The 143,463-nt window shown below is 42.1% G+C and overlaps 10 protein-coding genes, 2 long non-coding RNA genes and 1 pseudogene across 15 annotated transcripts; 6 read left to right on the top strand and 7 right to left on the bottom strand.

Annotated features, from left to right (window-relative positions):
• The first annotated feature begins 909 nt into the window (after nt 1–909).
• LOC9272292 (uncharacterized) lies at nt 910–5,806 on the top strand. Its single transcript, XM_015772552.3, has 3 exons — nt 910–1,330; nt 1,829–1,958; nt 5,178–5,806. The coding sequence occupies exons 1-3, from the start codon at nt 950–952 to the stop codon at nt 5,384–5,386; spliced, it is 720 nt and encodes a 239-aa protein (XP_015628038.1). The 5' UTR covers nt 910–949; the 3' UTR covers nt 5,387–5,806.
• Nucleotides 5,807–9,898: 4,092 nt separating this feature from the next.
• LOC9269649 (LOB domain-containing protein 36) lies at nt 9,899–14,307 on the bottom strand. Of its 2 annotated transcripts, XM_026023677.2 has the most exons (4): nt 14,117–14,307; nt 13,557–13,758; nt 11,985–13,268; nt 9,899–10,306 (listed from the first exon to the last, which is right to left on the bottom strand). In XM_026023677.2, the coding sequence occupies exon 3, from the start codon at nt 13,157–13,159 to the stop codon at nt 12,236–12,238; it is 924 nt and encodes a 307-aa protein (XP_025879462.1). In that variant the 5' UTR covers nt 13,160–13,268; nt 13,557–13,758; nt 14,117–14,307; the 3' UTR covers nt 9,899–10,306; nt 11,985–12,235. The 2 variants fall into 2 exon arrangements, with proteins under 2 accessions (XP_025879462.1, XP_066165140.1); XM_066309043.1 differs by lacking the exon at nt 13,557–13,758.
• A 1,661-nt stretch (nt 14,308–15,968) lies between these two features.
• On the top strand, nt 15,969–16,580 carry LOC107276990 (uncharacterized; annotated as a pseudogene).
• A 2,105-nt stretch (nt 16,581–18,685) lies between these two features.
• LOC136355661 (uncharacterized) lies at nt 18,686–19,825 on the bottom strand. The gene is made up of 3 exons (XM_066308492.1): nt 19,196–19,825; nt 19,047–19,127; nt 18,686–18,913 (listed from the first exon to the last, which is right to left on the bottom strand). The coding sequence occupies exons 1-3, from the start codon at nt 19,823–19,825 to the stop codon at nt 18,686–18,688; spliced, it is 939 nt and encodes a 312-aa protein (XP_066164589.1).
• A 24,952-nt stretch (nt 19,826–44,777) lies between these two features.
• LOC9267160 (protein OSB1, mitochondrial) lies at nt 44,778–48,025 on the top strand. Its single transcript, XM_015773207.3, has 4 exons — nt 44,778–45,122; nt 45,845–45,983; nt 47,236–47,332; nt 47,417–48,025. Exons 1-4 carry the CDS (start codon nt 44,815–44,817, stop codon nt 47,761–47,763), a joined length of 891 nt encoding a protein of 296 aa, XP_015628693.1. The 5' UTR covers nt 44,778–44,814; the 3' UTR covers nt 47,764–48,025.
• Nucleotides 48,026–50,921: 2,896 nt separating this feature from the next.
• Nucleotides 50,922–54,829, bottom strand: LOC4333437 (uncharacterized). Of its 2 annotated transcripts, none has more exons than XM_015773045.3 (9): nt 54,697–54,829; nt 54,248–54,462; nt 54,059–54,154; nt 53,873–53,956; nt 53,312–53,472; nt 52,470–52,587; nt 51,996–52,131; nt 51,516–51,694; nt 50,922–51,355 (listed from the first exon to the last, which is right to left on the bottom strand). In XM_015773045.3, exons 2-9 carry the CDS (start codon nt 54,449–54,451, stop codon nt 51,116–51,118), a joined length of 1,218 nt encoding a protein of 405 aa, XP_015628531.1. In that variant the 5' UTR covers nt 54,452–54,462; nt 54,697–54,829; the 3' UTR covers nt 50,922–51,115. The 2 variants fall into 2 exon arrangements, with proteins under 2 accessions (XP_015628531.1, XP_015628532.1); XM_015773046.3 differs by having other exon boundaries at nt 54,707–54,829.
• A 1,008-nt stretch (nt 54,830–55,837) lies between these two features.
• Nucleotides 55,838–61,465, top strand: LOC136355833 (uncharacterized). Its single transcript, XR_010740324.1, has 4 exons — nt 55,838–55,964; nt 56,673–56,752; nt 59,994–60,059; nt 61,190–61,465. It is a non-coding gene; the product is annotated as an uncharacterized lncRNA (long non-coding RNA).
• Nucleotides 61,466–63,269: 1,804 nt separating this feature from the next.
• LOC9268729 (uncharacterized) lies at nt 63,270–64,435 on the bottom strand. Its single transcript, XR_001544269.3, has 2 exons — nt 64,173–64,435; nt 63,270–63,553 (listed from the first exon to the last, which is right to left on the bottom strand). It is a non-coding gene; the product is annotated as an uncharacterized lncRNA (long non-coding RNA).
• A 5,348-nt stretch (nt 64,436–69,783) lies between these two features.
• LOC4333435 (serine/threonine-protein kinase SAPK10-like) lies at nt 69,784–72,468 on the top strand. Of its 2 annotated transcripts, none has more exons than NM_001402188.1 (7): nt 69,784–70,491; nt 70,593–70,646; nt 70,801–70,889; nt 71,105–71,197; nt 71,367–71,471; nt 71,561–71,659; nt 71,753–72,468. In NM_001402188.1, exons 1-7 carry the CDS (start codon nt 69,870–69,872, stop codon nt 72,041–72,043), a joined length of 1,353 nt encoding a protein of 450 aa, NP_001389117.1. In that variant the 5' UTR covers nt 69,784–69,869; the 3' UTR covers nt 72,044–72,468. The 2 variants fall into 2 exon arrangements, with proteins under 2 accessions (NP_001389117.1, NP_001389116.1); NM_001402187.1 differs by having other exon boundaries at nt 70,058–70,491; nt 70,797–70,889.
• Nucleotides 72,469–72,903: 435 nt separating this feature from the next.
• Nucleotides 72,904–86,799, bottom strand: LOC4333434 (serpin-ZXB-like). The gene is made up of 3 exons (NM_001418365.1): nt 86,151–86,799; nt 74,651–74,917; nt 72,904–73,732 (listed from the first exon to the last, which is right to left on the bottom strand). Exons 1-3 carry the CDS (start codon nt 86,592–86,594, stop codon nt 73,226–73,228), a joined length of 1,218 nt encoding a protein of 405 aa, NP_001405294.1. The 5' UTR covers nt 86,595–86,799; the 3' UTR covers nt 72,904–73,225.
• An 828-nt stretch (nt 86,800–87,627) lies between these two features.
• Nucleotides 87,628–89,825, bottom strand: LOC4333433 (serpin-ZXA-like). The gene is made up of 2 exons (XM_026024347.2): nt 89,518–89,825; nt 87,628–88,623 (listed from the first exon to the last, which is right to left on the bottom strand). Exon 2 carries the CDS (start codon nt 88,402–88,404, stop codon nt 87,847–87,849), a length of 558 nt encoding a protein of 185 aa, XP_025880132.1. The 5' UTR covers nt 88,405–88,623; nt 89,518–89,825; the 3' UTR covers nt 87,628–87,846.
• Nucleotides 89,826–90,685: 860 nt separating this feature from the next.
• LOC9270857 (serpin-ZXA-like) lies at nt 90,686–93,090 on the bottom strand. The gene is made up of 2 exons (NM_001424523.1): nt 92,584–93,090; nt 90,686–91,590 (listed from the first exon to the last, which is right to left on the bottom strand). The coding sequence occupies exons 1-2, from the start codon at nt 92,992–92,994 to the stop codon at nt 90,811–90,813; spliced, it is 1,191 nt and encodes a 396-aa protein (NP_001411452.1). The 5' UTR covers nt 92,995–93,090; the 3' UTR covers nt 90,686–90,810.
• Nucleotides 93,091–103,834: 10,744 nt separating this feature from the next.
• Nucleotides 103,835–104,982, top strand: LOC4333432 (zinc finger protein 1). The gene has a single exon (XM_015773790.3). The coding sequence runs from the start codon at nt 103,969–103,971 to the stop codon at nt 104,683–104,685; it is 717 nt and encodes a 238-aa protein (XP_015629276.1). The 5' UTR covers nt 103,835–103,968; the 3' UTR covers nt 104,686–104,982.
• The last annotated feature ends 38,481 nt before the right edge of the window (nt 104,983–143,463 follow it).

The following is a 143,463-nucleotide window of genomic DNA, read 5'->3' as shown; positions in this document are numbered from 1 at the left end:
TAACAATTCTCCTCAAGCGGTTATTTAGTTTTATACCATTTTTAATCCTATTAATAATTGACACATCCAAATTTATTGTCGCTCATTTGATTTTGTAGCTACAAATTTGGCAAATGCCAAATTTTTCAGTGGCTTCATTAAGGTTAGCACTAGCCTAGCCCAAACAATTTAGTACCAATTTGATACTTCCAATTTTTTTCATTAGTGACATGGTTCAAATCTTAACATCCACTAATATTATGCACACATTCGTAAATTTTCAATAAAATTTTAGTGAAATCAGGAATATGCCACTAGACATGTGTTGGTTGGAGGGGGGGGGGCATTTACGGATATGTGAGAGTGTGGTGTTAGGCCATTACCAACCTAAGACACTGCACATAGTTTTCATAAACTCCACATCGTCAAGAAACTAGTACTAGACACTACTCTTCCAATGCAAACACCACTACTCCATACTTAAATTTAATGCTACTTATCTTACATGATGTCTTGGATGTTGGGTAGAAACCAAGTCTCGTGGAAGACATGGTTTCCTTCTCTTTTCTCATTTATTCACTTGCCACATCATTTTTCATCGTAGATGATAGTTTATTTAATACTATGGACACAATTCTAGTCATTGGGTTGAGAATGGTCTTATATGTTGTGTAGTGGTGTGTGGGCGTGTGCGTCTGCCGTCTAATGGGATAAAATAGCCTCCCAAATCAAGAAAGCCCTAAGGCTCGGTTTAGATAATGGGTTAGGAGGGATGGGATTGGGACAAAGATATGAGTGGAGGGTTGAGATGAAATGAGATATGAAGAATGAATGGCTAAGATTAAAAGTTATCCTTTTAGAAGGTGGGATAAGATTTCCCAACCCATTTTCTGTAGGATACAAAAGACGGCCCAGCAAGTAGCAACCAGCAGCCAAGCCCAACTCTCTTCGTCCCCCTAAACCCCCACACATGGCGCTTTGCCTCCGCCGCGCCGCCGCCGCCGCCGTCGGAGAGGCGCTCCGCCGCGGCGCTTCGACGGCGCCGTGGAGGCGGGCGGCCTCGGCGTCGTACCACCACACGATCCAGGCGTTGCCGCGGGAGACGGCCGGCCCGCGCGCGGCGGCGCGGGAGCGCCGCAGCGGCCGCGTCCCGGCCGTGCTACTCGCCCTCGCCGGCGCCGGCCCCGGGGAGGGGGTGGCCCACCGGAAGCTCCTCACCGCCGACAGGAAGCAGCTCGGGGAGATTCTGAAGCAGTCCCCCTACTTCCTCTCCACCCCCGTCCGCCTCCAGGTCCGCGCCGGCGAGCGATCCACCGCCGTCGTGCACTCCGGCACTGTCCTCCCTATCAAGGTCTTCGCCCCTCTCCATTCCTGTCCTTTCCACCCACCAAAAAATATCTCGTTCATTCGTTCTTGCGCATCGAGGAAATCTTTTCGTATTTCAGCTCAGTTGGCGTTGGCCGTGTCGATTCGTTTGCTCACCCTGTGTACGAAATGCGCATTATTAGTGTAGTTTCTCCTGGCAAATTGCTGGCTGTTAGGTTATTTGTTACTAGTGTTAGCGACTTCCTAGTATTTTGTAGTGCTTACTTTGGAGAAATTGCTCAGATACGTAGCAGTCCTTATAGTTTAGGAGTGCAGAGAACCAATCCTTCTTTTTATATGATTGTTTACTGTTCTTGAGCAGTTTTATCCTGAGAAAGCTGGGGGAACCACTGGTGTGGTTTCGCAACTATATATGCGAGAGTGCTAGAAGAAATTGGTCAGATATGTTGTGCGTCAGGACCGGGTCTGCACTATCTTGCATAAAATGGATTGTGGTTGATGTGGATGCTCTTGTGTTTTGCAGGTGCATAGAGACGAAACAACAGGAAATATATTGAACTTGGTGCTGGTGGAGGCAGATGAAGGAACAATGCTGAAGGTGAACTTGCCTGTAGAGTTCAAGGGGGAGGACGTCTGCCCTGGGTTGAAGAAAGGTATAGGTTTTCTTTTTATTTGGCAAAATCCCTGTGCTATATACAAGATGATAGCTTATGTTTTTATGGAATCTCAACATAGAAATGTGCATTGCATGATGCTTAACACTTGGCACAAAACTCTGCCCTTCTGTAACTAGGCCCAGTTTTATTTAGATCATTGAGTGGATTATTGCCACGGATTATCTCCTTGATTATAGGGATAATTTAAATATTTTACGAAATAAACTTAACAAATAGTTTAAAGTAAGCGGTCTAAGGCTCTAAGCAATGCAGTTGAAGAAAGTTTTTTTTTAAAGAAAACATATTTTTTGAAGCGTGGAACAAATAATCTGTTTCAATAATCCAGTGAATAAGCTGAAAAGTACAGGCCAGATAGTAGATACCCAAATGCCACGGCTAAGGATCAATAGATCCAGGTTACCCTATTTTTTGTGATTCCATGTAAACTATCGAATTTGAATAGCTTTATTCTACGAGTCTATGTATGCACATTTGTTTGAAATTGTGTCAGAACTCAACAGTGACATGAAAAGTTATACCACAGATTGAAAAATGTGTTAGCTTGCTTATCGATATTTATGAAGAAAAATGAAGAACGGAGTTGTTGCCAGTGCTGGACCCAGGATTGGCCCAAGAACTGAGCCGACCCATTATACCTTGTTCTGTGTGTCTCGCATGGTGAAAAATGCACATCATGATGAACATTGAATCCTAGGCCTCGGGCCATGGCCCAGGAGGCCTGAGGCCTGGGCCTGCCCTTGGTTGTCGGCATGGTTTGCTTATCGTGTCAACCCATGGGATTGGCAAGTTTGTAGTATGGGCGCATTGGTTGGATGCATGTAAGCACATTGTGCTCAAAGTTGATATTGGAGCCTGGATGGGGACAAAAAAATAATGAGGTGCTCTTGCACATGAGCCCATAATTGAGTGGTAGCAAACATGGGATTTTTGCCAAGCAGATGTGCTGAGTTGCTGACCTTGTGTAAGTGGTCACTTGGAAAATAGCTTGTTTGTTGGAGGTTCTAAGCGTAAGCAGTGAGATTCCCACATCTATTTGTCTTATATCAAGGTTTAGTACCACAAAAGTAGCTAACATTTTTGAAAGCCAATATCCAAATCAGGAGTTTAATGGGCTTTGTTGAGCCCTCCATTACCAGGCAAAGCTCAGATTCCTCTATTTAACAGAATAAAAAAATGACTTTCTTATTGTCTGAAGATGTGCATTCTATTGTGAATTCCTCAATTCAGATTAGTGAATAACATGGTGCAATTTACTTTATTTCTTTTTGTTTCCTAATCTGAAGTTCTGTTAAGATGTTGGACTTGTAGGGACCAAATTACTCTTGGTGTTGTGTGTAGGTAGATTTCTTTTAAGATATTTATTTTGTCTCGAATGCACGTTCCTAGTAACTGTTCTATAAAAAAAAAATATAATTCTATCAAGTGGAAAATTAATTACCCTTTCCAGTGAAATTGGCAAATATTATTTGTACTGTATTGCTGGCCTAAGTTTTGCAGAGGGGCATCAATTTTCTTATTTAAGATATAGGACTCTTGCCTTAATAATTCTGGATAGCTCCATGATTTGGCAAAATAAATGATGAACAGTACGAAATTTCCATTATGATGTATTACTATCCTATACGCATTCTAAGTATCTGTACACCAAGTCTGCTGCATTCTGGAAGTTAGTTTGTTTAATGCAAGTGGGCAGGTGGCACACATCTTCTCTATTATTTACTACCGCATCGACTGGGTTTGTGGTCCTTTTCTGCCACCTCCCATTGTTTATATCGAAGTCCTCGTGTAAGGAACGAGCCGTGACTTTGGTACTTCTGCAATGATAAATCGCAATCAATAGGTCCCGAATATGCTTACCATTTGTAAGGCCGGGTCGATTTATGAGGGGGACAACTTCCGACATTCAATTTCCACTGGCCTCAATGCCGGCTTCAATGAGCTTATCATCTCTTCTGGGCCACCTAAGCTAGCCTCTCAAAAACAAAAATGGAAATGGAATTTAAAACTTCAACAAAATGTAGTTTAATCTTTCAAAAACTCTGTTACAATGGCGCTCCTCGTTTGTGGAGCATGATATCTTAAGCTTGTAGCAGGTTTAAGATTATGCTTGGGAGTTGGGGGATCTTCCAAGAATGCCCTAAATTGTTTGAGTAGTTTTCAGGTAATCAAGTTAGCGCCAAACTGACGGTAGCTGAAGAGAACATGTGAGAAAGCACAAGTAGTCACTCTTAGCCAAGGGAGGACAAGTGGTTGGCACAGGAGTTCAAAATTTAACATGTACCCCTGTCCTTGCATTTACATATTTGTTGGTATCTGAGTTATGGTTATGGTGCTATGCTATGTTATGCATCTAATTCTGGGGTTTATGATATTGGTAAAGGCTTTACCAGTGTTTTCGTGTACACCTGGCAAATCATGATCTTTACTGCTACCAGTCACGAAAAGGAGTCGTTTTCATTTCGCAGTCTTTGCAATGTGACATATACCATTTGCTATAAATTATACATTCCTGAAACCTGTTTATTTAAGATTTTGATATTTGTTTTCATGTGAAACATACATATATCAATTTCATATGGCCAATCTGAAGAGTTGCTAATATATTCTTGATCATAATTGTACTATTTGATTTCACGCTGAGCAGTGACACATTTTAATGACTGCCTGATAAGAGTGCACACGTTGCACTTTAGATGGGAGTGACAACTCATCTACCTGCTTTACTTAGTCATATTTGGTGCTCTCTCAGTCTAGTTTTCTCAAGACACAATCGTGATGTATCTGATTTGCTGGTGTGATTCTGCCTTTACATGTGGAACTAGGACATCTGCTCTTTGCTTCGTCATTTTCTTTTAACTAGATACCATGATTTTGTGCCTATGGCACCACACAAACATGTGGATAATATATATAACTAGTCATACTGAAGTACTGCCTTCATCTCAAAATATAAGAACCTAGGACCGGAAGATTCGTAATACTAGGAAATGTCCCATCCGGTCCTAGGTTATATTTTGGGACGGATGCAGTATATACTATGGCATGTCACATTTTCAATATCTGTGGCAGTGTTTACCTCTTTATGTGGATTATCTAACTCTTGCTTTGCTATTCTTTGAAGTAATTTGTGTCTAATTGCTGAATTGTTGTCTTTCTATGCTTGACCTGACTATTTAATTCAATTGAAAAAAACAGGCGGCTTTTTGCAGAAAATAAGGACCAGCTTGGTGTATCTCTGCCCTGCTGAGCACATCCCTCCAAAAATTGAGGTGGACCTGGCAAATCTTGACATTGGAGATAGGGTATCAATGAATGACATCCCCGTCCATCCGTCGTTGAGGTTACTGAGTAAAAACGAGACCATGCCTGTCTGCAAGATCTTGGCCTCGAAACCAGTTGAGTAGAGGAATCCATGCAAATTTTTGGAGCTTGGTGACAATGTACCCGAGTTGGTACAGCAGCCCAGTAACTTCATCTCCCTATGTGCTTGCATTTGGTAGCTGTTTGCCAAGTCCCAATGTGGTAATAGGTTCAAACAAGTTATCATGTTCAGGACCAATCTTGGCTGTAATGTCACAAAATAACACCAGCTTTCTCAGTTTAACATACACAAGACATTTTGTCGATTCTTGGTTGTGGCCTGGGTGTATTGACACGCCGAGCTGATAATGTCGAACTTTAAACATACCATGCCCCATTCTTATTGTTAACCATTCCTACTGAGTTGTTGTCATGACTCATGATCATCACCAGCGTGTCCCATGTACTGAATACTGAATGCATGAACTGGAGTGGAAAGATCATAAGACCAGCAATTTCATGCATGGTGTCACTGAATCATGTGTGCATGTATTTTTTGTCCTGTACGGGCAAAACTTTTCATATTTAACCCTTTCTTGGAATTTAATGGGCTGCGTTCTCGAGCTGTTTGCTCCAGTTTCATGGCCAGGCAGTGCCACAGTGACCGACCATCTGAACTCCTTTTCTGGCCTGGAATTTTGGACCATTGCATGATATGATCAAGATGAGATCATCTGCCGTCCTCTCGATATGGTAGCATCTGCAAATCTTTGCTACTGACGTTTTTTCTAGTCTTTTGAGGCAATATGCGTCCAAGATGACAAAACAACACTGCTTTGAATTGCAGCAGTGCACACAACACAAGCTATCTATCAGGATCGCTCTTGAACTCATTCTGCTCCGTTTCTTCTCCTATCATTGGCCGGCCTGGTCTAAGACCACAATGCAATACCTAACAGGGAAAAAAAAGAGAGACCAATCCAGGATGAACCAAAAAGTCATCTTCACTTGTCCTTTTGGATTAGTCCAACAACACATGATTGAAATGAAAAGCACTTAAATGTTCTTTGCTCACCAACAGCATGTGTTGTGGTTAAATGTAGGTGTATCTTTCGCAGTTTTGCAGAGAGGCCTCAAATTGCAAGGAGAAAATGGAGAATTGGAGATCAATCCAGGATGAACCAAAAAAAAAAAATCTTCGCTTGTCCTTTTAGATTACTCCAACAACACATGATGAAATGAAAAGCACTTAAATGTTCTATGCTCACCAACAGCGTGTATTATTGTGGTTAAATGTAGGTGTATCTCTTGCAATTTGCAGAGAGGCCTGAAATTGCAAGGAGACAATGGAGGAGGAAAGCAAGACAATTCCCAGTGCCTTTGGTGAACTGGATGGCCGTGGCAATAACTCCAAACCGATCCTAGGAACAACAACTACAACAACAAGGGACTAAATTGTTCAGAGGTCTCCGGTCCCCTACCATTGGCAATTGTTAGATACTCCTCTCTACCTCTATACAGCTGCGCCACCTCCATCCCATCCCATCTGCCTCTGCATTCAATTTTGCACCATGTACTTACCAAACAGTCATCCCTCCAAATTCACAAATCGCTACGCCTCCCCGACGTTCGGCGGCCGACACATGGGACCAGGGGGCTCATATGTCGGCCACCGTTTACCGGGGGTAATTTTAGCAGCGCCATGGTGCGTGTAGCATTATTCGTTGTATTTTGTACTAGTAGTATGTACTACTATGTACAGACAAACAGGTGTATAAATTCAGGGCTGGTGCACAAGTTATTACTGCCTCGTTACATGTCCGGGCTGGGCAGCAAGCAATTCGGTGTAGCAATTTGTTCCCTCTCCCATGCAATGCTATACAATACAGATTGGCAATTCATAATGGCAGCAATGGCCAAATTGGCCACAGAAAATTGATTGGGTGATACTGCCGCAGTGCTGCTAGCTGCTATAACACTGTTACACTGGCCTTCTACTTCTTTCTGACCTGAGCTCTGAAAATCTGATAGAGCTTAGCATGCATATGGACAATACCACTATAATGTCTGGTCAAACGAGGCACCTACATTTTGCATCAAAAATGAAAAAGAAAACAGGCACCTACACCGTACATCTAGCATCAAAAAAGGAAAAAAAAAATAGGCACATACATCTAGTAAAGGGGCTCTCATGGCTTAGGATGGGGACAATTGCTTTTGATTAATTTAGCCCTCCTCTTGATTGCAAGTACACCAAAAGACCTTGGTTTGCATGCATTAATCCTAGATTAATCACAGCTTGCACGTACATACACATGCTAGGGGAGTTTAATTAATTAAAAAAAACTCTGTGCATGCATGAGCAGAGACCTAGCTGACTAGTGAATGGTTGTGTGTGGGGATTATATAAACAATGGAACAAGACAAGAAATATTAAGAGGGTGGCCAGGTTGGGAAGAAGGGAAGTCAGCCCTAGTTGTTAGCAAAAATGTATTGATTTCACTACAGATCTAGTACAATAACATTGATGGTCAAAGGATCATCAGGCATCGGTTTTAATTATATTTATGGAAGTCCTGATGAAATATATATACCATGTAGTACCTAGATTCTGAGATATATATATATATATATATATATATATATATAATATACTAGCTAGTTGCTTTTCTTTTCGTTTGGTTAACTGCACCCATTCTAGGGTGGGCTATTCCACCAATTGTGGTACCAGAGCTAAAATCAAAGGGACAGTTCCTTCGTTCACATTTGGACATTGGCAGTCCCACCAAATACATATTGATTTGTATTACTTAAAAAAAACTAATAATACTATGTTATGAAAGTACTTGCTGTAACACATGATCAACTTGTTTGATATTTATACATGCAATCTAAATATTTTAGTAGAAATACATAGTATTGAAAATTCAACTTGAAAGACATGTCCAAAAGAACATGTTTTTATAACCGTTTAATAAGAGCCACTTATTAATTGCAACATAATTTATGTACCAGCGTGGCAAGCCATGCGTTGGTCTCTGTATGTGATAAGTGTGAAGACGTTTGACAAAAAATCGTGTCATGACAGTATGACACGAGCTACAGAGCTAATCAAGAAACTACGGTAAAGCTTTCGTGCGTTTGGTATTTTGCTACACTCGTAAACTTTATTGTAGTTTCTTGATTAATTAGCTCCGTAGCACGTGTCATGATATAACTTTCGTCAAATGCTCTCACACTTATTACATACAGATAAACACGTGGCTTGTCACATTGGTGTGCTTTAACACTTCATGATGGGTCAAAATCATATAGGGAAGTGCGAAAAAACAAGGAATCATAGTGATAATATGTGGATGTGGAAATTTAATCTTCCTGGCGGTTAGATGCCATAAAAACCTGCGTGGTGATGAACTATATAGAACCTAAACCTTATATACAATTTCTCAAGCTGTTTCCTAACATTACAGATATTGCAATAACAACTAAACTCTAATTTTCTGGATTTAATAGTTGGAGTAACAATTTTCAATAAGTTAACCCTATCTTGCGCAGCTAATAAATTTAAAGCTAGTACAAGATATACAGGAACTCCTTTTAAACACATCAATGGTAAATTATATGCAGGGAAATCATTGCGCTTTGATAGGAAATAATGTGTAAAATGGAGGACTACGAAACACAAGAATACAGGGATAGCCGCGTATAGACAAACCATAGAAAAAAACACAATAAAAATGAGGAGATATTAAACTCAGAAAAAAAAACCCCATCAGGTTGGGGTTCTCCAAAATCCCTAGTTTTGGGGAGCCATTCGAAAGATATTTCACACCATTCTAAAAGCCTCAATTTGTTCCAAAGGGTCAAATACAAAATCTTTCCATAGGATTCAAATCTTATGAAAAACCCTCCATAAATTGGATCATTGATGTTGAATGGGTTCGAACCTAAATGAAAATCATTACGTTTTTGGCGGTTGAGTAGGGTCGTGAGCATCGGTGAGTGCATCACACTGTTGAGTTCCATGTGTGATGAAAGGGATAGGACCATGAGCAGATTGGATTGTGGCAATGCAAGGCATGGTACATATGCATGTGAGATTGTGAAGCTTGTGGAAGCATATGCTGGCCACCCTGAAATTTCAGAAAGCAAGATGAAATGGAAGCATGGCATTGCTTCCAATTGAATAGCATTTGGTTTGTCCTGCATTTCGAACAAAACAAACATGCATATCCGGACATTGTGATGATTTTTCAACAGCGTACCTATAGATGAATTAAGAGAGCTGTCAGGCTCCCAGGCAAAGCATGGTAATAACTTCATCGCCTGCTTCTTTTGTATCTTTCTGAAGAAAGGACACGTCTTAAGGATCATTGGCATGCATAACAACTGTGCTTATGCATGATCTCAAAAGGGCAGTAAAGTATTAATGATGAACCACCACGGGACTCGGATTTTTGTCTCTTTGCACAAATAAAAACGACTAGAATCCACTCATTATTAGTATATTTCAGACAAAATGAACTACTGGCTTTTATTTCTTTGTACACAAAAATATACTAGAGCAAATATAGCAAAGGAACAAATGCAACAGCAGGAAAATAAAAGGAAAAGAATCAGATCGAATGAGACTATATATATATGTTCAGGAATCAATGCAGAAGTGACCAAAAGACTAGCTAGTACAGTAGTTAAAAAGGATCGATACTGCAGAAGAATCGAAGTATTTTTCTTTGTTTTTTTTTTGTTTTAACGCTTGCTGCTCCCTGTGTCCCAGCTGGTGACTGCCGGGTTATATCACTCTACTACCATTTGCCCCCCATTCTGATGAACAGAGACCTCCACTGTCTCACATTCTCACTCCTCTGTCTGTCTGCTGCCAGACTCTATACAATGTTGTGGGTTTTTTTTTTCCTATCACTAATTACTTGTGGCTACAAAGCTCCATGATGAGGGTCTGTCTCTGTTTCTGGCTGCATTTATTCGGCTCTCACTCTGGAGGGAAAAGCAACTCATGAAGGAGCCTGACAAAGCATAATTCCAGGAGGATGATAAGTCAGTGAATCAAATTGATTGGGGGTTCAAAAGAGTTGCATAGTAATATCATATGCGTGATGCCAAGACTATGCATATGCCTATGTCAAAATCTCTGATATATGCAGCAGTGAGTCAGATGCGCATTGCTGCAGCTTCAAACCGGCCCCTACACAAACACACACACACAAACACAGAAGAGAGAGAGAGAGAGAGAGAGATGCATATGCAATTATGAACATAGAAGTCCATATCAAATGACCATTGTGTTAGGTTACAGTTCTGAAAAAATTTAGTCTGTACTCTGGTTTTTGGACAGTAATTCAGTCAATGAATAAGAGAGATGACCAGTGTTTTTATTTAAAGAAATGCCACTGTTAATTTATTTTCTTGCTGACAGAAACCCATTAGTCTATGACAGACTGTAAAATATAGAAGCAGGCCACATGAATTGATCGGCAGACAAAAATATGTAAGTACCAGAAATGCAATTTCAGATCAGTTTTACACGTTTTGAACATGAGAGCATGCTCTCTAGTGCCTGTCAAATACTGACCTATACATATCGCTAGCTATCTATATACTGTTTTTAAGTTTTCTATACACACTATTCTAGAGTCAGATATTACAGTGAAAGACGAAAATTGCTACTATATATATGTACTGTTTTTAACTTTTGAAACAAACCAGCATGCACTGAGGAACTGACTCTTAAAATGTTATAGAAATTGCTATTTTTCCATTAAAAAAGCACAATGGCATAAATTTATAGTCTTATAGATAGAAGAATCGCCCCATTGGAAATAATGTGGTGCTAAAAAAATTCCAATAGAAAATCTTCGTGCAATCAGTGCAAGAAACAAAAACTTATTAGCTATACTTGTATAGCTGCTTCACTCAGATTTCTGAATATATGGAGTACATGGCATTAGCAGGAACTATAATCTAGCTCTTAACATACTAACATTCTAATTACACAGTGCTATATATGGTTCATATCGAACTCCAAAAACATGTTTTAGATATCTGGAATTCTGGATATTTTCACTGAACAACAATGATTTGGTAAACGAGAATGATGATTCTGTAAATTCCAGAAATATTGGCTTGTAGAATGGGGTCTAATCGTGCACCACATAAGGAGAATTTTCTACCTACACTGTTACATATATTTCCATCCCAAAATTTCTGTAATGTTGTGTATTTTAACTGGTCACCCATGAAAGTCATCAGAAAATAATTCAAGAATATACGTGCCAGTACTATTGGAGTTATCAAATATAATATAAATAGAAAACAATACTCCTACATCACACGCTCAAACAACTCGAACGGCATGCACATCCCATTTTCCATTTTTATACTTTAGTTTCACTCAAAAGATTTAAATAACTCAAAAGGGAGAAGAAAACGAGGCTATAAAAATTTAAAAAAACAACCAGAGAGAAGAAAACGAGGATAGAAAGTAACTAAAAAAAAGAGAAAAAACCATCACCAACTATGTTGAAGTACTCCATAAACAATTCTTTAGCTAAGCTATTTCTTTATGCACTAATCAACAATGAATCAGCAATCAGTTTGCGCAATCAACAATGAGATTTACAAATCCAAACACAGATGGAATCAAGAATTAAGATAGGTGGCAGTGTCGGTGGTAACGAAAAATACCTTGAGAAAGATCACCACCTCGCTCGCCTTGAGAAGTCATGGATGCTTTCAGGGAGGCATGGGTGTCAGTTTGCTCGATATCATATGAGATGAGGGAAGACGAAAAGACTTGTGACCGATCGATGAAGGAATTAACAGCTGCAAAGAAACCGAAACGAACTAGATGGATCGAGAGGAAGGTTGATGGAATCATGGAACACACACACGCACGCACGGCGACGGAGACGGAGACGGGGCCGGGCGCGCGGCGGTCAGCCCGGCGGGGCGGCGCCGCCGCTCCCCTCGTCGCTGCCGTCCGTGTGGTGGTGCCGGTGGTGGTGGTGGTGGTGCTGCTGCTGCGAGACCTCGTCGTGCGAGTGGCCGGATGACGGCTGCGGCGGGGACGGCTCCATGTGGTACGGGAGGGCCATTGCCGGCTCGGTCTGCACCGACGAGGGCGGCTGCTGGCGAAGGAGGAACGGGCCGCCGTCGAAGGTGTCGGCGTTGAGCGACGACGACCCTGGCGCCTCGACCGCGACGGTGGCGCCGGCGTTGGCGTGGCCGGCCTGGCGCGCTCGCAGCATGTCCTGGTCCCGCGCGACCTCGACGAGGGCCATGTGCTGCGCGTTCACCATCTGCTGATGGTGATGGTGGTGGTGCGGGTGCGGGTGCGGGTGCGGGTTCTGCACCTGGAGGCCGGCCATCTGGTGCTGCACCACCTGGTGCGCGTAGCCGGCGGCGCCCATCCCAGCACCACCACCACCACCTTGGGCTTGGAGCTGCTGGTGGTGGTAGTCGGCGGGGGGGAGGTAGTGCGTGTGCGGCGCGGCGGCGGCGACGACGGGGGCGAAGGCGGTGGGGCCGATGTAGGCGGCGAGCTCCTTGCGCGCGTCGACGATCTGGTCGCGCACCTGCTTGATCCTGAGCTGGAGGATGGAGATGTAGGCGACGCAGCCGTAGACGGGGTCGCGGAGGCGCGCCTCGGCCTCGTACGCCAGCGAGTTCACGGCGTCCTCCCGCTGCTCCGGCTGCAGGTCGTTGAGCAGCTTCGTCACGTTGCTCGCGCCGAACACCTTGTGCACGTTGGCGAACTTGGCCGGCTGGTCCGGCGGGAAGTAGGGCGCGAACACGCACCCCTGCGTGCACTTCCGCCGCAGCAGCTTGCACGCCGCGCACGGCGAGCTCGACGACGACATCTCCGATCGATCTCTCCCAAGTCCCAACCGAATCGATGGCGAGGCAGAGCACCCGAATTTAAAGAGATCGAACGTCCTCCAACGAACCCTAACAACCTTCTATTATCTCCTACAAAACAAAACAAAAAACAGAAGAGAAAATTCGATTGAAACCACTTGAGATCAAATTTTCAAAACACTGCATGATCCTAACAGAAAAAAAATCAGAAATGGCGACGTGTACACATAGCCAAATCATCCGCTAGGGCAGCATCTAAAATCTAATCAGCGTCGTCAATGTCGTCGTCGGAGAGAGAGAGAGAGAGAGAGAGAATTAACGCATTAATTCAGCCATGTCCTGGAGACAACTACTCCTGGCGCACGACGACGACGGGTCGGGAGACGCGCGCGCGCGTACCTGCTGTGTTCCGAGGACTAGATGGCGGCGGCGGCGGCGAGCGGGGAGGATGAGGAGGGGATCAGATCCGGCTGGCCGTGGCGCGGATCTGGCCGGCGCCTGCCGCCGCCCGCAGTATACTCCCCTCCCTTGTCGGCGGCGAGCGAGGTCGTCGACGTCCGGCTGCCGCTGCCGCTGCCGCCGCGCGCGCGCCGCGACAATGCTGCATCACAACAACAACGAAGACGAGGAGAGAAAGCACCCGCGATTAGGATCCACGCAACAATCGTCATCATCATTAGCAGATACACACACAACACGAGAACCCGAGCCACCACCAACAACAACAACGAGAAGAAAGAAACCCCAAGCCCAATCCGCTCCTCGGAACCCGAGCGCAATTTGCAAAAACAAAAAAAAGAAAACCGGAGAGAGAGAGACGACGAGTCGACGACGAATAAAATTTATGGGTTTAAATCCCATGGAGCTCGCGATCAGCGCCGCTACATAGGGAAGAGGAGAAAGCAATAGGGAATTTAGAAATGGGGGGAGATGCGATGCGATCGGAGGAGGAGGCGCACCTCGTCCGGCGCGTTGGATCTCGGCGATGGATTTGCGGCGGTTTGGGGGGAAGGAGGTCAGGAGGAGGAGGGAGACTCGCCTCCCCTTGCTGCTTGCTACTCAGATCCCAATGGGAAATCAGGAGAGAGAGAGAGAGAGAGAGAGAGAGAGAGAGAGGAGAGCGGAGCAACGGGAGGATGGAAGAAATAGTAGCGGGGGGCTCCCTTCCTCCTCCTTGTCGCGTGGATTGCCTCCGCCAAAAAAAAAAAAAAAAAAAAAGAGTAAAAAAACTACTAATCCTGGAAGGATCGGTGCATGGGTGGGAGAGAGATTTGTGACACTTAGACACGTACTCCCCTCCGTCTCATAAAAACAAATCTAAGATATGATATAGACATCTTCATAGTATTACACGAATATATCCAATTCGATATTGATTTTCTATAAGACGTAGGGAGTATGGGGGAGGAGTATCACGACCGTATAACGTCACACGGTTGCGTTCTGACAACCATAGAAGCGCAGTAACATATATACATAGGTACCCGGCCCACTATAAGGCACGCACGCGTATGTGTGTATACCTAGAAAATCATTAATTGTTAGTTGTGCGGTGGTGTTACGGGTGTATAGCTAGTTTTGTTTGTAGTAAGAATATTTTTGCTCGGATTTTAAGGGCGTGTTTAGTTGGCGAAAATAAAATTTTTGGGTGTCACATCAGATGTTTAACCGGATATCGGAAGAGATTTTCGAACATGAATGAAAAACCGAATTTCATAACTCGCCTAAAAACCACGAGACGAATCTTTTGAGCCTAATTAAGCCGTCATTAACACATATGGGTTGCTGCAGCACTTATGGCTAATCATATACTAATTAGGCTCAAAAGATTCGTCTCGCGATTTCCATGCAAACTATACAATTAGTTTTTATTTTTATTTATATTTAATACTCAATGCATACGTCTAGATATTTGATGTGACGTTTTTGGCGGAAAAATTTGAGAACCATACCAGGCCTAAGTTTTAGAATTGAAACTTGTACTCATAATTGAATTATGAAGCTAATTATTTTTTTAATGGTGTGTAACAGGTGATCGACATTGAGGAGTTTATAATGACTTCATCGAAGATACAATGGACGCTTGTTAAATAATAATAATAATAATAATAATAATAATAATAATAATAATAATAATAATAATAAAATTTGAACTAAAAGGAGGGGGAACATAGTAATATGATTATGTCAGATTTGATTACTAATAGCAAGTTTTATAAGAGCCTCAGGAGTAGCGTGAAGATATATACCTTTGAATTTTGATCCGGACTACCGTACTATTCTTGTGTTAAAAAAATATTTTTGATTCTTCGCAAAGAAAAACATTTTTTTTGATACGGGCTAATTAATTAGAGGTGAATAGAGTGATGATAGCCTGATAGGCGTTATGCCAACTTGGCAGGGTACAATACAAAGCTTGGGGATTCAGTTAAAGTGTTCTGTTTGTTTGCACAATACAGCAGTAACTGCAAGCCTATGTATGTCAACAAACCCATTGGCCAGCTGGAGCCCAACTGGAAAGGCATCCGCGATGTTCTATGGTAGATTATGTCCATACTGGTTTTTCTCACATATATAAGAAGAACCATATACATGCATAAGTGATTATATTTACATTAACCATTTGATATACTCCTTCGTTTTTTAATAGGGTTAATTTGATCTATGTTACTATAAATATGGCAAATAAAAAATACTATTATTATTCATTTTAACTACTAGGTGTCACTATAAATTTCTAAAATTAAAACCATGCCACTCCGTCATTTTTTCCGTTCTCCCCATCCTCCCTCCGTGAGGACGTGAGGCCACATGCTCGGTGACGACGTCGTGGTCGTCGTCGACGGCGGGCACAGCATTGCCGGCGAGACCCCGACAAGCCGCCCGCCGCAAAGTCCAGGATCTGCACCAGCGCCACGCTGGCTGCAACTCCGCGCGTACCGCATCAGGTCGGGGAACGGCGCCGCCATGGAGGAGGCCGACGTTGGGCCATGCTGCAGCGGATGGGGCACGGCGCCGGGAGACGAGGAAGCCATATATTGAGGCATCCAAAAGCTCCAAGAAACACAGCATCGGCGTGCGAGGAATCATCCATCCAAGACCAAGTTAGGTGAAGATGAGCTCGTCGCTAGCAAGAAGGCGTCGTCGTTCGTGGTGACGGCGAGCATGAGCACGGTGGAGGCGCTCAAGGACCAGGCGCGGGGCTGCGCAGGTGGGACTCCGCCAAGCAGCAGGTCACCGGCATGCCGTCCCGGTGTCGCTGTCGTCGCAGACCGCTGGCAACGGCGTGCCGTCCGTCCTCCCCCGTCGGTGCCGCCGCCGCATGCGGCAGGGCCACCAGGCCAAAGAGGTCGGAGGAGAAGATGCAGAAGGCGTATCACCTCGTCTGCTGGGGACCTAATTAAATCTTCAATTCGTGTAGTGCTTTCGTTTGCAATTAGTCCACGATCTCCTGATGGAGAATTGCTACGTGCAAACTACGGAGTAAAATCAAAAAGAAGACGTCGGAGCGGCACTACCGTGGCGTGCGGCGGCGGCCGTGAGTCCGCGCGCTCGATGCGGAGCTCGGCGACGAGGCGCAGGTCGCGGTCGGCGAGCACAGCGGCGTCGGCGTCGGCAGCATCAGGGTCGGCAGCGTCATCCGGGGCGGCGGAGGAGGATGGGGAGAGTAAGGGAAGACGGAAAGATTGACCGGAGGACGGAAAGAGTGACGGCGAGGCATGGTTTTAATTTTTTGAAATTTACAGGGCACCGAGCAGATCACGTGAATAGTAGGGGTATATTTTTTATTTGCCACATTTGTATTGGTATGGATCAAATTAACCCTTTTTAATATACGATGTTGTTGATTTTTTTTATATCATTTGACCATTCGTCTTATTAAAAAAAATTGTGCAAATCTAACACTTAAAATTTATCAAGTGATAAATCAAACCACAAGAAAAGAAAATACATTTACTCAATTTTTTAATAAGACGAATGTTCAACCATGATGTAAAAAGTTAACGGTTAATATATTAAGAGTAAAATACATGGCCGGTCCTTAAACTTGCGCGCGGGTTTCACTTAGGTCCATAATCTTGCAAATTGCACAGTCAAAGCCACCAACTTGTTTTAATGATTCAGGGCAGGTCCAAACCCCACTTGACCGGCTCTGACCGCCAACGTGGCACGCCACGCAAGCACCAATTTTGCAAAGAAGCTCCTCCGCAAACAGTAGCACCATGGCGGACACAAAAATCCCCAAATCCTTCGCAACCATCCCATTCTAGGGTTAGCGGCTAGCCAGGCTGTTGAGGCGAGGAGGGATAGGTGTGCGGCGGCGACGGAGGGCGACGTGCGGCGGCGACAGGGGGCGGTGTGCGGCGGTCGGAGGCGGCGAGGTTGCAGCCATGGCGTCTGCAAGCTCATCGTCGTTAAGCACCCGCCGGAATAGGTTAGTTGTACCTTTGATCGTGTGCCCCTCATGCAATGTGAAGACCATCGTGAGATGCACAGCGAAGACAGATGCTAATCGAGGCCGGATTTTTTACACTTGTCCTGACCATGAGGTGAGTTTTAGTTTGGTTGGTTTGGTTGGAATTTGTTAGCTGGCAACCTCGCTGATTAGTGTTGATTTGAGTTTGCTTGTTATTTCTGTAGAAAGATGGAACTGGGTGTAACTTTTGGTATTGGGAAGAAGGTTACATCAATTATCTGAAGAGGAATGGCTTCATTGCTGGAGAAGATGGCACATATGGGAAGACTGCTCAGCATTTGGATCTGAATCAAGATGCTTTTGGGAGACAAGATGAAATTGAGAAGAAATTGATAGCTATAGTGCCCATTGTTAGAGAAATACTGTTGGCAGTGAAGTGCATGTTAGTTGTAGGGTTATTTGGAGTTCTTATTTTAGTCTGTGTTCTGGTTGTTGTCTTGATGAAATGAAGGTGGAATTGAATGGAGAATGAAGAATGCTGAATGTATTTTGGTTGTGCCAACTTTTGGAAATGAATGTATTTTGGTTGGGCTGGAATAATTATGAATGTTGCCATTTGCACTGAAATTTACAGCATTTTCAGTTTGAAAAATGTGTTGGAATTTGTGTGGAATGACAGGCTTTAAAAAGGCAGGTTTAAAATGACAGTTTCAGGATTTACAAATACAGGTTCAGAGAAGAAATTGCTTCTTGCAGGATTAAAATGACAGTTGCAGATTGAAATTGACAGCAACATTGCATCAGTACACATATATGTCATAAATGAAAAGCACAATTGATCTGAGAACCAACCACTTCATTGCATGACAGTTTAATGTTTTATCCAAAAGCACATCACCATAACACATCCACATCCAAAATGTTTGCTGTCATGGCACTACAGACACATTTACATGGCAGCAACATTGATGTCCAAAATATACATCCACATCCACATCCACATCCACATCCACATGCACTATTTCTTGTCATGAACATGAGTTGGCAAGCAAAAGTATTCCTATGATCTATGAACAAGCATGGATCATTGCAGCAGCAGTACTATATTCCTTCAAGCCTTCTTCTTCTTCTTTGCAGCAGCACCATCACTCAAGCCATCTGTTGCCTTCTTTTTCTTTGAAGTGCCAGCTGCATTCTTCTTAGGCTTGGTCATCTTTGATCTTCCCTCTTTTGTTGAAGTGGTTAATACCACTGGTCTAGCTGTTGGCTGGTTTTCTTGAATGAAAGCACAGTCAGGTAGTGGACCATGTTCCTGAGTTAGTTGACTGGGCTGTGATGCCTACATGAATTAAAAATCAGAGCAAAGTAGCAAACTGAATGTTAAACAGGTTTATAAAGGAGGACAGTTATGGTACAAATGCCACATGTGTTTACATCTGAATAAAGTGATCTAAACCTTAACAAGAAAATACCTCCTGCAGCATATGATCCAACATATTGTCATTCACCTCAGCTAATAGTGATGAGCCACCTGCTTGTGGTCCCATTAATTCCTGTAACACAACATTGGTTAGTTCAAGGGATTAACACAACATAATCTGAAATGTAGAGTTTTAATAACCTGAGGCATGACTGAAGGCTCTTCTGTGGCTTCAACTACATTTCTTCTTATCTTGTTCTTAGGCCTTATTCCTTTCTTCCTCAGCTCACACCCTTTTTTGTTGTGGTTAGCTTCATGACAATAGCTGCAGTGAATAGTTACTCCATGTTTGGTAAGCTTGGGACCATTTCTACCTTGCACTTCCTGTGGTTGCTTCCTTCTGCTTTTCTTTGGCCGGCCAACCTTCTTCTCATACACAGGTGGCAATATTTGGGGTCCATTCATTTTCTCCCAATTGGCTTTATCATTGCAAGGAATGATATTCTCTGCATACACTGCCTTGAATGCATTGATAGAGTAGCAGTGTGGAAGAAAATCTTCTTCAGACAGATGGTCTTCTCTAATGCATGCTATTGCATGGCAACAAGGGATGCCAGTTAGGTCCCATCTCCTACAATCACAGTGCTTGGTCACAACATCTACAATGTATTTGGTCCCTCTCTCTTCTACTTGGAAAACACCCTTTCCAGCAGGCAACACATAGCAAATGTTAGCCTGCTCAGCAATCTTTAGCAATTTCTTCCTAATCTTGGGACAAATTGGGCCCTGCCATTTTTGTGCTTCTTTTTGTTTGTTGAAGAACCTTGTCATCAACTGGCCCTTTATCTTCTCTAGCATGGTCAGTATTGGCATCTCTCTAGCTTCTAAAATATATTTGTTGAAGACCTCACAGCTATTGTTCAGTAAGATGTCACATTTAGGGAAATCACTGAAAAATGCTCTAACCCAGGTATTTGGTGCCATTTGCTCTAACCAGTTATATGCATCTTCATTTAAAGCCTTCATCTCCTCAAATTTAGTATTCCACTCTTGGACTGAACTAGACCTAGCACATGCCCAAAGTTGATTTTTAAGAATCTCACCTTTAAATGATTGCTGAAAATTCTGGTACAAATGCCTCACACAGAACCTGTGCTCAGAATCTGGGAATAGTTGCTGAACAGCTGGTATCAAACCCTACAAGAAGGTAACAGACATGATTTAAATGATTATAATCAGTAATTACATGATTACATATGATGTACAACAGACATTAAATGATTACAAGTAATATTACCTTCTGTTTGTCAGTCATGATGGTCCAAGGATAAGTATTGACAATGCCAACATCATCCTTCAAAGTTTGCAAGAACCAGGACCATGTGCTAAATGATTCTACCTCCACAACAGCCATTGCTATTGGAAATATACAATCATTAGGGTCAATGCCAACTGCTGTCAACAATTGCCCACCAAATTTTGTCTTGATATGGCACCCATCCAAGCAAATGATAGGCCTGCAGCCACTTAGAAAACCCCTCTTGCAAGCATCTAAAGAGAAATAGAGACAACTAAATTTGCCATCATCCAGTTTCAGATAGAATGAGCTGCCTGGGTTAGATCTCCTCAGTTCATTCCCATAGTCCCACAGCATGTTGTATTGTGCAACCTCATCTCCATATATCTCCTTCAGTGCCAACCTCCTAGCCCTAGCTAGTTTGCTCCTTGAGGGTGTCAAATTCCACTCTTTCTGAACAGTCTTGGCAAAGCTAGGTAGTGTCATCCTAGAATCAGCCCTAAATGACTCAATGTATTTCAATGCAAGCCAATTGGCAGTGCACCTCTGAAGAACCCACTCTTTTCTGCACTTGTGTTGAGGCACATAGGTCTTCACAATAAAACCATGCACTCTGCTATCTAGAGATGCATACATGTTCCAAGGGCACCCTTCTGCACAATGAGCCTTGATCCTTGTTCTATCATTTCTTGGCATCTTGATGTCTACCCTATTCTTCAAGCTGTACTCAGTGATTGTTTTTCTAAGCAGCTCAACAGAAGGGAACACCATCCCAACTTTAAAGACAGGGTTATTCATATCTTCTGGGTTAAAGGACTTGAACCTCAAATTGATCTCATCTGGATTCTCTGGCAGTTCCAAGCACTCTTCATCACTTGACTCCTCATCTGAACCTTCCTCTCTAATTACTCTCTTTCCCTTCAGCTTGCCACCTGCAACCTTCTTCTGATTGAACTTCTTAGGAGCTGGGCCCTGGTCCACCACATCACCATCCACATTATCCTCAAATAAATCATCATCATCATCTTGGAACTCATAGTCACTGTCCACAAAGTCTGAATCATCAACTTCACTACCATCACTGTCATATTCAACATCATCTTCAATTTCATCAGCTACTTCATCTACAACCCCACATGCTTGTACTCCTACATTACTACCCCCCTGGTTCCCATCTCCCTTCTGCTGACAACCTCTAACAGGGCTCATTACTATAGGCAACTCAGAGACTGGGCTCACTACGATATCTTCTTGATTTCTGCCTGAAACATGGTCAATATGGTCTAAATAGATAACAAAGTTCTTGACTTTATTGCACACTAAATTCATTACATTAATCTCTACTTCGCTGTCCACAATTCTCAAACCATCAACCAAGTTCTTCCCAGGCAGCAACCAATATACTTTCAGCCTTGGCCCTGCATCATAACCCAACATAGCAACCAAATCTGCCAACTGCAGAGAACTATCCCACTCTCGAGAATCGACATAATCGAACCAGCTAACTTTGCCATCCACATAACTGCGATTCACTCCCATACCACAGAAAAATCCCCCATGATGAACCTCAATTGTGAACTGCTTCGAATTAGAGCCTACCAATGGCAAAAAAAACCAACCCCATCAACAACAAACTAAAACCCTAGGTTTAATCCTAACTGCTCCAACATCATCATCTCGCATTGCATAGAAAAAACGATACTTCACAACCACAAACCATCCAAACGGATGCTAAATCACAAGAAAGGACGGGGTACTTACGATACACCGCCGCCGCCTCAGCTTCCCCCCTCAGGCTGAGGTCCATCGTCACCACTGCACCAACGCCGATGCCGACACCGACGAGGGGGCCGGCCCACGCAGCCTATCGCCCGCCGCCACTCCTGCAGATGGATGCGCCGCCCGAATCGCAGCAAACGCCGATGATCCCCGGAGTGAGCCACTCGCCGCTTCCCCTCCCTCCAGACCTGAGGATTGGGGAATAATGGGAGAGAGGGGATGGATTTGGGAATTTAGGGTGCTGTACGCGCCTCTACTGTAGCTACAAGGGGTTAACTGCAATTATTCCGGCGCTACTGTTTGCGGACGGGCTTGTTTGCAAAATTGGTGCTTGCGTGGCGTGCCACGTTGGCGGTCAGAGCCGGTCAAGTGGGGTTTGGACCTGCCCTGAATCATTAAAACAAGTTGGTGGCTTTGACTGTGCAATTTGCAAGATTATGGACCTAAGTGAAACCCGCGCGCAAGTTTAAGGACCGGCCATGTATTTTACTCATATATTAAAAACAAAGGTAGTATATATATACGTTTGGTTTTCATGAAGGTATATCGGTGTATATTTCACTTGGGGCCATTTGGTATGAAATATTTTGCCTCCAAGCTAACAAAATCATTTCTCTCTTTCTTTTGTTTTTCTTTTCGCTCATGATTCTGCTCAGGAATACTCCCTCCGTACTCGTAAAGAAAGTCGTTTTGGACAGCGACACGGTTTTCAAAATACAACTTTAACTTCTTGTTTTTTAAAAAATATTTATTAAAAAGTGATATAGGTATACTTTTATAAAAGTATTTTTCAAGACAAATCTATTCATATAATTTTTACATTATCAAACTCAACAACTTGAGAATTATTCGTGATTTATATTCCAAAGGTTTGACTTAAACATTGTCTAAAAACGACTTCCTTTACAAGTACGGAGGGAGTAATGGTTTAGATGACTAATGTCTATATAATCTTTCCACATCATACATACATGATCTATACAGAACACATATACAATATATTACTTCCTCTGTTTCACAATATAAGTCATTCTAGCATTTCCTATATTCATATTGATATTAATGAATCTAGATAGATATATATGTTTAGATTCATTAACATTAATATAATTGTGGGAAATGCTAGAATGACTGAGTATCTGTTTACTGTAATAAGATTTGAATATTAATGATTTGACTCTAGATAATTGTACGGTATTGATCACTGGGTGCTTCTAATACACGGGGCCTGTTTAATTCACAAAATGAAAAATTTTAGGTGTCACATCAGATGTTTGACCGGATGCCGGAAGGAGTTTTTGAATGTGAATGAAAAAACTAATTTCATAACTTGCTTGGAAACCGCAAGACGAATCTGATTCGTCTCACGATTTCTCTCCTAACTGTGCAATTAGTTTTCTTTTAATCTATATTTAATGCTTCATATATGTGTCAAAAGATTCGATGTGATGTTTTTAGAAAAAACTTCTCGGAACTAAACGGGGCCACAGTCGATCGCTGCACGCAATCGGCTCGCCCCCGGCCCTCGTTCGCCTATAGGCTGTAGCATGTGGGTCCATGCGAAGTAAAAATATAAAAAAAAGGAAAAGAAAATTATTCTAAAATAGAAAAAAAATACTAATGAACCAGAAATATATTTCTGTTTTGCATTGACGCATTTTCAAGTGAATATCCACGTGCTTGTTTTTCTTTTTATTTTTAGATATAGTTTGTTTGTATTGGCTGATGACAGTCGTTACCCAACATGTCAGTAGTAGTTGCTTGTCAAATATTTTTTTAAGTGGTTTTGGGTGACTTAAAATCCTAGTGTAAGTCAGAGCTTTATACATATAAACTTTATACACATGAATTTTTGACCTAGAAACTTTATGCGTATAAAAAGTTTCTATAGATGAATTTCAAACGAATTTAAAAAAATAAAAAAATGGGCCAAAAAAGGCCATGCAAGTAACCGGACAGAAAAGTTTAATCTACAATTTTGCACACATGCACGTCTTCGTCGGCAACAAAAGAAAAGGAAAAAAAAGAGATGGACTAACTTGCCTCCATCAAAACCGGTAACAGTAAAAAAGGAAAAAGAGGAAACAATAAAATTCGAAGCGATTTCTAAACATAAAAGCGGTTAAAAAAAAGAAAGAGAAAATGATCGCGGGTGCACGAGCCTAGGCTAGAAAGAGAAAGAAAACCAATTGCTCTGCCAAGCTAGATCACAGCGAACAATCGCACATTAGCAATTTCTTATTATACCATTATTAATTAAATCATCTTTTTTTTCTCCTTTTCTTCCACCACATAAAACTCTTACGTGGCATCTTCTTTTAGAAATTGACGTCACATCATCGTTGTTTATACCCTCAATTAATTCGAATAATTAGTACTCCATTCGTACTCGTAAAGCAAGTCGTTTTGGGCAGCGACATGGTCTCAAAAACACAACTTTGACTTCTTATTTCTATAAAAAATATTTATTGAAAAATGATATATGTATACTTTTATGAAAGTATTTTATTTTTATAGAAAAGTAATATATGTATACTTTTATGAAAGTATTTTTCAAGAAAAATATATTCATATAATTTTTACATTTTCAAACTCAACAACTTGAGAGTTATTCATGATTTATATTTCCAAGGTTTGACTTAAACATTGTCCTAAATGATTTTCTTTACGAGTACGGAGGGAGTTCGGTATTCGCATTAAGTAGTACAATTTTTTTAATGTATAAGGGCAAACCACAATGTGGCCACAATAATCATAGGCATCCTCAATGTGCAAAGGTCATACCTTAAGGTGGGTCCAACACACATAGTTGCTTCATGGATAGAAACAAGCCACTCTTAAGGTGGACATCTCCAATGTACATGTAAGAATAACCTTAAACGGTAAGTTAATATTTGTACTCCATTTTTATGCCTTCTGAGATGAGTTATCACCATAAAATGAATCCCACAAGAAGAAAAAAACACCCAAATAGGAAGCCCTCCGCAGGTTAGCCCCAATCTTCCATAAGCATTCAGACATGCAAAAATGAATATGGTAGAAACTAGAAAGTAGTGAGACAAAGACACATAACTTCCTAGGATACACCTCCAGTGGGATGCCATGCAAGGAAGCTCCACATAGGTCCATCCAAGGAATCCTAGAAAAGGTTGTCGTATGGAGAGTCCCACCAGAGTGGAGAGAGTCGCCTCAACAAAGCCACTAAAGGGAACATTGTGTCTAAAATTGTTGTCATTATCGGTCTGATAAACCCTGAGCTAGACTTTCACCTACAGTCTGCATGCCTGCCTCCCCATCACCACACCACATCCAACCATCATCAACATGTAGACATGGCTACACTGACGCCCTCCACCGGTTAGCCTCAATCTTCCATCGCTTGCAAGTGTTGCATGACCATGCCATCATCATCATGGGACTCTACCGCAAGTCATTGCAACCGTTTACCACCCCTAATCCTCCGGGGAAAAACATTGCGCCAACACCCTTATACACAAGGGGTGTCTACACCTAAGCCTGCCGTCACGCCCGCTATCAGTACCACAGCGACTATCGGATCTGGTCTTGGAGGGCTGGACTCAGCCATCCCCGTTGATGTCGGCCGCAGCCACAAACTTGCAACTACCATCGTGCCCACGATTCTATATTTGTTCTTGTGTATCTTGCTGTGGTTGTGCCTCCCTTCGACCACCGTCAAGAGCCAACCACTGTTGTGGACAAACCGTCGTCACCATCCTCACTGCATACCCGCTCCTAGTTGCTCGCTAGATTGCCCCACCACCATTGTCCTTACTACTTGCAGGGCAGTGGCTGGTCTAGCGGGATGGAGGCAGGGAAGGAGCCCCAGGGGTGGGAGGAAGGCGGTGCTTGGGTTTTCGGAGCCTGCTGGCTTGGACAACATGGGGGCGACAAAAAAAATACATATTGTAATATAAATGTAACATTTATAATAGCTTGATGTGCTACGTTTTGTGTTGCACACTACCAATATTAGCATCGTCTTCCTCCCACTACCTCGACTATGGTGACCATCGACTAGCTGTGAGACTACGGACATTACTACCTACCTTGTCATTGCCAACAACTATAATTTCTATTTGAAAACACATAAACATTTTTACTAATCAAGTTATAGAGTTTATCTGATTAAACCCCAATGCATCACCGAAAGATAAGAACTGAGAGCAAAGAACCATCCTTATCAAAACGAGGGTTAATTGAACTAAAGAAGAATCCTTCCTAATGAAACCAAACAACGTAAAGGGGCAAAATGTCAAGGTATCACAGCATTGTCGTGACGACTGCATCCTTGGGCTTCCTTTGACATACACTCCGCTTGACAGACCTGTAATCCTCTTCGTCCGCCTCCACAGAAATGACACAAATTAGCGAAGGTTTGTTTCTGAGCCATAGATTTCGGTGTGTGCTTCGCCGGACTAAGCAAAGGATTTCCATGGAGTTCACCATTGAATCTAATGAGACTTGGCTTGAATCCTGTCAACCAATATTGCATAGGTGGTTAGAGATCAACTCGAATGACAAACCTTGCATGATTACTGCTACTAGGGAAAAAAAGGGAAGACTATTCCGAAATCTAGCCAACCTTAGACACAAGAGAGAGTTTGGATGATGGCGAAAGAACCGTTGTCTTGCTGAATTGACGAAGGAGGTTGAGGGAGAGTTGATATGCAAATCATGTCTGCTAGATTCTGGCACCATGATTCAATTTGTTTACATAGATATGTCATCCATCCCACTCGAGACTTACCACCACTGCTGCACAAACCCTTTCTAGCCCCGGTTTGCAACCCCCTTAGTCCCGGGTAGCAAACCGGGGCTATGAATCCGGGACTAAAATCGATCTTTAGTCCCGGTTGGTTACCAATTGGGACTAAAGATAGCTAAGCCACGTGCCCGGCTGCACCATCATTAGGGACTAAAGATATTTTTTCTTTTCCTTTTTCATTGTTTTTTTCTGCTTGAATATTGATTTCAAACCAAACTCAACAATAATAAAATCAGCCTCATTCACAAAATCATCCACAAATTCAACAACAAAATCATCCACATTCACATCACAAAATCATCCACAAATTTATATCATAAAATCATTCACAAAAACATCTAAAATTCATCTCCAAATTTACAGTACAAAATCATCACAAAATCAACACAGATATTTACAACACAAAATCCTCCGCGACGGTCGTGCCCTGTCGCCCTTCGCAGCCTCGGCCGCCGCCCTCTGCAATGACCCCACCGCCGCCCTTCGCGATAGCCGCGCTGGGTGCTGCCGCCGGTCGCCGCATCCCACGGAGGGGAGGGCATCGCAGCCCACGACCCGCCGCCCACTGCCGCCTGCCGCAGCCCGCCACCCACCGGCCGCAGCCGTCGGAGAGGGGGGAGGGGAGGGGAGAGAGGAGAGAGGAGAGTGGAGGGCCTGGAAGAGGAGGGGGAGGATGCGTAGGAGAGGGAGGAGGAGAAGAAGAAGATAAGGATGAGCAAGAAGATAAGGTTGAGGGAGAGAATGAGAGAGATTTTTTTTTGCTCTCGACCCGTGCGCAATTGTATCTCTCCCTCTCACATGCGATTTTTCCTCTTGCCCTCCTGCGCGCGCTTTTTAATGTTTAGTCCCAGTTGATATAAACAACTGAAACTAAAGTATTGATCTTTAGTCCTGGTTGTTGACACCAATTGAGACTAAAGATAATAGGGTGTCTGCCACGGCTTGATAATGAATGAACCGGGACTAAAGATCATATAGTCCCATTAGAGTTTTAAACCAGGACGAAAAATGATGTTTAGTTCGGATTCCTATTCAAACCGAGACTAATGTGATTTTTGGTCAACACAGCAAAGATGGTTTCTACAGTAGTGCACTGCCCCCAAGACTACCAAAGGGGAGGGGAGTCTCCCAATGGACTCCATGCAACAATATGACAGCAACTATAATTGCCTATCTTGCCCGCTATAATTTGATGTCCCAATGTTGATTATGAAATAATATTATAGTATAGTATGAACTATTATCCCTAGGGACTAGGGATATGTTGTGATATTATATAATTTGGTATTTAATTAATTGGTTTGAACTCAAAAGTACTGTGTACGTTGTATATACAACCATTGGGCTCAATTAAACATATACACACCGATATCAAATTATTATTGTTTTTACCAATAAAAATAGATAGACACGCACATATATATATATATATATATATATATATATATATATATATATATATATATATATATATATATATATATATATATATATATATATATATATATATATATATAATCCACACACACCCAAGAATCACAAGGACACCCCTAGTAAATATGCTCAAACTATGAGACAAATTAGATGCTATCGACAAATCTCGGAGCTCACTAGTTAGGGCATGTTTGTCACAGCTCCAGCTCTAACTCCACCTCTCTTGGAGCTGGAGCCTAGCCAAACAGTTTTTTTTTAAACAGTAGACGGTAGGATTTCTACCGAATATATTATAAGAAGAGAGTTGGCCCTGTTTATAAGGGAAACCAGGCCTGAAAACCATACAACTATACAATTTGTTAAAGAAAAACCGGCAAAACCTTATACGGAAGACACAAAAAGCCTGTGACAAAACGACTAGACCCACAGAAGTGATCGAGAGAAGAGTAAGGCCTTCAAGGCGTAGCCTCCAAGGAGAAAAACCGGCAAAACCTTATACGGAAGACACAAAAAGCCTGTGACAAAATGACTAGACCCACAGAAGTGATCGAGAGAAGAGTAAGGCCTTCAAGGAGGTGAACAATGACAGAAGTAGGCTACAGACCAACACAAGTCTTTTCTGCACACTTTGTCATCACTCGTGCGCACCCAGGAAGAATTTTCCCGGTCAGTCACCCATCCCGAAATTGCTCCAGGCCAAGCACGCTTAACCTCAGAGTTCTTTCGAGATCGGCTTTCGAGATCGGCTTCCGGAAAAGAAGTTGCAACTTGTTTATATAAGTATTCTATTAATCCTATTAAGCCCTGAGCCGGGATATCACATTCTCACCCCCTTAAGATATCGACGTCCTCGTCGGTCAACCCAGGCCAGGAACATCCCCTATTAGCACCACGTATATACAGACAATTTTCGACGCACATACGTCATGCTATACGACCACTTTGTGGATCATCCCATATGCACCGTATGCCCGCGTACATATTCATATATACGTATAGCTGCAAGGGTCGGCTACGCCCCACACTCTCCAGGCCGGGCCCTCTCTACATATGGCAGCTTTCCTAGGACATAGACTACCCTCACAGACCAACACAAGTCTTTTTTGCATACTTTGTCCTCACTCGTGCGCACCCGGGAAGAATTTTCCCGGTCGGTCACCTATCCCGAAATTGCTCCAGGCTAAGCACGCTTAACCTTAGAGTTCTTTCGAGATCGGCTTCCGGAAAAGAAGTTGCAACTTGTTTATATGAGTATTCTATTAATCCTATTAAGCCCTGAGCCGAGATATCACACGACGCCCGCCCAAATCTAGACTGGATTTTCACCCGTAGGGGAGAGAATCCACAAGGCAACACCTCCTAGGAGGAAACGGCACCCACAGGCGTTGATGTCACCGATCCTGGAAGACCAGGCAGGGCTTTCGCCCGATACTCCCTCAAGAAGTGCAAGACCTCTAAGAAGCTAGAGCAAGAGTGTTGAGTGTTATCGTTGCCCAGCTCATCGGCTGAATCCGATGCAGTAGCTCCGACTCCAATTTAACACAAAAACTCTAACACTGTAGGGAGTAAGCACACCGCTCCACACTTGGCACAACTACAGGTTTACACAGCCACATGGCACGTGAAGCACCGGCGAGGCCCAAGAGCCCTAACTACAGACAGACTAGACCACCAACACGGACGAACAAAACTCCTCAACCACGAAAAGACTCCACAGCTGGGTCTGGAAGTAGATAGCCAAGAGAAGGGAGGAGCATCAAGGAGGAGAGGAGGCCTTGCCGGCCTAAAGGGGAACTGAGAACTGACGGCAGGGGCATCAAAGACATCGGTGTCATCCATGTTTCCGACGAGGATCTCCGGGCTCCGCGGTACAATCCTTACAACTGCAGCAACCACCTCCAACTTCACCACCAGCGCAGAGAGAGGAGCACTAGGGCGAGCAGCAGAGCAATTGAAAGGAAGGAAGAAAGGGGGGAGGCGCCGGCCTCCCCCTTCTGCTTGTGCCGAGAGACGGCATAGAGAGAAAGAAAGAAGAGGGAAGGAAGGAGAGAAAAGGGTGGCTGTCGGTGACTGGAGCGGCCGGAGTCACCGATGCGACCCCCCGACAGGACCCCCGATGCCCGCCAACTGACGGAGCCAGCTGGCGTAGTGCCGCACCCCGGGCAGGCCGATGCGCCGCCCCGGACGCCGACCCGCCGCAACGACCTCCACGTCGCCTCGCGTCGCGCTTCCCGACGCCGCTGTCATAGATCCGGCAGTGGCGGGTCCGGAGCTACTGCCGCCCAGCCTGAAAGACCCCGCCGCGCTGGCGAAACACTGCGTCCCCCGCGCATAGAAGAGGCGCCGCTGCGAGAAGGCCCCGCCGCTGCCATCCTAGCTCGCCAGCCGGCTTTGCTGGCGGCGAGCTTCGGCGGCTGCGAGATAGGGTGGAGGGGGAGAGGAAGGCGGCAGCGGTGGTTTTAGCTCCACCGAAAATGGGAGTAGAGCTGGGTGAATCGCTCTCACAAAATGAACTAGAGAGGTAGAGTTGGGTTTAGGCAGCTCCACAACTCCACTCCAGACTCAACTTCTGAAGCTAAATTTGGGAGTTAGAACTCTACAAACAGATCCTTAATGTAAATTAGTATCCAACAAAGCTTACCCACGTGTGCATGAGAGTTCACTACTACATCACCGATTTTCCCGGACGGGCTAGCCAATTTTCGCGTGCGGGTAGGCGGCCCGCACGCACCCAGTCGTTTGGGAAAACCGCGATTTTCGCGTGCGGGTGGTGCGCCCGCATGCGAAAACCAATTTTCTCGTGCGGGCGCTTAAGCCGGGCGCTTAAGCCGCCCGCATGGAGATATATAAAAAGGAAAAAAAAAAGAAATCCCTAACCCTAACCCTAATCTGCCGCCGCCATCGCCGTCGCCCGCCGCCTTCGAACACATCACAAGAACACACATCACAATAACATCTCACATCAACAAGAACACATCTCAGATGAACAAATCACACAAAGAATCACAAATAACAAAGAGAGAAGGGGGAGAGATAGATCCGGTCGCCGGTCACCGACGCATGCCGCCGCTTCGCCGGTCCCCCTCCCCTCCGCCGGATCTGCAAGGGAGGGGAGGAGAGTCGCGCGCCGCCGGCCGGATCCACTGCCCCCTCCCCCGGATCTGCAAGGGGAAGGAAGGGAGGAGGCGGGCGCCGCTGGATCCGCCGCCCCCAAGCCTCCCCTCCACCGGATCTGCATGGGGAGAGAGGGGAGGGGGCGCGCGCCACCACCGCTGTCGCCCGCCGCCGCCGCCTGCTCTCCACCCGCCGCGCGCCGCCAGATCCGCCGCCCCCTCCCCCGGATCTGCAAGGGGAAGGAGGGGAGGGGGCGGGCGCCGCCAGATCCGCTGCCCCCAAGCCCCCAAGCCCCCCCTCCGCCGGATCTGCTAAGGGAAGGAGGGGAGGGAGTGCGTGCCACCGCCGCCGCCGCCGCTTTCGCCCGCGGCTGCCGCCGCCGCTCTCGCCCACCGCCGTGCGCCATGCACTGAGGGAGAAAGAGGAGAGGAGTGGAGAGAGGAGAGGAGAGTGGGAGGAGAGGAGAGGAGAGGAGTGGAGAGAGAAGAGTGGGAGAGAGGGAGGTGGAGCGGCCGGGCGAAGGTAGGTGGTGGACCTTAATTGCGGTGGGCCCGTGTGGTTGGCTTAAGCCACCCGCACGGGATATTGCTTTTTCCCGTGTGGGCAATAGCCTGGAGCCTGTCCCCTATTTTTACATGCGGTTCCACTTACGAACCGCATGGAAATAAAAGGGGAGGGCATCCAGGAAAATATATTATGTAGTAGTGATTGTTTGCCTGGCTTCACATATATATTGTCTTGTGTACCGTTTAAATTCTTAAAAGCAATAAATCAATCTCCCTTTCAAAAGTACTAGAATTCTTGTTACCAGGTGATGAGAATCATTAGTCGTCATGAGAGAAAACAATTACTACCAAAACATGATACAAAAGAGGCGTGTCCAGCAATCCTCTTTGACCGGCGTCCCTCACCACAAACCAAACAAAACAAAACAAACGTGGTTACCGACTTGTATATATTCCACAGTACTAAACATTCCGACGATCCATTGCAAGTTCGCAACATGTAAGGTCATTGTTCGGTGGATGTGTTGGCCTCCAATGCAAAAGAGACGGAGGTGTGAGGTGAGGTCGCTGTGATCGTGAGAGGCATCGTTGTCGGTGGTCACGCGTACGTACGCTGGTGATATGATGCTCCTGACTCCTGTGGTATGCTACCTGTCACTGTGCGTCGTCGCCTACGTATCATTGCGGTGATGATATATACCGGAGTACTCCCTCCGTCCCATAATATAAAGTATTTTAACTTTTTATTTGAACAGATTGACCATTCGTCGTATTCAAAAAAATTTAGAATTATTATTTATTTTATTTGTGACTTACTTTATTATCCAAAGTACTTTAAGCATACCTTTTCATTTTTTATATTTACACAAATTTTTTGAATAAGATGAGTAGTCAAAAAGTATAAGAAAAGGTTAAAATCCCTTATATTATAGGACGGAGGGGGTATATATATGATGTTCCTTCGATTTATTTTTTGTCGCCGTTTCATCAATTGCCGATTGATTTGACGGGCTGGGTGCATACGTGCATCGCGAAGCATTTGCAAACCCCCAATCACCCAATGGAACAGTGATAACTAACTAAATTTCTAATTAATTAATTAATTAATTAATTCTTTGTTGGCCTGTTTCGTTGCATATGACTTTGTAACTGCACAATTAAAGATCGAGGTATGTAGTGAGATGCATGCACCCCGGAATGGCGGACATTTTATTGGCAATCTAGATAGAGCTTGTTTGGGAGAGGTGCAGGGTATCCGTAGATCTACCGAGTTATTATTTGGGTGAGCCATCTCATTCACAGTTTAATCTAAACATACATGTATCTCTACTTAAAAAAAACATCCTCCTTCCCCTCCACATAAAAACCTCTCTTTCCTCCTATAAAAAACCATCCACCCCCAAAAAAATTTCTACTTTCCTAAAGAACCAACCATTATAAAAAGGATTAAAAGCCCACTAGACCTAAATCATCTTAGTAAACTAGATGACGCCCCGCGCTTTGCTGCAGGATATATGTTAGATAATAGAGAAATGATGAATGATTTGGATTGAAATATTATGAAAATGATTTGAGAATGATGATTTAGCATGTGTATGTTTTGTTTTAGAATAAAATAAATTGTAGATATAATTACTATGTGTATGCATGTTGAGTTTTATGAACTTAATTGGTTGATGTGGCATGCTTGCATGTAGGTTTTAGTAGTGCTAATAAATACTATGCTTGCATGTTGAACTTTAGGTGTGTAGTAGGCATTAGCTTTATAGAAAGAAGAGATTGAATAAAAAACATTGCAATGCGCGTGCCTATAACTAATATATAGAGAGGCTTAATTGGACCACTTAACTTTAGCCTATAAACTTTTTTAAAGGAATTATTTGACAGATGGCGGTTCTGGCTGCGACTCTTGTAACCCGAATTTGCCTTCGCCTATGCGATTGATCCTGATGGCTCTACGATAAGCTCTACGGTGTCGTAGCCCCGGTATTCCAACCGGCCCAACATTTTTCAAGTAGTGTTTTTTTTTTGTCAATATGTTATTACTGATCATTAGAGGGTGACATTTTAGACTTATGTCCAATTAAATTTTCTAATTCTATTTGCCAATATCTCCCCAAATAAATTAAACCATATATATATAAATTATATGCATGTAATATTTTTTTAAAAAAATATAAATTCACTTACACCACTTGATCCGATCCTTAGATCGTCTCCCATGGAACTGACTGCAAAGGCGACCTAAAACTTAGCCACTGTCACCAGAAAACCCATTTCCGCTCTCTCCGCTCAGTGGCAAGCCTATATAGATCTAAGGTACCCTCATCACATAGAGTGGTGAGTAATGTAAAGATATCGGATCCGTCGTCAGGAGGTGCGAAGATGCCTACCTGTGGCTGTTGCCACTACTGTGGTGGATGATTCTCTTCACTAGCCGGCAGAGCTCTAAGGTTGGGGTGATCAATGGTGAGGCCTGCTGATACCCTGCTGCCATTAACCGAGAGTTCCAAGTCAGAAAGGGAGGGGGGGTACAATGTAATCGTATGCCTTCGCATGTGTATGTACCTAGCCAATCGAATTTATATAAAAATTGTGGTGTGAATACAAGTTAGAATAATACATACTACTACGAATTTATTTTGCTGAACCCACCATACTATGGTAACATGTGTGTGGTGAATGGTGTGCATCACCCTGTACTTTCTGAAAGAGTGTGACTTATATATATGCTCTTACATACACACTTTGGTTTAACAAATTGCAAATCTTTGCTCTTGTAGTTGCTAATCTTGACAAATTCGATTGACTTCATAAAAAATTATGGCTACGAACACTAATAATACCGACTTTCAATGGGGGCAATTTGAAAAGTCGAGAATGGGCTCAAGCGCGTCGTCCATGTCGTCTAGTCCTCTACGCATCTGAGCTACTATCTGCAGTAACATTCGTCTTGCGCGTTGGCTTGACTCCCTGAACAGTGCACAGGTACTATAGCAGCAGTAACTTTTGTACTGTACAGATAATTTTGTACTATAGCTATTCACCCCAGGCGTTGAACTTCAAACAGAGAACTGAGATGAGGGCTAATGCCCATTATTACTGTGGACCTCTGCCCTATAGCACCATGCTATATAGCGGAGGATTCCACTCCATTCAAGCTAGAATTTTTTATTATGTTTTAACCTTTTTTATTTTTCTTAAAAAAAATAAACCCTCTTAAAACTTAATATCAAATCTTAATATTTTTACCATGTCACCCTTCTTTACGAAACAACATTGCCATGTCACCCGCATTAATTAGACGTGCCAGTGTTATTTTGCATGTCAATATAGCTGTGGCAAAATAACAATGCTACATCATAAGAGCAAGTTTTATAGTAGAGGTGATAGTCATCTCTAAACTTATATACATCATCCGGTTATTATTTAAGAGGTAATGCATACAACACATTGCCTTCATCACACTTGCCCCAATACAACATAATAATTCTACTTTATTTATTTTTCTCTTAATCTATTGCATATCTATTTGTTTCATCTCCCTTTTGTCGACGTTTGATGTCGCGATTCCGTTATTTGCATAGTATGGGGATCGTTGGTACTAGGATATACGCGAGACTGAGGTAAGAGAGGCGGAGACAGAGATTTTTATACAGGTTCGGGCCCCTGAATTATCAGGTAATAACCCTACATCCTGTTGGCCGAAGCCGGTATTGCTCTTATTCACCATAATCACACCAGTACAATAGTATGGGGTAGCCTATCTAACTGTTGTCGACATGGCGGTCTGAAGGTCTAATTCGTAGTCGATAACAGGGTAGTCTTCCTCCTCGAGTTTGTGCCCGGCGAGATCAGAGATAACACTTTCGTCTCTCCTGACAGTATCCGGAGACACAGTAGGGGACTAGCCGTGCTTATCCCTGAAGTCGATATCTGGCGTCTTATCTTGACATATGTTGGCTTGTATTGGCTTTGTGGCATCTATGTTGATTGTGGTGGGTGTCTTCTATGGTGGGTGTGTTGATTGTCCCCCCTCTCCTCCTAGGGGGCTTTGTATTTATACCAATAGGTGTCCCATTGTTCAAGTAGAACTAGGGAAACCAATATGGATACAATCCGGGTAGTCCTTGTCGTTTCCATGTAGAACTCTGGTTGTCTTTCCTTATCCGAAACTCCCTCCATATATCCGCAGGTTGTTTCCGTACAGGATATGGTATGTGGTGGGTCCTATCGAGATTTAGTCAACTATTATTAGGTATGTGGTATCCATAACCCTGACAGTAGCCCCCGACTTCGATGCAAATGAACGAATTCATATTCTCAACCGCGTGTAAACCTTGGAGTAACTGTTATCGAGCTCATGTGACCATTCTCGGTGAGTTCAGAGATAATGTTAGACTTCCTTTATCAGCCTCGAACTTCCTTTATCAGCCTCGTGCGGGCACCTAAAGGGTTTGTCTGAGTCAATCTCTGGTGTCAACCGAGAAAGTACAGAGCGTGCGACTAAGTCTCCCGTCTTGCTGTAATCGAGAATTTGGATTGAAGTCAAGAAATTTTATCTCGGCGGGTACACCATCTCTTCATTTTGTATTCCTTGTCGAGATCCACCAACCGTTCTCGAGTAATCGAGTAGGTGTAGAGTCTGCGACGGAGCCTTGTCAACATTTGTCGTACTCGCCTTAGTCGATCTTGGTGTAGAACCATAGAGACATGGAGTCTTCGACAATGCCGAATAGAATTTTCTTGAAATCAATACTCAGAAAAGAATATTAGATAGAAATAGCCCCTGAGCGAATGCTCAAAGGGTGACATGTTATAATATGTATGGAAAATCGAAAATGAATTAAACTTACAGACCAATGTTTTGTATATGAGCGTCTACTCTCTTACCGACTTCGATCAGTCAGTCTGTTGAGTTATACACTCTCCCTAGCCCCAGCCTTGTCGTCGGAGAATCGTTCTCGGAGGATAAGGCTCTTAGACCTTTGACCTGCCTCGGTTGAACAAGCACTGATCCTAGCCCCCAGCCGTGAAGTTAGAAAATCCATTTCCGATTGCATGGCTTGGTTAATACGCAAGACGAGAACTCTTACACGACCAGATCTTACATGGTCTTTCGTCTCTAAAGGATCCGACAAAGCCTTATCCGCTATGGGCGTCCCCAGCCGAAGTTCCCTTAGGTTCCTCAGAGGCTTTGTCAAGACGGCGTAAAAGGGACATTAGGATAGGTTTCAACGCTAGGTGTCTTTTGTGGTAAGGGATCTCTGGGTAAAACACTTGGCGATATTGTGCACCTGATATCAACTTTGTTGAAGTAGAGGTAATGGGAGAATCGCTACACCTCTGGTCAAGAACCAGATAGTAGTCGTAACTCAACCACTAGAAGTAAATATATGAGAGATCGCTACGATTGACTGGTTGAGAACCAGTGAGTAGGTATCTCTCGATCATTTGAAGTCGTGGTACGAGGACCGCTGCGTTATTGCTGTAGTCGTACCTCAACCATCTGAGGAAGCGCTAGAGTTGGTTTATTACACGTGCGTCTCATGTGGCCAGCATGACTCACACACCCAACTTGTAGCATATCCGGATGTCCGTTCGCAATCATGTCAGGTGATCAAGCCGACGGCGTTCACGAGGAATTATCTGTTAACAACCTTTTCTCGAGTAGTCCAGCCATGGCCGGTGCTATGAGATAGGTCGTCGGTCTTCGTTGGTAGGTTGGGCACGATGACTCTGCATTTGTCGAGATCGTTCTCGACAATGCGGTGTACTTGACCACAACCTACTCGAGTGCTCAATTGTTCCTGAAAAATATTTTCTAGAAGGCAAGACATATAGCAGATAATATCGAGTATGTATTCGAAAAACTGCATGGGCCTTCTAGTATGGAGATCGTTGGTACTAGGATATACGCGAGACTGAGGTAAGAGAGGCAGAGACAGGGATTTTTATACATGTTCGGGCCTCTGAATTATCAGGTAATAACACTACATCCTGTTGGCCGAAGCCGGTATTGCTCTTATTCACCATAATCACACCAGTACAATAGTATGGGGTCGCCTATCTAACTGTTGTCGACATGGCGGTATGAAGGTCTGACTCATAGTCGACAACAGGGTAGTCTTCCTCCTCGAGTTTGTGCCCAGCGAGATCAGAGATAACGCTTTCGTCTCTCCTGACAGTATCCGGAGACACCGTAGGGGACTAGCTGTGCTTATCCCTGAAATCGATATCCGGCGTCTTGTCTTGACGTATGTTGGCTTGTATTGGCTTTGTGGCGTCTATGTTGATTGTGATGGGTGTCTTCTATGGTGGGTGTGTTGATTGTCCCCCCTCTCCTCCTAGGGGGCCTTGTATTTATAACCATAGGTGTCCCCTTGTCCAAGTAGAACTAGGGAAACCAATATGGATACAATTCGAGTAGTCCTTGTCGTTTCCATGTAGAACTCTGGATGTCTTTCCTTATCCGAAACTCCCTCCATATATCCGCAGGTTATTTCCGTATAGGATATGGTATGTGGTGGGTGCTGCTGAGATTTAGTCAACTATTATTAGATATGTGGTATCCATAACCCTGACACCTTTATAGAAAGAGTCCCTTGCATGAGGGTGACTCTTTCTCTTTCTTCTCTCTTTTCTCCTCTACCTCATCATCTAGTTCTATATGGCATTTTCGAATTTGTGCTCAGATATCCATAATAGCTTTAAGGATTAAGTGTTTGGCGTATCAATGTTTTACCGCCACGTGGCTGATATCGCCAAATGATTCAGATTTGGAAAGATAAGTTTTTAGAGAGTTTATTTTTAAAATTAAGGAGTTCAAAATAAAAAAAAATCTACCAATCTCTTTATTAGTCAGTATTTGTTATTAAATTACTGTTTGACAAAATGGTTAATATAAAATTATAAAAGTGTTATAAATGAGATAGAACTTACTAATAAGCTTAACAAGCTTGCTGAAATCAAGCTTTTAGCTCGTTAACGGTAACAAGCCGCGCCTAGCTGATTCATTAAGATAACGAGAGCTAAAATGAGCTAACACTTATCGAGCCGAGCTGACTCGTTATTATCCAGCCTTAATACACAACTCATGGATGAATTAATACACTAAAAGATACTATTAAAAGGACATCCAAAATTAATTATCCAGCGGATTAAGTCTATTGTTAGCCCCTTTTTAGTTTTGCTAAAAGTCACCCTTTTGCTCTGAATTGCAAAACCAGTTATTTTTCACTTTCAATTTTTAAAACTAGACACATATGACACCCTAAAACATATTATTGCTAATGTATTTTCACTAACACGTGAACTTCATTAATTAATTGACACCTGCATTAACTGAACGTGTGCAATGGGAACACAAACTAGGAAAACACTGCTTCTATTTTAAACAAAACTACAAAAAATTGTCTTGGGGTGTTGAATTGTCTTTCCGGTTTTAGAAGTTGACGATGAAAATAACCAGTTTTGTAGATGCAAAATAGACTTCGAACAACGCTAAAAATGAACCTTACCCTTATCTTGTAGTACTATCTAAGGTCTAGCACATACAGTGCATCACTGCATTGGGTTGGGTTGGTCCAATTCATACTCCTTGTCCAAATATAGCTAATCCAACAAAATTCCAATTTATGCTCAGCAGAATATCGGACAAGTGCATAGGACGTGTGTGCAACCTGATGTGTCTTCGTCAGTCAACGGATGGCAGCAGATAAAATCTTTTTTTTATAATTTTTTGTTATATTATAGGGGAGAGAAGAAAAGTATTGTTCGGACTTCTGAATAAGCTTGATTCATGGTTCGTACATGCATGACGTGGAAACAAACTTTTGCATTCCATGCAGTAGTACTTTCTACTCATATTTATTTGGCAAAATTTGCTACAGGACACCGAAAGATTGCGGCATTTGCTATGAGACACCCGAAGATCGTGTATTTGCTCGTGGACACTGCAAAAAAATAGTAATTAGCTACTGGACACTCCTTCCATTATTTTATTATTTCCGGTTAAAATAGAGAGAGAAACTTTGGTTAAAGACAAGTTTGCCCATGGGCCCACTTGTCAATCTCTCTTTCTATGTTCTTCTTCCTCCCTTTCTCGATCTGTTCCTCTCTTTCTCATTGCGCCGCCACCGAGCTCCGCCATGGCCGAGCCGTCGTGCGTCGTCGCCGTCGGCAGTGAACTCCGGCTCTAGTGTCGACCAAACCGAGAGAGGAAGCTCTCAATCTCTTCATCGCCCTCAAATCCCTCGCCAGCCATGAAGAAGACAACGCGCGATGTCACCAAAGAGCTATCTTCATCTCTACCTTACCACCATTCCATACTCACCTTAACATGCCGAAGATTTTTCCTTTTGATTACATCCTCTCTCGTGTAGCGGATCGACGGGAACGCCGTCGTGTCATCGCCGACCTTGGAGCACGCTCTGCACATCGCCGCCTTGACGTTGTCGCCGTTCGGGGTGCAGTGGACCATTGCAAGCCGAGCCACCATGCCATCAGCTTCACCTCGACCTCCTCTCCTTTTACTCCCAAGTACCCCATCCAATGGCGCAACGATCTTGGAGATCGGCATCATCTTCTCCAACTCCGGCTGCCGAGCTCCATCTTCGATTTCTCCCTCTCCAGTGAGTCCCAATCCGATTCCTTGCCATGGTAGCCTCGCATGGACATCTCTAACACGAAATACATGCATGCATGGCAGTCCTTTGAAGAAATCGAGCCATCGTCGTTCATCCAAGGTGAAGCGCCGCCGCCGAGACATTCCGCAAGCCATCGTCGACGACCAAGCTTTGCCGACCTCATCCGTGCGCAGGGATGCCGCTGTGTGTCATCGCCGTTGGCGGTGAACTCCGGCGATGCGCCGCCGCCCCGCCGTGGCCGAGCCATCCTGGCTCGGGCCGGCCGTCGTCGCTAGGAAGAATGGGAACTTACACAGCTCTTTCTCTCTCTATTTTGACCAAAAATAATAAAATAATGGGAGGAGTGTCCAGTAACTAATTACCACTTTTTTGTAGTGTCCACGAGCAAATACACGATCTTCGGGTGTCTCACAGCAAAAGCCGCAATCTTTCGATGTCTTGTAGTAAATTTTGCATATTTATTTGTACTCCTGTGAGGTTTGGTTTAGTTTAATGAGACTTGACGAAAATTCGCTCCCTTTTTATCTCAAGGTAATGTAGTAGCCTAGAGCCGATCCGTTTCAACAGAAAACAAATTCAGTTTCTAATTTACTAAATCAATTAATAAACAATTATTTAGTCTAAGTAAATACATATTGAACAAGTAGGTGATTTGATTTTTTTTTTGATGGAGGTAATAGTGAAATGAGGGAGAACCTGTTAAAAGTTGGTGTAGCATAGATTGTGAGACATAAACTTAACTGGTAGGGGTTATATGAGAATGGATATCATCGCTACTAACATTGAGCAGTATAGACTAGTCAATATTGAGCTGAAAACCAGCCCGCATTGATGGCCCACGTAAATACCCAACCCAACATAAACACCGCCAAGATACAGCCCATGCCCATATGATGTGCCGCCCAGCGACAGCGAGCGTGACATCGGCAGGCCCACGTGCTGCCAACGGGCAACCTGTCAGCGGCCCATTCAACATTGAAGTGAAAAGGGCGAAGGCCCAGTAAAGCCCATACTAAACCCAAAAGCAACCGAAAAGAGACACATCTCGGGTCCTCTCCTGCAGCCTCGCCGCCGCCGCCGCCTAGGCCTCCTCGCCGGCGCGCGGTAGCTCCGACGGAGGAGTTCCCCCCATGACCTCCCGCTCGCTCATGTTGATGTGCCAGCTGTCAGCGCACACAGCTGAGCGCCACCTCGTCCTCGTCGATCTCCCTCGCCGGGATATCTTTCCGCTTGCGGCTACGTCTCCGCCGGTCTCCGGTCTCAAGTACTCCCTCCGTACTCAGAAACTCGTTTTGGACAGCGACATGATCTCTAAAACACAATTTTAACTTCTGGCTTCTATAAAAATATTTATTAAAAAATGATATATATATATATATATATATATATATATATACTTTAATAAAAGTATTTTTCAAGACAAATCTGTTCATATACTTTTTATATTTTCAAACTAAGTTATTTTATGATTTACATTCGTAAGGTTTGACTGAAACATTGTCCTAAACGACTTTCTAAACCATAGTCTATACTATATACTACACTACTTTCTACTCCCTCCGTCCTAAAATATAACAACTTCTAGCCTTTAAAATTTGTCCCAAAATATAACAACTTATTCACCAACATTTTCTTCTCAACCAATCATAATTCTCCACCATTCAATTTTTTTACCTACCTCCACTTCTTCTCCAATCACAACACTCTCCTATTTAATCCTACCAATTTTCTTAATAATTTTATCCAACTTTAAAAATGTTTATATTCTGGGACCCACTGGAGCTTCGACCAACCACCATCGGTCAATTCCGCTTTGGGCGGAGGGAGTAGCATCTTCAACTCAGTTCTTCCTAAGGCTATCCCAACCCAGAAACTATCAAGTAGTTTCCATACTTGCCATATAATATAGACACTATGTGTAGAAACTATACATCCAATAGATAGTGTCTTCAAATTAAATTACCATCCAATCATCTCTCTTCTCTCTCCTTTTACCCTCCTATCCCATTATTTTCATTCTTGGTTACTGTGTAGATATGGTTTCTTGTATGAGATATGGTTTCTCGTATGAGAAATGATTTCTTCATCTTTTTACCTCTCTCATTATTAACTCTTTTGCCACATCATATTTTTGCTTATGTGGCAATGTATTTAATGCTATTGATAGTAGATAATATGGAGGGTTGGAGATGTCCTAAGTTCTTGTCTCGGACGAACCGGTTTTTTTTTGTTGAATAATTTACGAATAGATTTTAAGTAGTACAATAAATTATGAATAGATTTATTAGTACATAAATTCTGCTTAGCTTAACATTGGGGGGGGGAGGAAAAAGTATGAAACCGCAGTACCATTTCACTGTACAAATCTCCTTAAGAACCCAGAGAAATTTTATTCATTATGTAATCCATTTGACTGTGTAAACAAAGGTACTAGTACTGATAGTTTACAAAGAAGCAAAACCAAAACATCTGGTGGGTAGTGTAAACTGTAAACTAGATGGATGTAGTTTCAAACTGGGTTTCTGGTTTAGCTCTTGATGCTGCAATCTTTCGCATAACCATACTTTGCATCCGATCTATGTGAGTGGAGCTGGCAACGACGTAGTCCAGATAGAGAGAGAAACGATAACACCAAGTTTTGGTGGTGAACACGACTAGATGAGTGTGTGAAAACACGGTCCCGGAAGATTCCGTTTTCCTTGAACGCGCGGGAAGAACAAAAGATGAATAAAAAACAATAATATTGTCCATCGTCTTCCCTAACCAACACAACCAACAGAAGAGGAGGGAAGATCGGCAACAGTGCTCCAGCGACCAAACAGGGATGAGTAAGGTGGTCGGACGTGTCCCATGATGTGACTCGTCCATAGATGGTGGTGGTTGGCAATGAAGCAAACCAGAACAATGGGAACACGGCTGACAACAACATGGTCCCGATAGAGAAAGAAACGACAATAGGAAGCTCTTGTGGTGAACATGGACGGGTGAGTACATCAAAACGTGTTCCCGAACGAGGAGGTTCCGTTTTTCTTGAATGCGTAAGAGGAGGATACGCAGGGGAGAGGAGAGATGCCAAGGAGTAGAGATGTCGTGGGAAAGGGGGAGGACGTGCGGCGAGGTATAGATGTGGGGTGTCGTGAGGGAGGATGGAGGCGGGAGAGGAGGGTCGCCGGGAGAGGTGGGAGAGGAAGGACGTCAGGGAGAAGAGGGGCCATGGGCAGGGGGAGCGTGTGAAGATCAGGGCACCAGGAAGGAGGGAGGGGAGAGAGGGGGAAGCAAGGGGTGACGGACGAAAGTGAAGGCGGAAGCCTTATGTATTTTTAAATTAGGTATATATAGATATAGATAGATTTAGTTTTCAGCTTTGCTCCTTTTATTTTTTTTAATTAAACTACTCCCTCCTTTCCAAATTGATCATCATATAATAGAATTTAAAATTTCTCAAATTGATCATCATATACATGCATGAACACGGATTTCATTAGAATACAATTAATGCTGCATGGGAGTAATTGGCATGGTGTTTTAATCGATGCATGTATTGTGGAAAAATATGTGTATGGTGCCTTGATTGATATGATTTAAATTATCCTTGGTCTTGGTGCATAAACTTATATTTATATATGAGGATCAATTTGGGAATGAGGGGTACTATATAAGCGTCACATCAATACCACACAGGGCAAAGAATTAGTCAAATTAGCCACGTAGTTAACACGTCAGCTAAAACCGAGGATAATACTGACACCTCGTTTGCACTGGTTTTGTAAATCGAGGTTTGCACTGGTTTTGTAAATTTCACAAAACGTACACGTTTTGTAGTTCAGGTTGTAGAAAACCACACACTTTGACACTTGGCACTTAAGTATATATATTTTGGTTCAATGAATGGATTCACTCGCGAGATGACGTGACTGTTTCATGAAGGACGAGGACATGACATCATATTACCCGCCATCGCACGAAATTAATAGGATGTCACGTCCTTATCCTAGATAAAACATCCACGTCATCTCGCAGGTGAATACATTCATCGATAGTGTGGTTTTGTAAAACTAAATTACCAAAATATATGTACTTAAGTGCCAAGGATCAAAATATGTGTGATTTTCTACCACTTAACCCTATAAAACATGTAGTTTTGGAAATTTACTCTAGGTTTGGGGGACCCGTTGTTTTTCCGTTCAGGGATATTAAGGGCATCACAGTGGGGGCCCACAGATCTCTCTCCCCGTTCACTTCCCCGAAACGTCCCCATGCTGCGCTCCCTCGCCGGCGCCGCCGAGTCGGGGCGCTCGTCGGCGGCCGCGGCGCTCCGGCGGTCCCTCCACGCAGGAGGGCGGGAGGAGGTGGAGAGCGTGGCGTACCGCATGTCCATGCTCCGGCCTCCCCCTGTCGTGCCGAGGAGGGGGCTCCCGAGGAACTCGTGCAGCCTCATCGGCCGCCTCGACGGGCCGGTGCGCCCGTGCGGTGGCAGCTCCGACGAGCGGCCCATGGCGTACACTTTCCTGTCGGTCTCCTCCTCGCCCTCATCCCCGCCCTCCTCGAGTCCGTCCAACTTCCGGTAGCGACCCCACTCTTCTCCCTGAATCGCAATTAGTTTGGATCCCTGACAGAAACGGAAGGCCTTTCTTTGGTCTATCTTAGTGCTAATTCTTCTTAGTAATCTTAGTTGTGTGCGCTCATAGTAAGTTCAATCTTGTGATGCTTGTTGCGGTCGGTTCGTGTGATTGGATGCCCATTCTGTAATAATTGATTTATGGTGCTTAATTGCTACATTTAACTGTGCTATGGGTTGGAATAACCTTTTCATTTATGTTAGGAATTACCTTTTCATTCATGTTGTCTGCAAAATTCATCTAGTCCTAAGTCTTTCCCCTCATTTGTACTAGGCATGTTCAGCTTGCATTTCCAAATTGTTTTGATGAGAAGGCCATTGTTTAACTTTGGGTACTTATTTTTATTATTATGAGTTCTAGGGCCAATTTGTGTTTATACATTGTTTTAACAGATTCATTCTTAGTACATGCTGTATATATCTATCAAAAAAGAGAATATTGATTGGAGTAAAACTGAATCAGCTTAGCAGAGTCTCATTTTCTTTCACAAACCTGTTAATCGTATAGGGGATATTCAAGGTATGCATGGTTTAATGAGGGTTTATTTTCTTGTCCTTTTTGTAGAGCATGAATGAAATGTATATAGTCTTGTTCGGCTCATGATTCCTGTACTTTCGTGTAATGGAGTTTATCACCATTTTTACAATGTTATTATGATCTTGAACAGTGTGACATTGAATTTGCAAGGCGAGCTGGCACATGTAAGCCTAAAGCATTTGAAACAAAATGACCTTGTTTATGTATCTGGCCTTCTGAATTCATATCATAAAGTTGATCCAAGTGGAGAGAAGCATACGTTCTACAAGGTTTGTCAATGATAACTTCTTTTGAACACTTTTTGATGTTCTTTGTGAAATATAAAAGGAGCGCACACCTAGGCCCTAGGACCTTGATGATTTGTATGTCACCAGATTGTGCCTTCTCTAATATATTTTCTATTCCACAACCTTCGCTTATATAGATTATACATCTTCGTATGCAGAACATTTATTAACATCAGAACTTTAGCTCAAATTAAAAATACAAAGTTTGCTCAGAATGTTTGCTTGTTCCGTGCTGCTTTTGTGTTGTGAACACCTTTTGTGGTGGATGTGCATAATTGTCAACAAGGGAAGAAAAGCTACAGGAGTGGCAGTTGGAAACAGGTTCATAGAAAGAGTTTGATGTCCACAAATAACAGCACCATGTCCTTGAGGAAAGTTTGTGCTAGTTGGTTAGTAGATTTTGCACTAACTAGTATATAGCAGGTTAGTAGTGGATTGACATTGGAATAGCAGATACCACCTGCTATATTAGTGGAATAAAAAAACTCAATTTTTTTAAGTTAATCGTGCATACATCAAGAGTTCACAACTCTCTTAACACAATAAAATGGTGACATTTATAGGTCCGAAACACTCATAAAAGATATAGATAGACGTACAACTCACTAGTATATGCACGAAAAGTGGTAGTAATTAACAAGGTAGTCAAAGTTTAGATCTGGATTCTCAAGTAGCCAACATGACTTAACACTGCAACTACAAAATTAAACTTTAAAATTCAGACTTCAGACTCCAGTGCATATAGCAGTTGCTATTTTGTAACCCGCTATTTTGCAGCTGTACCTCATCTCAGTAGCGGTAGTACCCACTACTGCTAATGCGAGCACTGGCTGCTACCACCGCTGCTATTTGGAACCTTGAAATTTGTAATAGTAGTTAGATGCATCATTTAGTTATATCAGAGATACATAGTCAAGAGTTGTTGAAGTTGCACCAAAACATGTTAGTATGCTTGATACCTTAGAAGAAATAAAGGAAGTTCCTCCATCCAGAAGTACTGGTTCCTGCTGTATTTTTCTCTTGACTGTCTTCTCTCTCCCTGTTCATTCTAGATTCTGTTTCTCCCCATTCAAGCCCTCCTTCACCTATTGCTGTTCTTCAAATTGTCCTTACCTGATTTCCTCTGACAAATGTTTAGTTAGCAACGCATTGTGATATTTGTGGCCAAGAAAATATGTTTTCAGTGCAATATCCCTTCCATGCCATTGTGATTCTAACTCCGTCTTTTTTATAGATACATGTCACAGACCTAAACTATGTTCTTGATCAAAATCAGAGGCCTCAAAATGATGAGAATTCTTCAGACAAATCATCAATGCTGTCTACCACAGGTATTTCTGCTGAGTTATCTTGTACAGTTATATTCTTTTCTATTATTTACCAAATCTTCTAACCTTGTACTTTTCAAAAGTTAGATGAAATACTTACAGAAAAGAAGTACATAGATCGGCTTCGCTTGTGGCAGGTCTTCTTCGCTAGCCCTTACGAATGGTGGGACAACCGACAATCCAAGCCATACTCCTACTATCCTGATTTCAAGCACAAGGACACTGGCGAGAAGCTGTGGCTTCGTGCAGATGATCCTCCTTGGGTAAGAAGACAGCTTGAATTGCAAGACCAACAACTGGCAGAGAATGGACACAGGGATGGTAGTAGGACACTGAAAAACCACACATGGAAATCACAAGATTTTGACTGCTCTCCGTCTCAAGATTTTGGCTATTCTGATGACGAAGAATTGCTTCATTCATCAGGTGCATGATATGGGGAGATGTGAGATAATGCTAACTGGTCTCTTGATCTGCAATTATTATGCCTAGCTTCACTGTAGAACTCACTTAGTTGTAGAGGATATAGAGTACTTATGTTAGCGTAGCAAGTTATTAATGGCTTGAATGGCGAATACTGGTAATGTGTGCGGTAACTCATGTACATGCATGATGTGGTGGAAATGTAAAAAAAGTACTTATAATCAACAGATGGTGGAAACCTAAACACTCGAAATCATGTGATTACGACAAGTACTCCCTCCGGCCTAAATAAAATCGATTCCTAGATTCTCGAGGCTAGTTTAGGGTTCATGTGAAATTACCGAAGTACCCTCATTAACTACATCCATCAACAATCCCAATCCCAATCTCTGCATTCTGCACACATTAATTTAGTAACTAGTAGTACTACTACTAGTACTTTAGAGAAGGAGTAGTACTAGGAAAAGAAGAAAAAACGAAATGCATTGCCGCAAGGAAGGAACATCTCTCTAATCTAAGAAAAAGAAATGGTTTGAATTCACATACAAGAACAATAGCAAGAACAAGAACAAAGAAGAACCAGGAATAGAGGAAAAAAAATAACAAGAAGAAGAACAAAGAAGGACCAGGAATAGGGATGGCAGTCGGGCACGACGGGCACGGGTAGTGACTACCCATGCCCGTGCCCGCGAGGTAATTTATGCCCGCGGGCATGCCCGTTACTACGTGACGGGCAAGGAGTACTTCCCATGCCCGTTGCCCGCGGGCGCCATGTGCCCGCGGGTATGCCCGTTTACCCGTCCAAGATCAGTTCAACTATAATTCCCAGTTTCCCACAAGCAAAGACAATGTCACAATTTAAAGAATTTAAAGAAATGGTACAATAGTACCAAGTTCAATACAAGCATTACAAGTTCATTAATCACAACTTCAAATGACATAGTTTAGCACAATCAACAAACTTCAAATGACATAGTTTTGAGGCAGCCAAACAAGCCATCGCATGTAAAGTTTCTTCTTCTTCTTCCTGTTCAGCATGTTCTGCAGATGCATCCACACCAACAGGAGGAGCAGTTTGTGAGGCTTGCTCACGGTCAGGCTGGCTGCTGCTGACCGGAGGAGTAGCACGCCGGCTGCTACTCGCCGGAGTATTTGTATGCTTGCTGCTGCTTGCTGGAGTTGCCATTAGTTCAAATCACTAGCAATCAAATCACAAATAATAGATCAAAATCAGGAGAGACTAGATCGAAAAAAATAGATACCTAGATCTAGAGGAGAGAAGGGGAATAGAAGGGGAAAAGAAGGGGAATACCTTGCGGAGGACTGGAGGCGGCGGCGACCGGAGACGGCGGCGACCGGGGGGAGGGGGGACCACGGCTCGGCGCAGTGGAGGCAGGAAGCAGCAGCGACGGCGGCCGCAAACGGAGGGGGCCTGGATGGAGGACGACCGGCCGGAGGGGTGCTCGGCGCAGAGGTGAAGCCCCTCCCGGAGGCAAAGCCCCTCCCGTCCCCTTCTGCGGCCGTGAGGCAAAGCCCCTCCCGTCCTCTCTCGTCCCCTCACGGCGACGACTGCCCGGCGGCCGGCGGCGGGAGTGGGGGCGCCGGCGGCGGGGGTAGGGGCGCCGGCGGAGACCGGGGTGGCTGGGAGGAGGAGTCGAGGCTGGGAGGCGGCTGGGACTGGGAGTGGGAGGAGAGGCGGCTGGGAGTGGGAGTGGGAGGAGGCCGGAGGGAGAGAAACCCTAAAGATTTTAGATGGTGGTTTTTATACTAAGTTGACTGAGGGCCCACATGTCAGTTGGTTTCGCGGGTAAACGGGCGAAGCGGGCATGGGTAGTGACTACCCATGCCCGTGCCCGTGTGCCCGTTGGGTATATGTTTTGACCCAAAAAAAATACCCATGGGTACTAAATGGAGAACAAACCCAGCTCTATTAGGGTTTTTACCCGCGGGTAAACGGGTAAATGGGCAAAACTGCCATCCCTAACCAGGAATAGAGAGGAAAAAAAAATGAAATCGGGATCCTGCATCCGCCGCCGCCGCGTCCATCCGCCGCGCATCCATCCATCGCCGCTACCGCCGCCGCCGCGTCCATCCATCAGGCCGCATCTATCTCCTACTGTTGCCGCCACATCCATCTCCTGCTGTCACCGCCTCATCCCGCCGCCGCCACTGCATCCATCCATCACCGCCGCCGTCGCCGCTGCATCCATGTGCCACCATGCGCCATCGCGGTGGCTGTTGCCGCCGTCCTTGCAGATAGGAGAACAGCCGCTGTCCTTGCAGATAGGAGCGGAAAGAGGGCGGAGTTGGAGGGAGAGATTGAGTGGGAGAAGCGAAAGAGGGAGGTTGGGAGAGGAAAGGTTGCCGTGTGAACGGAGAGAAAGGAAAAGTTGGGACGCTCTAGCTCCTTCTGGACCACCCATGACCACGCAAGATATTGAATGTGTCTCGTTTTCTGGGCGCGAATCGATTTTTTTGTGGGACAACCACTCTGCCCCAGGAATCGGTTTATTTTAGGACTGAGGGAGTAGGCAAATACATTGAAGCCATATACCAGAACTACCCATGGATTTTTCTTGTCATATTTCGTTCAAAGAGTTGAGGGGAGATAATGCATCGGTTATTCGCTCAAAGGGGTGAATGGAAGATAGTGCATCAAGTTATTCGTGTGGATAGTGTATCAAGCAATTCGCAAGGGCGAATTTTCCTTCCAGGTTAGGTCGCTAGGAACCTACCACTAGAAATAGATGTTCTAACTTACAACCTCTTATTTTAATTTTAAGTGACTGACATGTGAGTCACCCAGCTTGTGGGTTCATATTTTAGCAACCAACGTTCAGTGGGCAGTAAGTCGCCCAGTACTATATCTCATGCTTCATAGCACATCTCAAAGATGTGATGCCGACACACGGTGCATCCTGTAACAGCTTTCATTTATGCAGGTAAGCAGGGGTAAATTCCCCGGTAAGGGGAGCAACAATGAAGCTGTAGAAATGCATTTCTTTCATCCAGTTGTAATTTTCAAGCTGCACATGGATGTCCTTTGGTGATAAGTTGATTAAACCTCAAACACATTTTAGTTGAGGTATATGAATGCCTTCCTGTGGGACTTAAACACTTACAGTGAGTGATCATAATTAAAAACGTCTCCAGAGCAGCAAAATACTGATGGGAAAAAAAATTTGTGGTGCCATTAATCATAAAATCAACAGAATAGACAAATCCATGTCTTGTTGGCATGGATGATACGGTGAAACCACAAAAGCACAACTAGTTTCTGGGCTCCTGTCTGTGGAAGGCACATTCATAGGAAAAAAAGATGAATAAACACCTACGAAAGCGTTCTTTTTTCTTTATCCTCACCTACGAAAGTGTTGGGTCTCGGTATCTCTTGAAGAGGGATTCGATGTCATCAAGAACTTCCGGTGCCAAAGGCCGTGGAGCACTGGTAAATGCATCAATGTTCTCCTTCAACTGATCCATGGTCGTTGCTCCGATGATTGTGCTAGCTGTGAATGGACGGTCACGCACAAAGCCCAGTGCAAGCTGGACTGGAGTTAGGCCGTGCTTCTTGGCAAGCTTGACATATTCATTCGTTGCTTCCTGTCAAAACAAATGCACCAATCAGCAAGTCACCATTTACGGGTGAGAATGAACAGAAAAAAATATTTTGATAAACTGGACAGATGAGAAATGAATCGGAAAATGTTTTGATTTAACTGGTTTGTTGGTTGAAGTATTTGATGGAGTAGAGTACACATACTTTAGCCAACGATGCATTGTAGCGCTCCATGTATCCAGGGAAGAGATTTAGCCTGCTCTTCTTTGATATGTCAGGGTTAGTATCAATATACTTCCCAGTGAGAACACCTCCAGCCAATGGAGAGTAGGCAAGCAACCCAACATTACAGTTATTTGGGTGGCACACTTCAACAAGGTCAACTGCTCAAAAACAAAATTTGGTGAATGTCCACTATGTGAATAAATCCAGTACACTGGTATAAATCATTTTTGCTTTTGCTAGGGCTTAATAGGTTTATCTTAAATCAAGAAAAGCAATAAATTAAGTTATCTAACAATGAATGTTTATCTGCATCTCATGTTTGTTGGAGATAACAGGCAAGGTAACCAATGTTTATGAACAAAAGATATGGCAAAGATATATCATACTTAAGCTCAGAACCAAGAGCATGAAAGAGTCTTGCAATGAATAAAGTGAACGGATAAATGTTATCAGTTTAACCTTCAAAGTGACATCTCACAATTAGACTATAACTGTTCTGGATGCTCACAATCTTTGGAAGTCCTTGAACCTTTGCAGCATGTACAAACTCCATCACTCCATATGAAGTTTCATTGGAAACACCAATATAGCGAACCTAGAACGGTGATTAAAATCAAATTAAACAATGGTTTACAACTTGCCATTATTCACAAACTCTAAATATGCTGTGAGTTTTTGAAAAAAAAAAAAAACTAGAAACTAGTCAAATGCACCTCTACCAAGACAACAGTTACATGCGCTCATATGTTATAAAAAATACACATCTTTAACTGGATGATAAAAGATATAAGTGTCATGCCCTGTTGAAAGGTGGCTCATATGAGGGGCAGGCATGAAGCTACATGGTTGTAAACTTGTAATCCACCGGTCCCACTCACTGACAGAAAATCCTTTCTAAGTGCAAAAAGTGAAGATGCAGTATAAATGCATTACCTTTCCTTCATCAATTAGCTCTTGGAAAGCTTTCAACTGTTCCTCAAATGGAACACTTGGCCTCCATTTGGTTGGGTTGTAACAGTATTCACCAAATAGTGGAACATACCTATCTGGCCTGAAGATATAAAACAAACATCTGGATGAGTCTTGTTTGTTCATCGTTGTGAAGATAGAAACTTCAAACACATAAGTATAACGAGAGTAACTTCTATCTAAACAAGTGTAAGTGAATAGTTAAATAGCTCACGGTATTTCTGTTAAGATAGCAGATACACTAAAACAATTTATATCAGGCAATGGATTGAGTGGTGAAAAGAGAACTCAAATTTACAATTTCCATTTTCATCATTTTTTTCTCGAATACACATGTGCACTAATTTCGTCATATATATTATTTGTATTGGTATACTTTCCAAAGGGAAAATTGCTAGGTAGTCACGGTGTCAGATATATGACAAAATTTAAGATAATGTATTAAATCTTGTATGGGAAGATAAGAATAGAGAAGTGCAAATTACAAGACACTGAGAGCCAAAGATATTTTGTATCCCTAGGTAAGTGCAATAAGATCAAAAGTAGCAGGAACAACAGGAAACAGTAGGTAAAAAGGACACCACATGTCCTTGTTAATACATAAACTAAATTTTCTTCTTGCAATAATGTATATACCCGTCAGATGGAAAATAATATTTGAAAGAAATATACTTTTCCATATGCTATGTAGATAAACAACTGATAGCTGAAAGAATCCGATGAATGGTTATGCATTCTGAAAATGATTGTGCGAATCAAGCTGGCCAAGGACGTCTAAATTATACGAGAAAAAAAAAGGCACTAACCAGTGTATCTGGAGTAAATCAATGTAGTCTGTAGATAAGCGGGAAAGACTCTTTTCGACACTTTCCTTGATATTGGCAGCATCAACACGAACTACTTTCGCATTGTCCCGGAGAAAAGTAGATCGCTCTGAGTAACCTGAAACTTTTGTGGCTAGAATAATCTAGGTGCACAGAAACAAACCACGCAAACACAATGTTTCAGTAACACTGCCAGATATTCCATCATCGGTTGGACATTCAGGGAACTGTTCGTAGTGAAGTCTGAGTTGTATTTACTTATACTCTTCAACTTATTGCAGTTAGTATAATTATGCTACCTAGACCCTAAACACCAAAGTTAAAGAATGATCATATTAAATTGAATAAAGATGATGAATTTCCTGAGTGACTATAGCTATTATCCTGTGGAGGCTGACAGGCTGTGTTTAACCTTCCCACGCATGGATTCAAATTGTATATCTGACATGAACGCCCATATTCCTCTTAGCGAATGCCATAGTTCCTACCTATTTTTTCTTAATTTAGTATGTGATAATAAATGCAAGAGCTTATTTTAGTTACCTTATCTCGTGGCTTTGATTGCATCCAACTGCCTATATATAGATCAGTTCTTCCTTGAGTCTCTTTTCTGGGTGGCACTGGATACTAAAGGCGAAATGGAGAAAGGCTGTTACAAAATGAAAAACTAAAGCAATTGCCGCTCCGTAAATCAGGAGAAAAGAAAACAGAAGGAATGTACTAATTAACCATTTCTGCTGTGTCAAGGATATTGACACCTTGATCGAAAGAATAAGAAAGAATATCGTGCGCTTCCTTCTCCGTGTTTTGCTCTCCAAATGTCATCTGAACAAAAAGCAGGATTAGCATGGGATGTAAAATTAAATGTAAAAAACAACAAGAGCAGGAAACATGATCTCCAGTTATATATGCACATACTGTTCCAAGAGTGACCTCACTGATGACAAGGTCTGAATCTCCCAGCTTCCGATACTGCATCTGCGACTGCGCCTGCGCCCGAATTCTGCTGCCGATGCGTCTCCTGTGCCATATCTCAGGCCGACGGGAGCACAACCCCGATAAGGTATTGCCATGTGATGAGGATGGGTTTGCAGTGAATGCAGATACGGCCATTTGTTGCATGCTGAAGTTCCCTGTTCTCGCACAATTCCAACAAATTAACAAGGTTAGACAACAAGTAAACAACCAACACTAGATCATATATGCACACATTTCTCTCCACCCAAAAAAAAAAAAACTCACACCGTTAGGAGAGCACGAAAGCACCCGTCTCCCTAAATCCCTATGCAGAATTAAACAATTCTTGGATTCGTTGGCCAGGGCGTCTACTCATGATTCATGAAGTGGAGAGAGGGAGGGATGATTACCAGCACAAACCTGGTCGCCGGCCGTGCGCGCGTGGAGGATTCCGCACAGGGGAGGGGAGAAGGCTACGGCGGCGGCGGAGGGCGCGAGGAGAGGAGGCGATGCGGTCGAGGGGTAGCCGTGGCCCGTGGCTCCGGCGGGACCGCAGTTTGGATAGCACTATAGCAGGAGGCACGGGCCGCACGGCCGGCCAACGGGAAAAAACAAAAAAAAATAAAAGAAAAGAAAAGGAAAAGGATATGTGGTGGGCGGGTGGGAATGGGATACACGCAGCGAGAATAATCAAGGTTTTTGGTTATGAATGAGAGCGGCAATTGTACGAAAAAAAATTGAAAATATACCTTTTTTTTTTTTGCATAATTTGCGTTTATATACATCCATGGCAAGTTTTGCGAAAATAGATCTAACCCGTGTCGCGGCGATGCAGGAGCGACGCGCAAGCGCGAATTTGGGACACGGGACCTGTGCCCGCAGCAGTCACGCACGTTGGAGGATGCGGTCCTGCACATTGGGCATGCGGCACCGGGGCGCACCCGCACATTGGGCATGCGACATCACGGTGGTTTGCAGGACCGGTCGGCACCAGCTTGGTCCCGCAGAATGCTTATGCAGGACGGACTTCGGTCCCGCGCACCACAGTGCCACATATTGGAAACGCGGGACTGCTCTTAAATTAACCCCTCCTAAACTTTAGGTCCAATCACTTTTAAACTTTTGTGTGTAGTTAAAACAAATCAACCACTCCTAAACTTTAGGTCCAATCATTCCTAAAATTTTGCACACAGTTAAAACAAACTGAGAATCCTAAACTTTTGCGCAGAAGGGAGGGGGGTAGGGCAGTCGCGCGCACCGGTCGTGCGGGACCGAGGCCGTCGCGTGCCTTGGTTGTGCGGGACCGTGGTGGTCGCTCATTCCGGGAGCGCGGGACCGATGCTCCCACTTGGCCGCATGCAGATCCGTGCCGCTCCCGCGTGCTTCCTTTGTCATCTCATTCACGTGAAGTTGTCTCCCACGATGCGTGCTGCTGCTAAAGGTAGACAAAATATAAATCCGCGCCGTCAATACAGTAAAAACGTCAATCATGTCTTTTCTTTTCGTTTGAAGCTCACCCCATAAACTAAGAGGGAGGGTGAGAGATGTGATGCCCCTCACACAAGAGCTGCACAAAAGAGAGGAGACGCTACTCCTGCAGAAGAGAGAGTAGCATTGTGAAAAAGACGAGAGCTAGAGAAAACATTTTGGTGAGCTTCCAACAATTGAAGAAATAGAGGTAAATTAGTAATATAAATATTATCAAGTATACGTGGCGATGGCTTGTGCATTAGATGTAATTATTAGTGTATTGGATAAGTTATAATTTAGATAGTGTTCATATATTACATATAAATTGTTTGGTTATATGGCATGTTTAGAAATTTTAGGTACCACTTACGTTAGAAGTCGATAAATATGTAGTATGAATGTAGTTTGAATATAGAATGGGTTTAGTATTATATTTGTTGTACATAAGATGTGCATAAATTTTTATTAGTGTGTTAGGCCGTGGGGAGAAATATATATATATATATATATATATATATATATATATATATATATATATATATATATATATATATATATATATATATATATATATATATATATCGAAATTTCTTTAGTTGTATGTACGATATCTGAACAAGATAGAGAAATGGGTAAAAAATATATTAGTTTAGTATGTACATAGAATGATTAGAATGATTGTAGTATTATGTTTTTGGGTACATAGTAAGGGGAAAATTTTAATTAGTATTTAGAGCCGTGCCGCGTGAATAATTGAATGTGGTAAGAAATATTTTTAAGTTGAGTGTACCATTTGAGAGTGAATACGGCAAATGAAAGAACAAAATTTAGAGGTAACTTGCACGACAGTTGGGATTGATATAAATAGTATGGATTTTGCAAGATTTATTATTGACATATATTCATTATTTTGAAGGTTATAAGTGTGAACGTGGTGCATTAAATTTAGAAATTACAAGTTCGGAGAAGGACGATAAATAAATAGGAGACATAGAGGTAAGCATGTATATATTTTTATGTGTTTAAACTTGGTAATTATTATTATGTTGTTAAATTTGCTGCATTTAGAGACAAATTTCAATAGTTGAGTATTATGTTGAGTATTTAGAAACAAAATTAGTTGAGTATTATGTTTTATTGTACATAATACGTGGATAAATTTCAATAGTATTTAGAGACGCGTTGCGTGGAAAATTAATGTAAAAAAATTTGAATACATTAATATGTATCCATGAACCATTTGTTACATTTGGATAGTAAACCAGCGAACATATATTAATATGATATTATAATTGTTGCTTAACCTTTGAAATATGAAATTAAAACTTGATTTAGGGATTCACTAAATGTGCAAATCATTTAAAATAATAAAATGAACAAGGGAATAAATTTTCTTAAGAAATCATGGTGTGAGTTAATTTTCTGAAATTCTCCATGAACTAAAATACTCTATGGAATTATCGTGAAATTTTCGAAGCTATATTGGTAATTTTAAAAGTGCAATAATAATTTCAGCAATTATTAAAAACATAAAAGCAAAGAAAATACCCAATTAGTATTGGGCTGATTTCAGCCCATTTGAGGAGCATGGTGTAGGGAAGTGGGTAAAATCAGCCACCTATTGAACTCTAGTCTTTGGTGATTTTAGCCCATTTTGATTTCAGCCCACCATCAGATGAGTGTAGGAAATGGGCCGAAATCAGCCCAACAGTGATGGAGGGATTTGATTTGTTTTTCATTTAAACTAATTGCTAAAATGATGTTTGCGATGTAAAAATTAAATCCTTCGATTGAACAGTTGGAAGAAAGTTTGAGGGAGTGTTTTAATATATTGAAAATTTAATAAAAAAATATATAAGAATGATTTATTAAGGGAATTTTGTTTTTAATTGTAAGGTCATTCAATTTTCAATAGTTTCATATGTTAAATAATATCCAAATTTTGTTAAAAAAAACTCAATTATAGGTATGTCACCAACCTTTAGTTTAATAAAGGCCGTCAAAATGCTTCACATACAAAATGAAAATGACATAATCCATATCTTCATTTGTGAGTATCGTTCTCATCAACCTCGTACTCACTACTATAGTTTTGATTAAGAGTTAACTTTACGACTTTTAGTCATATATCGTAATATTTCTTATAGTGTGATTAGAGTTGGGTCGTATGTAATGCAATTGTTTATTTGTTTAGGAATAGCAAACTTTAGAGTATATTATGGCGATGGGGATATTATGTCCAACGAAATGGGTGTTGACTTGAGCAACTTTAGTCAATGCACACTGTATCACCCAAATCCGGACAATCTAACAATGCCCGAAGTGTGGTACTGGTTGACATTCTCATTCTCATTGGACCCACAAGTTTATAGTGTTAATGTCAGTCTGCTATGGAGTCATTCGGGCACAAACATCCAATGGCAACTGAAAGAAGTAACCCGAAGTCAATCATGAAAGGATTGGTTGCAAGGTTGCAGACGCCGAGGATACAAGATGGCCATGTTGGTGCAGGCTTGTCCGAGGAGGGCTCGACCAAACAGTTCGTTTGGTCAGTTCAATATGCAGGGAGATGCATGTGCTCAATCGAGTGCATTTAATGTGGAAGTCTCCCAGCATAATGAGGACAATATCGGCATTGACATGCAGAGCCTGCATATCGAACAAGTTGAACAAACAGAATTGCCGAGCACGGTGCAACAACATGCGATGGGTGAAGCCGATGAAAGGGGAAGAGATAAATGCTACAGTGGACGAGATTGAGAGGTGTCACACCCTAAAAATCCTAAATATATAAATTGTTGTTTAATTAGAATTATTAGAAATGATTTTAAAAGCCTAGAAGAGAAAATCTAATTTTAAATAATAAATTCCAATATAAAATGGGGCCAGATAAAATTTCATTAAATACTTTGCTTGATTCTATAGTTCCTGGAGTTTTCTGGGATTTATTTGAGCCAAGGAAGTATTTTTAATAAATGGAATTGCATTTCATGAATAATTTAAATTGGAAAAGGTTTTAAAAGTTCTCTTTTGGCTTTGGGCCGAAAGTCGGCCCAAAACCTTCCCTCTCTCTCCTCTTAGGCCCAGTCAGCCCGCAGCCGCCCGCGCGCGCGCGCTCGGCCGCTGACAGGTGGGTCCCACCTGTCGGACTCGTCGTCCTCCTCGCGCCGAAACCCTAGCCGCGCCGCGCCGCCGCCGCCTTTCCAATTCGGCCGCATCTTTCCCGATCCGGTGAAATCGTTTGAGGGGAAATGCTCCCCGGGATCTTCTCTACCTTTTTCCTTTTGGAATCGATCGCCAATTCGGTTTGGAAATCCGTGGATTCGAGTTTGATTCGGATTGATCTCTCTCCTCCAAACCCTAAACCTTCCATCGCGTCGCCGGTCGCCGTGGGCCTTCGCCGCCGCCTCCTTGCCACTATAAAAGGACCCCCGGTGTCTCCGCTATCCGTCGCCACCCTCGCCTTTGCCCGCCGCCATCTGTAGCGCCCTAGCACCGTGCAGCCGTGCGCCGCCGTCGCCGCCGCAGCTCCAGCCGTGCGCCGCCGTCGCTCCGGTCGTTGTCGCTGCTCTGGGAGGTCACCGTCGTGGTCACCAAGCCGTCGCCGATCTCGTCCACCCCTCCGTCGTCGCCGTAGGTCGCCGGAAAATCGCCGTCGTCGTCAAGCTGAAGGTCACCGCCGCTTCTTCCTCGACGCCGTCGCCGTCCGCTGATCTTCTGCCGCTGTTTTGGTCACCGGTGAGTTCGCCACGTCGCCCTCTACGTGTTGGTGTCCTCCGTTCGCGTTGTCGTGCCGTCGTTCGCCGGCGAGCTTGCGCGCCCGAGCCGCCGCCGGTGATGACGTCATCGCCGACGTCATCGTTGCCGTCCGTCGTAGACCGGTCGTAGACCGTTAGATCTTGGCCGTTCGTTGTGGATAGGATCGATCTCGGCCGTTCGTTTCCGTGAGCCGCTGCCGTGCACCCGGTCCACCGCGAACCCTAGCCGCTGACGCAATAATTCCCTTTTCCTTTTCAAAAATAATTCATTATTGTGTCATAATTCAATTAAAACCCATATAAGTGTTTTAATCTGATTTAATCCTTAAAAATTCATAACTAATTCATCTTAGCTCGGATTTAGTTGGTTCAAGTCTCTAATTTTTTCTAAAATTGAGATCTACATGTTAAAAATATCCACATGTACTGTTCATGCTTGTTTATGTGCTGTTTTGGTGATTTTGCCCTTTTCTCTTTAGATTCCGACGTTTCCGGAGAGTCTGAGTTTGCAGGAGAAGATTTTGAAGAGTTCCAAGGCCAGCAAGGCAAGTCACACAGATCCCAAACAACCCTTTGAGCATGTTGATCCCGTTTAAGGCTATTGTTTCTATTCAACTATTGCATTTATTTTCGAATGTCATTGGGTGGAATTAACCTATTGTTTGTTATAGCCCTTTTGTTCTTGATTACTTTATTCCTTGATACCTTGGGTTATTATAACTTGACTAGTTGGGCTTTATATATTGGTTCAACTAGATATTAGATATGATTGCTTAGCCATGCTTAGAAACATTAGCACACTATTGGGATAACTTATGACTCACTATTATTTAATGATGGCTTAATGATAGCTCATGATGGTTAATCATGACTGGTTAATTAATTAATTTGCCAACTAAAACCTGATAATGGTGGGTTGTGAGCACATGGTTTTGATGGCCGTGCTCATGACAATTAAGGACCGGTTCACGAGTTTCGGTTGTGAAACATTAACCGTGCCAACCACAAGCCAGCGTGGGCAACAGCTTTACCTTTTGTATAGCATGGTTCATTGCGGAGCACCAGACTGAGAAGTGGCGGAGATAAGCCCACTGGGAGTCCATGCCTTGTTTATAAGGGGGTGATTATGATCCAGGAATGGTGCGCTGTGGTGGATTGTGTTGTGCGAGGGGTACTGTCACAGCTCATTTCTGAGATACCGTGGTGGTATTGAGGTGCATGGTGACATGTTGTGGGGCTGTGTCTTGTGGGTACAGTGGTACACCTCTGGCCAGAGTAAAACTATTCGAATAGCCGTGCCCGCGGTTATGGGCGGGTCTAACAATGTCTTTCGTGATTAGTTTCACACTTCTCACCATAATAAAAGATGCTATAACTGGTAATAATTTGATTAGCTCCTGGTTTGGAATGGTATATTCCTGGTTTGGAGATAGAACTGTGCAGCCGGGATGGTTGTTCAGAATGGTTGGGCCTATGCAACAGGGTATGTTGTATAGCGTTGGATTAATATTGTTTAATTACTACTTAACTATTTTATTAAATTCTGAAATGTTTATTAAATGCTGTTTATGCAAATGAAACCCTACTTTGCCATCCTTTGTTATCCTGTGCACTTGCATATTTGCTGCGTGGCTTGCTGAGTATGTCATATACTCACCTTGCAATCATTCATCAGAGGAGGAGTTCTACAGTGATGCTGATGGTGTGGAGGATTAGGTGTAGCCCTGGTCAAGCTGCCTGTGGAGTGGAGTCGTCTGCGCCGTTTATCTTATTTTTTCGCTGCTTAGATCTTTATTGATTGAGAGGAACTATCTACCTCTGTAATGACATTTTATTCGCTTATTAATTAGAGTAATAATTGTACTCTATTATCAATTTGTTATTGTGTGCCTCGGCTGATTCCTGGACGAGGGTTCACACACATGTAAGCGTTTGGAATTTTGGATAGAAATTCCGGGTGTGACAAGAGGGTTGATAGGCATGCTCGTGAGGATGAAGCTAACTTGGCTCAGGAGGAGGATGAAGAGGCAGATGATGATGAGTACGAAGTCCAACCTGTTCCAGCATCATGGAACCGTGAAGATCTTGGATATATCGGAGAGAACGAGCTGCAGGATACAAATATTTTTCGAGCATCTCATAGTAAATAAAAGATTCTTCACAGGTATCAGGTGGCTAGGCCTATACAAACAACAACAGGAGGATCACAGTGGCATCAAGGTTCACATCGGTACCGGGTAAAACTGTTTCAGAAAATAGTTTCGCACAGATAGCTTGTTAACTTCTCATCTAATACTATTATATATAATCTAGCATTCGCACGTATGTATATGAAAACTTATGAATTATATTTGGTGCTATTTTTAATCATTATAGTTATGGTAACCTTTCTGTAAATTAAACCAAAATCTGTACGTATCATTATGAAAATCGTCCAAAAATTTAGCTCTTTTTCATGCACAGTTTTTATTGAAGTACAAGTGGCCTAACTTATAGAATTAATTGTTGTACCCAATGCTAATTTAATCTAGGGACTTAAAAGTACGAGAAAATTCCCTATGTAGTATAAAAAAAAGTTGCTCTACCCTCTATAGCACCCAAACTTAAAAAGTTCCCTATCTAGTCACTTCTAAAATTTCCCTTCCCTATGTAGCACTTATGTTAGTTTTTACACTTGACGGTGTTAACTAGCAGGAGAAAAGACGGTTTTGCCCTTCTTTAGTTTTCAGACTTGCCCGTACATGATCGTTGGTATTTTCGACATGTTTTCTCTTGATTTAACGTAACACTGCAAATATAACATGTCGATCCACTCTTTTGAAAAAAATAATTATCCTCTTGTGGTTTCACTTGTCATTAATTAACTTAAGTAATTAGTAACTAACATAATGTACAGGCAAGTCTGAAAACTAAAGAAGGGTAAAAGCGTCTTTTCTCCTGCTAGTTAAAACCGTCAAGTGTAAAAACTAACGGAAGTGATACATAGGGAAGGGAAATTTTAGAAGTGCCTAGATAGGGAACTTTTTAAGTTTGGATGCTATAGAGGGAAGAGCAACTTTTTTTGATGCTAGATAGGGAATTTTCTCTAAAAGTACTGGACACACTATTTTTATGGACTAATTTTCCAAATTCACTAAAATTATGTGGTGGTCTCGCCTTTTGTTTTCTGAACAAAATTAGTGCTATTTTCGAATTCAATATTCACATGTAGAGATTATTGCAGGTAGTACAGCGGTGATCCCTTCTATTCCGCATACAAGTACCACTGATCAATGGCAGGGAGGGTTTGTGCGGTTCGCAGGATCCAGCCAAATGGTTCCCCCAATGCATACAGAAGCTGGAAGCTCGCAATTCCAAGGAGCGTTTTCCGGTAGTTCAATAAACACACATGTTAATGTTCATCATTTTGTAATTTACTGAGTCAAGCACATATTTGCTTATTTTTGCAGGTGTACCTCAAGTTAACATGCCCGTGTTTTCAACGGGTATGAACGATCAGTGGCAAGGAGCTCCCACATACAACACATGTTCGTACATAATGTGTTTTACGATCTTTATATTGCGATATTAAATTAGCGCTGCACCTGCAGGGGATGTACCAAATGTCCATAAATGAAAACACACCACCACAAGGACCAAGCTTTCTCGAAATGTTAGGCCATGGAGATTGGTTGTTTAGTCAACCACCTCCATGGAGATTGGTTGTTTAGTCAACCACCTATCATGCAACCACAAACAATAGGTACAAATTATAATTTACTACAAAATATTTTATTTCCATTATGTGTGTACGCTACAACTTTGCATTCAATGTTTTGTAGGAATGTACAACCCTGAACAAATGATGGGATATGCTGGCAGCACATAGTCCTACGGAGAACCATATAGCTACGGTGGGGGGTCGTCAACAGCACAACACGAGATAGGACCGTCACAGCTTGATGAATCGCCACCAGTAACTCAGCGACCCAAAACTACGGCCACGTTGATCTCAGCGGTGTTGAGGTGGTCCGTAGGTCTGTCCGCGAGCGACATTCACCTAAAAGATTATCTTTGTCAGGATGCAGACCTCCAACCGGTGCTAGAAGAAAGGGAAAGAAAAAGGACACTAACACGTCACGAAATTTCGATGATGAGGCTAATGAGTAGAACGCTTTTATATTTTGCTCATTCAAACTAATATGTAATGTTGTGTGTTAAAACTTTCTAATGTCTCAGCTACATTTCTAAATTAATAAACTTTAAATATTTACCTGCCTTTCCATCCCGAATACTTACAAATATTTACCTTTACATAACACTTTAGTGGGTTTGAACACTTTGCGAATTCATGGCATTATCTTATGGTAAGCCCCCAATATGCACCATAAATCATCGCGTACTCAGTTCATACCACAATATAGGGCCTGTGAATTCGCAAAGTACACTAACCTATTGAAGCTTACACCAATGATATACTATTCTTGAGTCTGCTTCTTTCGTTCGTAACGTTCCTTTTATAGGCACTCAACGAGTAGGCTCTAACCAGACAACACATGAAAAAAGCTGGGAAGAATCACTCTCTTTTTCTCTTTTGTTTCTGTTTCTGGCTGAGCATATCACATGCAGCGAGATTGTTTCTGGCTTAGCATGTCACGGGGAAGTAACGAAATATTTACCTGCCTTTTCTTCATGAACACTTTGAAATATTTACCTTCACACAACATTTCAGTGGGTTTGAACGCTTGACAAATTCATGGCATTATCTTATGGTAAGCCCCCAATACGCAGTGCAAATCATCGCGTACCCAGTTCATACCACAAGATAGGGCCTGTGAATTCGCCAAGCGCACTAACCTATTGAAGCTTACACCAATGATAAACTCTAGGAATATGAGTTATTTGCTCTACGGATATGAGTTATTTGCTCTAGTTGAGTCTGCTTCTTTCGTTTCGAAACGTTCATTTTATAGGCACTCGTCGAGTAGGCTCTCTAACCAGACGACAACAAACTTTCGGCGAACAACACGTGAAAAAAGCTAGCATCACTCTCTCTTTGTTTCTGGTGGCTGAGCATGTCACATGGAGCGAGAGGACAAAGAACTTTCAGTGGACAAAACAACTTTCGGTGCGGTCCCGCGGAATGGAGGCGCGGAGTAGCTGTGCATTCCCGTCCTAGGGTGATGCCATGATTTTTTGTGGCCAACTTTGATCGTCTGTCTTATTTAAAAAAAATAAAAACATTAGTCACACATAAATTAGTATTCATGTTTTATCATCTAATAATAATAATAATAATAATAATAATAATAATAATAATAATAATAATAATAATAATAATAATAATAATAATAATAAAATTTAAATAAAATGAACCATCTAAATTGGGCATAGAAACTTATAGTTGGACTTAAAATTGGAAAAAGAGGGAGTGTGGTTGACGGGAGCTGGGCTGTGGGACCGGCGGCTCGGTGCCACAGAATGGCGCTGCGGGACCGCCTCAATCCCGTGCCTTGCGACCGGTCTAGGAGGCGGGCGCCACGGAGTGCGTGGGTGCCGCCGATTGGGGTTGCAGGACCGTCTCAGTCCCGCGCCTCCACTCCGCGCGATCGGCCGGCCAGGCGGCCGGTCCCGCTGCCACCACCACTCCGCACAGCCACGCCGCGGGACTGACTCGGTTCCACACCCCCAGTCCACGTGACCGAGCCGGTCCCGCACCCCCAGTCCGCGCCACCGCGTTCCCGCGCTGCCATCTCGTTCCTGCTTTCCCAGCGCGCGAGGAAGGTATATTTGCGCAAAACTTTATCTCCGACGTATATAAATGCAAATTATTAAAAAAAAGTATATTTTCACATTTAATTCGAAATTGTACTACGTGTGAGTGACTATATGACGCTGAAAAAATTTGCATAATTCACTTAAATGGAAGAGCTTACTTTGATGACACCCACTTCTGTTTCCAAGTCAGAAAGCTGAGCCAAGCGAAATGACATATTTGCAAATAAAAATAATTTGTGAATAAAACTTTTATATACGTGTTCTTAACGATCTACTCCCTCCGTCCGAAAATATAAGTATTTTTTATCCTGACACGGTATACGAGATGCCACTTTGACCAACAATATCTATAAAAATAAATGTTTTAAATAAAAGTGAGTTGCATATTATGACAGTTTGTTTAATGATAAATCTAGTAACATCAATTTTACATGATTGATCTTTTTATTTTTTACTATTATTGGTCAAAGTTAAAAATGTTTGACTTGTCACTATGCTAAAAATGCTTATATTTTGGGACGGAGGGAGTAAAAGAAAAGGCTGAAAAATAAACTTCGATAAAAAAAACCTCAAAATCAGCTCCAAATTTAAGGTTGAAAAATTCAAATTTTGGCTGATAAGCATAAGCTTAAGCGAAAAGATGAGTGGTCCCATCGTTTTGCTTTTTAGGGGGATAAGCCAAACGACATATTTGCAAACGAAAAATAGTTTATGAAAAAAAACTTTTATATACGTATTCTTATTGCTGAAAAATAAACTTCGATGAAAAACTCCAAAATCAACTTTAAATTTAAGGTTGAAAATTCAAACTTTAGCTGATAAGCATAAGCATAAATGAAAAGATGAGGCTGGACGTCCCATATGTATAGGGGTGAATCCAGCGTGGGTGCTGGGGGACTCGAGTCTCCCCTACCCCGCTGGATCACCATTGATAGAAGGGAAGATGAAAGGGGAAGAACAGTGAAAAAAAAAATAAAGAGTAGGGGGACTAAAGAAGGAATAAGGAGATGGGTCCTCTCTTAAATCTTGTTCTGATCCGCCCCTGTATATGTAAGGACTTTGGTGTTGTTTGCATTCAGACAGAAGGAAAAGATGCTGAGAAACTAATATCCAACAGTGAGATACTGCAGGAATGCAGAGTAGGAATGACTAACTTGAGGAGTTTACAGTAAATTAGTTATCTTCTCTTGTATCGTTTACATATTCGCTTTATGGAATCGTTTTCAGGACAATATCATGGTCGAAGAGATTTTTTTTTTGACGCAAGAAGAGATTGTTCCAAATCAAATAAGTTCATCCAGAGTAAGGTATGTTCTTTCCGAGGTTTATCATATGACATTCTTATATTCCTAACACCCTCTATTAATTGAATACTGACATGCGAGCCCTGCATTTGTTTGCAATATCAAATTACAGAGAATGCATAAGAAGATGCCTATCAATTAAATATCTTATTATTCGTGATGAAGTCATCAAGTACATTGGTGAACACAAACTCTACAAGGAAGCTGACGGCAGCGATACAAGCTTACCATTAGGCCATTTACAATGCAGTGATGTGTCATTCTCCCTCGCCATTCCACGTCGGCAAAGCAGGAGGGCACACGCCACGTCTGCTTCTAGGCCCACCAGAATGAGGTTCGAGTGTTCAAAGATGGCCACTGGTTCTTGGCGAAAAAGAGGACGAATGAAGCTGGGAGACGACGCTGCTTCCGCGTTGTGGAGCGAGTGGCATCACCCTCCTTCCCATGCCAGCCGCCTAGCCCGTCGTCGCTGTCCGCAGCCGTTGAGCTCGTTCTCGTCCCTGCCATCGGAGCTCGCCGGCCACACCGCCCCCGATCCGCTCAACCTGAAGCTCGCCGGCCACTCCGTCGCTCGATTCACGCCGGTCGGAGGAGAGCCAGAGGAGAGGGGTCGCCACCGTGGGAGCCGAGGTCGCCGGCCGCGCCGCCCTTGCAGGGCCGGAAGAGGAGGAGGAGGGGAGGCGCTCGAGCCTCCGGTTGCGAGTGGCATTGGAGTGAGCGGCGCCAGCGGTCGTGGGGGACAGGAAGGGCGTGTCGCCGCCGTGTCGCCCGGAGCTCGCCGGCCGCTCCGAGGTTGCCCCGTACCGCCAGATCCGCGTTGCCGGCCTGGGGAGGAGGGCAGCGCGGCGACGACCATGGTGGCAGCGACGAAACTACGGCCGCAGCCATCCTTGCGCCGCGCCCGGACGAGCCGTCGCCACTGGATCTGGCGAGCTGCCACGCCGTCGTCGAGACTCGTCGCTGCCACGCCTTCTTCGAGACTCGTCCCCACCATGCGAGAGGAGGGGAGGCCAAGAAGTTCGCCGCCGTCGAGCGCCAAGCCCGCCACCCCGCCAAGACCGCCGCCGTCGTCGCCTCCTTGCTGCCGAGCGAGTGGCCTCCATGCCAAGACTGCCGCCGTCGTCTCCTCCTTGCCGCCACCGCCGTCGTCCCCAGATCCACCGACGCTCCGCCCGGCCACCCCAGCGCCGTCTCCACTCGCCACTGCTCCGCCCGGCCCCGTCGCCGTCGAGGCCGCCGCTCCGCTCGAACGCCTCAGTGCCGGCTCCGCTCGAGCGTGAGAGAGGGGAAGGAGCAACGTTGGGCTCGAGGAAAGGGAGAGAGAGAGAGCGGAAAGGTGGAGAAAAAAAAAAGGAAAACTATATTTTTGTGGACCCCACTTGAGGTACTGCATTGTGAAGCTTGTACCTCTCAGTGTTCCTCAGCATATGTGGCAGATCAGGTCCAGCATTTTAGGTGACGCATTGCTATTGCCCTTAGGCAAGAGTTGTGTGGCCTGTGGGCATATCTATTTTGAGATATTCAATTGAATTGAATGATGAGCAGCAATCAAGCAATCAGGGCTCTTTTGCAACAAAGGACTTCTGAAGGCATTTAAGAGGAATTCAATCATATAAAAAGTTTTCCTATATAGTCAATTGGATCATAGGAATAGCATTCTAAAGAAATTAAATCTGTAGACTTTAAGGTGTCAGGACACTTCAATTTATTTTTCTGTTTGTGCGTTTTGAGAATCATACACTTGGAGCATCCGAGGAGCTCATCCAAAATTGATATTTCATATACCTTTATAGATGGCCATAAAAAAGATAGCTCCTTCGTATCCCTTCTCAATCCAATAGGTCATCCATATCATATTCTTTTATATTTTAGTAATATTTTTCAACTAACCTTATATTTATATTATTTGTATATTTATATTATTTTTAGGGGCTATATTTTGAATGACTATTAATGATGTTATTTATCGTGATAATATTTTGAAATAAGTAAATTATAATGGATATAATTTTAATTGGTAGTTTTTTAATTGATATAGTTGCATTGAGTGAGCATTTTTTTTTTCAATTTGATGTGTTCAATTGCTAGCTTTCCAACGGCTGTCGGTGAGTTCACCTATCGAGAAAAATCATAGCAACTTAAATAAAATAAAGATAAAAGCAGAAAAAAATATAGTAACATAAATCTACTTTATTCCTCGTTTTCTCTTTTTTTTTTCTCTCTGCTCTTCTCTAATCTTCTATACTCTTCTCTAATTCTTTTATTCTCTTTTATTACAGGTCCGGATGCACGGCAGCGGGCGGCGGGTAGGCGGAGGAGGCATGCGACAACGTTGGGTGTAGGCGGCTGCTGCCGGTGGCGCTCTCCAACCAGATTCGGTATGGCTCTCCCTCTCTATCCTCACTCCACGGCTACACCCTCTCTCTCCACCCTCAGGCGACGACGATGATGGAGGAGAGCGGAACTCTGGATGGGGACGGAAGCTTGATTCGTTGTGATATGGCGTGGGGAGAGAGACATGCTATATTTGCCTTTTCTCTTCTCGTTTTGGCGCATGCGCTACTTTTGGAGGAGCGATGGCGTATTTGCTAGAGGCCAGTTTTACGCTCCTATGCCCAAATTTCGGATGCCAGCAGATGCTCTTATCTCGTACAAACATAGGACCTACCAATCCCACAAGTTAACCGGAAGTTATATGCATGCTGCAAATAGACATGATACTTACCTTGATATTTAAATTTTTAGATTGTAGAAAGAATTATTATAATATTAATTATAATCTATAAACACCCCTCTGCAAAGGAAACCGACCTACTTAATTGCCTCCTGCCAAAATGACCCTTTATAGGGGCTCCATCACATTCTCAGCACAGCCGACAAGTCGATCCTCGCCGTCCAACTCGCCCAATAAACCGGTCTATCACCGTCCGATCCTTACCGACCTGAATGAACCCCACGCGCGTGCGCTTTTTTGACCGGTCGCCTCCGTCGATATTTTCCCGCGCCCACGAGCAGCCCAAGGTCCCATCTACCCACTGAAACGTGGGCCCCACATGCGGCAACTTCCACCGACCTGTGGGACCCATGTGGCAGTGTCGTTACGTAGGCGGCAACCCCCCCACGTCACCCCCGCCTCCTCGTCATCTTCCCCACTGGATAGTTCTTCGCCTCGCTGCTGCAGAGGAGAGGATTGAAGATAAAAAAAAAATAAACGGCGAGACGCAGAGAGGATGAGATAATAACAATAATTAATGAATTATAATTGATTTTTATATGTAGGATAAATAATAATAAATGAGGGGGAAAAAGCGGCAAGCGAGGTGGGGAGAAAGGGCGAGGAGATCACGAGGAGGGGTTGCTCCGCCGCCCAATCCCCAACCAAACCGAATCCATCCGCCTACTAGCTTCTTGCTGCTGGAGACGAGACGAAGTGGTAGTGGAGCTACACCTAAAAGGGGAGGAGGAGGAGGAGCGAGAGCTTCATTCACGGGAGGTTGCCGTGCCGGGCGCGCGCGGGTGATTGATTTCGCCGGCGGCGAGGGGAGGGAGGGAGGCAAAAGAGATGGACCGGGCGGCGCTGACGGTGGGGCCGGGGATGGACATGCCGATAATGCACGACGGCGACCGGTACGAGCTGGTGCGGGACATCGGCTCCGGCAACTTCGGCGTCGCGCGCCTCATGCGCAGCCGCGCCGACGGCCAGCTCGTCGCCGTCAAGTACATCGAGCGCGGCGACAAGATCGACGAGAACGTGCAGCGGGAGATCATCAACCACCGCTCGCTGCGCCACCCCAACATCATCCGCTTCAAGGAGGTCATCCTCACCCCCACCCACCTCGCCATCGTCATGGAGTACGCCTCCGGCGGCGAGCTCTTCGAGCGCATCTGCAACGCCGGCAGGTTCAGCGAGGACGAGGTAGGTAACCTTGCCATTTCTCTCTTCCCGGATATATATAACCCTACCAAAATTTTGCCCATTTCTTTGTACCATCCAAAATTGTCTTTTCTATCCTTCAGGCACGGTTCTTTTTCCAGCAACTGATTTCAGGAGTCAGCTATTGCCATTCCATGGTATGTATGATGCCCACCACCATCCTCTCTCTATTCTTTTCTTTGCCTCCACCAATTAATTGTAGCTTAAAATTTTGACAAGAAATCATGCCATGTGTGGTAGTTAAAATTCTGTGGTTACCTTTTTTTTTTTTTTTTTTTTTGGTCAAGCAAGTATGCCATCGTGACCTGAAGCTGGAGAACACCCTGCTCGACGGCAGCACGGCGCCTCGCCTCAAGATATGCGACTTTGGCTATTCAAAGGTATTGTCATGTCTCATGGAATACTCTGCTTTATGGATTATGTTATTGCTATGTTCTATCTCCTGGTTGTGATCCACAGCATTATCATGCTTGTTATGCCAAATTGGAATCTGAGCTGTGCATGTGTCTTGTTTAGCCTTTCGGGGAATTTGTGCCTGGAATCTTTTTTAACTTTATTCTGATCATGTCATGACTTTTTTTTCTTCATTTGTCAGTCGTCTGTTCTTCATTCGCAACCAAAATCTACTGTTGGAACTCCGGCATACATCGCTCCTGAGGTTCTGCTGAAGAAGGAATATGATGGAAAGGTACTCATATATTTGAATTTACATGCTTGCGTCCTGAATATGGTGTCATGGTGTCTCAGTCTGGTATATTGATACATCATACATGTACCATTTTCTCCACTTAAGCAATTGTACTTTCTTCGCGAGGCATCAGTGCGATTGCTGACTAAATATTTGTTTCTCAACAAAGATTGCTGATGTGTGGTCGTGTGGAGTAACCCTCTACGTAATGCTGGTTGGTGCATATCCTTTTGAGGATCCAGATGAGCCTAAGAATTTCAGGAAGACAATTCAGGTTTCCATTGCGGTCATCCAACATCACGGTCTCAAAATTTCATAACCATTTTGATTACAAAAACTGATCGATGATCTTCATTTTCGCAGAGAATATTGGGTGTGCAGTACTCTATTCCAGATTATGTCCACATATCTCCAGAGTGCCGAGATCTTATTGCGAGGATTTTTGTGGCCAACCCAGCCACTGTGAGTACCTCTGCCTTTATACTGTACTAGTTACTAGCCTCTTTTCTGTATCATTTCCTTCTTGATATAAATCGCAATTGTTTGGACATACAGAGAATCTCTATCCCCGAGATCAGAAATCATCCATGGTTCTTGAAGAATCTCCCAGCTGACCTTATGGATGATAGCAAGATGAGCAGCCAGTACGAGGAGCCCGAACAGCCAATGCAGAGCATGGATGAGATCATGCAGATACTGGCAGAGGCGACCATACCAGCAGCTGGGTCTGGTGGAATCAACCAGTTCTTGAATGATGGCCTTGACCTCGATGATGACATGGAGGACCTTGATTCAGACCCCGATCTTGACGTGGAAAGCAGTGGGGAGATAGTATACGCTATGTGATGCTGTGAATTCTAGCAAGCAGACAGGCAGATTGCTTGTCAGTTGCCCGCGAATTGGTTTGTTGTATTACAGTCACAGATGACAAAGATGGCCAAGAAACTGGGAAGTGGATACATGTGTCAAGAGTACATCACAAAAAAGTTCGGTTGCCTATGCTGTTTATTATGCCTGATGATCCCTGTTGTCTCCTGTTTTGTCGCCGTTGATTTGTGTATTGGAGTGTCCTAGATCTCGTTTTGAGAACTGTTTGGAACCTTGTCTTTGCTCCCCTTAACTGAGGGAAAGCGATGTAGTGGTAGTAGTAGTAGTAGTAGCAGCGTGAAGACTGAATAAGAGATGCCCCCAGTAAGCTCAGTACACGAACTTGTTTCCATTTTCAAAGCACCATCTGCACTGCACGTCATTAATTTTATTTATGTTACTTCAGTGAATTTCTCCCATTTTTGTTTAGACTAGAAAAAATGTCCGTGCGTCTCAACGTATTATTGTTATACTGTTTAGTTAAGATGAAGTTCACTGTGAGGATCCGCTTGGATATATATTTTTCTAGAAAATCATGAGCTGCAATTAGGAATCCGATCGTCTTAAGTTAACATTTTTTTTTTGAAACCACTCAAGTTAGCATAGTTTTTTTAAAAAAGATATCTTATATGACTCCTTCCGTATTTCCAAAAGCAAGCGAACTTAAAACCCAACTCAAATACAGATCTGTATTTTCAAAACCAAACAAAACTTAAAAACCGACTGACGTATTTGAACCAAATACCGATAAAAATATTCTCAATTTTTTAATAGTATATATGGTTATTCGGTATGCGTTAGCGTTAGCCTCTTAATTATTGATGTTCAGGCATTCATCATATTAAGGTACTACTCTGTTAACATCAGTACATCATTTGGGGCATGCAGACATCGCCATCAGCAGTTGGTCAAGCAAACCTAAACAACACAGCTGGCTGAAGCTACACCATCGCCATTGCTGATACTAGACCAGTTGACAATGAACAATTTGACCAGCGAGTCTCATCTCATTTATTAACTCAGCCATTACACAAACCTCACATACATCATGCAGGCACAATCAAACACACACAGAACATTTGTCATACTCATTGAGAAGTCACCATGATCAAATGCTGCTTCTCTACAGTATATTGCAACACCCATTCTTGTCTTCCCTGATCACAGAAGTGGATTCACCACATGGCCGATGAACAGCACCACACCTGTCATGTCCTCCCTGATCAAGAACAGGAACGGATGATCCGCAACGAAGTCCACGGTTACTGGAGCTGACCTAAAACTGACCACTGCTGCAGATGCAGCAGCAGCCTCGGTGCCTTCCTCATCCACCTGGACGAACGACTTGTGGAAAAGGGATGAAACGAACAGGTTATGTCTCTCTGGAGAACCCACCATCCCAGTAAGATCAGCCTTCGAACTGAATGGCAGTTGGAGCCCCAAAATTTTGAGCAAATCAGACGCTTCAAATCCAAACGATATCTTGAACTTGGGGAGCTTGAACTTGCCGACAGTAACTTGCCGCGTCGGGATACGCTTCTCCAGGAACTCTGGTTCAGAGTTCAGCTTCGCAGCCAAGCTCCAGAGGCCATCCTGTGCTTCCGGAAGAAGTATGTACATGGAGAACTGCCTCAGGTCCCTGCCTTTCTGGTATGGGAGCTTCAGTACCTTTTTTTTTTTAACAAACCGACACTTAGAATATACCAATTTCATTGAATATAGCAGAAAAAAATTAGAGGACTTTTACAGTACACTATACTGGTAGTATATACTTGCAGTATTTATAAGGGTATAATGAGAATTTCCTAAATGATTGTAAGGGTATTTTAGTTATTCATTCATCAGTTCAATCCCTAATTCTCTATCTATTGATATCAGTGTGCGTGAGTCAGGAGAGACGGCGGCGTGATTCGTCCTCGTCGGCAGCAGGATTCCCGGGCGTCCTTCTTCCTGCCCAGGCGGCCAGTCGCTGCCTTCCACCGCAGTCTGCCCCGCATCCCGCGAGACACATTCAATCCGGCATGGCTTCGGCGGCGCAACACCCTCCAACGAGCTAGAGTTGGAATTAAAGACAATGCGCTGTTGTTCTGGCTGAAAATACATCTGATCTGTGCGTGAAATTGAATGTGTGTACAGATATACTCTTATTTACTCTTTACCCTATCGCGCGTTCTTGCTCTACTCAAAGAGAAGAGTTATGTTCTTTGTAAATAATCTCTGCTATTTTAATCCGAAGAATGTATATATTGATCTAAAGATGACAATGGTATAGAGAGCAGTGGACCTAGAGGATCCGGCGATCCGAGGTCAGTGCCCCGCCGGAATGCAGAAATAGATTAGCATGCCATAGTAGAAATATAGGGTTTAATTAATCGGTACGTGTAATTTACATAATTAGCCCCACCTAATAAAATAGAAAGATGAATATGCGCTTTTTTATTTTTTACTGCAATCTAATTAAATAGCTATGCAGATCAATCTACACCGTTGGATCATTTATATTGGTAGTATATACTACCAGTAGATTGTACCGTAAAAATTCTCAAAAATTATACGGGTAGACCTATACAGGTTAAGCTTCAGTACCTTTAAGCTGTCGTAAGACGAAAGATATTGCTTCTTTGAAGTGGACATGAATGGTGCTAGAACCGACTTGCCATCAAGAAGACGAAATTCGCCATCTTTGGTTTTAGATGCATCAAACTTCTCAGTCCATGCTCCTTTGAAATAAAGGGCATTACCCAGAACCAGCCTGGTAGTATGGTCAACAGATCCTGGAGGGAGTATTTCTTTGATGAGGCCTGATGTGACTCTGTCTACCCATGAGTTCACCTGACTAGCAACTTCAGCGGCCTGAATAAAAAGAAAATATTCCATCATTTAGGATCAATGTCAAGCTTTAGAATGTGAGAGATGAGAGGTTCACGAAATAATTCTATGGAAGGTTTATCAGTCAATGGGAAGGAATTCGCATGTACTGATGGAACTCGTGAAAGATTGGCACTTCAAATGAGCATACCGATATAAATGATCATGAGTCAGTAACACTCTACAAGTCGTGGCATCATTGTACAGAAGTATCAATAATCATTCCATAAGTCAAATTAGTAATGTGCTCATCTTCTTACAAATAAATAATTCCCACAATAGAAAGTATTCCCTCTATTCTTTTAAATATGACGTTTGTCAATTCAATTTCCAACTAACCAACTTCAAATTGTTGAGTTGTGATCCAAATTCATTTGCACATAATAAAGGTCAGCTTCTATTGAAGCGAAGTAGAGGCCCGTAGATGCCGGAGGCTAGGCCGGAGCGAAGCAGAGGCTGAAGCCGCGGTACGGATCGTTATCCTGATATAGTGTAGTGAAGATACCTTCATATATATATCTTATAAGCCGCCGTTCGGTGTTGTAACCTCACGATATTTTACCGGCTGGCGCCCGTGTTTTTTTCTCTCCTACTTTTGGAGGGTTTTTCATGTTAAATCTCGTGTCTTCTGTGATTGATCTATTGTTCTTTATCGTTTATTTGCCTATCGTTTCCTAACATAAATATTAAAGGAGAGATGTAGTAACTTCTACCTAAACTGTATGCTAAAAAGGAAGCAACGAAAACCCAGAATAGTAAAATCTGCGCAAGAATTTCCATAGGACATTGTATTTTCGTGGCAATTGCTGTGCGACATTCTAAATACATGTCTTGACCATTGGAAACTTTGGTTTCGTGGCAATATGCTAAACACTATGACCATTGTTTCAACATTTTCCAGCTCAATTCAAGATATCAAATAATAGAAGTGCAAAATTCTCTACGACACTCAATTTATGATATTTGTTCTAGGACACTCTAGTTTAGTGGCTGCTATAGGACACTTTAGTCTAGTGGTTCTTTGCCAAAAGGCATTCTAGCCATTATTTTGATATATCCTATTTCAAAAGGGAGATAGGACTTTGCAAAAGACAATTTTACCTTTGGACCACCTTCCAAATTAAAATCTGAACATATTTTAGCTGAATTTAATCATATTTTACGGAATTCAATATTTGTTACAAATAAAAAAAATAAGAACATATATATTTTTTAAAAAAGAAATAAATATAGTCTGAATTTAACAACATCTGTAAAATATTTTTATTTTCATAATTTTGGACAACTTTTAAATTTTGTAAAAGGTTGAAAGTCAGCCAAAATGGTTCTAATTTAAACTTTGCAAGGTGGCCCCAGGGTACAATCATCGTTTGCAAAGTTTTCTATCTCCATTGGAAGAGGATATATTAGATTCAATTTTACAAAACCCTAGATTTTGGGGTATCAGTAACACGAAATACAAAACCATAATTACTGTGATTTGTTTTTGGAAACCCCATGTTTTAAGACAAGGTGTTTCAAGAAGCCCTAAATCTATTATTATATTATTAAAGGACTAGAAAAAGGAGCCTCCACGTTCGCTCTCATGGCCTAGAAATTCTCACATTAATCGGAGAAAAAGAAAAAGCAGAGTCCATATAGAAATATAATTTAGAAATAGCTGAAATTCGAAATTAAAAAATAAGGAATATTAGAAGAGGAGACTAGAGTCCATATAGAAATACAATTAGGAAATAACTGAAATTTGGAATTAAAAATAAGGAATATTAGAAGTAGAGTATAGAGTTCGTATAGAAATACAATTAGGAAGCAGAGTCCATATAGAAATACAATTTAGAAATAGCTGAAATTCGGAATTAAAAAATAAGGAATATTAGAAGAGGAGACTGGAGTCCATATAGAAATACAATTAGGAAATAACTGAAATTCGAAATTAAAAATAAGGAATATTAGAAGTAGAGTATAGAGTCCGTATAGAAATACAATTAGGAAATAACTGAAATTTGAAATTAAAAATAAGGAATATTAGAAGTAGAGTATAGAATCCATATAAAAATATAATTAGAAAATAATAGAAATTTGGAATTAAAAATAAGGAATATTATAAGTAGAGTATAGAGTCCATATAGAAATATAATTAAAAAAAAGAAATTCGAAATTAAAAAATAAGAAATATTAGAAGTAGAGTATAGAGTCCATATAGGAATTTAAAACTAACTAAAATTTGGAATAAACATAATAAAATTAAAAGTAGAGTTTAGAGTCCGTATAAAAAATATAATTTACAAATAACTAAAATTCGAAATTAAGAAAACACGGGAAGAAGAGTTTAAGGTCAATATAGGAATACAAATATAGGAATACAATTTAAAAGTAACTGAAATTTGAAATTAAAAATTAAAGAATATTGAAAGATGAGTTTAGAGTCCACATAGAAATACAATTATAAATAATAAAAATTCAGAAATAAAAATAAATAATATTAGAAGAAAAGCATAGAGTCTATATAGAAATACAATTTACAGGAAATTTGGAATTAAAAAAAATATTAAAAGACGAGTCTAGAATCCATATAGGAATATATATAATTGACAAATAACTTAAATTTGATATTTAAAATAATTAATAACTAACACGTATATAAAATATAATATGAAAATTCAGAAATAAAAATAAATAATATAGGAAGAAGAGCATCGAGTCTATATAGAAATACAATTTACAGAAAATTCGGAATTAAAAAAAAAAGAAATATTGAAAGACGAGTCTAGAATCCATATAGGATATATATAATTTACAAATAACTAAAATTTGATACTAAAAATAATTAATAACTAACTCGTATATAAAATATAATATGAATATTATACATTAGTAGTTTTGTAAAGTTATTGAAAAATTTAAAATTATGTTGTCATTTTAACATATTTGAATAATATAATGAGAAAACATATATGCTATTATATGAGAGAAAACATAATGATGCTAGCCACGCAATCTGCGCGGGCCACCATGCTAGTTTATGAAAAATATCCCTATTATATTGTTATATATGTTTTTAATATATTCGCATTAGTAGGCTCTAAATCCACATCCCTACTATCTACTTTTTCTTATTTGGCATTTTCACACTGCACAATTTCCAGAATTAAGTGGAATCTCCACTAATCAGTTACATATACACACAAATAGTCACAATACCGATAACCGAAGCTTATATAAGTGCGGTAAATGTGTTTTATGTACTCAGAGCTATGTTGTTTTGTTTTCCTACGATTATTATGCATAAATATAGTAGCCAAATGAATGATAAGAATTTTTTTTTGAAAATTTCCATTATTTCTAACCTTTTTTTAATTATATATATAGTTTTACAAGAATAGTGAAATATACACGTTCCCGCGGGGGTGAAAACACCGGACCGACAGCTGCCTCAACCCTGCGGCGTAGGTGCGTGGTACCGCGTCAGTCCCGCTAGCCGGTCGAGCGGCACCTCGCAGTCCCGTGGGATGGCCATGCGAGACCGGCAACATGCATGACAACATGAAGGCATGCGTGCATTTGTCACTGCATATATGCAGCTGCTGGTTGGTCGCACGCGCGGCTGGCTCACAGTACGTACCGCATGGCCTGCCCACGGGACCGACTGGATAAGACTGGTGGTTCGGTTCGGATAGTTTCCGTCGGAAATTTTTTTTTTTTGGATAGTACCAATTTTTTTGATTCGGAAAAATTCGGTCAGAACTATCCAAAATATAGTGGATTTGGAAACGAATTCGAATTTTTTTTTCTCGGATACGAAAACGAATTTAGTAAAGGGTGATATCCGATGATATGGAATCGGAAAACGGTCGGAAACCATCCGAAATTTTTCATCGGATATCCGGTATTTTACATGCGGGCAAAAAGAATATTTTTCAGCAAAAATAAAAAAATAAAAAAACCCCGAAACCCTAGCCGGCCGTGCCAGCTTCGCCGCGCCGCTGCTGCCGCCCGCCGCCGGCCGTCGCGGGGCCGAGCACCGAACCCCTCCCTTGGGCGGCGGATCCGCGCCGCCCCCCCCCCCCCGAGGGCGGCGCCGCCGGATCCGCCGCCCACCGACGCCGTCGCCGCCCGCCGCTCTAGGTTGAGCTCCCCCTCCGGGCGTCGCCCCTTGCTCCCGGCACCGCCACCTCCTCCCCCGCTCCCCACCACCGCATGCCTCCACCCTCCCGTGGCGCCTCCGGCCACGCTGCCCGGCCCGAGCCGCCGGCGCCCCGATCTCCTCCTCGGCGCCTTGATCTGCGCCAGCCCACCGCCGGCACCTCTCTCTCTCTCTCGCAAGGGAGCACGAGGGAAGAGCGAAGCTGCGACCTGCAAAGCAGAGGAAAAGGAAGGGAAGGAGAAGAATCGGGAGAAAGGATCTTTGACCGTGGGAAACCAAGAAAGAGAGAGAAGGAGAAACCAAGAAAGAGAGAGAAGGAGAAACCAAGAAAGAGAGAGAAGAAAAAAAAGCCGTAGGACCCACTAGTGGGACCCACCTGCTTAACTCACTCTCCCTAAAGTTTTTTTGACCGCCCAAAGTCTATTTGACCTCCCCTTACTTCAAACAACATTTTCAAATACTAAATGATTTCAACTAAAAAAGTCATCAACAACAAAGTTGTATAACTTATCAAGATCTATAACTTTTATTTTGGTCATTTTTTCATCCGACAAAGTGATAGTAACATTGTTCATAAATTTTACATCTTACTTATCTGGTTTTATATACTACTCCATAAAAGAGAGATGTAAACTTTGTGAGCAATGTTACTATCACTTTGTCGGATAAAAAAATGAAAAAAATAAAAATTGTATGTCTTGATGAGCTCTACAACTTTTGTGTTCATGACATTTTCAGTTGAAATTAATTACAGCTTCAAAATATTATTTGAAGTTTTGAAATTCAAATTTTTAATTGATAAAACAAAGTCACAAGAAAAAATGGCCAAAATAATAGCAGTAAGAACACAATAATATGATAGAGCATGATTTTAGAAACATTTAGAAAAAAGAATCATCCAATTTGGAGTTCATATGAGCTTATTTTTCCATGCGGATCTCTTAAGAGGCTCGTATGGAAAAATCGATTAACATACAAACAAATGAAAAAAAATCAATTCTGAAAAATAACCACTTAAATTTTCAAAAAATTTCAATTCAATTCTGAAAATTTTAAAAAATTTTAATTCAAAAATTGAAAAGTTTCAGTTCGAATTCAAAATTCTCAACTTAGATTTAAAAAATTCAACTCAAATTCTAGAATGTTTAATTTATTTTCGAAATTCTCAACTCCAATTGAAATGTTCAACCCAAATTTAAAATATTCAATCAATTTTTTTAAAAAATTAATGTGCCTGCGAAAAATTCAGTGATACACATTAATTTATTTATTTCATAATAACATAAATTTGTATGTAAAATAAACACAACATTTTCTATCTCCCCTTGCCCTTATAAATACAGATAAATTTTGAAATTGTTGAAGTTTTGTTTTTGAAAGCTAATTGCTGCATCTCTTTCTCGATTTAAGAATCTTACTTTGAGGGGTCTTCATATTTTGATAATTATTCGTTACCGTATTCGTTTCGATTCGTATTCGCTCCGTATTAGTATTCGATAATATTCGATTCCTTTTTTTATTCGGGTTTACGATTCCGATTTTAATTCCGAGAAATAAAATATGAAAACGAATATGATAGAGCTAGTTTCCGACCGTATTCGATCCGTCTTCATCCCTAGGACTGACGCGCTGCCGTGTTTTCTAGTTGCGGGACCGTGTTAGTGCTGCGCGATCTCGCTAGCTACCGCATTACCGCGAGACCGTTAATGACACTTCCGCACAAAAAATGTCTCATTTTTACAAAAAAAGAGATTAGTCATTAATGCATAATTAATTAAGAACCTCACTACAGTATCTCTACTACTAGCAGAAAGCAATCTAAACCATTAATTTCATTTGATAGAATAGTTCAGATATATTTATATTACCATCCTAGTTAGCGGTAGTAGAAACATGGAGGGACATTATTGTCCAATAAAAAGGTGTGAAACGGTATAATCGTCATTTAACAGTGAGTAAATATTTTTCTCTTTATCTTGTTTTATTGGATTTTTTATGGAATATGAGCCATGCGCTGGATGATTATAGATAGATTTAGATAGAAAAAAACATAAATAACAGCTACTCTTAATCATGGTATTAGTAGATAATTAATTTATCCATAATAATACTGGTAGTATAATACGACCAGTAGAGAGCACCGTAGCATCGCTCATTAAGTAAATGTTAACTATTGTAAAATAAAAAAATATATTTATTTACTTAAATAAACTTTATATTAAAAAAATATTTTTTTATAAAGACACACCGTTTAATAGTTCCAGTGCTAATGGTAAATATAGAGGAAGTGGCTATCCATAGTACTCCATCCGTCCCACTCAATAAAGCGTAATTAAACTTGGCACGATCTTCAAAACTAATATTTGATTTTAAATTTCTCATACACTATAATATATTACTATAATGTTGATAGTAAATTCAAATGTTAGTCTAATAATATTATTTTCATCAAATATAAATTCAAATGTTAATGTAATAATATTATTTTCATCAAATAAGATTTAATTTTTAAAAAAGTATTGGTTAAATATTTAGAGAGTTAAATATTAAAATACATGTGTGCCTTATTCGTTGGGACAGAAGGAGTAGCATATTAGAACACAACCTTACTCCTAGATTGATTATCTATGATACTTAAAACATTAATATTGGTGGTGTCCGTTCTATTTCGAGTATTCCACTGATAAGTGGAACCCACAATATCGGTAGAGTTAGGTCAAGTCCGGTCGATCCTAATCTCTCTCCAGTCATGTCTCTCTCTCCCCGGGCCTCCGTCTCTCTCTCACGTGCCTCACTTTCTCCGCCCTTGGCCACCGTCGTGTTGCCTCCGCGAATTGCCACACCGCCTCCACGAATCGCCAAGCCACCGTCTGTTGCGAATCACTTCTCTTTCTCTCGCAAAGCTGCTTCTCCGTCCTGCGACGATGACCTCACCATCAGTGGCAGCTCACCCGTATAACACCCTATCTTCTACCTCTGCCGCCGTCCAAGCCCTACCTTCTCAGCACTACCGCTCCATCCCCAACTTGTACGGTCTCACCTCTACCACCATGACATCGCCTCAATCCAGCGGCGACAATGCCCCAGGCTGTCCCTGCTAACCAGCCCCCCCTGAGCCACCACTGCCTTCCATCACGTAGCAAAACTCGCCGGCGGAAGTCATGCGTGCACCGATCGAGTCTGGGGTGAAGGAGGCAGAGCTAGTAGAGATCGAGGTCAACATCGCTGCATCTGCGCCCTGTGTTGGTCGTACCCCCTATACAAGTTCCTAGCTGTGGACGCCGTCGGTGCCCCACGCTGTGTTGACGAGGACATTACAGCTACACATGACATAAACAAGGTGATGGTTTATGTCATACATCAGGACATCTCCAATGTTTATGATCATAAGTAGCATTAAGGTGGGTCCCACTATTCTTATGGTTATTACCACAATGTTTAAAGCAAGAGTAAACTTTAATATGGGTCCCACAATGTACTATTCTAGTACTTCTTTTATCAGCCATACAAATTTTTCATCCTCACATTCATTTTACCCTATTATTTTATTGCTTGTGGTCAAGCCATAAGCTTAAAGCTTTCTTTTGCATTTAATGCCTTATGGCTTTGTTTCACAATGTATATGGTCACTATAAAACCTTATGGCCTCTTCTTATGGCCATATTGTGGCTGCCCTCACATGAAGAAAATGAAGATGATGTAAACACTACTACATGATATATTTTTCTGGACACACCGCTCCCTTTTGTTAACATGCGGTTTGTAAGTGGAACCGCACGGGAAAATAGGGGGACCGGCGCAGGGTTGTCGCCCGCATGGGAAAATGCATTTTCCCATGCGGGCGTCTTAAACCGACCGCACGGGATAATCCTCGTTATCCCGCGCGGTCGACTTAAGAGGACCGCACGGAAAAATCGATTTTCACGTGCGGGCTTTTTAAGTGGATTGCACAGAAAAATATCTCCCTTCTTTCCCTCCCACCCACTTCAAATTTTTGACATCCTCTCTCTTCCTTTTTTCCCTTTTATTCTCCCTCAACCACTCCTCACCTCTCCCTCTCTACCTTATCTCTATTCTCTACCATACCTCCTCCTCCTCCCCTCCTCCATCAACACGTCAGCGGCGGCCCATTCCACGCGCGCGGCAAGGCGGAGGTGTCAAGGCAGCGGCGGTGAGCGGGCGGCGGTGACTCCTAGTCTTCGTCCTCATCGTGCACGTTGTCACTCGGCTCCCTCATCGTCCACAACGCGGCGAGTAGCGAGCGGGCGGGGGTGACTCCTGGTCGTCGTCCTCGTCGTGCACATCATCGTCGTCGCGTGCGCCGTCAAGGCAGCGGCGGCGAGCGGGGTGGCGGCGAGTCGGCCGGATCCGGCGGTCATGGCCGTCCCCCGCCGGGATCTGGCGGCGGTGGCGGCCGGCGTGGCTGTGGCGGCGGCGGGCGGGCTCGACGGCGATGATAGTGGCGGGCTCGGTGGTGGCCGGGTGCGTGCGGTCCGGCGTGTGGTGGTGATTTTCGCTTTTTTTTTGGGGTTGTTTTGGTTTCGTGTGGGCGGTATAATTTAACCGCACGGGATAATCAATTATACTGTACGGTTGGGTCACCCGAAAATATTTATTTTTCCAGACGCCTGGTTCCAGATGGGGAAAACCTCCGCACGGAAAAATCAATTTGACCGCATGGAAAAATAGGTTATGTAGTAGTGAAACCATGTTGATGGATTACATCTCAGCAAGAATGATCCAACATATCATAGTCCAATTACGTGTAGCCATGCTAGAAAAATGCAACAAGAGATGAACTCACTCTTTGCTCAACTTAACCCAAATAATAGTGTAAATTTTATACTACCTAAATGCTTTACCTTTGTATCGTTAAGGTTTACACCCAAAGACATCATCACAATGCTAAGATGGATGGGTTACGTTGAGAACGACAAGGGTTACGCTGAGCAGGAATCAGCCCATACACTACCAGTGCCTGTTTACACCAACAAGAAGATAGTTTACACTACAAAATGTCAACTTCCAAGGCATGTGTGACCTAGCCAATCAAGAGATGGGTTGCTTGGCATACACTGTTGGAAAGAGGGACAAGTCTAGTTTCATCTACTCCATCCATTAGAGAACTTTTGTTCAACTGAAAACCTCATGTATGAGAGATTGCTACAGACTATACAAGTGTTTTACCCCCTTTGTTCTTGGAGATTTTCTCTGGTCCAGCAAAAATATCTTGAAGTGTCGGTACCTCATGGTACTAAATCGTTTCCGATAATTGGATCTAGCTAGACAGAATGGGCATTGTTAGATCTAACGATCGGAAACATTTGATACCGTAAAGTACCGGTACTTCAAGGTACTTTTTGTTGGACCAGATTAAATCTCTTGTTCTTGTGAGTTCTTTTGGATTTGTGAGAAGGCTCCTTTGGTACCCCCTAGTTCATGCTTTTGGCTCTTTGGCCTCTCGTGTGGATTAGTTTCGGATTGTGGATCTATGATTGCTCGGTTTGATGGGTCGGAGTACAGGAGGTTTCGGATCATTCTCACCCTCATCACTTGGACGCATCCAACCTTAACAGGTATAAAGCTAGTTATTCTCTTGCTGCTCGTAGCTAGTTACCCTTGAGGTGCACGGTTTATGTCATTGCCCTTTGCTTCATACCTACTGCCGTGAAGATCGGGCCACCCTCACGAGTGAGTTCGCATCATGTGTGATGTACTTGGGCAAATATCATCATCTCTGCCAACTTCACGTTTGCCAACTTCAGTTATTCAGTGAGGTCACCTATGCTAATTAAACGACATAACCATGTGGCGGGCCTAATACTGTGGTTAAATAACATTCAGCTTTTCTTATTGAGTTGATTTCAGCAGTTGGGAAGCCAAAGAACTGAGATGATGCCAGTAGATTTTTCACTAGGTTTGGGCAAATTTGCCAGATGCAAAATGAATTGAAGTTAGCCATGTCTGCAACCTGGCCAGTCTAACAATTTCTAGCAAGAGCAAACCTACTGCTGGTGGATGTGTTGATTTCGAACAGAATATTGATTGGGGCCTGGATCGAGGTCAAGAAGGTGAACCCATGGCTATTGAGATGGGCCTCACATTGTCAAAAACTCGGAAAGATGACCAGACTGGGGAATGAGCCTGCGGAGAGGCAACAAAGGCAAATGCAGAACATCTTCAGCCGGCCGAAGGATTTCTGAATTTCATCCAAAGGAAGAAGGTCATCGATCTTGTAGCCTGGTCTCATTATTTTCAAATATAGACAGGAGGAGATCGAGGCCGGTTAGCTGTTGTGTTCCAGTCAAGTTGGTTTTTGTGATAAGGGTTGAAGTCAGCCCTTGTGGAAGCTTTGATCAGGGAAAAACAAATTATACACCCGTTCATCTTGGTCCAGGGTATGAAAAGAACATGTGGAACTTGAATTATTGAATTATTTTTTTGACGCAAGAATTATTAAATTATTGATATGTATGGCCATGTTCTGTATACTGAAAGAGGCTGTTTCTGAACAATTTTCGTGTTTGTGCAGACATAAGTATTGCATGCTATTGTGTTGTGTGTTTAGGTACTACTTACATTTATTTTGACAAAACATACACAACAGTCACACGATCCGATTCATCTGATGACTGGCACCCTGCTCTCAATCTCCTTTTGCTTATCCCTGAGTACCTTAATTTCATAAGTTTAGTGGTATTTTGGAACCATATAATTATATTTGGAGATCGTTCGTTGATTAACGTATCATTAAAATTTAGCATTAACATAGATTCCACCGGGCACTTTGCTAGTAATCCCTCCTTCCATAAATGTTTGACGCCATTGATTTTTTAAAATATATTTGACCGTTCGTCTTATTCAAAAACTTTTGTGAAATATGTAAAACTATATGTATACATAAAAGTATATTTAACAATAAATTAAATGGTAGGAAAAGAATTAATAATTGTTTAAATTTTTTAAATAAGACGAACGGTCAAACATGATTAAAAAAATCAACAGCGTCAAATATTTAGGGATGGAGGGAGTAGTAGAAACAGGAAGTAGGGGGGAATCGATCATCCTGATCACCTTAGTTTGGAAGTCGACCGAGTGGGTCTCAGCCTTGTACTTGCCCACGGCAACGTCCTTGAAGCTTTTCATGAGCGACAGCGACGAGTCGATGAAGACGCCGTCGGCGAAGGCGACGCGAGGGCCGCCGGCGGGAGACGAGTCGGCGAGCACGAGCTGCACCACCTGCTCGGCGAACGCGTGCAGCCCCTCAGCCGTCCCTCGTCCTGGGACACCGAGGAGGGAGACGAGCTGATCGCGCGTGGCGCCGCCCGCGCCGGCCGCGACGAGGCTGAGCGCGACGTGGAGGGAGAGCGGGGAGAAGGCCACGTTGCTCCCGCCGGCGCCGGCGGCGCCGCCTGCCGCCGGGTGCGCCCGCGGGGAGGAGAGCGCGGCGGCGAGGCGGAACGCGAAGCGGGTTTGGTGAGCTATGGAGACGCGGAGGTCGGTGGCAGTGGCGTCCATGGTCGCCGGTGTGCAGTGGCGCCTTCTTGGACCAAAATTACACCGATGATAGAGGTAATGACAACCTTGTGGTTGTGGGCGGGGAGTATGGGCTTGTTTGGCAGCTGAAACTCAGCCAAATAGTTTTAGCTCCATCTAAAATGAAATCAGAGCTGAAAATAGTTCTCTCATAAAATAAATTCGAGAAGTAGAGCTTGGTTTAGACATCTTCATAACTCAACTCTAAACCTAATTTTTAGGAGCTAATTTATGGTCGAGTTGGAGCTATACTAAGCAGACGCTACGTCCTAATCTGATGGCATCTTTCTTTTTTTAAAGAGTTGAGTAAGATGTAAAGGTAGGTTCTATACCCACTATCTCTGGAATTTGTTTAGTGCAAATGTGCATCACGTATACATTGGTTTTATTGTAAGATTTTTATAGAAAAATATATTGCATGAAACTTCACGTGGTTAATTGGTCTCATATGGTACAACCTTTGTCTTTGCTCCCCTAACTGAGAGAAAGCGACTAGTGTGTATATGGGTACAAGGGTAAGAGATGTCCAAGTTGGATCAGTACATGAACTTTCTTTTTTGAAAAGAGAAAAAATGAGGACAATTAAGGGGGGCCTTGGTTATCAAATAATTAGAAAAAAATATGAGCGTATTTCTTCCATTTCAAAGCGTCGTGTGCAAGTCCCATCGATGTATTTGATTTCTGTGAATTTTAACCTTTTTGGTTGAGATGAGTTATTTTTTGTGTGTGATAGTGTTAGGATGTAATTTGTATTAAACATATTAATGTAGGACAAAATATGACACATCCTGAATTAACGGTCCGTAATAATAGAACGTGTGTTTGTTTATTTTAGGCCGGAGGGATGATTTGCATGTTAACACCATTACTCCACATCAATATACGTACCAGGGAGACTTGCAGACATGCAGACATCCCCATCAACACATGCTCAAGGCTTAACTTGAACAACACATCTGAAGCTAAGCCATGACCGTTGCTGATACTTGGCCTGTTGACCATGAACAATTCCACCACAGCAAGTCCCATCTTATTATGAACCTAGCCATTCCACAACGGCAAACCTTACATACATCAGGCACAAGCAGTCACAAACTCACAATTCAGAAACAGGCCACATTTGTCATATTTATTGTGAAGTCAGCATGATCAAATGTTCATCAAACCCAGCAGTTGCATACGACAGATCACAGATGCGGCCGCACCACTACACAGCGATTTACAGGCAAACGCTCTATACAGCAAGTAGGGGATTGACCACATGGCCGATGAACAAGATCACACCAGTTACGTCTTCCCTGATCAGGAACATGAAAGGATGGTCTGCGACGAAGTTCAAACGCCTCGGTCTTGAATGCTCCATGGACACCATCACTGCAGCAGTAGCCTCGGTCCCTTCCTCATTCACCTCGATAAACGACTTGTGGAAAACGGATGAGACAAACAGGTTTTGTGCCCCTGGTGAATCGACCATCTCTATAAGATCAACTTCTGAGCCAAACAGCAGGGGGAGCCCCAAACCTTTCAGCAATCCAGACGCTCCAAATCCAAACGAAATCTTGAACTTAGGGAGCTTGAACTGCCCAACATGGACCGGACGCATTGGGATGTGGTTCTCCATGAACTCTGGCTCAGAGTTCAGCTTCTCAGCCAAGCTCCAGAGGCCATCCTGTGCTTCTGGAAGGAGTATGTACATGGAGAACTGCCTCTTGTCACCACCTTGCAGGTAAGGAAGCTTCAGTACCTTCAAGCTGTCATAAGACGAAAGATATTGCTTCTTTCGAGTGGACATGAATGGTGCTTGAACTGACTCGCCATCAAGAAGGTGGAACTCGCCATCTTCGGTTTTAGACACATCAAACTTCTCAGCCCATGCTCCTTTGAAATAAAGTGCATTAGCTAGAACCAGCTTGGTATTATGGTTTATAGATCTTGGAGTGGCGATATTTTTGATGAGGCCTGATGTGACTCTGTCCACCCATGAGTTAACTTGGCCAAGAACTTCAGCAGCCTAAACAAAAAGAAAATATTTTAGCATTTAGCATCAATGTCAAGCTTTTTTAATATCTAAGAAAATGCAATAACATTTTCGTGAAGTAATTCTATGGGAAGGTCCATCCGTCTATGGGAACGAATTCACATGTATTAATGAAACTCATGAAAGATTGGCATTTCTCATGACCCTACTGATATAAATAGTCATGAGTCATAACACTCTACGAGTAGTGGCATCAATATACAGAATTATCACACTAATCATTCCACAAATCGAATGAGTAATGGGCTCATCTTCTTAGAGATAAATAATTCCCACAATAGAAAGTACCTTCTATGAAAGCCCAAAACATCTTCTACGAAAACCCTAAAACTGTGCAAAAATTTTCGTAGGACATTGTATTTTCATGTCATTTGTCGTGGGACATTCTAAAACATATCTTCACTATTGGACAGTTCGGTTTTGTGGGAATTTGCTAAAACACACTGTGACCATTATGTCAACATTTTTTACCTCAACTCAAGAGATCAAATATTCGAAGGGCAAAATTTCTCTAGGACACTCCAGTTTATGGCTTTACTATATGACACTTTAAATCTGTGGTACTTATCGAAAGACATTCCAGCTATTATTTTAATATATCCTCGTCCAACAGTGAGATAAAACTTTGAACAGTTTTACTTTTGGGCCAACTTGCAAAATTACAATTTGAACTTATTTTGGCTGAATTTCAGGGCTGTCTCTAGGAATTTGGGGCCCAGGGTGAAATGTAAATTGGGGACCTATAATTTAAAAAATCATGTCTAATATAAAATAAAACATATTTTCACTCAATTATATAGATACAATATGTGTTCTAATATTATGAATTTACGATCTATCATCTACTCAATCACCATCTAATCTTACCCGTCCGAGCCTCCGAGGTCGAGCCGTTGAGGTCAAGTCGATGATGACGAGCAGACGATGAGGATGAAGGCATGAACTAGGAGATGAGACAAGGGAGCAGCGCAGAGCCGTGGCCGCTGTAGCTCAGAGCGTTGGAATCGCAAGCAGCAGGTTGTATCGCTGTCGCTACGCATGGAATTGGGATCGACGTCTCATCGTCTTTGTCTCTAAAATCGCTGTCGCACGGAATTAGATCGCTCAGCAATCAACAACAGGACCAAATCAACAATCGCACTGTATCTCTTGAATTTGGGCTAAGCCTAGCATTATTGATCTACCCATTGGGCTATTGTCTATTAGCTGATATTATGTTGCATTGTTATAGGGCCAAAAAAAGGGGGTCCCGTGCGGTTGCCTATTTGGCACATGGCCATTGACGGGCCTGCTGAATTTAAACATGTTTCACAAAATTTAAAACTTGTTACAAATAGAAAAATAAAAAATTTCATCTTTTTTATGAAAGATATATTTTTAATTTATTTATAGATAATATTACAATATATTTTTCTGTAGCAAAGCGCAGCCAATCGTGTATATAAGTTTTTAAGATGATTAGGGTTAATTAATTATTTATTATACTTTTGATTTTAGTTTGGGAACCATTGTGTACGGCAGCTTTAGCCCTTCAGCTGTAAAGTTGTTGCTATCCTAGAATCGAACTTTGAGAAACTGTTTGGAACCTTTATCTTTGCTACCCTAAAAGCAAACTGGTGTGTGTGGAAAGGAGATGCCTCAGTTAGTCAGTTGGGTCAGTAAACGCACTTTGCTTCCTTTTCAAAGCATCATGTGCAAGTCCTGTTGATGTATTTGATTTTCGTGAATTTTTATCCTTTTGGTTGAGATGAGTTCTTTTTCTGTGTGTGATAGTGTTAGCCTGTTATTTGTATTAAGCGTATCAAACGACTTGTTAACTCCATTACATCAATAAACGTATCAGGGACACATCAACACCAGCTCAAGGCTCAAAGCCAACCTGAACAACACAGCTGGCTGAAGCTAAGCCATCACCGTTGTTCATACTTGGCCTGTGGAACATGAACAATTCGACCAACGAGTCTCATCTCATCCATGAACCCAGCCATTCCACAACAGAACTTTACATGCATCACGTACAAGCAGTCACAGTTCAGAAAACAGAACATTTGTCATTTTTATTGTGAAGTCAGCATGATCAAATGTTCATCAAAGCCTGCAGTTGCATACCACGGATCACAGATGCGGCCGCACCACTACAGCGGTTTACAGGCAAACGCTCTATGCAGCAAGTAGGGGATTGACCACATGGCCGACGAACAGCACCACGCCTGTCATGTCTTCTTGGATCAGGAAAAGGAAAGGATGATCCGCGACAAAGTCCTCAGCTATTGGAGCTGACCTAAGTGTGATCACTGCTGCAGTTGCAGCAGCAGCCTCAGTCCCTTCCTCATTCACCTCAACGAACGACTTGTGGAAAACGGATGAAACAAACAGGTTTTTTCCCTCTGGTGAATCGACCATCTCTGTAAGATCAGCTTCAGAGCTAAATGGCAGGTGGAGCCCCAAACTTTTGAGCAAATCAGACGCCTCAAATCCAAACGATATCTTGAACTTCGGGAGCTTGAATTGCCCGACAGTAACTTGCCGCGTTGGGATATGCTTCTCCAGGAACTCTGGTTCAGAGTTCAGCTTCTCAGCCAAGCTCCAGAGGCCATCCTGTGCTTCCGGAAGAAGTATGTACATGGAGAACTGCCTCTTGTCCCCGCCTTGCTGGTATGGAAGCTTCAGTACCTTCAAGTTGTCATAAGACAAAATATACTGCTTCTTTGAAGTGGACATGAATGGTGCTTGAACCGACTTGCCATCAAGAAGGTGGAACTCGCCATCTTTGGTTTTAGATGCATCAAACTTCTCAGTCCATGCTCCTTTGAAATAAAGCGCATTACCTAGAACCAGCCTGGTAGTATGGTCAACAGATCCAGGAGGGAGTATCTCTTTGATGAGGCCTGATGTGACTTTCTCTACCCATGAGTTCACTTGAGAAGCAACTTCAGCAGCCTGAATGAAACAATATCAGTATTCAGCACTATTGTCAAGCTTTAGAAATCAGAATGCTAGAGCTGAGAAATGCACTAAGCATCCAAGAAATTGCATTAACATTCTCATAAAGTAATTATATGTACTGGTGAAACTCGTGAAAGATTTAGCACTTCACATCAGTAAACTGATCTAAATGGTCATGACACTATCTGGAAGTAGTGGCATCAAACCAATACTAACCTTTCCGCTGGTCCAATGAGTAATGGGCTCATCATCTTTTAGAGACATAATTTCCAGAATGGCAGTAAATGGAAACCACATAATGACATAAATAATTCCCACAATAGTAAACACTAGAAAGATTTTACCCTAATTTCACAAGAGCACGATTGCATGGCTGCATGGTGGTAGTGTCTAGATGAACTATATGCTAAAAAAAGCAACAAAAAAAACAAAATAGTAAGAATATGAGGATCCATCAATTCACAATGGTCTTATTACTGAAAATTGAACACCTACTGTGAAGTAACCCATACATTAATGACTGAATTATCAAGTTTTACAAACATACCACAAGCTAAGCTAGAGTGCTAGACCATACAGTAATTGTGCAGATTGGATGCTTTAACAATGATACATTCAAAATTGATATATCAAGTGGAAACTTCAATTTAACCCTACAAAATCAACAGAGATTAGGAGCTTTTACACCATTGTGCCTACAAACATTAGACAACAAGTGAAATACTAGAGATCTATTGAACTTACATACTTCTCCAACTTTTTCTCCAAAGAGGGTAGTAGTAAATAATGCTCCCAATCAATGTTAGCTAAGTTGCTAGGTAATAGTAACCACTAAAAGCAGAAGCCTAAAATGGCTAAAACATCTAGTGAAGAAAGACATCTAGCTAGTAATTTGCAAGGGCGTAATAATCCTTAGAAAACCATGTGCTTGTTCTAAGAAATCTTACCTATTAGATTGGTGGGGAATTGAATTGGGATCATTATTACCTTAGTTTGGAAGTCTACGGAGTGGGTCTCGGCCTTGTACTTGCCCACGGCGACGTCACCGAAGGTTTTCTTGAGCGACAGCGACGCGTCGACGAAGACGCCGTCGGCGAAGGCGACGCGCGGGCCGCCGGCGCCGGAAGCGTCGGCGAGGACGAGCTGCACCAGCTGCTCGGCGAACGCGTGGAGGCCCTCGGCGCTCCCCGGGCCCCCGAGCGCGGAGGCGAGCTGGTCCCGCGTGGCCCCGCCGGCGCCGGCCGCGACGAGGCTGAGCGCGACGTGGAGGGACAGCGGGGAGAAGGCGACGTTCCTCCCGGCGCCACCCGCCGGGTGCGCCGGGGAGGACAGGGCGGCGGCGAGGCGGAGCGCGAAGGAGGTCTGGTGGGCGATGGAAACGCGGAGGTCGGCGGCCATGGTCACCGTGGGGCGGCGGCGGAGGAGGCGGTTTCTTGGACCGGAGAGACACTGGAGCGGAGACGAGGGGAAGGAAGGAGAAAATGCAATTTCTACGAGTTTCAGGGTGTTGTTTGGTTATTTGTGGGTGCGCGTCGCGGCTGGCTCACTGCCGGTGGGGCTGCGTGGAGCGCTGCTTGATTAGTTCGAAATTGGGGGTGTTTTATGCGAAATGTGCTGAAGTAAAGTGGGAAGGAAACCGCGTGTGCAGTGCTGGGAAAGGGCCCTGCGTGGCTCGTGTCATTTGTGCACACTTTGCCGTACAGGGAGGAACTGGAGTATTCCTACCTTAATCAGATAATTAATTATCTTGCAGTGCAGGTTTAGTTTGGCTTAATACGTGTTCGTTTGTCTGATTTGACGGCAATATTACACTTTTTTAAAAAAAACCTGGCAAGATTGCCTTGATGCCGGGAGTAGTGACAACTGTTTTGGAAGGTGCTGGAGTCCTAATCTTATCTTACCTTATCATACAGTCATGATCTCCTTTTAAAAAGAGTTTGAAAGAGGTACAGAATAATTGTATTTTTCTTCATACATGCATTCGTCGGGTTTTTTGTGAATGTAAATCTGTGGACATATAGTTGGTTGATTTTATCAACTCACTGTTGATAAGGATTAGGAAAGGGATTAACCACCAATTTTCTTCCCAATCAAGAAAGGAAAATAAGAGATTAGATTTTGTTTTGTGTGATTGGTGCAAAACATAATTCCAAACTAATTGGAGATAAACCCATAGCCCCACCAGTGTCGCTATATAAAGAAGGAGGAGGGAGGCAGATTTGACGACTTAACTCTCTCTAACTCTGAACCCTAAATTAATCGTCCGATCGATTAGACACTGGAAGGGGTTCGTGAGGTATCTCACAACTGAAGAACACAAAGAAGAAGAAAGAAGGACAATGGCTTCATCTTAGTTCAGCTAGATCAATTTCCGCATAATTAAGCATAATTAAGCAGAGGTTATCATGTTTAGGCTAAGACTCAATCAATTAATTGGATTAAATTCCAACATTGTGGTATCAGAGCCTTATCTTAGCCACTTGATCCCATCATCTCTAAGTGAAGCCATCTAGCCCTGTTATACTGGTGGTCTCGGCCAACAATAGAAGAGGCAAATTATTGAAGAAGTTTTTTTTAAAAATTCAAGTTTTTAAGTTTATTTTCGTTGCTTAGCAGTAAAATTTAAGGTAGTGTTTGGTTGCAAGGATGAGGTCGGATGGGATGGGGCGAACCCACTTTAGGGATGTTTTGGTTTAGGGGTGGGTGGGATGGGTTGGTCCCTGGAGAGAAATATTCCTCTTAGATCCGGGACCAACTGATCCGCGAAAAACTGGCAGACGAACTCGTCCCACCTGGGACGAGCGAAAGGCGTCACCGCGCCATCCGCCACCTCCGCGAACTCCGCCATGCATCCGCACGCGTCGCCGCCTCCCTGAGTGCTGCTGCCTCGTCCACGCCTGCCGCCACCTCCGCACATCCGCGAGCGCCGCCGCCTCCGCCTCCTCCACGACCACTGCCGCCTCCACGAGCGCCGCCGCTCGTCCACGAGCACCGCCGCTCGTCCACGAGCGCCGCCACCTCCGCCGCCTCCTCTTAGATCCGAGAGCCGCCTCGCCTCCGCACCCGCCGCTGCCTCCACGAGCGCCGCCACCTCCGCAAGCACCGCCGCCGCTCCTCTCACATCCGGGAGCCGCCTCGCCTCCGCACCCGTCGCCGCCTCGCCTCCGTGCCTGCCGCCTCCTCCACGAGCGCCGCCACCTCCACGAGCACCGCGACCACCACCTCCGCGAGCGCCGCCACCATCGCGAGCACCGTCGCCGCGCCCGCCGCCTCCTCCGCCTCGTCCACGACCGCCGCCACCTCCGTGACTGCCGCCAAGCTCCTCCGGTCCCAAACGGCACTAACGATGAGTAGAAATTCGTCCATCCCATCCCACCTCAATCCCTTCTACCAAAGAGAAAACTATAACCATCCCATACCATAAACCAAACAGACAACTGGAACCATCCCATCCCACAAAACTAGGATAGGTCTAACCCATCCCACTTCGTCCCCAAACCAAACACTACATAAGAGAACGAGGATTGGGATAAACAAGATTGAAATTCCGAATCCTCGCACTCAGACTTTCCTAGACCGAAGTTACGGTTTTGGTAGCACTTAGCAATCAAGAAGGTGGGGATAAACTAGATTGAAATTCCCCATCATTAAGCAAGACAGAATTAAGCCACGGTTTTGCGAAACCCTAATTTTCCAAAATACCCAATGAGCCGGATCAAATAGGCCTAAAATCCCGAAGCTAAGAACCCTAATTTTGGGTGAAGAACCCCAGATAAGCCAGATTGAATCAATCTACCCGAAATCCCAAAACTCAAGAACCCTAATCTCTATTTTTCGGTGTGAGAAGCCATAAGCCCCAAAATCCAAATGGAAGCAAATTAGGCTTGAGTTCGGGTTTTTCACTTACCAATTTCGAAGTCCTTTAGCACAACGGAGCTCTCCGGGAAGCGGCGTCGCCGCCTTCACCTCCTCACAGCCGTGTTGGGTTCTCTGCGTGCCCGCCGTCTTGGAGTCCCCTCCTCACCGTCCCTCGCCGGCAACGGGAAGTTTGGGCCCCACCCCCCTCCCCCCGATGATGTCTAGGCCGCATCGGTGCTCGCCGCCGCTTGTGCGCCCACCTTACCGGACCGTCAACACCCGGCACGGCTTGGCGCTGCCCTCGTGCGTGCCAATCAGCAGGCACAAATGGAAGCCGCTCGGCGCTCGTCGTTGCACGTGTGCTCCACATCACCGGAACGTTGTCGCCGCCATGATCGCTGCCGATTCCACTCGCTCGCTCGCGGGGAGATTGGATCGGGTGAGAGAAGCGGAGAAATGGGGATTAGGGTTAGGGTTTGAAGCCCCCATCCCGGCCGGCGATTTCATCGGCGCGGGACTGATCCGAGCTGTCCATCAGATCGGACGGCTCAGATCGACCCCACGTCGGGCCGCCGCCGCCGTTGACTATTTAGCCCACTGGGCCGCGCAGCACATCGGGCCGTCACTGCATATATGGGTCGCGCTCGGCTGCGGGCCATCGAATCGACAGGTCACCGCCACCAAATAGCGCACTCGCGCGAAGACAAGCCGGCCCAAGTTTGGGCCGATTTTGGAAGACCTGGGCCATAAACCTATTTTAATTAAATCCCACAAATTTAATGTTTTATTAATTTCCATAAATTCATTTATGAGCTTTCTTAGCTATTTTAAAATTGCTGGAAAATTATGGTCAATTTTTTGATCGCTTAGAAAATTATTTCTAGTTAAATGGAACCAACGGGAAGTTTAGCTAGAAAGAAATTAATGATATGATATTATATTTGACCAACGTTAATATGATTTCATGTCAATATTTATTAAGATTATTATTTCTTTAAGCCATTTAATTTATTTCTAGTTGAATGGGAATTTAACTAGAAAGTATTTATGATTTCATGTCAACATCATTATGATGGTCATTGCCTTAGTAACTTAATTATTTATAGTCGAATGGAACCAACGAGAAATTCGACTAGAAAGCATTAAGACTTGAAGTTATTTTTTAACCCATGTTATTATAATTATTACTCCTTGGTTATTTTCTACCCAACGGTGGTATAATTAAGGAATTAATTTTAAGATTATTCATTATTATTTATGAGCAATGGTGTTTTGACTATGAAATTCTAAGTTTATTTTGCATATGATTGATTAACCCAAGGTAAATTAATTATATGCAGTTAGCAATGCTTATTATTTAAGATCAGTTGCAATACTGAGTAAATTATTTCTAGATAAATGGAACCAATGGGAAGTTTATCTAGAAAGAAAGATGATTTCATTACGATTTTTATTTCCTTAACTATTTTCTGCCCAACGGTGATGTAATTAAGGATAAGTCTAAGTATCGTCAATCATTATTTTAATCTTCTTTGTCATTTTGGCCTTAACGGTGATATGACTTAGAATTTTATTTGTGCCACTAGTGCATTAATTCCTTTATCACTTCTACCCTGCGGTGATGTGATCAAGGATCTCTAATTTGTCAGTAAGCTTAATTCCTTTACCATTTCTGCCCAACGGTGATATGGGCCATATGGCTAAGGATTTTAATTTTAATTCTATGGCATCACTAATGGCGTTATTTCCTCTATCATTTCTACTTGATGGCGATTTGATTTAGGATTCTAAATTATTTACTTTATCACTTCTACCTTTCGGTGATGTGATTTAAGACATTAATATTTATTCCCTAATCATTTCTGCCCAACGGTGACTTGATTTTGGATTATAAGTAATTTCATTTAATGACTCCTTCGTTGTCTCTGCCCAATGGTGATACAAAGTGAAATAAAGATTAACTTATCATTATTGTGTAAGTGATTGTACTAATGTACATTATTTGCATGAGCAACCACAATAATATTGCCACTTAATATTTTAGCAATAAATAACTTTATTTATCAGTTAAAGTCTGTGGAATTATTATCTTTTTTTTTCTTATTCGGCCACATTTCTAGGGGAGAATGGACGTCTCATTAAGGTTGAGACACTTCACCCTTAGAAATTTCTGACATCTATTATTACTTAGATGATAATTCACTAAGTGAAATTAAGTGATTCAAGTTTATGGAAAAAAATAAGATATTATGCTTCCATTACATAAACAATAAAATCAGTGGGAGCTCATCAAGAGCTCTAATAAGAGAATATTACTCTACCTCATTTATGACTCATAGCTCCATTATGTGGATGCTAGAATTTTGTATCTCTTAATTTGTGACTTGCACAATTAAATATACATAACATAGATTGAGGGTTTTGTTATGGAAAGACAAGCCACATATAGGGTGCAGACTTAAAGAAATCCATTTGTGGACTTAATCAAGCATTGATGATGTTTTAAATTCCGCTGTGTCATTAGTGAACTAAGCTTAAATAAGAATGAGGAGAATAATTATTCTATAATGATGGAAGTAAGACGTCATTGAATTTGTGCCATTGTTGCTTATGTCACATAACTAGGGGAGTTTGGAACGTCTCATGAGATAGAGATATTCTTTCCATTAGATTTTAATGGCGTTGTTTAGCTTTAAGTGAAAAATTCACTAAGTTAAGAAATTAGCCAACAAATGATTATTTATGGCTATGTTTACCCATAAGTGACCTTCGATTTCCTTTAAATTTAAGATACTAATGCTAAAATCAAATGAAGTTAAGAGATCGGATTATGGTGGTAAACACTAAATGAAGCTTGTTCATCTTATAAGACATTAAAAAAATAAGCATTCATCCAAATGGTTTTCGAACCATGTAAGAATAAATTGAGATTGATGAACAAAATAAAGAATTTAGTAGAAGTTTCTAAATGAGTCAAAATAGTGGGCCATTTAAGTGGCTTAATAAAATTAAGCCCGACTCTAATGGAAATTTCAAACAATTCAAGTGAGGTGGATAACTGCATGAAAATTAAAGGTAGGAATTTCATTCACCAGTACTCTATACTAATGACATTTTATTGTCAAGCAATGCATATTGCTGTTAGAAACTAAAGAAAATTTTTCATGAAATTTTGGTCTGAAGGAGTACTGGGCTTATATAAGTAAGTCATCCCTTGATATAAATTAAAGAAATAATTTAAGATAATTCAGTTAAAGTTAGTCAAGCTGAAATTAAATTATAAAGATAATCATTTATGATTCAGCTGACAGAAGCTTTATATTAGCTCAAATCTGGATGCATACATATTTGGCATACATTTTTACTAGGAATCTTGGCAGTATTTAATTAAATCCAGACTAGACCACTGGTATTAAGAATGTTTTGTATTATTTGCAAGACAATTTTAAGTAACATGCTCACATTTCCAAGGTCTAATGATCTCAGAAGTTTAGAGACTTTTGGACACTTGTGAGATGTGTGGATATTTATAAATATTATTAAGTTAATTTAGATTAAGCTATGTCCACACATAAGGGAGCAGAACCATGGAAAAGCTCCAAAATAATCTCTTACTGCATAGTTGACGATGCAGTTAGATTTTAAAGCATGTTATGATTAATCATATATTTAAGAATATTTTCTAGAATTAAGAGTGGTAAATAGCGCTCATAAACCACTCAAAATGGTATAAACTACTCAAAATTATACTGTGTTATAAGTTGTGCACTAATTAAACACAATTTTCTATTCTAGTAACAACATGTGGAGTGTTTTCTGCCTAACACATTGATATGTTGTGAAAGATATATCCCAGGATCGAATTATTAAATGAAGCTTGTGCTAATGGATCCATACTCTAATGCCTCATAAATTAAGATTATGTTTTGGCCAGTATATGTGTAAATTAGAGCCTTACTAAAATCCTGGATGAGGGGACTTAAATTTATCGATCAACACCCACTAAGTTAAGTTGAGTTTATTTAAGTATTGTAGTGAACTATAAGTCTTGTTGTCTTATGACGCTTAAAGTTGTTATGACACATTGCTTTGTTGAGATATAGTATTTAGTGGACTCGTAAGTAAGTCTCAAAATCAAGGGGGATTTTATCGACTCACTGTCGATAAGGATTAGGAAAGAGATTAACCACCAATTTCCTTCCCAATCAAGAAAGAAAAATAAGAGATTAGATTTTGTTTTGTGTGATCGGTGCAAAACAGAATTCCAAACTAATTGGAGATAAACCAACTAATTGGAGATAAACCCCCGAGCCCCACTAGTGTCGCTATATAAAGAAGGAGAAGGAGGGAGGCAGATTGACGACTTAACTCTCTCTAACTCTAAACCCTAAATTAATCGTCCGATCGATTAGACACTGGAAGGGGTTCATGAGATATCTCACAACAGAAGAAACAAAGAAGAAGAAAGAAGAAGGACAATGGCTTCATCTCAGGTCAGTTAGATCAATTTCCACATAATTAAGCAGAGGTGATCATGTTTAGGCTAAGACTCAATCAATTAATTGGATTAAATTCCAACAATATCTACTTTTGACTCAGCATCGTTGCCACGCTTCCTCACTACCGATGTGGATCCGCGGAGGTGCTCACACACCCATAGGAAATTAAGACACAGGTTATTTGCAGTGAAGCCGGTGATGTGGCAGAGGAGGTGAACTAGGCAGCAGAGACGCGAGAGATGAGGCCGAGGATGGGTTGGTTAGACTTGAGCACCTTTTGAAAACAAACCCTCAAACTTTGCATATTATAACAAGGTCCACCGCAGCGATCTCTCACTGTTGATATGTGATCCGACAACTGCGCGTGAGTGAGCAAATGCGTGAATCCGAGAGCATTACATGGAGGGGTTGGTTGGTTGAGAAGGAGCCATGAATTCATGTTATGAGATGTCTAGCAAAAGATGTTCCAGAAGATCCATCACAAAGATATGAATATTTGATAGGGCCCATACTAAAATATCTTAGAAAGATGTAAGAACAAAATTATATACTAAAATATGGGTCCAATTGTTCTCCCTCAATCACAATTTCACAAAGTTAGATATAAATTGTCCATCAACTATCATTATTGGTTCATTTTGCCTCTCCTTTGTTGAGCACGCAGGAACCATCAGCGATGATGGTGAAGAAAGTCGAGAAAGGCAGAACCACCACCTGGATCGAGGAATCTATCATCGGAGCTACTGGCTACCGCTGACCTGTTGCTCACCAGAGCACGTTGCCCTCCTTGCCATTCTTTTGCTGATTGGGGAGCACCACCCACCTAGTCAAGTGCGGATTTTAGTCGAGGTCACTAATACACTATCAAAGGAGAGCTCATGGTGGCAGCAATGTGGTGGACATCACCTAGCGTTGCCATCGGATCTGGTTGCTAACATCCATGAGCACCAAGTCCTCCTTAAGGTTGGCCAGTCGCTTTTCTTGAGGTGGTAGAGAAGGTGAAAACAAAGATGTCGAGGCAGTGAGAGTGGAGCTCTAGCTCTTACAACAGTGTGGGCTAGAGGGAGGGAAAAAAGCGAGTGGTTGTTTTTTTTTTTCCAACCAAAGGTGGGCCTTATAGATGTTTTGTCCGACTTAATGTAAGCTAACTTATGTAATCACACCACATTAGATGAAAATCACCTTAAAAACCAGCCAAGGATAATATTTCAACCGGTATTAAGAGTTAAGGGTATCCATATCTGGTTTTGCAATTGATAGAGAAAAATCGGACGCAGGCTATAACTGAGGGATACAGTATAGACTTCCTTTGTACAAGATGAATGAACGACAGCAGCTAGCCGGTCGATTCCATAAAGGGCTCGCGGCCTCGTACAACCCTAGCCCAAGTGCCCAACCCAAGGCTGCAACACAAACAAACAAACCAGGCTGGTGCTGCACCGGGGCCTTTGCTCGCTAGCTAGCTACGTTGTGTACATGATCCAGTAGGCCATGCATGACCCGCCGCGCGCGCACAGCTTGGCACAGTCGTACTCGTAGGCGGTGGCGTGCGCACATGACCACCGCCCGCGCGCCGCGGAGACGCGGAGGAATCCACGCACTCGCGCCCGTAAAGCAACAACCAACAAGAGCTAGCACCGCGACCGGGCACCGGCACACCGGCTCCGCACGCATAGTTTGTGCTAGTCGCATAGGCATGTGCGCCTCCCCGACCCCCAGTGAATTGAACCAGGGGGGGAGCTAGCTAGCAGCAAAGCAATCGACCGTGCGTTTTTGCGTGTAGCGGCGGAACGTGTGCGACCTTTAATTTCGGAGCCCGTGTTGACTCGCGGTTTGATCGATCTAACGGATTATTACTCGTCGATCAACTGGCTTAACGTGACGGTCCTCGGTCGGTCGTTACGTCGCGCAGAGTATAATTAAGGGATAATGTACCGCTGACTTTGATAATAATGTCTCGACTGTTTCGGACTGACTACAGTAAAAGTAAAAGTATGTTAATTAACCAGACAGGTAAGACCCTGTACCACTATAACTATACTATAATACTGGTGCGTAGGAGTACTATACTATAATACTGGTACGTACTCCAACTAACCAGGAGGAATTACGAGTAATCAAGCACGTGTGCACAGGTAGAGCAATCAGCCGGTAGCGGGAAGAGATAGCGAAAAAAGTGGCATGTCAGTGATAAAAAGAGCACAGGTGGCGCCAGCGAATCCGAGCCAACCAACCTGCCTGCCGTCAACCTCCGGAAAGTTCTCGCCGACGATGGATCTTCGGTCGCGTCGCCGGCCGGCCGGCTTCTTCTGGACTCATTGCTGGCCTGGCCAATGGGAAGGCCGCCGTATGTGTTTGTGCGTACGTCGACGCGGCCACGGTTCCTACGTGACCGGTCCACTCCACCTCCAACGACCCTCCACCTTTCCCTTCCTCTCACCGTTCCCCCCAGCCCTCCACGCGGCGCCTTCTCTCTCTCTCTCTCTCTCACACACACACACACGGGCCAAACTCTCTGTTTCCACCACACCCCTGTCGCCACTGCAATCAAGAGTACTTCCAAATGTGACATATTTTAATACAATAAATCTAAACAAAAGTAAATCTAGATTCACAGTACTAGCATATGTCACATCCGATGCTAGGTTGGTTTTTTATGAAAGAAGGAAGTACAAACTAGCTATTGTGCAATGCTTCTTAGGTCCTATTTAGTTCGTTTAGGTATCACATCGGATATTTGACCGGATATTGGTTTAGGTTTTTGGACACGAATGAAAAAATAATTTCATAACTCGCCTGAAAACTGCGAGACGAATCTTTTAAGCCTAATTAAGTCGTCATTAGCACATATATGTTACTATAGCACTTATGACTAATTGTGGACTAATTAGGCTCAAAAGATTCGGCTTGCGATTTTCCATGTAAACTGTGCAATTAGTTTTTATTTTTATCTATATTTTAGTGCTCTATACATGTGTCCAAAGATTAGATGTGACGTTTTTTTTGAAAAAATTGTGAGAACTAAACCAGGCCTTATTTTTGTCGAGTATGAAAGTTGAATGCGAAATACTTTCTGATTTTCAGTGGTCCAATCAACGCTGCAGGCCACTGCACTGTGGAGCTCACTTGCGCTGTAAATTCATATGTGGGTATTATATTCAGAATTAAAAAAACAACAACACAATATGTGTATAACAATATTGAATAACACAATTCTGTTCATTAATTGATTATTACTAGTAGGGATGGTTGGTTCAAATACCAATTGAGGTGGGACTAGCTAGCCAACACAACATTGTCTTTTGTTAGTGGAGGCACATCACAATAGCTAGATCATGGCACAGGCCACGCACCCCATGTTGCTCATCCAATGTGACGTCAGATGTTCATAGGAGTACTATCCATTTGGCACCAGCACACCCAATCAAATCCTAAGTTGCATTAATCCAACCGCAATTTAATTCCCATGGGGGTAGTGGACTGCAAGAACAAGTCTCTTCTCTCCCCGTTGTGAACCATGCATGCATATGCTGTACTAATAATGTACCATGCATGTTCCATTACCGTGCTTCTGGGCTTCCAAAACACTAACAAAAAACAAAGTCATCTGTCTCTCCTTCCTCCTCTCACCACTTGGAAGCATCCACCTCATTACATCCAACAATTCCTTCCTTCCTTCCTTTGTGGTTGACCAAATACAACTTCTCTTGGTCTTTTGCTTAGTTCCCAAGAACCAACCACCACTCACTCGGTCACTCACTCACACACACAAGCTCTCCAATCCCATGTACTACAATACAAACCACCACTACTACACCACCAACTACTTGCTGTCTCTGTAGTTTGCTTGTATAAATCCACACCTCACAACTCACAAACTCATCATCTCTCTCACAATTGCCAACGCCACTGCATGCCTAGCTAGCAATTAGAGTAGCTTACTACTCTTTTCTTTGCCCATTACTCTACTCCACTGATTATTCTTGTCTTGTTAGTATTAGCTAGTTAGCTAGGCATGGCAGTGGAGGAGGTTCTTGATGGCGCCGCGCCGATGCTGTCGTCGTCGCCGGCGGCGAGCGGCGAGGAGGTGGGGGCGCGGAAGCCGCAGCAACGGTGCGGCGGCGCCGAGGGGTGGTCCAAGCGGAAGCGCTCGAGGCGGCGCCACCGCGACCGCGCCGCTGCGCCGCCGCCTCACGGTTCGGAGGAGGAGCACCTCGCGCTCAGCCTCCTCATGCTGGCGCGCGGCCACCGCGACCCCTCGCCGGCGCCGCAGGAGCAGCACGGGTGCTCCGTGTGCGGCAGGGTGTTCTCGTCCTACCAGGCGCTCGGCGGCCACAAGACGAGCCACCGCCCCAGGACGCCGCCGACGATGGCGGCCGTTGTCGTCGTAGACGAGCCGGCAGCGACGACGGCCTCGCCGGCCGCGTCCTCGTCCAATTCCGGCTCCGGCAGCGGCGGCGGCGGCGGAAACAAGGTGCACGAGTGCTCCGTGTGCAAGAAGACGTTCCCGACGGGGCAGGCGCTGGGCGGGCACAAGCGGTGCCACTACGAGGGCCCGATCGGAAGCGGCGGCGGCGCCGCTGTCGCCGGCCGCGGGTTCGATCTGAACCTGCCGGCGGTGGCGCTGCCGGACATCATGACGGAGCGGTGCTTGCCGGCGGCGGCCGAGGAGGAGGAGGTGCTCAGCCCGCTTGCCAGCTTCAAGAAGCCAAGGCTAATGATCCCTGCTTAATTAAAAAAAATAATTAATCTAGCACCACAAGTCTACTCATCCTTGCTGCAACTGTTGGATTAGTGATTAATTAGTTGTGAGTAATTTGCTGGTGAAATACTGTAGATTCAGGCGAGCTGGTCTCCGATATATTATTGGTGGAGTTTGTGTGTATAATTCATTTCTTGTATTTAAATTTCCGTGTAGAATGATTCTTTCATTGATTGGTTTGGTGTGTGTATCATGTGGTATACGGATTTATACCACTTCTCCTTTTGATAATTTAGACACGTATATAATCAATACAATTTGCTTTGATGTGTACGTATGTCCAGCTAGTACAAGTAGTTGTACTAGCTGGCTACTTGTAGTTTGGTAGTCGTTGAGTACTTGAGTGAGAGCAGCAAGGTGTCTAGTTGCTCGTCTCGTCACTTGCTTTTCTTGCCGTGTCGGCCACTCTCGATTAATTGGTAATGCAATAGGTTAACTACTGTAGTTAATCTTTCTACATGACGACTTCCAATCGCTATCCTTTTCTTCTCTGAGACACCGATTTAACTCCCATTAGTATCTCCGAGATGTAGAAATTACTGAGCTCCCGTTTGGCATTGTTGTGATAAGTTTGGATTGAATATCTAATTTCGGAAGCATTTTAATTTGTTGAAGCTGCAAACGAGAAATGTTACTCCCTTAATTTCATATTATGACTTTATGAGGCACTTCTGATTTTATTTAAATCAAAATTTTATTAAGTTTATAGAGAATTATATCACTTTTATAACGTCAGTGTTTTTATTAAACCTAACATAAAATTTATTTGATAGTATTTTTTCAAAGAAATATTGTTATGTTTCTCTGTAAACTTGGCTAAACTTAAAAAGTTTAACTAAAGGACCAAAACGTCTTATAATATAAAATAGAAGGTTTACTAAAATAATTAATACAAAATTCCCTAACTAATAAGCTAACACTAGTATAGCACTCGCATCCAAATCGGCACATTTATGATGGAGTCCTGCGGCCCGTCACAAAGATAGTTATATTTGTCGAGCCAAGAAAAACCCCGTCAAAGAGGCACCGATCAGCGTCCTCGGGACCTAGCCCATCACCAATAACCCTCATCGGTGACGAGGTTTGAATGCGGCTAGACAAAGGTAATCGGTGATAGCCGCAACAAAACTCTGTCATCGATGAGCGTCATCGGTGCAGGGGCTGGTATAAAAGCCCAATAAAGATGACTCTGAAGCATATCACCGATGAGGGTTGATCTTTGACGGGCTCCATTTGTGGCCGTTACCGATAGTTGACACTATAAATACTCTAGGACCTTCATGTAATAGTTATCCCAATCCATTATACTGTTTACACTTCGAGAGGGAGGGCTAGATGGGCGAATTTCGCTCTTTATTTGAAGGTAAAAATTTTAAAAGGCTCCCTAGGTAATAATAAAAAAAATCAAAATTTATGTATAATATATAGTTTCATACTCTCTCTATCCCATAAAAAACCAACCTAGTAATGGATGTGACACATCCTAGTACTATGAATCTGGACATATCTCTGTCTAGATTCATTGTACTAGAATGTCACATCCAGTCCTAGCTAGATTACTTTTTTTCAGGATGGAGAGAGTATATTATATCTTTTTTTTTCATAATTTACAAATGGATAGAAGTTTGATATATGGAAGTAATCGAGTGAGTCCAGAGTTGGACGTTGTCGATTTCATAATGCTGCAGAGCAAAGGAATAACAAAATAAACAATCAATACATGACTTGTTCATGCTATGATTTGTGACATCCTAGTCCAATTTGGATTCAGCCTATGTAGCCCATAAGATTTACGTGCGCATGTTTAGTATTGCAATACTAGTTTACCAAGGTTGAAACCAATTTATTCCTCCAGCCATATCACTCCCAAGTTAAACCTTTTATACGAAGTGATGGCAAAAGTATAAGTGAGGTGATATGTGTAAATGCGCCCGCCCTTGGGATACTGGTGGAGAAACCATCTTTGGTAGGTCGACCAATTTCCACAATAGTCCCGGTTCCATTAAAAACTGGGACTAAAAACGATTTTTAGTCCCGGTTAAAAAAAAATTGATAACACCAACCAGGACTAAAGATGATTTTTAGTCCCGGTTCATCCCCTGTCAGATGTATGTCAGGAGCCGAGGATCTTTAGTCCCGGTTGGTACTACCAACTGGGACTAAAGATTACCACCTAAAGATCGATCTTTAGTCCCTGTTAGAGTTATCAACCGAGAGTAAATATTTCTCTCCCACATCTGATCGGTTAAGTCCTAGACAGATATTTAGATAAGATTGAATCATCCCCTCTTTTCCACTTCTCAGATCCAATCCCCTTTCTCCTCCCCTCCCCTCTCTTCCTCCCCCTCCTCCCCTTCCTCTTCTCCTCCTCCCCTCTCCTCCCTCCCATCAGCCGGCCCTTCCTCCTCCTCCCCTCTACTCCCTCTTCCATCAGCCGGCCGGCGGCAGCGTCGCGGCCGCGCGGGGTAGGATGGCGGCGGGTGGCGCGGCCGCGCGGGGTAGGATGGCGGCGGGTGGCGCGGCCGCGCGCGGGCAGGCGTCCGGCCGCCGGCTCGTTTGCTTTTTTTATATATAATTTGTGTTTCACTAGATGTATAATTTTTTTAGATTTTGTGATTCATTGCATTGCATGGATCTGAGATGTATAATCTTGTATAATCTGTGATTTATTTAATTTGTGTATAGTTTTTTAGGATTTGTGATGTATTTGATCTGTGTGTATAAGTAACTTAATATTTGGGATGTTGATTTGTGGATGTGCATCCCACTCGATTCGGGAGAAAATACAGGGATTAACACTAGCCATTAGCAAATCAACAATAAAAAAAATCAACAATAAAAAAAAGGATCTCGAGGGACTGCCGCTACCCCTCTTTAGTCCCGGTTGGTACTAAAGATCAATCTTTAGTCCCGGTTATTTGAACCGGGACTAAAGATAGCAATCTTTAGTCCCGGTTGGAAAACCGGGACTACAATGGATTCTAAACCGGGAGTAAAGAGCATTTCTCCACCAGCCCATATGGTTGTGGAGGGTGGGCCATTACAAATCATTTATCGATGAAACTTTATATTTTTATTCTTAGCGAGTTAACCGGTTAATACTGAAAAATAAATTATAATAAAATCATTAAAATCAATTTATATTAAGTTTTAAAATGTAAACTTTGGCTGCAGCTGATAAGGAGAAATGACGGAGTAAAACAGATGAGTTTAGACGGGAGCTTTTGGATGGGCATGGGAACCAACCAACGTAGCAAGTAAAGAGTAACACACCCATTTTATGTACTGTGTCATCGTTCGCTAATCTAATCTCGTTCCCGTTGATTACAACCAACTCTGCCTTTCCCATTTCTTCACAAATAACGAACACCTAAGCCAAGAGGTTGTTTCAACGGGGAGGGTAGGGAACAATTATCCAGATGTCGGCGATGGAAACGGAAAAAAGAAAGAGAGATCAGAGTGCATGAGTTGTTTTTTCAAGTGTTTTTCCCGTGAAAATGGACAGCGGAAAGTTTACTTCAGTTTTCCTTGGACAGGTTTTTGTGATCAGAAGGAAATGAAAGGTTGAATAATTAACCTACTGTGATCTAAAGAGGCCTCAAAAAACTGTTTTCCGAGCACGCCACATTAATTATTCTTTAATTAGGTACATATATGCAACTAATTAACAGAATTACTAGAGTATGACCAGCAAAAGTATAGTTTAAGGAACTGGCAGTTTCTTACTTCCTCATTGCTGCTTACATCGAAATTCAACAGGCGGGGCCCGAATCGTCTCCCGCCTGGGCGGCTCGGGGCGAAAACCCTAGCCGCCGCCGCCCCCATCTCCCCTGCCCCCCACCTCGCCACCGCCGGAGCAAGTCGCCGAACAACCGTGCGGCAAGCCATGATGGTGGCGGCGAGGCCTTCTCCCGGCGATGAGCCGTCTCCCGTGCGGAGAGAGACAGTGCAGTGGCGGCCGCGCGCCGCGAGACGAAGTAAGACGGCGGCGCACAACGAGGTTGTGGCAGTGCGGTGGTGGTGGCGTGGAGGCGGCGAGGCGGCTGCTCCCCTCTCCCTGCTTCTCCTAGGCGAGCTTGGCGGTGTTGGGACATGGCTCGGAGGCGGCGGCGGGGCGGCCAGATCTGGCGCCTCTAGCCCGGCTCCGGAGTTTGGTCGCCTGCGTGGGCTCGTCGACGGCGGAAGCGGAGTGGCACGAGGAGGCTCGAGGGAAGGGAGGTCGGGAGCGAGGCGACCAACTCCACCTCTCCTCTAATCGAATCTCGCCCGGTTTTCGTGCGTGGCGGTGAGCGGCGGCGCGGAGTGCAAGCGGCGGGGCAGGACGGGAGGAGAGCTGCAGCCGTGGTGTCTGCCTCGACTTCTGCCTCCTTTGGTCGGCGCTGGCAATGCTGGTCCTTGGCTTCCATGCCACAGGGCTAGCGACTCCCAGATCCACCGCCGCTTGGATCTGCTGGATGTGGTGGTATGCAGTGGCTTGTCCCTGCACCACTTCGTCTTGGGGATGAAAACCCTCTCTGGATTTCCTTGGGGTGTGGCGGCGATGTCGTTCTCGATGTCGTTCCCTTGTTGAAGGCAGCACATTTGGAAATCTGTTGCTGTCTCACTGTTTGTCCTCCGGCGTGTGTCTCCTCCTGTTCTTGTCCTACCTTTGCCTACTCCGGCGTTCGTCTCCTCCTGTTCTTCTCCTCCTTTTGCCTACTCCAGCTTCCTTGTGCCTCATCCCCTCCTTTGTTCCCCTGTGTCTCTCCCCGTTCATCTCATGGTTGGAGTTAATTTCGGTCGCTGTTCCCTGTTCGGCCTAAATAGCCTCCCTTGATCCACCATATATCACGAGTATGCGGTTCCTTGACCCTCTTTCTTCAATCTACTTTCTCTGGCATGCTCGTGTGACTGATAGTTTGGGTCTACAAGTTGGTTTGTTTCCGGGCTTCCTTGGCGATTTTTGACTCCTCCATTGTCGTTGATGTTCCCCTCCACTAGCAAGATCGCTACCTTTCACCACATCTCTTTTGTCTGGCTCCTTGTCTAGTCTTTATCTCCTTTGCTTGGGTGTCCTTGACCGCATACGTTCAGCGTCTCGCCCTCTTTTGGGGCTTCCTTCCCCTGGGAGATGTTGGTGGGTGCTGAATTGGCTAGCAACTTGATAATGCTGGATTGATGATGATTTGATGCGGGCGGCCTTTTCCGCAACCTTCAATGGTTCTCTCTCCTTTTGGGCTTCCTTACCTCAAAGGACATTGGTGGACATTGATCTGAATCTGCAATACGATGAAATCTGACTCTTGATGGCTTATGCGGGTGGTCTTCGACAACCACAACCTTTGATCTCCAGAAGCCGAGCCGGTGTGCGTGGCAGAAGGCCTCCCAGTATTTCTCAACACTTGGTGTTTCTAGGTTGCCTGTGGAGTAGATGGTGTCAAGCTAGGGTGCTAGCATTAGGTTTGGGTGTTTGGCGGTGTGATCTTGTTGATGGAAAACATCAATATGTGTTTTGGGTGGTTATGTTGCCCTGTGTGTTTCTCTTCCCTTGTATTTCCCCATGTATTCACTCTATTATCCTCCAGGGCGCCTGCGCTTGTGCGGTCATTGCTTTGCCCTGTGTAAGTCTGTTTGACGTAATATATTCAGGTGGACACTTCGCCCCCCGGTGACATTTTCAAAAAAAAAAAGAGTATAGTTTAAACTCGTCTGTTGGCAGCAATGACGTGTCCTGCGTAGACCTCTTATGTCAGGTCACAGTCTTGACAAAAAAAAAAACCTTCTCCATATTATAAAAAATCAACATAATACTGAAAGCAATATATTTTAATACTACGAATCTGAATATATTTTATTTTAGATTTATAGTATTAGAATATGTTATATTCAGTACTATAATAAATTATAATAAATTTTTATAAGATAGAGGATGTATATATCGTTGGCCCATGGAATTAAACGAGAGCTCCAAGGTCAATGTCAATCTATCTCCCACACACTGCCAATGCCAAGTCGGAGTCCTACTAATCCTTCGTTAGTAACTAATTAAACACGCCTGGCACTCGATCTCTTCCCGTTAGTTATCCTTATGTTTTGTTTCTGACGAGCCACTAGTACAGAACATAGTATAAGGACCGTTCTTATACATGTGAGACATTTCCCATATTCCTCACAACCTTTCTAATAGGTTTAAAATTAAAAACCGACACTTACCTCTTAATAGATACGATTTATTAAACAAACACTAATAAATATATGTATCAACTTTTTCATAAACCGGTGTCTATAAGAAGATACGGTGCTAGTTTTTTTTTTAAAAAAAACTAGCAGCACTAGGGATGGAGCCGAGCCAAACATGGCGAGCCATCGGTTTATATTCCTACTCGATTTTATCCTGTTCCAATCAATCTGCTTCCTCTCTTATCTTCCTAGATGTGCCTCCTCTATCTCGTTTCTCTTCTATCAAGTGTTGTTGTTACCTCCCTATCTAGCTAGCGTCATCGCTGCTGCCGTCTCTCCCCCCAACCACTTCCGGCCGCGACCTCCTATCTCCTCAGCCAGCAAGTGCAACCAATGCCTCCTCTCTCCCCAGCTGGCAAGCGGTGGACTGACGAGGCCTCGATAGTGGTGGATGGGCAAGTGCCATCGCCCTACGCCAAATCCGAGCACTGACACCCTCCTCGGCCTCCACGAGCTTGAGGGCGGGCATATCTAGTCTCGATGGTGGTAGGCGGGTGGGTAGATAGAGACGGTGAGCAGTGGCGACATCTGCCTTCTCTCCTTTTACATCCTCCTCTGTACTCTGTACTCTTTTGTTGTTAATCTGTGTATGTTTTCAAGTGAGTTTTGTTCTTGGATGTTTTTAGATTATGTGAGATGTGATTATTGTGAGTTCGTTGTTCTTGGTTGTGGATTGATATCGGGAGCGGCGTGGGGATGCAATTGATGCATCGGTTCGAGCTGATGCATTAAGTCGGATTTTTCTTATTCGTGGATGAAAGTGTATCTAGGACCCCTCATTTATTTTGATGTTAATGACAACACAATTAGAGGGTAACTAATGCTTTTTGTTGAGATGGTTGCAAGGATGAAAAAGGAGTGGAACTTAAGCATAGAAAGCTTTGTGGCAATTTTTGTGGTAATCACCTCTCTAAACCTTGTGTATCATGTGTTCTTGAGTATTAGGATGCCGTACTATTAAGAGGGATACCACATGCATATAATTGGTAAAACACTAGTGCTCAAAATCCTTTATTTGAAGTATTCCTGTTTTATTCCTGTCGGACTATCCGATCCTGATCAGACTATCCGATGGTCAGACTATCCAAAATTTTACAGAACTTTGCCCTCTGTTTTTGGTCTGAGTGTTGGCTAAAAAATATCGGACTATCCGATATAAGGTCGGATTGTCCGATGCATCGGAATGTCTGAAATTTCTCAGAACTTCACTCTCTGTCTTGAAATGCTTTTTATTTTCTGTTGAGTGATTTTTCAGATCGACTATCCGATGTGATCAGAATATCCGATGATACAGGGACTCCGAAATTCAATGGAACTTGAGTCTCTGTGAGGATGAAGTTCTTGCCTCAAAAATATCGGACTATCCGACATGTCAGACAGTCCGAAATTCTTCAGAACTTTGTCCTCTGTCTCTGGGTTGTTTGGGACTCAAAAACATCGGACTATCCGATGTCATCTCGGACTTTCCGAGGTGGGATGAAAAGATTCCTTTCCCAACGGCCACTTTTTGGGGGGATCTATAAATACCCCCCACCTAACCCTTTTCTAGGGTTACCCAACTTATTCATTCTCATTCACTTTGGGTTGAGCTTGGTGCTAAGGTGCTTCGGATCTTTGAGCTCTTTCACCCTCTCTCAAATCCCTCCTCGTTCTTTGTGTGGTGGATCTTGGTGGTTGTGGATTTGGTGTTTAAGGGCCTAGTGTGTGTTCCACTCGATCTTGAGCACTAGGGTTTGACCAAGAGTTGTGTGGTGTTTGTTACTCTTGGAGGTTGAGGACTCCTAGACGGCTAGGTGTCACTCCCGAGCCACCGATACGTGTGGTTGGCTGGAAGAAGTTTGTGAAGGCCGGATCTCACCTCCGCAAGGAAAGAGATATCCCTTAGTGGAAGGAGGAGTGCTTAGTGCAACCTCTTGAGGAAAGGGTTAGCAAAGACCCGGCTCTTAGTGAGCTCCTCAATGGAGAGTAGAATCCCCTCAAGGATTTGAACTCCGGGAACACTTAGTGAACTTCATCATTGGTGATCTCCCTTCATCCTCCTTTTAGCTTTGCTTAATTGTGCTGCTATAGATCTAGTTGCTGTTTGTGCTTTACTCTTGTTAGTGTGATAGATCTACTTGTTGTGCTTCATTAGTGGATCAGACAGTCTGATCCAACATCAGACTATCTGATATTTTTGGAAAGTCTGACTGTGGATCAGACTTTCTGACCTTATTTCTGTTTTAGCTTCTGCATAAAGTTTTAAATTAGCCTATTCACCCCCCTCTAGGTCTAATTGACCCTTTCAGTGGAACCTTATAGGTGCCGATGATTCCTCCTCATTAGTTCCATCTTAGCGGTGTCAGTTGAAAAATCAATATCTATGTGGGTTCTTTAATCGGTGTGCCGATGAATGGATCGAAATAGTTAGCTAAGAAGAAAGAAATAGATAGAAACGCCATCGAAAGTGTCAGGGTTATGGATACCACATACCTAATAGTAGTTGACTAAATCTCGGCAGGACCCACCACATACCATATCTTATACGGAAACAACCTTCGGATATAGGAGGAGTTCCGCATAAGGAAGGATGAATAGAGTTCTACATAGAAACGACAAGGACTACTCGGATTGTATCCATATTGGTTTCCCTAGTTCTACTTAGGCAAGGGGATACCTATGGGTATAAATACAAGGCGCCCTAGGAGGAGAGGGGACACGGAACAATAGATCAAGACACAAGATCAACATACAAGCCAACTATTGACATAAAACACGATGCCTGGGAGATCTGCTTAACTCCAATGCAGGTCCAAAACTCGCCTTCGGGTATGCTAGCATGCCAGTTGATTTGATCCTGCAATCAACAAGAAACAAAGACAAACAAACCACGGTTAAACCTATAAACGATAGCCGGTCGGCTGAGTGCCGATGACATATCATTTATCTTTGAGCCGATATCATATATGTATCGATCGGCAGTCATGAATAAATAATAAGAAACTAAATCTACTCGATCGGCTATAGATATTAACAATATATACTCCTTATATCGATATATACTTAAATCAAGTGATTGGGATAGATCGGTCACCATGCCGAGACAGTATAAACCACTTAGATCGAAATATATATTAATAATGGGACTATATATGTTCATAGCATAGCCGATCAGATAGATCTAGCATGTATCGGCTAATACTCTGATACCACTCTATATTAAGGTATTAAAGCAAGTAGAATATATCAAACAAAGGCCTAATATACTTAAATGCAACGAGATATGAACATAAAGGGCAGATTTAACATATCAACGAAACATATGGAGTAAATATAGTTAAATCAGGTAAGATCGGCTGAAACCCCGATACTACCCTAATCAGCAACCAAGAAGCAGGCTAGAGATTGAGATTCTAATCACGACTTTATAAGATCAAACTCAACTGATGCAGCTATAAGTATAAAAAGAAGAACAATATCTAGACAATCAAGCCATTGGAAGTTTCATAGAGTGGTGGATACCCTATATAATCTAAGTCAACATCGATATCTAACCTAATCGGTTGCCCTCTACCGACAGATGTAGCCGATTGTATGTTAGATAGCGATATTGCCAGAGATTATGTAAGATAAATGATAACTCGATGAATTAAATAAACAAGATTAGAGTATCATAAAGATGGAAGCACTAATCCCGAGAACACAAGCCGCCATAACAAGTTTTACCTCTTGTTGAAGATCGAAACTGATGCAGCTCAACCCGAAAGCAAGAACTCATCGAAACAAAACGAAAGTAAAAGGGTGGCGATGCGCCGAGATTGTATTGAACGTGTGTTTTTTATTACATGGGGTTCGGGGTCTATTTATACCCGAGAATTACAAAACATGTCCATATCGGACACAACTCTTATCTCTAACGAACTCTAAGATACCATAAGTCTTTGCGGCAGACTTTTGCTCAAACATATCTCTAAGGAAATTACATAAAATATCCTAATTAATAAATACAGTTGCCTTCTCAGGATTCTATCCGTGCGCGGCAATCATCATGAAGCTCATCAACTTAAACCGACAACGTTTGCTGTGTCATATTGTCGGATTCAACTCAATCAGCTAACCTTGTCCGACCCGAACTCTACCGATCTTAGCCATAGCCGATTCAGACTTCAGCCGATCTTACTCTGTTCCCCGATCGATTTCAATCTCGAATTCTACTTTGATTCCATCTCCATCTCCGATATTTAGATTACCAAATTTGGTCGTTAACACCAACATGCGCCAAGACAAGACGTCGGATATCGACTTCAGAGAGAAGCATGGATAGCCCCTACGGTGCCTATGGATACCGTCAGGAGAGATATAGCGCTGTCTCTGATCTCGCTGGATGCGGATTCGAGGAGGAAGGCTACCCTGTTGTCGACTATGAGTCAGCGATTCAGACCACCAAGTCGATAACATATAGATAGGCTACCCCAAATATTGTACTGGTGATTATGGTAAATAAGAGTAACGACCGGCTTCGGCCAATAGGATGTTGGGCTATTACTTGACAATTCAGGGCCTGAACCTGTATAAAAATCCCTGTCTCCATATCTTTTACCTAAAGTCTCGCGTACATCCTAGTACCAACGATCCCCATACTATGCAAATACCGGAATCACGACATTAAACGTCGACAGAAAGCACATGCTAAGTTATTGGATGAAGAATTGAGTCATTAATTACTCAAATTTTAAAGGATGATCTTATGATGGATCACCTACATGATTTAATTCTTCATACTTAGAGCAAGTATAATAGTAGGCTATAAGCCGGCTAAATGCTGAGGTGGAGGAGAGAAGAGAGGAGAGAGAGGAGAAGCGGGCTGTAAACTTACAGCCGGCTTGAACACAAGAACCAAGAAACTCTGTGAGAGAGACAAGCGGGCCCTGTATTAATTGTAAAGAGCTAACTATTATATAGGTAGGCTGAGAGAAGGCTACAAAGAACCTTATAGCCAACAGGTCAGCTGTATATTAGCCTTGCTCTTAGACTGTACTCAGTAGTGGTGGTTAGGAACTTTTTCATTTCACACAGAAAACTAGGTAGCTAATTAGCGCATAAATAATTAAGTGTTAGCTTAAAAAACTTTAAAAAATAAATTAATATGTTTTACAATAACTTTTCTATAGAAATTATTTATAAAAATTAGAGTAAATTACATCCACGGTACAACAAATTGGCGGGTGGGTGCGATATAGTGCAAGAACTTGAGAATTGAATGTTCGAGACCAACTTATTTGAGCATATGCTAGGTGAGTTTTTTTTCACGATGTCAATATGCCATTACATAGCAATCCTACATATATTACCTTATAATATTGAATTTAATCTTTAAGAATTATACTGTACATCCAATTACCTTTAAGAATTTTTGTTTTCTTCACCTTCCCAAATCTCAACCGAAATATAATAATTTCTACATCTAGTTTAATTGACTTTCAGTTATTAGTTATTAGGATAAAAATATAAATATGCTTATATACACATCCACGCTAGTATATTGTCAAAATAAGTACTTAAAAATTGAATATGTATAAATAATGCTCTAAATAATTAAGTTGTCACATAACTTCTTAACTTATTGTATTAAAATTATACATATCTTGCAAGTTGTTGCATTTATACGATCACTTATAAAGTTGTTGTACTAAATTACACTTAGCTGTCAAGTTGTTGCATTAGAACGCTCATTTCTCAAGTTATTTAACCAAATTGCACTCATCTACTAAGTTGGTACACCATGGGTGTAATTTACTTATTATAAAAATCACAATTTAATAGTGCGTGAAACGTATTCGTGGAAAAAACGAGGGAGTAGAGATAGGGTACCTTGACTTGTGAACGCAGCCGAAATAGTCTTTGTGAACCATGTATGCCACATGGAACCCATCGATTCACAACAAGGAGAAAAAAAATTAATTAATTCGTTCATGAAGATCTCCCATTTTCTTTCTGGCAATTAAACTAGTTAGGTTGGTTAACATACTTCGTGAATGCTTAACGCTTAATCAATCACAAAAGGAAGATATATATCAATACATAGTACTGTCGTAGTATGCATCTAATGAGATGTCGTTCGTTTAATTGGACAGCGAGAACGCGTGCAGGTGGTGGCAGCCAGGTCAGGACCGACACGATCGGCTTTATCACATTGCTACCATTTTCAATCTTACCCAATTTTAGCATTGCTAAATTTTAGTAAGGCTGTCAAAATTTTGACAAGATTTTATATATGTACTTACTAAAATTTAACAACAAACTAAATGTAGCCACTTTTTTTATAACTTTAAAAAAAAAGATAAGGTTGAATTGGTAACAAAGTGAACAATCCCTAATGCAGCACAAGGGGGTTACACCAGGCTTGCCTTCATAAGATCCCCTAGATTGGGGACCTGTTCACTTTTCTACCATTTTTAACCTTACTAAGTTTTGTCATTGCCAAATTTTGGTAAGCAAATTTTGGTAAGATTGTTTGGCAAGATTTCATATGTGCTTACCAAAATTTGGCAACAAACTAAATATAACTACTTTTTTTTAACTTTGCCAAAACTTGATAAGATTGAAAATGGTAGCAAACTAAACAAGCACGATATATATATGTGCATGTGTCTCCTGTTTTTATCGTGACTATCAATCCAGTTTAAGACTCCTTTTAAGTCACAGTAATAAAAAATGGAGGAATATAAAAATATATGATTCTGGTAAAAATATAAGTATAAAACAGAATATTAAATAAAAATAAAAAATATAGAAATAATTGTTTGATTGGACCACAGGATAAACACAAATTTAAGGAGAGATAAAGACTCAATTGATTCTTTTCATGAGAATCTATCTCATGTTAAATTTCCTTCAAAATTTACATGATAAGAGATATTTTATAAGAATTTTATAGGATTTCATAGAATCTATTCCTTTGATTTAAAAGACTGTATAGGAAAATTTTCTATAGAAATAAAATCCTTAAAAATACTATGAATTTCTTGGAACCAAAGCGGGCCTTAGATCGATGTGTTTGTACCTCATACACTGCCCAAAAGTTAGAAAGGGCACGGGAATTTCGTGCCTGCCTGCTGCGTATAGTCACTAATTAATTAAGTTAGCACTAAACTAGTACACTCAAAAGGCACTTTTCGGCTTTTCGCCACTAATCAGGTTGCTGCTGCATAGCTAGAAAGATCCATATTGTTGACGATCCCTAGTATGTTTGACGAGGACTTTGCCTTTTTGTCACGCTTCTTTTCTTCGGCCGGTGACCGGCTTTCTTAGTTTGATTTTGTAGCACAGAGTCGGAGCTGTTTCATTGTTAGAGTGTGACAAAGCTCGATAATAATAACACGCTAAGATCTTATTCTAGATATACTGGTGCTAGCCATAAGAAGGAAGTGCCGCATTGGGAGCTTGCGGAGATGAACAACGACGACCCTAAGCGGAGAGATGACGCGGAGCGATTGTTGCTCGCGGACGGAGTGGCACCATGGTGGGAGGAATAGGGCAGCGCCATGGCTGCCGTAGCTTGAGGTCCTAATCCCCAGACAACCTTCCACTCCTCTTGCACCGTGGATCTGTGCCTCCTCCTCTCCTCTGCCTCTTTGTAGGATTTGCCTCTTCGCTGGATCTACCTCTTTGCCAGCAGCCAAAGGAGGGCGCGCGAAGGAGCCGGCTGTGGCTACAGAGGATCTCTCCCTCATCCCCGCCTTTCCCGAAGCAGCAGCAGGCCGCGGCGAGGGAGAGAAGGAGGCGGAGATGGTGGTGGCGGCGTGGAAGACGCAACTGCAGGTGGTGGTTGCGGCAGTGAGGCAGAGGATGTTGCGGTGGAAGCGCCGTAGCAGAGGTAGGCAGTGGCTGGAAGGTGAGAGAGGAGAAAGAGGCCAAAGGAGAGAGGAATGAAAGGAAGAAGGGAGAAAAAACGAAAAACAAATAAATAAATAATAAAAATGTTCCAAGTTGTTGTCCATGTGGCATACCACATAGGCAATGATATGATAAAGTAAGTATAGAGACCTTGATACATGTTTTGGAAGTTCGTAGACCTAGACAAAACCTGCTTATAAGTTTAAGTACCGCCAATACAATTTACTCTGTTAATTACTATATAACATCTATAGTAGATGCACCAAAACGTTCACTCCATTCATTTTCTTTGTAACGAAATTACCTCTGTGTGGACTCTTTCTTTAGTACAATAATCGTTTCTGAAACATCAGGTGATTAACTAATTTTCTTTTCTTGGATATGTCCACATAAAAAAAATGGACAGAACTTAGCCTAAAATTCAATCACTACGCCAAGTAAGAGCCTAAGAGGTTTGAACTTCGTATTATGCATTTTTCGGTATGGAGCAGGAGTTCCCAAACTAAATTGGCCACACATATAGAATGGTCCAGGATGAAATGATGATGAAATGACGGCTTGCTGGGCCACATAGGAAATTGCTTTACTGGTCTCATTTGCTTGGAATAAGTTCAGTTTAGGTCCCTCATTTAGGAGTCGAGGTTGACTTGCGTCGCTTAACCGTAAAATTGGGTATAACTTGTCCCCCAATTTCTCAAACTAGTGTAAATCAAATCTCTTAACGGTTTATTGGTTTTAGCTTATGTGGCACATGTTGACTGTACTAGGTCATCATATGGACTGGCCCTACCCTTACTGGATCCATATGTCAAACCCTATTCTTCTTTTCCTCCTTCCTCTTTCTTTTTCTCTCCACTTCTCATCGAACAGTCAGACTGATGGAGGCTCTATCCTCCTCCTTCTCACCGGACACACGAGATGGAGGTGAAGGCAGCGAGATTGAGGTGGACTGGTGACACAAGATTGAGACGGAGGCAGTGAACCTCGCCTAATGCTGACCTGATGTTCCCTGCCACCCTGGATCAAAGGCACAACTCTCTTCAGCCTAAGCTCAGGCAGTGGCGGCTCCCTGAGCTCCAACCCTGACAACAGCCGGCGGCACCCCCGAGCTCTATCTGACCATGTTGTCGAGCTTCTTCTTCTGCTGCTGCTCCGCCACCACCTCCTCCTCTCCCCTCTTTGCACACCACAGTGACCGTCGAGGAAGCCATAGAGGAAGTCAGGAGGCCCAAGTGAGTTGGACCTTCACACACTGGTGATGCGTCTACCTCCACGTCATCCTCATCTCCATTGCTTCCTCTCCCTTCTCCCTACATCATGGCGACCAGCGAGAAAGCCCATGTGAGCCAAACCTCCATGCACGAGCGAGGCAGCGATGCATCTGGCTCTATGTCATTCTCACCACTATAGAGTCATCTTGCCTTCCTTCTCCGCCACCGAGGAGGCGGAGGGGTTGGGGTCAGCGGCACAATGGGGGAGGAACACGGCATCTTGGTAGGATCCGGAAGCTTTTCACCGGTTACCTCCATCCCGACGAGCTAGCAACCCAGCTGCCATCGCCGCTGAGTCCTCGTCGTCGTTGCGACAAATAGCAAAAGCGGAGAGATAGGGGTACAGAAGGAAGTAATAGTGTGGGGTCTATCCATTTTAATTTTTTTTTTCTGATGGGACATGGGATTGCCACACAAAGGGCCACGTAAACATCAGTACATCACGTTAGACAAAAACCGGGTCAATGTGCCACGTAAAATCATATCAGCAAAACCACTTATAAAACTGTTGAGGATTAGATTTACACTGTTTTAAAATATTAGGAGACACTCTGTTCCCGGTTTTTGGTTAACGGGCACAAATATAATCAAACTCGACCTATCATCAAGAAACCTAAAGTGAACTGTTTTCCGTTTGTTTCTCTCAAATTGGTATGGGCTGAATTTACATTATGGGCCTTAGCAGACTGATTGATCTTTATGGGCCTTAGCAGGCTCGCTGCTGCAGGCCCTCTGTGTTTGATCTCTTCCTGGGCCAGCAAATATGAGTTAATGGCTGCATTATTATGTCGTACATCACAAAACTGTTCAAAACGTCTGAATTTAATTAAATTCTAGGCAAACCGAGTGCAGAGGCACAGCACTTGGATGTTGATGTTTGCCCTAAGACACTTTAAAATTGTCGTGGCGTTGCCTGAATGCGCTGTAAATGCTTCGTTGTTTATTGCTAATTGTCATCTTGACATTAATTTTTTTAAAGTAATGAATAAACAAACCGTTATCTCAAAGACACAAAACACAAAGGTACATTGTTACAACTGTTTTCGCTAAATGGAGTTCAGGAAAAATAAAGCAACAAGTGTTTCGTTCTAACAAGATAAAGAAATACCAAATTTAAACTTATGCAAATCCTATTTCTAAACCTCCAGCCATACGAACTGAACACCACCGAATTACTCCTTACTTGTGTTTACTCGGTAGAGTAGTCGACCTTCAAACCTACTTATAGGCTAAATAACCCCACTTATTTAGTCTTATTTAGCATATACTTGGGTTCGCTGGTCAACTCTACTCAACTGTCCATCGGTCGTCTCTACTCTCCAGTAGGGGTGGAAAAAAAGCTCGGGTTTGTGAGCTCAGCTCGGACTTCGCTCGAGCTTGGTTTGCTTGGCTCGGCTTGTAAGCTAAACGAGCCAAGCCAAGCCTCCTTTTCAGCTCGCTGAAACGAGCCGAGCCAAGCCGGCTCGCAAGCCGTTTGGGCTTGCGAGCTTAGGCCATTATGTGTTTATATCGATTACTTTACTTTTATATGGAGTTATTATTTGTTAACTTGAAATTTATCATTAATATTTTAAAGAATTGAATATATAAACTTATTTAAGTTTTACATGTTGATGATTTGTTCTTAATTTTTTAATAATTACAAAATACATATAAAGAGGTGTTTCAACAGGAAGGCTTGCAAGCCAGCTCGAGCTCAGTCGAGCCGAGCTCAAATTTTGGCTTATTTCCCTAACTAAGCCGAGCCAAGCCAAGCCTAGCTTGTTGCGAGCCATTGCAAGCCGAGCCTCGTTTCCACCGCTACTCTCCAGTCTATCCCCTCCATAGCCGCCAATCCTCTTGAGTCCATGGACAAGCAGGGCTAGACCCAGCATAGCTTGGCTGAAGACCTGGGCCTACCCATTACAGTTTGGGCCAAACTTGTCTTTACATGGTAAAATTTTGTGTTGCATAATGGGCTTTCAATCCCAGGTCTAGGATAGGGTTCGCCCCTATGGACAAGAAGGCCGAGCACAAGCAAGCAACTCCACCGTTGCCACGTTCCGAATCGTGGAGCAAACGCTTGAGGACCCCGATCGATTTGATGACGATGCATTTGCTGAACCATCGTTTTGTTGGTCTGCAAATATTTGCAAACTTGAACTTGGAATTAGCGATTTAGTTATTTGCAGACTTTTTTATTGTTTGATTGGATGGGCTCGATCGCGAGTTGAACGAGCAAGCTCCGGCTGGTAATTCTTCTTGTTTTTTTTTAACGAACAACTCGTATCCAAACGAGCCAGACCGAACCGAGCCAAGTTGGTTCTTCGGTATCCAGCCATGCGAACTCAACACAAGATATCACCTAGTACAATGTATCGATCTCTACACATGTTGTAACGACGGCGAGAGAAATCACTACACCAGAGTGTTAGCTAGCACGAATTTGACAATAATATAATCCACCGTCTCTCACAGCACCCACAGACTTGGATGCTCTCTCTCACCAGTCACCACCACGCCACCAGAGCCGGCAGATACGTTAGGCAGGGCGCCCTTTCCGGCCAGGTTTGCCCACTCTAGGGAACAAAACCTTCCTAGTTTAAACCCAAATGACACGTGATGTCAACTAATCCAAACTCACATTGCAGGACTCTTCTGTGGGATATAAAAACTACTAGACCATTGTTTTATTTGGGTGGTTACCATGTAAGCAAGTGTTAATTGCTTAAGAGATTAGTGGCATCCTATGTGGATTTGATCACTCTAGCTTCTTTCTCAAAACTTTTGAATGCTATTGCTTCTCCATGGGATTATAATAATAGGTACAAACTGTTAAAGTGGGCAGGTACAGTTAGTTGGGTGGGCCTAACTCTAACTGTCTAAGCAAATTAAATTAAGTAAATGTCAACGTTTTCTTTTCTTGATCTTGTGTAAACTTGAAGCTTGCGAGAGAGAGAGGTATCTAATCATATATGTTGACAAATGCAAATGCATATGCATCAAGCCCTCTTATGCAAACTACGACCAAGATAGGTTGACTTCACTTTGTAATAATTTGCGGTCATATGGTGTTGATGTGGCAGTCTAATTAATATAACTAGGTGATTCCCCACGTTTTACTGCGAAAATTATTAACTTTTAATATTTTTTAATAATCGAGCTAAAAGTACAAATTATATTAGTTATTAACGACAAATAAAACTGATTTGTCTAACTATGTTAAGAGAGAAATAAATTTAGTAGACTGGTCTGTATGAGATTGAAGATGAAATATGATATCCCGCACTTTAATTATATGGATGAATATATGATAAGTATTATAAAAATGATGGATATGATATTTATAATTACATAAGTTTTGTATGTAATTATTATTAGTCGATGATGAGGTGACATGTTTGCATGTTGAGCTTTCGAATTAGTGGGTTACAACTTTATAGTAAGATAGGATTAAGCAAGGTTTTCAATTAAATAAAAAATGATACGGAGAATTCAGATGAAGAATAGAAAATGGATGCACATTCACAATATTTTCCATTGTATTGCAAACGTTGCTAGCTATTCTGCCATGTGTAAAGAACTGTTCACATATTTCACCTAGGATTAAACACTACTACGAAAACCATTTTTGCAGGCAACCAAAATTGGTCTTCCCCCGTTCCCGATTTCACAGGTGGATGTGTGTGGTGCCAAAAAAAATTACCCGCCTGGAAAAAGGGAAGGGCCTTCACGAAAATTGTTTTACTAGTAGTGAAAACTACCTATGTGGCTGCACGGTTAAAACTTAAAACCACTCTTTAAAACCACTCTTTGCATGGATAGAATGGAGTGGATCTGAAAATTGTAATTTGGTTGCTGAGGTACATGTATAATTTCTATTATTTGGATTTATGAGAGTAAATAAGACATTGGGGTCATTTAGTTGGTGACTAAAGTTTGTCACGCCAAAAGCGTGCTGATGCGGAACTACGCCACGATACACGAAGGTCTAGGTTATCTACTTAGTTCTAGTGCAGATTCTAAATATGGGTTCAGGATGTTCCAGTTAGTTTGATCTTGCAACTAACAAATATGATAGGAACAAACCAATCGACTGATATTGATATAATGTGATAGATTCAGATCCAATGATTAAAGGCTTAAAGCATACATTGATTGGGAATTCGATGCAAGTAGATTTGCATGTATATCAGCTAGCTAGCCGATATGACTAATAGTTGATATTTATACCCTCGGGTTGATACAAGTCCTGATCGAACATGAGATTAGACTTCTAACAAGAAAAGGAAAATAACTAATCCTGCCTATTTAAGAGATATAGTAAAAATATGAAACTACCTTTACAGTGGTCTTCACGATTCCTCTTTGAATTTAATTTGATCGGGATAAAACTTCTATCTACCAATCAGATTCTTTCCTTAATCGAATCAACTAAAAAATCGTATCAAATTTTATTGTTAACAAAGACAAGTCGCAATTTCTTAAAACTAAAACTAATGTTTGGCGAGTCTTACAGTTAAGCCAAGTCATACTTTATTTGTATATTGGCCCACCCATCACACCCTTATTTTCTAGTTAAATTTGTCGCAATTCTAGCCACTTTAGAGCATCTCTAACAACCTACCTAAATCAGGCTCACTATCTTTGTATTTGGTAATTTGAAAAAAAAAATCCTCTCCATATTTTATTTATGCTTCAACACTCTTCACTGTGAATCTATGACAGTGGGACTCATATATCAGTCTCATACTCCCCCTTCCTCTCCTTTGACAAGTGGTGTGACCCATGTTTAGCAAGTGATTTTAACTTGCTAGATTTGGCCAGCCAAGCTGGATGACAAGTCTGTTGGAGGACTTTTTCTTTTTTAAGTTTGCTAAATTTTAGTTTCAAGAGTGAGATGGGTAGGCTATTAGAGTTGCTCTGTGGCTTGCCACGTGTGGTAAATGAATTGTGATAAATCCATCCATACAGTGGTTTTGAGACCATTAGTGGACTAGTCATCAAGGATATATGTTATGTTAAAAAAAAGGATATATGTTTATTTTTGCCTTAGAATCCAACTAGCCTTTGCTTAAAAAAAGTCCAACTAGCCTGTTCTTTGAGTAATTATGTGTGTCACATTTAACACATTTAAAACCGAGGACTAGTAACTCCTAGTCCTTCGAGATCTATTCATCATAACTGCAATATATTGCAGTGATGGGTAATGTATACTCTATCTGTCCCTGCTAAATAACTTAACAGTACACTTCCTCTTGCTTTTGAAAATACAGTCTGTTTACTGGTCACTAATTATCTCTGGGGAGTACATACGTTGTTGTCATTAATAAATATTATATCCATCCTAAAATAATTTTATTTTCATAAATCTCACGCATATCAATAAAAAACATAAAAATTAGAATACCTCCACTTTATTAAATCACAAATACATTTATCCTCTACTTTATCTAGTTACAATGCAATTTTCTCCTACTTTTACAAACTCTAATGCAATACTCTTATTTACTTAAAAATAAATTTATTTTAAACAATTAAGAGGAGACATATTATCTCATTTTGCGACAAAGGAAATAAAATATTTCTCTAGGTCCCTAGAAATGGGCTGTCCAATTAATTAATTTATTTGACCAGGAGAGAAAACCAGTCTGGTCTGCCAAAGAAGTACATGTACACGGACAATAGACAGGTTGGATCGGGGTATTATTCATGTGACCTGAAATGCTGTTCTGAACAAATAAATATACGAAACACAATATAATCATCAGAACATTACGCTTTAGCCTGTACTCCTATTTTGAAATGTGCCCGTACTATAATCTGACGAACCAAAGGAGTATATATAAAGGAGTACTATTTTGGTTCTTCACGTTTTGAGAATAGCACACAATGACCTTTTTGCTTGAGCTTACAAGAGCGTACTCACAGATGTTAATATGCAAGCATTAACAATTTTTTTCCCTTCATTAAGAGTTGAGAAAATTAATGCTACTTTCAAAGACCTCAATGATGATGAATCTATCACCACCCACCATCATTGCTATGCGGATCTCTGTTTTATTTCCATTCAAGGAAAGTATATTTTAAATTAAGGCCAGAAATAATGACAAATAATATGACCTAAAGATTTTACAATGAGAATAATTCTATTTTATTTTTTAGGTTTTGAAGTGTACGTCATGGTTCTCTTCTTTAATTACCGTTGTAACGCATAGGCATTAAGCTAGTATTTTATAAAAGATAAAAGTAGAATTACATGTGTCGATGTTTGATGTCGCGATTCCGGTATTTGTATAGTATGGAGATCGTTGGTACTAGGGTATATGCGAGATTGAGGTAAAAGAGATGGAGACAACAATTTTTATATAGGATTGGGCCCCTGAATTGTCAAGTAATAACCCTACTCTTGTTGGCCGAAGCCGGTCGTTGCTCTTATTCATCATAATCACACCAGTACAATATTTGGGGTAGTCTATTTATCTGTTGTCGACTTGGCGGCCATAAAACCATCCCGTAGTCGACAACAGAGTAGTCTTCCTCCTCGAATCCGCATCCGGCGAGATCAAAGACAGCGCTATGTCTCTCCTGATAGTATCCGTAGACACCGTAGGGGACTAGCCATGCTTATCTCTGAAGTTGATATCCGACATCTTGTCTTGACGTATGTTGACTTGTATGTTTATCTTGTGTCTTGATCTATTGTTCCGTCCCCCCTCTCCTCCTAGAGGGTCTTGTATTTATACCCATAGGTGTTCCCTTTTTCAAGTAGAACTATGGAAACCAATATGGATACAATCCGAGTAATCCTTGTCGTTTCCATGTAGAACTCTATTCATCCTTCCTTATGCGGAACTACTCCTATATCCGAAGGTTGTTTCCGTATAAGACATGGTATGTGGTGGGTCCTGCCGAGATTTAGTCAACTACTATTAGGTATGTGGTATCCATAACCCTGACAACATGCATGCTTTATAATGGTAGTAACAACGTACCATAGGTGTAAAACGATATTATGAAATATAAGCATTTTTATATTGTTTAATAGAGAATTTTTTTTACTTAATGTTCAATAGAAATTTAGATTGAAAAGAAAAGTGTCGATTCTTATGATCGGCAATATAATTTATAGGGTGCACAAGATCAATCAGAGATGATGACATAGATGTTTATACTAGTTCAGGTCCTCGATATGAGGTAATACCCTAGTCCAATTAGTGTAGATTGGATCTATATCGATGTGTGCAGATCAGCATAGGAATGGCTGATGGCGCGTATATGAAGAAAATGATCAATTTTGAGTTGCCCCCATCTCGGGACCCCTATCCCCTCTTATATAGGATGAGGGGAAGGTTTACAAGTAAAGTATCTAGTTGGTCGCAGTTAAATCTTCCTATTCTATTTAGAAAAGATATGCATGATCCTTAGGATTTACTCCCTCTGTCCCCTAATATAAGGGATTTTGACATTTTACTTGCACCGTTTAACCATTCGTCTTATTCAAAAAAAATTTAAATTATTTTTTATTTTATTTGTGACTTACTTTATTATCCAAAGAACTTTAAGCACAACTTTTCGTTTTTTATATTTACACAAATTTTTTTAAATAAGACGAGTGGACAAACAGTGCAAGCAAAATGTCAAAATCCCTTATATTAGGGACGGAGGGAGTATATCTTATCTCGGGAATATCTCCTTCTTAGATTACAAGTAAGCCGCATGGGCCTATAGCATTCGGCCCACCCTATATCATATGGCCCAAAAGCCATTCCGTGGGTACCCGGGTACCATATACCGCACAAAAAAGATATATTTTGGTATCCATTGTTGAATTAGTGATGGTTAGGACCTGAACTCTGAAGGATATGGTTGGGATAATATATGAAAAAGCCTAAATATGAGGTGATTAATAGGATAAGCAGTACTCTCATCATTTATATTTATTTGTCATTCTAGCATTTAAAATTTATAAGAAAGTACTTATCATTCTTATTTCCAATGTATTGTTAGGGATGTATTTTTCTTTTCTACCCGTAATTAATGCAGCCATACCAGTTTTAGTACTCTCATAAAGAATTCTAATACTTACTTTTGGAGAAATGATTAAGATGTAATTAATAAGGGCAACAATGTAAGCAACACCTTCTAGCTTAGCATGAGTCTGTGAGATTTGCTAAACGACAAATAAATCAAAATAGAGGGAGTACTCTGAATAGTAGTGCTATAAATGCTTATATTAATTTTAGTGTAAATTTTAAATGCTAAAATTGATTATATTTTAGGATGAAAGAAGTACGAGGGAATATGGCAATGGACCCTTAGGTGGAGGTGGCCAATGTGTTAGTATTAGCTTGTACCCAGCAATTGTTTTGGTGCTATTCAATTAATATGCAACTATATAAGTAATAAAAAAATAAATGATAATACACAATTTTCTAAATAAGATGAATGGTCACATGGTATATCGAAAGTGAAAGTGTCATATAAAATTAGAGGGAGTATTTTTCAAAGTGCAAATTTTAATTTGCTAGTCACGAATCTTAATATTTGAATACTGGTTATTTATCACAATCCAACATTTTTGTGTACATATTTTTGGGACAAAAATAATATGAGCTACTTGTAATACCATGAGCATCGTAATTCAATCATGTTAAAAGGCATCCAAATAAACGTAGCTCAACTAATTAGATTGTTATTATAAGCGTCTATGTTTGTACTGCGATTCTTAAAAAAACTACAGGGACCGGATGGTGCGACCGTGGCTATTATGGATACAACCGTTGCTCACATCATGGATCAACAAGAAGACATCAAGATCAAATCCTCCAAGTGCTGGAATCCGATTTGGTCTCATACTACACTGCTGACTTCAGATGGCAGCAAAACTGCATACAAGTTTCGTTTTCAGCCTGTGAGTACTTAATGGAAAGTTCTCTGAGTCCTCTTTCGAACGGATCCAGCCACATCTTCGAATTCCATCTCAGTTAGCTGCCAATTAAAGAAACAAGGTGTTACGTCACCTATAATGGGCTTATGTGCTTGTAATTTCATCTGAGACCCCGGCCCATGTGGAGCCCAAGTGTGGTGCGCCCCAACCAGGTGGAGCACGACACTAGGGACCCCTTTGTCGTCCTCCCACCTCCTTAAATAGCTATATACCCCTTCAGTTTTCTCGGGTTTTGTTTAGATTGAAGTTTAACTTTGCTACTTTTCTCGTGTTAGATCGCCGGTTTGCTCATTACGGAACCCTAACTTATCATTTGTATTCAATTCATATTTGCAATTCAGATTGTTTTTATCTTGTTCTTGCTTGTTTTGTCGATTTGCTTAAAGGAATAAGGTTGATCTGTATCGGCAAGATCAACAACACACGGAGAGGTGTATCGATCGCTAAGGCGCAACACAACAATATCTCGTATAGTTGTAGTCGGATCATCAACACTTCTCCCAAGTCGTAATTATCATCAACTCACTTAAGGATCGGGTCAATTATAGCTATGAGTGTTTTGAGTGGAAGACAGGGTTTATCACCGGAAGAGATAATCCTCACATCATAATCATTTGAAATAATTACCCAGCGAACATGGATTATTCCATATGATACCGCTAGCTATCACAATGTAAAAACATAAGGCCATCAATGCATGCATATCCATCTATTGTTTGCTTGCTTTGTGTATGGATAGCTGCCTTTTTATTCCAAAGAGACAGGGAAGAGCGATTGATCCAAATTAATCACTCGGTTTGACTTTGAGCCACTCCATGCATGCCAAAGACAAACGACCAGGCCCTCACTTCACTGTACGTACACCATGCATCTTGCCGTGTCTCACGGGGTTAATCGATCGATCTTATCGCTTGTCTTAAGAGTAATTAATACCCCCTCCATCTAAATTTGATAGTCATATTTCCAAATCTGAAAATTTTATTTTTGATAGGCATATTTCAATCCAACAACCTATCATCTTAATGATTTTCTCGAATTTAATGCATGACTCTCCATTCTTCCACACATGATTGGCTATATGGGCTTTGAGAAATGTAAATATTAATGAATCGCTTGTTTACGAGGAATGACTAATAGCGTGCTTAAATGAATGATAAGTAGAACTACTTATCCTTGGTCTGTGTGTCAAGATGAAATATGACTATCAAAAGTAGATGGAGGGAGTAATTGACAGTGATAAGCTGGTTTGCATTTACCGGTTCTATAATACTCCTAATACTCTCTTAATCAAAGACCTGGTAAAACTTAACTGTCCTATATTTTATTAAATGTAAGTATGTGAAAATAAAAAAAAATGAGACTTTTAACTCCCCAGCATACACAAGAAACGAGAGCTTAAGTATCCTAAATGCCTACATGCATGTATAAATACAATAAATAATGCACATCAAACAAAGAGACTAATAATCAATTTGGTTATATGATGATTAACATGGAACAGATGGAGTATTTTTTTCATTCGTTTTGAATTACTTATCATTTTAGATTTGCACTAAGTCAAATATTTTTTATCATTAATTTCTACAAACTCATATAGTTTAATATCATGAGATTTATATTTTATGATTTATCATAATAAATACTTTTATGATATATATATTTCATATGTTGTGGAACTACATAGATTTTTAAAAATTAATGGTTAAAGTTACACATGTTAGACTTAAGATAAACAAGGACGACAAGTAATTTTATATAATGACAATTCAACATAAAAGGATGGGAATAATTGCTTATTTGACCCTATTTTGAACGGATATGCTACTGGGCGAGCGATCGCCCTCGCTCGCGCAGAGCGATCGATTCCGCCCACCCCCCCTCCTCCCCCTGTTTTATTTTTTGGCACCGTATTACTTTCCTATTTTAGTAAATTTATGCACCTAAAGTTTATACACCTCAAGTTTACACATCTAAAGTTTAGAGACCAAAAGTTTATAAGTCAAAAGTTTATATATCCGATTCAAATTTAAATTTGAATTCAAATATTTTATATATATAGTATTTCTATATATCTAAAGTTTATACACCTAAAGTTTATAGACCTAAAGTTTATATATCCGATTCAAATTTGAATTTGAATTCAAATATTTTTCATATATAGTATTTCTATACATCTAAAGTTTATACACCTAAAGTTTATATACCCGATTTAAATTTGAATTTGAATTATATCCGATTCAAATTTGAATTTGAATTCAAATAATTCAAATATTTCTATATATAGTATTTCTATACCTCTAAAGTTTATACACCTAAACGGCACAACGGGCTGGCCTGGCCGGATGGGAAGCGCGCCGGTGGGCTAAGGCAAACAGGCGGTGGTGGCACGCACGGGACGATGACGACTTTGCGGCGATGCGGCATGAACTAGCAAAGAAAGAATGAAGATGAACAGGTCGCCGATTGGAATACGATGCGTCGCTATTTCCGTGATTGGTTGATTTCTTCGGTGCACCTGCGCCTGATCGCTTTTTGGTATCTGAGGCCCGGGGGGGTGGGGTGGGGCGACGCGGGCCGTAGCTGGGCCGGTCGCCCAACCCCGCCCAATAGGTGGTTCCGCCCCTGATTAGCATGTGTTTGGTTTAGAAATAAGGCAAGATGGGTCAGGTCTATTCCTATTTTTTTATGGGATGATTTTATCTATGTGTTTGACATGAGAGATGGAATGGTTTTTTTCTTTTAAGGAATGAGAGAGAGAGAAAGTGGGTTGAATTGATCCACCAGTTTTTAGATATGGAGGTGACCCAAATCTACCGAGTATATTCTTTGATCATCCCATCCCTTTTGTCTTTAAAACAAATATCCTGAAAAATGGGTTCATATAATTTACGTGTGACCCTATTTTAGAGACCATGTGAGATTTATGGCTATACCGTTTGCTTAATGGCTTATTAGCCGCAACCAAAATTTAAACTTTGAAATTTAAAGTATTATTTAGGTTATCTCATTGTAGTTTATTTTTTAGTATTAGTGCTTTTAAATATTTAATTAAGAACACGCATGTAAAAGTTTAATTTTAAAGTTAATTCGTCTATTTTTTCCACGACTTATCAGCCCATACCATAGTTAATCGGAGAAAATCACGTGTACGTGCTTGTGCTCTCAATCCTCGCAAAAGAGAGTTGTTGTAAGTTGTAACCACAGCATATGCGGTGCATTACTATACTGGAAATTTCGAATATAGCAGTACACCGAGTAACCTTCTAACTGAAGATACTATGCTAAATTGTTGTACTATTACCGAGTAGCATCACGAGGTGCACCTAAATTGCCGTGGCATATCACTAGGTGACTAGGTGTACTATACATATATACCCATATCAGGGAAAAAGTAAACATTGATCGTGCTGCCCTCCAAATGCATGCGAGATTCCTGCAAATTTTCGTTCATATCTCTTCAAGAAGGATAGATTTGTTCATGGATATATGCATGCACTTGTATATGTAGTATATGTTAATTGTGATCTAAACTGGTACAAAAGGGCAGAAAAGATAAGCATGCAAAAGAGAGAGAGAGAGAGAGAGAGAGAGAGAGAGAGAGAGAGAGAGAGGAGGAGTACAAGGCGAGCTGTAGCAACACTGCACTACAGATTCCTGATCACAAAATGGGGGGAGTCAGCACTGTATCAAAGGTTGACAGCTCCATCCTAAAGCGAATTTTCCCTGATATGCTGCTCTTGGGGAGGTTAGTTTTTGTCTTCTTTATTACAGAGATTATTCTACCCCTATTCCACTAGATCTCCTTCTAGAAATACGGATTTACCATCTGGAGTACGTACGTACTATTATACAAAGCCGACTGCATTTTCCCCTTACAATTTTCAAATCAATTACATCTAGTTTGGCTTGGCGATTTGACTTAATGTGAATTTGAAAGATTAGAGATTCGAGCTTCTAAAGTGAAAATAAATGGGGAACATTCCCTTTAATTATTTTCCTAAACTATTGCCTAGGGCCAATTTTCCATATCACATATCCCGAACTACAATTCTAAAAATTAAACCTGACACCCTCCTGGGAAAATGCTTACAATCGGCCGTTCGACACGAGCGGGTAGCATCGGACCCATGCTTGAGCCGTTGGATCATTTATTTTAGATCGCACGGTTTGGATTCGCCGTTCCATCTCGCGCCCGTTGCAACACTGAAAAGGCAACAGCGTGCTTTCCACTTTTTGTTCCGTAACTGCCCTTTCTCCGACACAACCGGAGTGAGAGGGGGACTTGGGGAGAGACGAGGCAGCGGGGAGTTAGGGCGAGCGGAGAGGCGTCGAGAGCGGCAGCGGCGGCGGCGTTTGAGACATGCCAGAGAAGCTAGAGGCTACACGGCGGCTTCTTCTCTAGCACCTTCTGTCGACGGGGGATACTCGTAGACCGGATAAATAGGGTATTGTGGTACGCCGGTACGAGGATCTACACGATACGACATCAAAACATACAAGAGATAAGGATTATACTGGTTTAGGCCCCTCGCAAGGTAATAGCCCTAATCCAGTTTATATGAGGTTGATATGGAAAACCACAATGTACAAAAGAGAACAGATGAACTTGCTGATACCGATGATATCCTTGTTTAGGCTATTCGACGAAATCTCTCGGCGGCTTTGGCTTGAGTCCTTCGGCTTCGTAGGCTATGGTGGGTGTGTTGGCGCTATGATTTGATGATCCTGAACCCCTCCGGGGGTGTGCCTTTTATACCGTGAGTTGCCTTAGTCTCCAAGTAGAACTCGGAGACAACAAAACCTGCACGATAAAGAATAGTCCCTATCCTTTCCGAGTAGGACTCTAATAGTCTCTAGCCTGTAAGAATATTTTTCATAATATCTTGTACATTTCATTATCGCGTACGGAAACATATAGTAGGATATGAGGTATGCCAATCCAGTATATATGATGAATCGTAGGATAGGAGGTATGCCTTATCCGTAACCCTGATAGTAGCCCCCGACTTCAATTTAAATGAACTCACAATGTCATCCACGACTTCCCTGCCAACGTTATCACACTCTTCTGATCGTTCTCGATAAAAACCGAAAAGACATCAAGTTCTCGATAATATTGGAAGAAGTTCAACGGTCCACAAGTGAATTTATTTTGAAGTCTAATCAATACTGTCAGCAACGGGCAATCTCTCGTTCCCTCGAAATACGAACCGTCAAGTAGTGTGATTATATAAGGCAGTTTTTGGATCCATTTCGAGTCTATTTTGCCAAAAAAAAGCCTTTCCAACTCTCTTTACGTCCAGACTCTCAGCTTCTCCAATCATCCTGAAAAACCCTAGCTCTCTTCTTCCTCTCCGGCGATCCTATGACGGAGATGGATCTCGGGGCATCCAACACCGACACCGCAGCCATGAAGAAGCTGCTGGTGGCAGGAGCTCTCCCCGGCCGTGAGCACCTGGAGCGGGAGAAAGGAGGTACTCATCTCGAACCTATCTTAGGTCGGATGGTAATTGTAGAAGATTTTGTTTGTTGCAGTTTCTTGCCTCCGCCTTCCAAATTCCTCCTTCTGGTTCTGAATTTCTATGGCCTTTCTCTTTTGCACCTTAACCCTAACTCCATTGCTTTTTTGAGCATTTTTGCTCATCTTTGCGAAGCCTATGTTGGGTGGTGCCTTTCCTTGATCTTTTTCACTACTACTATGAACTCCGGTGGATGGAATCCAACAAAGTTTCCGGATGCTGTGGATTCCATCTCCGGGACGGGAAGAAGGCAGTTTATATCCCCTGACACCCTCCTGGGAAAATGCTTACAATCGGTCGTTCGACACGAGCAGGTAGCGTCGGACCCACGCGCGAGCCGTTGGATCATTTATCTTTGCTTTCAATCGGTCGTTCGACACGAGCAGGTAGCGTCGGACCCACGCGCAAGTCACTGGATCATTTATTTTAGATCGCATGGTTTGGATTCGCCGTTCCATCTCGCACCGTTGCAACACTGAAAAGGCAACAACGTGCTTTCCACCTTTTGCTCCGTAACTACCGTTTCTCCGACACAACTGGAGTTAGAGGGGAACTTGGGGAGAGATCAGGAGGCGAGGAGTTAGGGCTAGCGGAGAGGCATCGAGAGCGGCGGCGGCAGCAGCGTTCGAGACGAGCTAGAGAAGCTAGAGGGTACACAGCGCCTTCTTCTCTAGCACCTTCTTCTCCAGCCGTCCACCCCCCCCCCCCCATACACCCTGTAGCAGGATTTCGTTCATGTGGCGGCGGTGTCGTCGTCCCTCCTGGCGCGGAGGAGCGAGGCGGGTTCGCCAACGCGAGGGGCCCTCCCGGCGGTGTGACAGGGAGGAGGATGAGCAGCGCGAGGAGTAGGAGCACCGCCGCGCGGAGGCTATGGGGAGGAGGAGGCAGCAGCGGAGTTTGTAGCCATGGTGGTGGTTGTTGCCGTGGCCGAGGAGGACGGCATTCCAGTGCCGGTGCCGGCGCCGTTGAAGATTTGGCCATCGGGGTGGAGGAAGAAGCCAAATCTAGACTGGTTAACTTATGTGATTTTTTGATATTCTAGTCTATTTTGTCTTAATGTTTCTCTATGTTAAATCGAAATGTTTCACTGCATATTTTAATGGTGTTTCACATTTTTATCATCCATTCTTGAGGACCCATTAATGTTTCAACGGTATAAACTTGATGTTTCATGTGTAAGACATAAATGTTTCAATCTTCGATTCCAATGTGTTTCATCTTTTTCTAATTGGATGTTGCACGAATGGTGTTTTCGTTGTTACAAACAGTCTCTTTAAATGTTGTATATAATTGGAGCATTTTTAACCACGTGATGAAACATTTTTCATTGGACAACGAAACATCTGAAACATTTTTTAGTTAATGGTGAAACATTTTTCTAAATACGGTGAAACACCGTCCGGAGTTTTGACTGGGATCAGACGTCCGATCCCCAGTTGTCTCCTTTTTCCTGATACTTGAAACCATATAAATTACCACTATTGAGTCAAATATAGGAGTTTGAAGAAGGTGTGTGTTGAATGTTTGGTATCATAATTCGAGGGGGTAAACCGATGCAATAGTTCTAGGAGGTAAATCAGACTTCTCTCCCGAAACAAAATAGTAGAAGATAACATGTAACAAAGCATACAAATAATGCATAAGAGCCGCATCAGAAATCTGACTGTATCCATCTTAGGCCCCGTTTGGTAGAGCTCCAAACTCCAACTCCCAACTCTGAATTCCAAGTTCAGTATAGGAGCTGAGGTGGGTGTGAAAGTGTTTGGCTAGACTTCTTAGCTCCACACCACCACGTCCCTTGTAGTCATTTCGTCGAACACTTGGTTGGCGTCACCCCTCCGGTAAGCCCGCGCGCCGCCACCCAAGCTGCGCTGCCGGCACCACGACCGATCACCCCGTGCGCCACCTGCCGGCGCCGCCACCACCCAGCCCGCGCTGCTGCCGCCGACGCTGCACTACCGCGCCGCCCATGTCCACCGCCGTCGACGCCGCTAGCCCGCGCGCCACCGCTAGCCCGCGCGACGCCGCCAGCTTGCACGCTGCTGCCGCCCAGGCCGTGCGCCGCCGCCAGCCCGCCCGATGCCGCTAGCTCGCGGGCCGTTGCCGCCTAGGCTACGTGCTACCGCCCAGCCTGCCGGCGATGAAGGGAGGATATGAGAGAGAATGGGAGGAGGTGGTGTTTAGGGGTAGTTTAGTGGCATTTTTGTATAAATATATCAAAAAAATTAAAGGGTAGTGGGTCTTTTTAGGTGGAGTGGAGCTGTGGAGCAGAAAAACCCAACTCCACCCCCGTAGTACAAATTTGTGGAGCAGCTCTGCCAACTCCGCTCTAAAAAATAAAGAATCTGTGCCGTTTGGCACAGCTGCAGCTCTAGGTAAGTTGCAGTTGGGAGTTGGAGCTGTGCCAAACGGGGCCTTATTATACATGCGCGTGTATATGATGGGCACCATTAATACAAGGAAGAACTTCCACTTATTGATGGCAAAATGAATGCTTATTTTAATTAATCTTTTAGAAAGAGTATTTAATTAATACTCCACTTGAGAAAAGTGTATAAATTTTAAAATGTATGGATGTGTGTATATTAATTAGGATTATCTGATTATGCACCTTTTTCTTTGAAATATGTAAAAAGAATTATATTTATTTAATATTTTTATTTTTTTCCATTCCATTTTTCACCAAGAAGAAATTCATAGAAAGCACATAATATTATGGCTAAGTACCCGAGTACATGTTTTGATGTGGTGAAAATTGAAGTCCATCTATTTAACACCGAAATTAGATTCAAGACATGCACTTCAGTTCGTTCTTAATATATACAAAGGTGGAGAAAAGGAGAAAAATGATGTATAAAGGAAAAAATAAAGTGATAAAAAAGGACATTAGATCGATCTTGGAGACCGGAACAATGAAAACGACGTGAGTGATCTTCATTGTAAGATTGCAAAATAAATCATGTTCCTAAACAAAACGGAAGCATCATCATAGGGATTTTCCTAAATTGGCCTAGGTCCAATTTATGTACCCTATCATCCCAAACTACAGTACTAGAAATTAAGCCTGACACATGAATAAAAACTGTCAGAAACAACATTATTATTTTACTATTTTTACGAAAACGGTATTAACATGGTTGGAATTTTCTATAATTAGAATATGACAATTTAGTGGCGACGTCAATATAACGCCAGCAGAAATTTGAAATACTAAATTTATAAACGAAAATGGTTGAAAATAATATTATTTTTATGAAATGGTATTGATATGGTTGCGATTTTTCATACAGTTTTCACCCTTAAACCGATACCTCCTGATAATTGAAACCATATAAATTACCACTACGAGAGTCAAATACATGAGTTTGAAGGTGTGTGTTGCATGTTTGGTTTCATAATTTGAGGGGGTAAACTCATGCAATAGTTAGGAGGTAATTCGGATTTTTTTTCCAAAAAGATGGTAGAAGATAACATGTAACAAAATATATTACAAATAATGCAGAAAACTAATGTATTCATCTTATTATAAATGTGCATATATATGATGGGTACGATGATATTAAGGGAAGAACATCCACTTATGGATGGCAAAATGATCAGTTTTATTTACATTAATCTTTCACATAGAGTATTTAATTTAATATTCCACTGGGGAAAATTTGCATAATTTATATAGGGATTATCTGGTTATGCCACCTTTTTCTTTGAAATATGAAAAAAAAAGTAGTATGTTTACAAGTATTTTTAACATTTTTCTACCGCCCGACCGCTCTGTTTATTTCCAAGAAGAAATTCATAAAAGCATATAATATTCAGGCTAAGGACATGAGTACAAGTTTTGATGCGTTGAAATTTAGAGTCCATGTACTTAATACCCAAATTAGATGCAAATACGTGCACTTCAGTTCGTTCTTAATATGTACAAAGGTGATGAAAAGGAGAAGAATTGTGTATAAAGAAGAAACATTAAAGTGATAATAGAAAAGGACATCAGATCTTGGAGACCGGATCGACCAATGAATGCGACGTGAGTGATCTTCATTGTAAGATTGCATATTGTGTTTCTAAACAAAACGGAAGCATCATCATCATTGATATGATGAGATTCTAATAGCCTCCCTTTCTGTCATTTTTTTTTATCGTGCATGTCTCTTTTTCTATGGGGTTGAACTTTCCTCACTTGACGTCAGCTGGAGTCTCAAAGGCGAGAGTGAAACATCGTACTCTACTGCAAAGATGCAATATCAATTAATATGTACGACTGCATTAGTATTACTTACAAAATTATCAGCATAATGAATACTCTCTTCATCCTAAAATATAAAAATTTCTAGATATAACAACCTACTTCCTTCATAAGTTGTCCGGATTCGTTGGATTAGAATATATTTTATCCTGTTCTATATATGTTTTTTTTTTTGACAATTCTATATATGCTGACGGAGGTCACCTTTGGCTTTGGCCACGGTCTCCAAACTCCAGTGTATTAGAAGGCCGGTGAGCAGGTTAAATTGAGTATGTTCAAATGGAGGGTTTAAAACAAAATCCATACAAACATTTGCGTGGTGTGAAACCCGTCGTGAAGATTTTGGTATTAGCCCGCATGAATCAGGGTTTAAATCTTGCTGCATATAATTATGTACCATGTATTTTAGCAAGACTTTTCTTAATTCCAGGCCTTCATCTACATGACCGTGCCTGATTTTATGCTGAATAGATAAACGGCTTAAGACATGAATGATTTTGTGATCAATATTGAAGGATATAGATGAATGAATTACTATTACAAAGTTGTCTAAAAAGCTATTATAAAGTTGAAAATGAATTTTAAATAGTTTTTTAAAAACAAAAAAAATATACAAAGTTTTCTAAAATGAAATCATACCATTTAGTAATTTAGGAAGCATGTCTAACCAACCATTTTATTCATTGGAAAGGAACGCTTAACACCCCTAGGAAAAATAGGCAGTCATGTCCCGGTCAAAAAATAGGCAGTCATGGGGCCTGAACCTCTAAAAAGCTGGGCAAATTCCTTATATGCCCATGAGTTTCTGCTCTTTTTCCTTTATGCTCATGAATTTTGTCCCAACCCGTGAATGCTCCCGAGTTTTTATTTTGATATTTTCTATATTCATTCCTTTACTTGATCATTAGTTGACTGATAGATTTTTCTTAAATGACCATGGTGCCCTCTATTAGTCTCGTACTTATGTGTTACTTTAACACATAAATGTCAATGTGAAATGTTTTTAATTTAAAATAACACCAAATAGGACAAAAATTATTTGATGGCAAATTTTAAAAAAACAGAATTTAAATTTGCATACAAATTTACTTCTGTACCTAATTAAATAATGCGTAAGGCTTCCGCATCTAATTTCGTCTGTCCACGTCTTCATCCCATCGCACATGACTCCTCCCTCCCTCCCACGCGTGCCTCCGCTTCCGCCTCCCTCATTCCGCGCACGCCTCCTATTCCGCCTCCCTCCCTCTCCCTAGTGCTACTCCCCGTCGCCTCCTCCTCCCAGTGCCCCTTTTCTCCTTTGCGCTCCCTCCCTCATGCGCTTTCAAGGAGAACAGAACCTCCTCATCCGGTAACACATTTTGACGCACTCACCCGGCTGTGATCACTACCAGAGCTTGTTGTTGCCGTTTCTCTCTATCGGGATCATATCGTTGTTGGCCGCATTCCCGCTGTTCTGGTTTTCTTTGTTGCCGACCGCCACCATCTATGGACAAGTCATATCGTGCGGCACATCTGACCACCTTCATCATTAGCGTTTGGTTGTCGAAGCATTAGCGCCCGCTTCCCCTCCTATGTTTCTCGTTTTGGCTAGGGAATACGATGAATAGTGTTAGTCTTTGTTTTCCCGTCTTCTGTTCCTCATATGCGTTCAAGGAAAACGGAACCCTCTCGTTCAGGAACGCGTTTTGACACACTCATCCGATCGGGTTTACCACCAGAGCTCGCTGTTGTCGTTTCTCTCTCTATCAGGGCCACATCGTTGTCTGGTATGTTCCTGTTGTTCTGTTTTCTTCGTTGCTAACCTTCACCATCTATGGACTAGTCACATTGTGGGAAACGTCCTACCACCTTCATCATCGTTGTTTGGTTGCCAGAGCACTGGCCCCATCTTCCCTCCTCTTCTATTTCTCTCCTTTAATGACTAGGGAACACGATGAACAGTGCCGGTTCGATATTATTCCTTTCTGCTCTAGCCCAACCATGCTTCTGAACCACTCACATAATTTTGAGACCACGTCTTCCCTTCTCTTGTGTTTCTCACCTTAGGCTAGGGAATACGATAAAGAGTGCATGTTAAACACAACTCATTCCTGATCTAGCCCAACCATGCACTTGGACCATTTATATAATATTGAGACCGTAGGAATATGAATAGAACATGGAAATTCTAATTTATGTCAATAAAACGGGTAACTATTTAGAATTAGTGGATTGAATTTTCATCTATGGGCTAAAATATTTTTTGAGTTCCTGGCTATTTTCAGTGTTTTTCCATTTACACCGTTAGTTTTAGCACTATTTGATATATTAAAAAATGTTGAAACTTATAATTTTTCTCTATATTGAATTATTTATAGACAAATAAAAAATGGGGATTTAGTTATATAATTTTCATGATATTGAATTATGGTTCCGGCCAAAGTTATTTGCAGTTTCATGTCGTTATTTCAATGATTATATTTCCTTCATCATTTATATCTAATTGTGATATACTGTTTAGGATTTTTTTTATGTCAATAAATGTTATTTAGAACCCGTTACAACGCACGGGCATTAAGCTAGTATCATTAAATTTATATAAGAGTTTCACAAAAAATTAAAATGAAAATTATTTTTTATGCGGGTTTAAATTTTGGTGAAAATGTTGTATGAGTTTCAACAAATTTGATTTTAAGCTATTTTAAAAAAAATACGTTTTAGTTTTCAAATTTGTGGTCAAATAATTATATCAACTTCATTATTTTACAAATGAATATTCTTTTTCATATTTGTAACTGTATTTTACAATAAGCTAGCACATGAATATAAGATAGGACAACATAGTTATTTTGAAGGAAAAAGTTAACTGACAACTCACAGTCAAATATTAACGAGATAAAAATAGAGACTGAGAGATATAAAAAGGATGAGATTTAAAGATATTAAAGAGATTGAGCGAGGATCAAAGTTAACTGTCAACTCACAAAAAATAGGTAGGATCAAAGTTTCAGAGACAATATCAGAAACTGCATAAAAGTATTTGGCAGAAATTATATCCCTCCGGACGTGTGGTCTGGGCTATATAATTCTCCAACTAGCGTATTCTTGTTTCTCTTCTAATTACGCATTGCATAATTCAACATGAAGATCTATCACGAGAGAAACAAAAGAAGGCAAACAGTGCAGATAACTCGCACTTGCATGCCACTAGGGGGCTGAGGTATACAGTGCATATATAGAGCACATCAGACAAGAGAAATTCAGCAGGCACGAGACAAGGTTTTCCACTGAAAAGAGTTGATTTGTAGTATTATTTGCACAGAATTCAATTCTTTGACATATTCAATTCGTCTGGTTTGCAAATACTGATGTGTGATCCCAAGCTCTTCACCACAATACTCCCTCCGTCCCATAATATAAGGAATTTTGATATTTTACTTCTATTATTTAACCATTCGTCTTATTAAAAAATAGAATTATTATTTATTTTATTTGTGACTTACTTTATTATCCAAAGTACTTTAAGCATCATAATTTTTTGTTTTCTATATTTACATAATTTTTTTAATAAAATGAGTGATCAAACAGTGTAAGTAAAAGGTTAAAATCGTTTATATTATAGGACTGAGAGTACATCCAAGAAGGTGTGTCGTCTATACTACTAGTACTAATTTTCTTCAGGAAAAATGGAACCATTTCTGATAAACTTCAGGTGTCAAATCAAGTGTGGTCGCCAGTAAATGTCAAGAAAACCTGTCTCTCTCCCGCTGATAATGCCAGGAACATTTTGTCCGTCTATTGACTGCTACACTCATGTCGTGTCCCTCATGGAGAAAACAATTAGAGATTTTTTAAAGGATATACAAGGATAACCTTTTCTTTTTGAGAACATATGCAAGGATAACTACAGTTACTTTTTGTGGTACGTTACACTGAAGAAGATTATGGATCGAGAAAATTGCTGAAGAAATCGCGACAGCATGTTGACAAGAGATCCCAGCTAACCTATCTTTGTTTGTAAAATATGTCATGCCGTGCAATTTTAACGACCGTTCGCGCATTGGCTAAGTTAATTACTCTACTAGAGATATAGCCAAACATTTCTAGTTATTTTATTATTTTTATATGTAAAAAAAATTAACTACATATCTTATTATTATCTATATTATATATATGTATATATTAAACTTTATATGTAATTATTCATTTGTTGTTTATAAATTAAAGAAAATATCATTATCCACACTATTATCGTTAAATTTAAGCTTTATAAGATAAGATAAAATATATGTATTTATCTTAGTTATTTTAAAAACACAATCTCTAAACCTTTTGAAAAAAAATCATCTTCCTCTATAAAAATTGCATCTCCCCCCCTAAAAAAAGTACAATGAATCTATATTTTGGTTTGGCGCAGAAAAAAATTAGTAACACTAAATTTCAAAATGATACAACACATATTAATTCTTCGTTTTAACTAGATAGTGAAAATAAACTTGTTAGCTTACATTTTACATATAGATATATAGATGTATATGGACGAGCTATATGGCTAGAGCACCAACGAAATATAAAGAGACGATAAGAGGGCCATGCATGGTGAGTACTACGGGAAGGCAGCAACAACGACGAGCGTGTGTTATGACACAGGAGGGATACAAGTATAGTGTGTGTGATGAGTTTTGAAAAAAAAATAGTGATATGTGTGTC

This window comes from Oryza sativa, chromosome 3 (assembly GCF_034140825.1).
Source record: "Oryza sativa Japonica Group chromosome 3, ASM3414082v1".
NCBI lineage: Eukaryota > Viridiplantae > Streptophyta > Magnoliopsida > Poales > Poaceae > Oryza > Oryza sativa.
Note: the sequence above shows the minus strand (reverse complement) of the source record. Positions and strands in the feature narration are given on the sequence as shown.

Bases quoted from the DNA above. Each gene is read 5' to 3' on its own strand.
- LOC9272292 (XM_015772552.3), top strand. From the start codon at position 950: ATGGCGCTTTGCCTCCGCCGCGCCGCCGCCGCCGCCGTCGGAGAGGCG. The intron at 1,331-1,828 runs GTCTTCGCCCCT...TGTGTTTTGCAG, and splicing joins GCACTGTCCTCCCTATCAAG to GTGCATAGAGACGAAACAAC. The intron at 1,959-5,177 runs GTATAGGTTTTC...TGAAAAAAACAG, and splicing joins CTGCCCTGGGTTGAAGAAAG to GCGGCTTTTTGCAGAAAATA.
- LOC4333434 (NM_001418365.1), bottom strand. From the start codon at position 86,594: ATGGACGCCACTGCCACCGACCTCCGCGTCTCCATAGCTCACCAAACC. The intron at 74,918-86,150 runs GTGATCAGGATG...CTTTTTATTCAG, and splicing joins CGGTCGACTTCCAAACTAAG to GCCGCTGAAGTTGCTAGTCA. The intron at 73,733-74,650 runs GTACTGAAGCTT...AAAAAAAAAAAG, and splicing joins CGTCTTACGACAGCTTAAAG to GTACTGAAGCTCCCATACCA.
- LOC4333432 (XM_015773790.3), top strand. From the start codon at position 103,969: ATGGCAGTGGAGGAGGTTCTTGATGGCGCCGCGCCGATGCTGTCGTCG.
- LOC9270857 (NM_001424523.1), bottom strand. From the start codon at position 92,994: ATGGCCGCCGACCTCCGCGTTTCCATCGCCCACCAGACCTCCTTCGCG. The intron at 91,591-92,583 runs GTAATAATGATC...TGTTTCATTCAG, and splicing joins CCGTAGACTTCCAAACTAAG to GCTGCTGAAGTTGCTTCTCA.
- LOC4333437 (XM_015773045.3), bottom strand. From the start codon at position 54,451: ATGCAACAAATGGCCGTATCTGCATTCACTGCAAACCCATCCTCATCA. The intron at 52,132-52,469 runs GTAATGCATTTA...TCACCGTTCTAG, and splicing joins AGCTAATTGATGAAGGAAAG to GTTCGCTATATTGGTGTTTC. The intron at 51,695-51,995 runs GTTAAACTGATA...GTTTTTGAGCAG, and splicing joins TGTGAGATGTCACTTTGAAG to TTGACCTTGTTGAAGTGTGC.
- LOC4333435 (NM_001402188.1), top strand. From the start codon at position 69,870: ATGAGGGGGAAAAAGCGGCAAGCGAGGTGGGGAGAAAGGGCGAGGAGA. The intron at 70,647-70,800 runs GTATGTATGATG...TGGTCAAGCAAG, and splicing joins TCAGCTATTGCCATTCCATG to TATGCCATCGTGACCTGAAG. The intron at 70,890-71,104 runs GTATTGTCATGT...TTCATTTGTCAG, and splicing joins GCGACTTTGGCTATTCAAAG to TCGTCTGTTCTTCATTCGCA.
- LOC9267160 (XM_015773207.3), top strand. From the start codon at position 44,815: ATGCTGCGCTCCCTCGCCGGCGCCGCCGAGTCGGGGCGCTCGTCGGCG. The intron at 45,123-45,844 runs GTAGCGACCCCA...GATCTTGAACAG, and splicing joins TCGAGTCCGTCCAACTTCCG to TGTGACATTGAATTTGCAAG. The intron at 47,333-47,416 runs GTATTTCTGCTG...TTCAAAAGTTAG, and splicing joins ATCAATGCTGTCTACCACAG to ATGAAATACTTACAGAAAAG.
- LOC9269649 (XM_026023677.2), bottom strand. From the start codon at position 13,159: ATGTCGTCGTCGAGCTCGCCGTGCGCGGCGTGCAAGCTGCTGCGGCGG.
- LOC4333433 (XM_026024347.2), bottom strand. From the start codon at position 88,404: ATGTCCACTCGAAAGAAGCAATATCTTTCGTCTTATGACAGCTTGAAG.
- LOC136355661 (XM_066308492.1), bottom strand. From the start codon at position 19,825: ATGACAAGGTTCTTCAACAAACAAAAAGAAGCACAAAAATGGCAGGGC. The intron at 19,128-19,195 runs GTTATTAAAACT...GTTGTGTTACAG, and splicing joins AGCCTTCAGTCATGCCTCAG to GAATTAATGGGACCACAAGC. The intron at 18,914-19,046 runs GTATTTTCTTGT...TAATTCATGTAG, and splicing joins TGGATCATATGCTGCAGGAG to GCATCACAGCCCAGTCAACT.